Source organism: Prionailurus bengalensis, chromosome D1, assembly GCF_016509475.1.
Source record: "Prionailurus bengalensis isolate Pbe53 chromosome D1, Fcat_Pben_1.1_paternal_pri, whole genome shotgun sequence".
Lineage (NCBI taxonomy): Eukaryota > Metazoa > Chordata > Mammalia > Carnivora > Felidae > Prionailurus > Prionailurus bengalensis.
Window position 1 is genome coordinate 78,194,631 of NC_057346.1, and position 144,179 is coordinate 78,338,809.

The window sequence follows — 144,179 nt, forward strand, 5'->3', positions numbered from 1 at the left end:
AAACCTTAAGCTGAGACACGAGTGTTTAGAAGTTAGGTAGAAAGTGGCAAGGTGGTTGAGCCTTCCAGGCAGAGACATGCCCTATAAAACTAAAAGAATAGATCAGTAAAATAAGAAGCAAACATTTATTGATTGATTAATGACAACCAGACTATATTAAGCCCTTTGTAAGGATTCTTTATTTTATTTCACACAGAAACTCTTTAATATAGATATTATTATTATCCTCATTTCACTTATATAGAAAATGAGACTTGGCATAGCTAATTAATGTAACCAAAGCCACATATCCCATAAAGGACAGGGCCTGTGCCAATGCAGCGTGGTTCTAAAATTTGTTGTAAAAAAGAATGAGACTTGAACATACTTGTGATGGATTGAATAGTGTCTCCTCTGAATTCAAGTCTACCTGAACCTCAGACTGTGACCTTATTTGGGCCTTAAGATGAATCATTCTGACTTCAGGGTAGGCCCTAAATCCAATGACCAAAGTCCTCGTGAGAAGAGAGGACACAGAGACATAGAGAAGAAAGCACTGTGAAGACAGAGGCAGAGATTGGAGTGATCCATCTACACGCTAAGAAAGTACAAGGATTGCCACCAACGACTAGAAGCTAGGAGATAGACACGAGATGATTTCTCCCTCACAGAAGGATCCAATCCTGTTGACACCTTGAATTTGGACTTCTAGCTTCCTAAACTGTAAGAGAATAAATTTCTGGAATTTTAAGCCCCTCAGTATGTGGTACTTTGTTATGACAGCCCTAGGAAACTAATATAGTACCTTTGCCACAAGCAGAACCTAGTAATAACGTTTAGGACTATATGTTTATTCAACCTTGTCTACTGTTTGCCTGTGTGGCAAGAGTTATGGAAAATGCATATAATGCAAATATGAGCTCCATTTTCAAAAGACTGCAGGGTTGAAAATGACATTTCATATAAGAGTTTTAGATAAATCATCATCATCAACAACATCATCATCACCATATTAATAAATACTTTCATGTGCCAGGTGCTGTGAGAGATGGCTTACATGAATTATTTAATTTCACTTACAAAAGGCAGGTATAGCTCATTCCATTTGAAAGATAACGAAACCGAGGCTTGATGAGTTTTTTTTTATTTTTTTAGTATTTATTTATTTTTGAGAGAGAGAGACAGAGTGCAAGCGGGGGAGGGGCAGAGAGAGAGGAAGACACAAAATCTGAAGCAGGTTCCAGGCTCCTAGCTGTCAGCACAGAGCCCAATGTGGGGCTCAAACTCACAGACTGCGAGATCGCCCAATGTGGGGCTCGATCTCACAGAGTTAGAGATCATGACCTAAGCCAAAGTCGGATGCTTAACTGACTGAGTCACCCAGGCACCCCAAGGCTTGATGAGTTTTAATTGCCTTCTCCGAGGTTGTTCATTTCTTCCAATGACAGGGCTGGATCTCACTTTCCAGTTAGGGGAGAAAGGAAGAACTTCATTAAAAAGCATGCATTTGATCTGGGTGTGGAATGATGAACCATGCTGGGCAACTGGTGAATGAAGACAAGGGAAATGGCATTATGAGTGAGTGGGAGTGAGCATATAGCCAGAAGAGCAGGCAGTGGGGCTCTTGTGGGTAATAGCGGGCTTCAATTTGTTGGAGTGTGTAGAACACTAAAAAGGAAAAGTGGGAAATCAGTTTGGAAAGGCAGATTCAGACCAGCTATTGACTAATGAGCAAATTTCAGGAGGAACTATGAAATGATTTTTAAAAGAAATTAAAGTTCTGAAAGATTTTGCTAAAACAGGTGGAAAGCTCTGAGTGTTGCTTCAGGCAGGTAAGTCCCATAGGAGTGTGAAAAATGGAGTGGAGACCGAGAAAGAATAGTGACCAAGGATCCATTTAGGAGCCATGATAAGAGAGGGCAGAATCCATTCACATTCCTCAGAAAACAACTCTAAGTTCAAACACCATTTACTCACTTATTCAAAAATACTGGCTGAATCTTTCTGCTATCCAAACAGCACTCTGTCTATATGGCAATGTCCTGGGTTTCCGTCCCCACTTAAAGGGAAATGTTCACAATGTGTGGAGCCCAGATAGCTTATGAGTGAAGAAGCATGTCCTCAAATTTCTTGCAGCAGGAGCCCACTCCAGTGGCACCAATGTTGACTTCCAATAACCATACATCTATGGAAAAAAATTCATGACGTGATGTGATGGTATCTATATCATAAATCTGAAGAGGACCTGGAAACAGGTCTGCTTTTGACTTTGTTGCCATTGAAAATCCGGCTGATGTTGGTGTCACATCCTCCAGGAATACTGGCCAGGGGGATGGGCTGAAGTTTGCTGCTGCTACCGCAGCCACTCTACTGTTGGCTGCTTGGCTTCTGGAACCTCACAAACCAGATCTAGGCAGCCTCCCAGGAGATAAGTCGTCTTGACGGTTACTGATCCCAGGGATGACCACCACCTTCTCAAAGACATGTGTATGCCAACCTGTCTACATCACTCTATGCAACATAGACGACCCTCTGCACTATGTGGACATGCCATTCTGTGCAACAACAGAAGTTCTGATGTGGTGAATGCTGACCCAGGAAATTCCAAGTACATGTAGTGCCCTGTGAGAACCCATGGGAGGTCATGCCTGATCCCTACTTCTACATGTATCCTGAAGAGATTGAAAAGGAAGATCAAGTTGTTGCTAAAAAGGCTATGCCCAAGGAGGAAGTTCAGGGTGAGTGTGCTTCTCCAGCTCCTGAGTTTACTGCTATTCAACCCAAGGTCTAAAGGCATCCAGGTGCCCTCTGTGCCTATCAAGCAGTTCCCTGGTGAGGACTGGAGTGTTCAGCCTGCCACTGGGGACTGGTCTGTAGGCCACTGAATGGATATGGACAGCACTGTGTGGTCTTAAGCTGTTCTTCCATAGGCTCTAATGCAGAAAAATAAAAATGTGGTTGACTGAATATAAATACTGTTGTTTTTTCCTTTCTCTTTATTTATTTATTGTTTTAAATTTACATCCAAGTTAGTTAGCATATAGTGCAACAATGATTTCAGGAATAGATTCCTTAATGCCCGTTACCCATTTAGCCCATCTCCCCTCCCCAACCCCTCCAGTAACCCTCTGTTTGTTCTCCATATTTAAGAGTCTCTTATATTCTGTCCCCCCTCCCTGTTTTTGTATTATTTTTGTTTCCCTTCCCTTGTGTTCATCTGTTTTGTATCTTAAAGTCCTCAGATGAGTGAAGTCATATGATATTTGTCTTTCTCTGACTAATTTCATTTAGCATAATACCCTCTAGTTCCATCCACGTAGCTGCACATGGCAAGATTTCATTCTTTTTGATTGCCGAGTATTACTCCATTGTGTGTGTGTGTGTGTGTGTGTGTATACACATAATATATATATTATTATATTATGCACATTATATTATACACATATATTATACACACATATATATACACATATACGCATATATATTATATTATACACATATATATACACATAATACACAATGGAGTATTATATATATATGTGTGTATTACTCATATATATACCACATCTTTATCCATTCCATCCATCGATGGACATGTGGGGTCTTTCCATACTTTGGCTATTGTTGACAGTGCTGCTATAAACATTGGTGTGCATGTGCCCTTTCGAAACAGCATTCCTGTATCCCTTGGATAAATGCCTGTAGTGCAATTGCTGGGTCGTAGGGTGGTTCTGTTTTCAGTTTTTTGAGGAACCTCCATACTGTTTTCCAGAGTGGCTGCACCAGCTTGCATTCCCACCAACAATGCAAAAGAGATCCTCTTTCTCCGCATCCTCGCCAACTAAACATGTTTTTTAAAAACAATGGATAACAAGAACAACAAAAAAACCTACTAAGGACCTTCTTTGTGGCAGGAGTATTTTGGTTGCCAAGAATAGAATTGAAAATAAAATAGGCACAGTTTCTGCCATTTAGGAGTTTTCTCTAGCTGGCTTAGAAAGGTACAACAAAACACAAAACAAAGAACCAGTGGATACTATGACACGCCAATTGAAAGATGTTCTTGTCAAAATCCACAGAACTTGTTAATATGTTTTCTTTTTGAAGCTAGAGAAGACAAGGAATGCCTTCTCCCCTATAGTGTCCAGAAGAATGCCGCTCTCCTAACACCTTGAGTTTGGCTTAGTGAAACCTGTGTCAGACTTCCAGCTACAGATCTCTAAGATAATAAATGTGTGCTGTTGTAAGCCACTAAGCTTATGGTCACTTGTTACGGTGGTAATAGGGAACTAAAAAAAACACAGAGAGTAAGCAGAAAATTAAGTAAGATAGATTTTGGTAGTGATATGATCAGGAATGAAGAGAATTTTAAAAAAAGATAATATGATAGTAAGCCAGTGAATAGTCCCTAAGACAAAAACGGACTTATGTAACTTGTGTTACACTATGTTCATGGTGCATATAGAACAAGAATGAGTTAGTTAAGGGGCGCCTGGGTGGCGCAGTCGGTTAAGCGTCCGACTTCAGCCAGGTCACGATCTCACGGTCCGTGAGTTCGAGCCCCGCGTCGGGCTCTGGGCTGGTGGCTCAGAGCCTGGAGCCTGTTTCCGATTCTGTGTCTCCCTCTCTCTCTGCCCCTCGCCCATTCATGCTCTGTCTCTCTCTGTCCCAAAAATAAATAAACGTTGAAGAATGAGTTAGTTAAGATGAAGGTTGAGAGACAGGCTTCACTGGGGAGGATTCAGCTATTCTTGATCAGAATGGTATAAGTTGAAATATTAGAGTTTTTTCCTGATAAATATGTTTTTTCTATTCCTGAACAAGAGAAACATGAGACCTGCTTCAAGGTTTACACTATAGTCTCTTTAAAAAAAATTAAGACCTATTTTTTTAAGAGAAGTTTAAGGTTCAGAGCAAAATTGAGGAAAAATACAGAGATCTCGTGTATGCCCCCATTCCCCACAGCAGATATCAACAACCCCAACCAGAGGAGTGCATTTGTTATAACTGACCTACATGGACACCTCATAATCCCCCAAAGTCTGTAGTTGATGTTAGAGTTGACTCTTGCTCTCGCGCATTCTGTGCGTTTAGACAAATGTATAATGACATGTAACCATTAGTGTGGTATCATATTTCCACTGCCTGAAAAATCTTCCACGACCCACCTATTCATCCCTCCCCTCCCTGCCCTGCACCCCCCACAACCCCTGGCAACCACTGATCTTTTCACTCTCTTCATAATTTGGCCTTTTCCAGAATGTCATATAATTGGAATCATACAGCATGTGGTTTTTCCAGACTGGCTTCTTTCACTTAGTAATATGCACTTAAAGTGCCCCCATGTCTTTTCACGGCTTGATAGTTCATTTCTTTTGTAAGTTCTGAATAATACTCTGTTGTCTAATGTATCACAGTTTGGTGATCCACTCACCCACTATAGGCATCTCAGTTGCTTCCAAGTTTGGGCAATTATAAATTGCTCTGCAATAAACATCCATGTGTAGGTTTTGTGTGGACATAAGTTTCCAATTGAGTTTTTAAAAACTATAAAATAGACACTGATTTCCATTTAAGTCTAGATGCTTGAACATATAGCTTATGTCCACTTTTTCCTAGGATTTCTCTGAAATGATAGTAAAGCATTTTTTTAAAGGTGTCCAAGAAGGAGAAGGAAACATGAAATTCTGATAGGGGATATTAACAAGATTTTAGAAGATGGAAAGCTGATGGACAATTGGAAAGTGGTCCAGATAGTGGGGAAAGATGAAGTTTAAATGTCTTTCCCTGGGAAGCCAACAGGAGGCAAACCCTGGAAAAAACTTGGGAATTGGAGTGACCAGGTAACTCTGAAAGCAGGATTTTGGGCCTAGGGTTAAAAATAGATGGTTTGCTGCAATTCCATATAAAGAGGATATAGACCTACCGTAGCCTGTACAGATAGGCAAATATACCTCACCTGTTCAGAATATGGAAATTTATCTCTGCAGTATGAATTGTGCCTCAGTGAAGGCAGGCACAGCTGAGATCTGAGGTGAAATGTCTTACAAAAATCAGGAGGAAGATGAAAGTTTGCATACTGAATAACAAGACTCTATATCTGTCTCCTTTGTCTACTCAGCTTCTAGAATACTGGTTACCAGATGTGTAATCTTCTTTAGGAAAAATATTGGAGGACTCCTATATAGAGAAGCTCATGGAAGCAAGAAAAAAGGCATATTGTTGCTATCCAGAACCCACAACTGAAGGGGGAAGTTTTTGTGTGAACTCAGTTGGTAAGCCCCATACTCACAATGCCTTACTTTTGGATACAAGTGGACCACTGGTGACCCTTAGCTGTTTAAGGAAAGAGTCTAAAAGAGTCTAAAACAGAGTGAAAAAGAGGAAATTAACAGAAAAACAAGGACAAAGAGGAAACTAAAACTAGTAAAAGCCTTCTGAAAGTATTAATATTGGCTGCTATTATTTTTAGTAACAGCTGGATCATGCTATGGGAAAAAAAAGACTAATTTTTAGAATATTTCACCAGATACACTATTGCAATATTGTTTTCTGAACTGAGAATGCTCCCTGCATCTTCCCTCCACAGCTTACCACTCATTGCCTGATTAAACTTCTAAGAATGTTACCCTGGTTATTTATAAGAAAAAACCCACAAATTTTTAAATTAAAATCTGAGTTCTCTGAGAGCAAGATCTGTGTATTATTTTTCCACTTCTCTGGTATCCAGCAAAAGACCTAGCACATAATCATAACTTAGAAATATTGAATAAAAATGTAATGGAATTAACTTGAAACGCGAGACTTTTTTGTCTTATCCTATTCTGCCTTTCTAGTAACCACATGCGAAGTAACCGCTTGAGCTAAAGCCGACCCTCTTCTGCCTTTCTAATATGTTGTTCTATAATTAGTTTTATATGACCCCTTTCTCATTCCAGTGTTTTTAATTTATATTCTAGACCTCAAATCTATCTATTCATCCTTTTTTTTTTCCTATTCATCTATTTATCTATCTATGAAGCACTTTTAAGGTGATAAATCTTAAACTGTATTCTCTCAGTTACAAGTAATGAAAACTCCAATTCAAACTGGCTTAAATATTAATTAAAAGGAACTCAGTGGCTCCAAATTTTGGAAAGTCGGTCTACATAGAGATTAGGCTTCAGGTGTGGTTTGATCAGATCTCTGACTCTGTTTCTCCACAATGAATGAGCAAAGGGATCGGCACTCGATATCCAAAGTGTCAGAAAATGACCGTAGCCTCTTCTTTTTACACAATAAGATCTACCCACCACCGTCCTCACCACAGCATAATGGTGTCTTTACCATTACCGTATTTCCATAGGCTGACATAAAAATGTTGTTTAAGTTGTGACACACTTTTTCAGTGCTAGCTAATCGGTGCCATTTTACTCTTTGTACTAGGGAAAACCCCCACACAAATACTATTACTGTTATTTAAGACATGTTTACCGGCTGATTTTAAAATAATTTAAATCAGCATGCTTTAGGTTAGCCTTTTTAACTCAAAGAAATCTTTTTCTTTTTCACCACTAGAGGGCAGAGCTTAGAAAAATAGCCCCCACTGTATTCCTTTACATTTCTGTTGCTATTCTTATTGCTGTTGTTTTTACTTCTCCAAACTTGTGGTAGGGTATGCTTACAACAATGAAATATTCTGTATTTTAAATATTCTGTCCTATTAAAAACTATGTACTCATATCCTTATTTTGGAAAATGTCACTCTACATATTCTAGAAGTGAAATCCCCCTACCTTCTGCCTCTGCTAGCTTAAGTCACTTAGAAAATATGAATAATTTAAAAACAAAATATCTAGATGTTTGAAGCCACGTGGAAGATATCAATAATGTTAGATGCTTTCCTTGAAGGAAGATAATATTCCACAATCTAGAATGACAAACATATAGTATTCAAAGGGAGGGAATCAGTAACCTAGGCTGATGATCCCTATAGGATCCAAAGAGAGAGAAAGACATTTCAATTAGGTAAGATTTCATCAGACTCTAAGAATGTTACATATCACTCATCACTTAGTCTCTTTATTTATCTGTAAAATATCTTGAGTCATGGTGATCTCTGCCTTGGTCTTCTTTATATTGAAGTGCTTATTTCCTTTATTCTCTTTACAAGTTGCATTTCTTTTCTGTCCTAATTTCTCCCAATATTCTTTTATACAATCACACTTTTACTTTAAGAAAATATTTTTGAGAGTTTAAAGAGAGTTAAAAGCCCTTCTATAATTTATCACATTACTCTAGATCTAGAGTATGGGATTCAAAATTAGAAATACTTTTGGGGCATTAGACTAACAGTACTTGGTCTCCAATTACTTTAAGCTTGGATTTCCCTAAGACATAATGATGCATAGTGAATAAGAATTGTTTTCTCTGAGTACAGAAAGAAAGGACTGGAAAAGATGTATAAATCTTTCTAATGGTAGTTGTACAGGGTAAAATGCACACAAAAAGAAGAACACATTGCATCAATGATTATACACATACATTTTTGGTAGTTAAAATCTATATTTAAGATTACAAGTTGTTTTATTTAAAACTTACAGCTTCTAGTTTTTTAATCAAACAGATCACAGGGAAATCAAAAGATGTTTTATACTAGGCCACTAAATATAGCAGTACAACATATTGGGTTATGTACACAGATGTGGATAAGACAAACTAAATTATATCTTCTATCTCTGGCACTCAAGAAATTGTATAATCATAATTTCTTGGAAATATCTTTGAGGCTAACACTGCAAAGTAAAGTCAAATAAAGCTGAACAAAACACTGTCCACTTAAGAAGCCTTGATAAGAAACAAGTCACAGATGAATCCTAGAGCTTATTTGTATAGCCTCAACCTGAAAGATGTGTGTAATTATTAGAATGAATGTTGATTTAGGAATTCAAGTCAAATAATAAGTGATACTGTAAAAAAAAAAAAAGAAAAAAGCTTTTCAAAGCACCTTTTTTCTTCATATATACTCCCTATGTCTATTATAAAAACCATAATACTTACTTCGTTGGGTTACATATTGCAGAAAAGGGCCTAGCCCACCAGACATGCAAATTATCTGTTAAATGAGTATTTGTAAAAAAATAAATACAAAATGTTGTATTTAAAATAGCCTCAGGGGGCGCCTGGGTGGCGCAGTCGGTTAAGCGTCCGACTTCAGCCAGGTCACGATCTCGCGGTCCGTGAGTTCGAGCCCCGCGTCAGGCTCTGGGCTGATGGCTCAGAGCCTGGAGCCTGTTTCCGATTCTGTGTCTCCCTCTCTCTCTGCCCCTCCCCTGTTCATGCTCTGTCTCTCTCTGTCCCAAAAATAAATAAATGTTGAAAAAAAAAAATTAAAAAAAAAAAATAGCCTCAGAATTAGACACCTTGAAGAATTTTTTGAAATAAAATTGTCTTGAAAGTGCTCTAGCAAAATTTATGAATAGCATTAAATATGATGCCTCTAAAATATATTTTTTTGGTAATGGGGAAGGAAACTTATCAAACTTATATTACTATTCCAAAATATTTATAAGATTATCACAATTAATTCTAGGGATTAGAATTTTAGCTCATTTACCCCCTGTGTGATTACCATACCATATATAAATCTTAATAGAGTTAAATTTCCTTATAATAACTCTTTGGTTAACTGATTCTTACATAATCAACTTATTTCTAAAGACATGTGTACTTGCTCAGGCAATTGCAAGTATATTGTGCACAAAAGTGACTTCATATTTTTAGTTGTAGATATTAATTTAACAAGTACTGAAAAGAGAGAGAGAATTGAGAGAAAGAGAGATTGAGAGAAAGAAAGGAAACAGTAGTTTAAATGACATAATTAAGGACAATGGCTTCTAAAATAATTGTATATCCTTCCACCAGAGGGCAACATTTGCAAGTCATTTAAAGGATCTCTCAAATGTATTTCCTCACAAGGATATAAACAAATGCAAACCTATCATATTGTTATTGGGTAATATCTTCTATAAATTTTAAAGAATACTATAAAGACAATTATTTAAACAATTGCATATAAAACTCAATAACCAGTCATAGTAAAACAAGCAATAAATTTATTCTTCTTTCAATATGTAAGAAGATACAACTTTCAGAAAGAAGTAGGGTTTTCTATAGTATTGGCATTTTTCTCTTTTCATTATTAACCATTTAGCTCAAATACAATAGAACAATCTTATGGTGAAATAAACAAGGGAATTGTGGCTTTACATCAATGAATAAATTAACAAAAAAAGTCATAAAATTTTACAAGTAGAAGGTATAATAGAAATCACTTACTATAAACCTTCATTTACACAATTAAGGAACCGAAATTTATTGAATTAAATGATTGATTAAAAATTATAAGGATGAGGGGCGCCTGGGTGGCTCAGTCGGTTAAGTGTTTGACTTCAGCTCAGGTCATGATCTCGTGGTTTGTGAGTTGGAGCCCCATGTCGGCCTCTGTGCTCAGAGCCTGGAGCCTGCTTTAGATTGTGTGTGTGTGTGTGTGTGTGTGTGTCTGCCCCTCCCCTGCTTGTGCATTTGCTTTCTCTCTCTCTCTCTCTCTCTCTCTCTCTCTCTCTCAAAAATAAACATTAAAAAAAAAAAGTTACAAGGATGATAATCCACAGAATCAAGACCCAAACCCAGGTCAGCACATTTCACCTTTCATACTCTACACTGTCAATAGTCAAAGTGTGATTTATGAGCAAGTAGTCTTGAAAACTTGTTAAAACTGCTGAATCTTGGGCTCCACTTTAGACCTATTGAATCAGAATCTGTGTTTTCTTAAATTGCGAGAAACTACACTAACTCATGCTCCTTCTTCATCACTGTTTGCATGTCGTCAGGCAATTCATTAAATCTAATTTTTCTTCTCAATAAATGGGAATAAAATTAGTCTTAAGAATACAAGGAATAAATGAGATCATGTAAATCAAAGTCATTCATAATTTGTAATATGCTACACACATTAAATAAATTCAAAGAAATCTCTTATTTTTAATAATTTTTTATAGCTTATATATTTTGAGGGGGGGCAGGATCAGAAAGAAGGAGAGAGAGAGAGAGAATCCCAAGCAAGCTGTGCACTGTCAGCACAGAACACAATGTGGGGCTCAAACTCAGGAACTGTGAGATCATGACCAGAGCCAAAAACCAAGAGTTGGATGCTTAACCGACTGAGCCACCCAGGCACCCCGAAAGCTTTTATTTTTAAGAGTGTTTGAGTAGAGGGGACAATTCTTCTATAAGAAGACTTGTCTAATAATTCCATTTAAAGCACTGTTAAAATTGGCTGGAAGAAGATGGAAGAGGTAAGGGAGGTAAGGGAGTAAGGAGGTAAGGGAGGTGTCCACAAATAGGAAGTCTTTTCCATATGACTAAATTAATACCATATGTGTAACTACTACTATTTTTGCATAAAGAGAAATCTGGTGATCTTAAGGTCACAAAAGTACATGTTCAGTGTTTGAATTTGGGGATCACACATGAAGAGAATCTATTAGATATGTAAATAGTGCCTGAATATTTGTCTCTTATATTGGGAGCTATTAATTCAAGAAAAGCCTACATGGCATTCTTTGGTCTCAGGTGGCCTAGTAACAATTCTTGTAATTTTCCACATATAATATTTTTCCCTTGTTTATGACTTTGCTCAAGATGTCCCCTCTGGCTGCGATGCTCTCCAAGTATCACCACCCCTCCTCACCCAATTCCACTAGGCAACCATCACCTTCTTGGAGCTAAGTTTCTCTTAAAGTATTAAGACAGACAAGGAAACATCATTTCCTGGTTTCTCTTCCATATACTTTCACTCCCAGGCTGGGTCATCTTCTTGTCCAATTTCATCCATAATTATTTGTAATTGTATTTATGTGTCTGTTTCCCATAGCTTGTGAGATCTTTCTGGGAATATTCTCAGAATCTAGTACAATTCTTGGCACTAAATGAGTATTTTTAGAATGAATAAATCAATATTAGCAATAATTCTGATTCAAGTACTTGCCCTGTTATCAAGAGAATGGAGGAGCCAGATGACATTAATTTCAATAAGGTCAATGTAATTATTTTACTCTAGAAACAATGTTTTCATGTTGGATTTATATTGCTTGGTGCCCCACAGATAATCTATAGTGCAGAGTTAGCAATTAAGTTTATTGGTGGTTTAGATCTCTAGTTATTTGAGGTGAAATGTAAGCAGGAGTGCTGAGGAGAATCAGTTTTATATCACCTTCCTAGCTTCACAGATATTTATTTAACTTCTATTTTTTGCATCACTTCCCAGAATTTCAAAATCATGGATATCCCAAAATGAATTTGGTCTATTGAACTTGTTCACTAAAGATTTGAAAAACATACATATTTTGAAAAGCACCCTAGATGAGTAAGGTCCTAATTAACTTGAATCTTTTATTTGGAAGGAGGTAGATTAGTGGGGTTTTTCCCCCTTCTTATACTTGATCATCTTTGGGGATAGATACTATCTTGAGGCATTCTGGAGTTTAAGAAAAATCTGGTCCACTGTTTTATAGGGATATATATTTTAATACATGTTTATAAAAATGAGATAAAGATGCCTCTAATATTCTTTTCATCATTATAATTCATAATGAAATATAATATGACAACTATCAAATTTAATAATGACAGATGGTTTTAGCTACTTTTGATAATCTTTTTTTTTTTTTTTTTTTTTTTTGGCTATCCATTCAGTGTATACACATCCATAGTATAATTTGTTCTATTCAGGGAACATTCTTACATGATTCTCTATTTAGATCCATACTTTTGAGATTTGGTCCCAAAATCCCTAAGAAAAATCTACTCCCCCTGTTGGCCTAAATAAAATCCAAGGATTTTGACCTTGGCAATGTGACTCAAGGGCAATCAGTTTTGTAACCACTTGGCTGAATTGCATCTAAGAGGTTTGTGATTCATGTTAAATGCATTAATAATTAACATTAAGCTAGCATAGCTTTTTGGCTTTGCTTAATGAAATAGATTCATTGATGCTGTACCTATGTATGTGAAAACAAATGTCTTACATGAATGTCTCTCTATAATTCTGTTTTAGGGGAAGATGGTACAAGGAAAAAATCACATTTTAAAGAAATGTAAGCAATTTCAAATAAATCATGAAAATATTAATGATAATTTGTTGACAAGCACAAGATACAGCCACAAATTTTGTCAGTATATTGATATTTCCATCGTGTGTGGCAAATTAGTTAAGCAAAGAATCAAAAAATTCCAAGGAATTTATATTAAACTGTCTATATTTTATTTAACCAAGGGCAATGAGGTTGCAGCTTGTCTTTTCTTTCTTTCTCTCCCCTCCTCCTTCCCTTTCTGCTTTCCTCCTCTCTTTTTCTTTCCTTTCTTTTCTTTCTGTTTTTCTTTCTCTTTTCCTTCCTTCCTTCCTTCCTTCCTTCCTTCCTTCCTTCCTATCAGGAATTAAAACAAAACACAACACGTGAACAATGTAATTATGCATTCTGTGTGCATATGTTTTATATCCAAGGGAGCCCAAATGCCCCAGAATTCCACAAACATAAATGAAACATGTACTCTTCCTTCCCTGCAACATTGTCAGAGCTGGCGGTAGTGTGCTGGGCAAAACGTAGGAAACTAGAAGTAACTTGTCAATTTTTAATTAAGTCTTCCTCCCTTGAAGAGTCAAATGCACCATTCTCCCTGCAAACTCTGGAGATGATGACATATTTCCACTTGGTTTCCATAGCATCCATTCCTGAAGATCCCCAGAATGGTCTTTGGTCAGGGCGACCACCCAGCTCCCCAAGAAAGTTGGCAACCTGGCCAGCCAAAAGCAGCTTTCCCTTTTCCGGAAACTTACTCTGTCCGTGGTGCTGAACAATTCTGCCGAGACGCGCCCTGAGGAGCGCTGTCAGCCGCGCTGAAAAAATCTCCCCTGACGCTGCCCAAATCAGAACTGTGTATCTGTTATTTACTCACGTCCTCAAAGAGCAGCAAGCTTTCTCCATCTTAATTCGACACTACCGCAGAGCAGAGTTGCGCCGGCGTGATAGGAGGAGATCATAGGCAAGGAGGAAAAACTAACATCAGCATTGCTCACCTGAGACCTCAGATGCTCCCATGAGTTTGGAAGTGCTCTGCTTCCTACAGCAAAGACACCATTAAAAAAAATACTATTCTTCTGACTTTGCTTTTACACAAAGGTTCTGTGGTATTTCCGCCTTTCGTTTAAAAGCCAGAAGATTTGGCAGCAATAAGGTTTTCAAAATCGGGAATTTGCATTGTTTTTCAGTGGACTGACTTCCAGGACAAGGACTCATCTGCACCCGCCCAAATACCATGGCACTGCGTGCGCCCTTTGCCACCGGATCCTCCCCTTCCAATGAGACTTTCTGATTGTGTCTACCAACTCTCCTATTAGGAAACCCGTGGGTTGCATGCAGCTATTCTGTTGTATTCTCTTTCTCACTCCCTCCCCTCTCTCACTCACACTCTTGCTGAAGGCACACCAATACCGTTCTGCTGAGAAGAAAAAGCCCACAACTACCTTAAGCGATTAAGACAATATGCGCAACTCTCGCCTTTCATAGCGATCACTATACAAATCTGGCAAGAGCCAACACCAGTCTTTGCAAGAATGGAGTCGGTAAAACAAAGGATTTTGACCCCAGGAAAAGAGGGGCTAAAGAATTTTGCTGGAAAATCCCTTGGCCAGATCTACAGGTAAGAGAAACCCATATTTGCCTGGGCAAACCCATATTTGCCTGGGGCTCAGCATGAAAAAATCTGCAGGGCTATTTCCGTAAACCCTGCTTGCTTTGAGAGGTTGTAATATGATCGGAAAGTCTTTTTTTGTTGGTTGCTGCTATTGCTCAAGCGGGGCTGCTCTGGAAACCTGCTTATTAATTCAGGAATGTTGCACTAAATGAACCTGTGTGCTGTGTGTGTGTGTGTGTGTGTGTGTGTGGTTTTTGTTTTGGTACCTGCAGATTCTCATCCTTTCCTACCCGGGATTTACCCTCTTTACAATTGAGAAATGACCAGCACCTGTTCAAAGAATCTTTCTTTTGGTGCTCATAGTGACAACAAATTCCTTTAATGCAGACACATGAATTTAGAAAATACAACCCTCAAAGAAATCAACCAAGAAATTCCAAAGAGTAATGGCAGAAAGAAATTTAGACCTCAGCTTTAAAACAACTCAAGTAGATAATCTCCCAGTGGAATCTTCCTTCTGTGCTGAAGGAGGAAGAATCAAAATATATCAATAATTAATAGCTGAAGCATTTCCTCTACCCAAATCCAAAACAATATATATGTGCTTTAATTATTTGACTTTTCTGAGAAGTCTATGTCTTGCATGGCAAATGTCAGTGTTTATAAGAAAAAGCATAATGACTTTGAAAGTACTGGCAATGATTTAATTTTTTATCGTCCCTGTAGTCAATGTACTAATTATGCTGAAAATTTTGCAACTTTAAATTATTTTAAGAATATTATATGAGTACACTTTCCTTAATAATATGAGCAAAATCAATAAGAGAGGGCAGAAACAGAAGGATAAACGATTCCAAGAGAGCGCTAATTTTCACATTTGGGAAAATGAAGCCCTTAGAAGTGTAGAGAAAATGTACACAAAATGACCAATGCACTTCCTGATTTTCCAAATCTCTTTGGATCTGGTGGGCTTCATGTAGGCACCTCATCATGCACCTATGCGGCAATAGATACCGCAAGGGCCCTGCAGTCCCGCAGCTGCCCTGGAAAAAAGCTCTTCTTTCCCAGCTCAATTGCCATCAGGTGGGGAGTTCAGGTGCATAGTCCAACTTTGCATATAATAGCCTAGGAAGCCAATGTAAACAACAAAAAAATTGAAAAGAAGAGAAAGAAAGAAAGAAAGAAAGAAAGAAAGAAAGAAAGAATCACATTAGTTGAATTTTTTCTCCCAGAATAAATTGCCATGTGTTCTGACTTTGAGATTGAACTTTAAAAATACAAATTAACATAGCTGCAAAAACCTTTATGACTTATTCCCCAGGTGGTATTTTGTGAAATTTGGAAGTCTGACATTTTTTTTTTTCTGGTAGCCTCAAATTGTTTGGCAGTCAGCTCCCAACCTGTGCATTCTTGGAATTGATCTTAAAATTTCATTTGCTTTACTCCCATGTATGAAAATAATTGTGTGTGAATATATCACTTAAAAGGGCACACAGAAAAATAAACTATACAGTGGATTGAAAAACATCTGCAAACTGTAAACGGAGAGGTTCTTTGTTTAAATATCGAAAGTATCCATCCCAAGAGTCCACAGTAATTGTACTGTTCACATTCATTCTCTCTCTCTCTTTTTAATAGACATTTCACAGATATATCGTGGACTAGCATAACACCCTCAGCTTTTAGCAAAACCATTCCATCACTCCCCATTCCCCTTCTCCCTTCCTCCTCCCCTCAAGGACGAAAACCTAAAAGGAACTGAATTTTAAGGGTGAAATCTTGTGAAATACTATGCAGATTAAAAAACACAAAACAAAGCAAAAATTTGAGATCTACTGTGGTGTGGGACATCTTACCAGAGTTGATTTGGGGCACGTCTGTGTATCTGGAAGTCGCATTTTACGTCTTTGGAAATGTGCCCAAGACATTTTTCGGTGTTTGTAACCTAGATAGTAATGACGCAAGATTGTGAATAATTAATTATTCATGTTCTGGCAGTAGGAAGCTTAGGTGTCGGCCATATGCTGCGGAGGCCTTTGTTTCAAACTCGAGTGACAAGGAGAAGAAAGTAAGATGTGTAACGGGAGAGTAAACGGTGAACAGGCACCCTGGGACTGGAGGAATGGGCAATAGAATGCGTGCGTGACACTCTCAGAGAGCGCTCACAAGACCTTCTCCGCGTGGGCGCCGGTCAGGAGCGGCCTTAGTCCCTGGGGGTCCCCGCGCTCAGCTAGGAGGCAGGATCGCGTGTCTTTAACCCAGAAGGTTCAACTTTGCTGGGAAGGAAGGGGTAGCGCGGGTGCAGGTCTGAGCTGGGCTGGCCTGCAGAGCACCGGCCCTCGGGAAGCTAGTGGCTGGATAAAACCGACCATCGCCGGGGGTAAAGCACTGCAGGTGGGAGAAGTCTACACGGTTGCTGACGAGGCGCCGCTCCAGTAACCCACTCCCTCCCAAACCACAGGCCCTCGGAGAAAGTTAGGCCCCAATTGCCTGTGTCTGTTAATCCAACCCGATACGGGGTGGATCCCGAGGGAATGCGGGCTGGGTGCCACGGGCCAGACGGCATTAAAGTTGAAGAGATGCTGCGGCAGGGAGGGGGGCTAGCAGGAGGCTGGAGAGCCGGGGAGGTCCCGAAGCCTGGTGGCGCCCTAGCACCCTAACTCCTGAAGGAGTCGAGCGAGGCAGCGCCCCTCCCCGCCCCCAGCCCTGACGGGTCCTGGGAACTGGGATGGGTCGGCGTCGGGGGTGCCTAACCCGCCGCGTCCTTGCTTTTCCCCCGCTCTGCCACGCAGGGTGCTGGAGAAGAAGCAAGACACTGGGGAGACCATCGAGCTGACGGAGGATGGGAAGCCCCTGGAGGTGCCCGAGAAAAAGGCTCCACTGTGCGATTGCACCTGCTTCGGCCTGCCGCGCCGCTACATCATCGCCATCATGAGCGGCCTGGGCTTCTGCATCTCCTTCGGCATCCGCTGCAACCTGGGCGTGGCCATCGTGGACATGGTCAACAACAGCACAATCCACCGAGGGGGCAAGGTCATCAAGGAGGTGGGCAGCCGCTGGCCGTGTGGGTTCGCAAAGCCGCCTCACCTGTTTGAGCTCCATTTCCCCCCTTGAAAGAGGAAGGCCTGAATGCTCGCCAGCCCCCAGCTAGCGGTGCGCTTCTAGAATAGGAATAGACCGTGATAGCTGTTAAGGCCTCCCTTTTCGCTTCCGCTCTCTGGGCCTTCCTTTTCTCACCTGCAAAGTGGAAAATAGCATATAGCTCACTAGCTTCTTGTCAAGAGTGACTCCATACCAGAAGTTGGTGCTTACTAATGTACGCTAAATTTAAATCGAAATATTTTTCTTTCACTCGGAGAAGGAGTAAGGCAGCATATCAGTGATAATGTCTCCCTGATTTCCTCCAATTCCTGCCAAACAGTCTTAATAATAAAAATGAAACAAAACCGAAATCAGATCAACTGTGAGCATATGGGCAGTTTCCACCGAAGGGCCTTTAGGAATTGTCCACTTAACTGGTGGAGAGAAAAGCCAAGCTCAGCAGTGCCTTGAGGTCACCGGTCATCGAGTCCGGTAATCTCCTGAAGGGTGTGTCGGGGTGATGGGTAGGGAGAGGAAGGTCAATGTCAAAGTCACTGAAACCTGTGGGTCTAGACATCCAGTTCAGGGATCTGAGCGACCATTAACAAGGCAGAGCGGGGGTTAGGGGGGAGAGAAATTCGGGAACTCACTGTGGATGCGAAGCTGTGAGCGCCGCTGGTCCCCGGGTATTCCCAGAGACCCCGCAAAGCAGATTTAGTTTCAAAATACTACTCAGAGACGAAAAGGATCCTCAGTTCCTCAGGAGGTATAAGCCCTCCTCCGCCTTTCCGATGCAGATACTTAAAGGTTCACCCAGGCTGGCGAGGGCGGAGTTAGGCCTTGACCTTCACACACACCCCTCTCCAGCTTTTCTGACCACCCTTGAGGAAATCCTCCTCTCCACTGGCCACCCCCACCCATTCCCCAGGCTACTCCAAATTTTGCCCGCCTACGCCCATCCCCATTTTGTCTGGAGGATCCTTTCCTCCAGCTCCTCCGACCTCCTCACCTTCCATCCCAAATTCCCCACCTTCCTTCCTCAGAATTTCCCTGGTTGGATTTCATTCTGGAAGAGACCCCACTACTGCTTTAGTACTGGCTGGCATCGGCTAAACGGACCCCGGTCAGGGGTCTCTGTCCCCAGCCAGCAAATGGAATCTCTTCCTGGGGAGTTCTAATTTTCAAAACTGGAGCCCGAAGAACTCCTCATTCATCGAGGTGATCAGATCTGGCTGACAGTAGTTGGGGAGCAAAGCCAGGGCGTCCAGCTTCGCCATTAACTGCAATACATTTCAAACGAACACAGTTTTTCAGTTAAAAGAAGCATTTCTTCTCCATAAGAAGGTATAGACTCAATTTTGTTAGAAAACGAAAATTCAGCCACCTCCAACCCCAGAATGCAGGGAGCACCCCGGGGATTGAGGGCTCCTGAGAGTGAGTCTGCAGCCCAAACACTGACTCTCCTCTTTCCCTCCACCCCGTTTCCCCTGTACCCCCCATAGAAGGCCAAATTCAACTGGGACCCAGAAACCGTGGGGATGATCCACGGTTCCTTCTTTTGGGGCTACATCATCACCCAGATTCCGGGCGGCTACATCGCGTCTCGGCTGGCAGCCAACAGGTAACGCGTCCCCAGGGCGGGGGGTAATGGGGCTGGTACCCTCACAAGGGGCATCAGAGGCTGGGGGCAGGGACCACAGCCCCGCGGGGATTGGAACTCTTGGGCGAGGTCATCTGGTCCGCTGGCACCCCATCTCTCCGGGCTGGAACTGTTCGTGCCTCGGTCCAGAATTAGGCACCCAAAAGGATTTGGGATCGCCAGGCAGGGCCCTAGTTGCCGCTTTCTCTCTGCCCTGGCTGAGCCAGCTTTTCGCCAAATGGTCTACGTGCCTTAAGGCCTGGTAAGAGCTGAGGCCAGGCGGGGTGTGGCCGGGCCGGGACTGAGCGGCTGGGTGCACAAAGGCGAGTGTGTTGGGGGACGTCACGTGCTGCGCTCTCGGCAGGGCGTCCCTCGGGTGCCCCGGCTCCCTGTGGTGCTGACCTCCCGGCAGGGCGCATCGAACGCCGGGCCACGGAGCCCGCCCAGATGGTGCTCTGGGTCTGAAGGATTTGTTTCTATGGAGGCAGGCGGGATTTCAGGCGCCGGGGGTGCGATTCCACCTGTTAATGAGCTCCAGCGAATAGGGGCGGGGGTGGGGAGGGCGCTCAGCTGAGTCCCGCGGCCTCCAGCAATGCAGCGGTGGCTGCAGTCGAGCTCCTAGCGCCAGCTCTGGGAATGCCGTCGGGGTCAGCTGCTGAGACACCCCAAAATATGGGGCATAAGGACTGATAAGGTTTGGGATACCAAGGAGCACAGCCTGGCCACTGGAGGGTGAAAGGCAGCTTTATTTGCTTCCTTGTGTATATTAAGATGAATAAAACCAAGTGCTCCCTAAGTCTGAATTGGAAAACTGACAACGCAAGCACTCACGTTTTCAGGTATCGCTTCGTGAAGACTCCAAGTTAAAGACTTCCGGTCTTTCTTCAGACCTTGTATCTATGACTTCACCTTTCTCCCTCCCCTCCAAACTCAGATTTTCTGAGGAAGAAATCTTGAACGGGGCACCTCTCCAGTCTTGATCTCTTCTTTGCTTTTGTAAACTGGTCCCTCCTCATTTCTCAGTAAAATCTCCCACGCCTCTTCTAGTGGCTTTTGTCACCTCCAATTCCATTCACCAGCTGTGACTTCCTGCCCAAGACTTTTCAGTCTGCTCCAGAGCCTAGGGAAGAATTCTTGGAAATTTATTTTAGGTTTAACAATCCTTGGGCCAGAATTTTTGAACATTTTTTCAAAATGTCAAAAGAAGAGGGCAGAAGATTAGGAATAGTACCTTTTAAATATCATCTTTACCTTGGCACCACGATGGTTAGCACTCAGACCCAACGGGAGACAAACCAGTCTTTTAAAAAAGGGATCAGTGTGAAATTAAAACCATTAGCTATTTACAAAGCCCAATTCTATAGATGAGATAAATCAAATTGAAGAAAATATGTCATTAAATAGTACTGGTAATGTAGTAATGAGCGTGTTACATTTTTGGCTTTCATATCCCTAATGTATAGTGTCTTGAATCTTTTTTTTTCCCCTAAAATTTTTTTTAAAAAAATATATACTTCCCAGAAAGATAATTCAAACCTACATATATAAGTATTTTCACTTCAGGGGAAAAACAACCGAAAATTCACACACACACACACACACACACACACACAAATGATACAGCAAACTCAATGTAATGTGAAGTGAAACTATATTATGACTGTGCCTTTAAGTTTTTTTTAGAGTCAAAACCTTCAGCTTGCCAATTGTTAAAATGCTAACATTTTCCTGCCAGGAAAAAACACCAGGGATGCCCCAGCTTTCCCTCCTTGTAACACTGGGAGGTCAGTAAACAGGTTTTTCTGGTTAACAAAACAAAACAAAACAAAACAAAACAAAAAACCAAAAAACAAAACAACAAGCTCATTGCTATCATTTGTGTTATGTTTATTAAAGACTAATGCTAACTCAGGTTCTAATTGACTTGATAGATTTTCCTTAAAGGAAACAATTGTGAACTTGAGAAGTTCTATTTGGATCTGAAATGGATATTCAAGGAAGAGAAACTTAATATTTTCAATGTCTTATGTCCTCCAAGACTGAGAAAACTAAGTTAAAATTTATTGTAAAATACTACAAACGTATGGAAAATATAGAGTAACTTCCTTATCAGACCTTAGGATTTTGACATATTTGCTTCATTTAAAAAATATAACAAAACATTACAAATACAGTGGAAATTTTCTGCGAAAACAGGTCTAAAAGATATATAACATTTTCTTTTCTGATGAGAAAACTACTGTATAATAGGTAATAAAAATATATTAAAAATAAAATTTAATAAAAATCATAAATAATTTAATCACACCGAGACCCTATTGTTAATATGTTGATAAATGTCCATGTAGTCCTATATATGCTACATGGAATTTTATTTTGGAAAATTTTTTTTAAACATAAAATCTGAAAGACTTTTATAATTGGTTTGAAAGATGTACATTTCCTATGATGCTACCTTTTTAAAAACAGTAAAAACAACCCAGCAAGACCAGTTTTCCACCTACAGATATGGTGTGCCCATTCAAATAAGCCTCTCCCTATAGATCATCTAATAGTAGAACAAGATTTCCCTTGGGGGGTGGGTACGGGGATAGAGTCCTGTCTGTCTAGGTATAAAAGAAGCTCCCTTTGGAAAGTGTTTGTCATCACAGTCATGGGCAGGACTAGAGTAGAGGAACTGAGGTGTGTGGAGACTGCTCCTCTAGAGAGAAGAGCTCCTGGCTATGCCCCCTGGCAAATTTCTCAATGAAAAACCCACAGCAGTGATTTTGCCTCTCCATTTTGTGCTTTAAACAAAAGCAGCAACACCCTTGGTCAGAATACAGATACTTGGTCCCTTTCTGGTCAAATTTCAAGTATTCCTGTTTTCCTCCTCATTGAGAGACAAAGCCAGGGGAGTCAAGGGGAGAGAAAGGACTCTTGCATCATGTTTTCCTTTGTCTTTGTCTTAAAGGGCTATTGCACATTGTGGGCAGGAAAATTTAGTCACCTCCATGGAGGGCTTTGGGGTGAGGAAGCCAAGGAGGAATCCTTACAAAATCTGTGGTGTTTTTAGATGAGAACATACTTACTACACGGATAAAAATGCATCGGGGACAAATTCATTTTACCTTTAAACAGTCCAAGACATGGTCTTGCAGTAATCCGGATAATTACAAATGTGGAATTGCTAAGGATTATTTTTTATCTTGCATATGGACTGGTGAGGAACCTAGTCAAGTACTTAACAGGAGACACAACAGAATTTTGACCAAAGACATAACCAAAGATGGCCAGATTTACCAAAGAACATTTGGTCAACGTTATGTTTTTCATGGCCGATATTGTCTTCACAAAGGCTATTCTTTCTGTCTAGGGGGCAATATTATTTAAACCTATTTATTTATTTATTTATTTATTTTAATTTTTAATTTTTTTTAACATTTATTTATTTTTGAGACAGAGAGAGACAGAGCATGAACTGGGAGGGTCAGAGAGAGAGAGGGAGACACAGAATCCGAAACAGGCTCCAGGCTCTGAGCTGTCAGCACAGAGCCCGATGCGGGGCTTGAACTCACGGACTGCAAGATCATGACCTAAGCCGAAGTCGGCCGCTTAACCGACTGAGCCACCCAGGCGCCCCTATTTAAACCTATTTAAAAATTTTCCCTCTCCTGCTCCTGTCCTCTTGATCTTCCAATGCTGATTTGGTTCTTTACAGAGCACTTATTGCCAGCAGTCATACAGGTATTTTACTTATCTGTTTTCTCCATTAAAATGTAAGCTCCATGACAGCAGGCTGTTGTGTCCATGTAGTTCTTCCTGCTATATCCCTGGCATTTCACGAGTGCCTGGCCCATGACAGACACTTGTTGAATAAAAGTGTTTGGGATTAAAAAATTTTTTAAAGGCAGTATGGTATAGTGGTTAAGATACAGGTTCTAAGCACAAACCATGTGGGTTTAGACTCCTCAATGTACTATTTAATAACTGAATGACATAAAACATTATTCAACAACTCTGAGCTTCAGCTTATATTTCTGTAAAAGGGGATTAATCAAACTACTTACCTGATATGAGTATCATGACCGCTAAGTAAGAGAATCCGTGTAATGTTCTTAGAAGTGCCTGGCCCGCGGTAATTGTTGGCTGTTACCATTTATTATTAATAACGTCCTGACTTCAGAAGAAAATGAAAGAATAAATAATGTCTTATGGCCATTCAGTATTACTCATGTTTAAATCTGTCTTAAGCATTAGTAATGCAAAAGGATTATTTCTATTGTGATACAATGTATCTTTTCACCTGTTAGGTTCTACCTTTAAAATTATTTTTCCATATACATTATTTACAGCTAAAATTATTGTTCACTGAAAATGCCTTACGTCTCATTTGAAGGACTCTCTTAAAAGAGCTTTTCGGCCAATGGTATAGACAGTGCTAGTAATTCAGCGCATTCAGTCTTTGAATTCTAGTCAGGCATTATACATACACTTAGAGAAATCCTTTTAAGTTTGAGGGTAGACTTCTCTGTTGATAGTTACAATTTATTTCCCCCTACGCCTATCCTTTATCTAAATAGTGTCTGATTCTGGTGCAACACTGTCTTTTCAGGTATTTCCTGGGTTTCTAGCCTGACTTTTGCTAAGGAAAAAAAAAGCTCTTTGTTTGAATTAAGAGATTGAACAGTGGACTTCGGCTAACAGAAAGAGCCCATAGTAAAGTGGAATAAAGGTCATCTAATCCAGTCTTCTCATTTAGAGACCAGGAAAGGAAACAGAGAATCAGGGATCACAAGATCACCAAGAGTTTGGGACTAAAACTCAGGTGTCCAGGAATGCATGACCTCAGTCTATCTTTACACTGAAATTTAACATCTCTGCCTGATACCTTGTGCTTCACCACCAAGTTCACTTTCAGCAGCAAGCTGAGCCATCTGCTCTCTCAGTGAGTGCCTACAATCTATCATGCCCCAAATCCAGGACAGAAATCCAAGAATTAGAAGGAGAAGTCTTTAGCAAGCCCAAGGGATCCTTAGATTTTGGTGGTAGGAAAAACATACTGTATTTGTGTGTGTGTGTGTGTGTGTGTGTGTGTGTGTGTGTTTGTACGGATTCCCGAATCCATATGAATGATTCTGTTCTTTTCTTTGCAAAAGACAAAACCCAAACTTGGTAACGACTTAAACAAACGACTTGTGATTTAGAACTTTTTCTCCCTACCTAGCCCTTTGGCAGTGTGGGCTCCTGCAAGATTATAGAGGTTTGAGCATGACTGGGGGTGGGGGGAGAGGTGGGGTACTTTAGACCTTTTGTCTGCAAAAAGGAAGGGATTTTTCCTTGGGATTTTGACTGATACAACTTAATTCATACCAAAAGAGAGAATGGTTTATACTGAAAAAATCCACAAATTCAAATGCATGGATTTTAAAACTGTTACCTAATGTTGAATTTGCAATTATAAAAACGAAATCTGGTATACTTTAGGTAAATATTCTGACTGGCCTGATTCTGCAAAATTCTCATGTGGGAGGGATTTTCAGAAAAAGAGGAGTGAAGATATTTTAAACTCAACATCTTCATGTTTTAAGCCCAGAAAGGAACAATTTACAGGTGTTATTCTTTTTCTTTCACAGAAATAAAACACTGAACATGTACTTTATTTACTGGAATAAGCATTGGAAATGAATTCTTAAGCATCCTTACCAAGCACATATACAAACGTTCTCTGTCTACCTATCATCCATCACCATTTTTTCTTCTCTACTTACCTGTCCATTGCTACCTCTATTGCAAGCAGGGGTTCATGAACCCTTCCAGTGAGAAACATTTGCAAATTCCTTTTGTGTAAGAAAATAATTCAGACTATGAACATAAAGCTGCTGCAAGAAACCACCATCCTACTGCGGTGGAAATGGTTTATCATCATCCAGTCCTTTAGGGCCAGAGGTGACTCTATTTCACTCATTTAGCAGCCTATCAAGCATCTCGCCACCTTCCTACTGTGGGTTCTCTAGGTTATGTGTCTGGGGCAACACGGAAGAGACCTTCCTTTTTCTGACAAAAGAAAATACCCTTTGCACAAGACAAATAGACGGATTGAGAGGGGGAGGGGTCCCTAAGGGCTTGCACGTGTTTTGCTGGCTTGAGCTTCTCTTTCCTTCTATTCTCTCCTCTCACCCTTTCTAGCTCTGGCTTCCCCTGCGGCTGCCACATCCAACCTACTGCAGTGCAGAGGCAGCCTCTAGAGGGGAGGGACGTGATTTTGAGGGAGGAGAGAGTCAGGTGGGCAGCTGGTAGAATGATTCTCCCGCTGCCATATGCCACTGTTGGGGCTGTCTCATTTCTCTGTCATGAGTGATGAAGTCATTTTTACAACTTAATGATGTACCAAGGGACCCAGAGGGCTGGCTTGTGCTTGTGTATTCCTTTTTAAATATGGGACCGGAGCATCAGATGTGACAAAGGGAGGCGCCTGAGCCCTGATTTGATTATATTAAATAGATTAAACAGCCTGAATCAGTCTATTCTTACAGACCCTCTAGGAAAGGATTAGTGCCACACCTGGGGTGAGGAACACTAGTTCCCTGTTAAGGGACAAGCCACTGCCCAAATGGAAATGGATTGATTGATTCCGGGAAAATGGATAGCATCTGTAGGAGTGACAGGTCACCAGTGTTCCTGTCATCTCTTCCAGGAAAATCCTTGTGGGGTGGGCTTGGTTGGTGAGGGTGTTTGTGGCTGGGGGGCAGAGAGAATAATATGACTGAGGATTTCACAGCTAACTCACTCTGGACCACACTGAATATTAATCATCAGACAGCGGGTGATGCACGTTTTCAGCAAATGCATTTGCTTTTCCAAACATTTCTGTATCAGGGTACTATATGCTTTTCAATTTGGGGAATCTGTTTAGTAATGCAGAGCCTCCTACCACACATACATACACACATGTATGTGCTCACAGGTGCACACACATGTATGCACACACACCAGTGTTCTTAAAATTATTCTGTGTAAGAGAATATGATCATTTCACACTGGAAGACAAAGAAATGTGTGTGTGTGTGTGTGTGTGTGTGTGTGCATGTGTTGTAACAAGTAGAGGAAAAACAAGTAGAAATTAGGTTTTAACTTGAAAATAGGCAAATTAAATTCATTTTAGTGTGTCATTTGCTGCAGGGGAAATCATGAGGAAAACAACAATTTTAAGTAGCTTTCAAGTAGTTTATCATTTTTAAAAGCAATCTTTTTTTTTAATGTTTATTTATTTTTGAAAGAGAGAGACAGAGAGAGAGGCAGAGCACGAGTGGGGGAGGAGCAGAGAGAGGGAGACACAGAATGCCAAACAGGTTCCAGGCTCTGAGCTGTCAGCACAGAGCCCAATGCAGGGCTCCAACTCACAAACCATGAGATCATGACCTGAGCCGAAGCTGGATGCTCAACCGACTGAGCCACCCAGACGCCCCTAAAAACAATGTTAATAAGCAAATGGCCCTTATTTTATTTCACAGAGGTTATAAAGATGTTCTGTGAGAAATGGAGAGCACCCATCAATTTCTAATCCTGTTCTTAAGACATTGAAATGTTCAGATTTTTCATTTCTTTGCCTTTTTTTTCTTGGCCCAGTTACTGACGCCCATATCTGACTTATATTCACACTTGAGTGGGTTTTTCAGGTAGGACTTTAACTGTCCATTATAAGGAGAAAGACTTTAGGCAAAATGAAATATGCTAGTTGAGATTCAGCCTACTGTTTGGAATTTAAAGTTCGGCAATACTTATCTACTTAATAACTCTATGGCTTGATTATTTGTTAAGTGAAATAAATGGTTTAGTTTATTGCAGAAAATTATTTTGTAATTTGCCAGAATTTTCAATGATGATTTAGTTTTTAGGTGTAGTACTGACATGAATATATTGCCTGAGATTACATATATTGATATAGATACTATGTGATATTCTATAGAACCTACATTTATAATTCAGAAAGTAAAATAATGTATTAAACATGGAAAATGTTTATTTGGGGAAATTTATTTCTATAAATTGTTTTTTTGATGTGAAGTATAATATTTATTTGCCTATACATTATTCACCTTTACTTGGAATGAGTGGTGCATCAGACCTTAAGTGAATTTCTTGACTGACATGGATTATAAAGCAAACAACAAAACAAAACAAACCTGACAATATAAATCAGAAGTCAGTTTACTTTTACAAATGTGTAATTGGTTACCTATATTGAATAGAGTCTTACATTTCTATTCTATAATCGCCATTCGTTAAAACATTCTCAAATAAACTATGTTACTATTTGATGTCATTAAATTTAGCACTTAACCTATTGAGAAACATTGAAAATGTCCCTGACAAAACCCACAATGAAATTTCAAAAGACAAAAAAAATTGTAAAAATGAACCTGGAAAGCAGCATAGGCCTACTGAGGTCAAGCAGTAACACGATTGCTTAATTTAAATGATGGAGTAGAGGACAGCCTTCTCCTTCCCTGTAAAGAGAGTCTAGAAATCTAGCTTTTAGATTAATGTGGGGAAAAATAAAACCAGCCCAACTGAATGGAAATATGGAAGAGACACTCTAACCATGTACAATGGACAGGCCTGAGTGAATATCAGAAAAGCTTTTCCATCAATGTGAAGTAGATCATTCAGGGATAAAGTTTCAACCTCTCCCTAAATAGTACATTTGTATTGGGGTAGGAAGAGAGAGGATATGAGTTATTAATTGTTTTTGTAATTGCCTTAGTTCCCCATTTCAGGAGGCAGATGAAATTGAAATTGAATAGAATACTAAATACATGTGTCACTAAACTTTTTATATACATGATCTTTCTTCCTCATAGAGACTCTGGAAGGCACACATTCTTAACACTTGTTTTACTGGTGAGAGAACTGAACACAGAATAGCCATTATTTCCTCAAATATTACTAGCTGGTAAGAGGAAGAGCTGGGGTATCAACCCCAGTATGTCTAATTTCAAAGGATGTGCTTCTTTTCTAAACACATTTCTCCGGTTAAATACCTTTGCCGTGTGTTCCTTAAAACATTTTTTTAACAGTGTCTTAAAAAATTTCACTGTATTACTTAGTGCTGGGCTAGGTCCATAGGAAAGAACATGGCTGTGGAATAATTTAAAGCTTTTTTTTTTTTTTTTTTTTTTTGCATGAGTTTGGTTTTTACACAAGTCTTCTAATCAGAGGGTAAATCTGGAAAGCCTATTATGGTGGAAACTGCTTTCAGGGCAGCAGTACTATGAGATGCAATTATGTGTCAAAGTTGAAACCAGTGCTAGAGATCATGAAACTCACATGAATATTACGTGTATAGATTTCCTTCTGTTGAGATACCAAAAATATATTCAATGCTTATATTTGTTCTTGGAACATCAAGCCAAACAAACCAATGATTATCAAGCACCATACAATATACACGACTATATTAAATATTGAAAAATGGTAGGATTCTTCAGGAGGACAATATGTCATCTCTGAAACATCACCATCTAATTTAGTTATGAAAGCAGAGCTTTAGAAAGAGTGGTTTCAAAGGCTGATGAGGATGCTGTAATAAATAAAGTATAATGGCAGTTGGTTTCAGGAGATTCTACAGTGTTGTTTAGAAGACTTAAGGATGAGGCCAGGCTGGGCCACATACTTGAATTCAGCAACTATCTCAAGTGAGGATTTATCCACAGGAATACTCTAAATTCTAGTCCATAGCTGCTATCCTACAGTTATTCTGTGAGAGTAACTCAGCTTCCTAGGATTATTAAGATACCAAGAACAGCAGTTCATTCCTACTAAAAGCTCAAGAACATACAAATGGTCAATTGATTGAAAAGGATATTGGGATAACAAAGGTTCAAAGAAGAATCTGTTATCACACACATCTCAGGAAGGGAAGTTATCATTGCCTTCTCTTTACAGTCTTTCTACAAAAGTAACTGAATTGTTACTTCTTAAGAGCATGTTATCTACAAAGCATTCTGCTAGCATCATAGGGGTTGAAGAAGTGAGATAAGGACTCTGAATGTGTTCCCCAAAAGACACAAATAATGCAGGGGGTAAGGGAACATGTGATCTCTTGAGTTAAGTCTTATAAAAGCAATCTACAGTGCTTGAGAAATATCTGAGAGATTAGCTGAAAAAAGAGGTGTGTGTGTGTGTGTGTGTGTGAACGCGCGCGCGTTGGGTGGTTACTAGGGATAGGGTGGAGGGATACTAAGACAGGTATAATTCATTTAGACAATGCTGTACGTTAAAAAAATGTTTTGTTTCCTGACAGATATTTTAGATGGTCTACTGATGCACAGACTGAGAGGCTGATGCAGTTCAATCAATTCTGTATGTCTTCAGAAGGGGAGAGGGAATTTTCAGTATATGTCTTCATACACTTTAAGCTGCTAGAATTTCAAGATGACACGGAACAACTCTGGGTCCGTTGTTATAGAAATAATACTATTTAACTAGGGCAAAAACATTCTGGAAAAAAAAGGCAAAGAATAACAATTCTCTGGAAACTCTATTGAATGTTGGGAAATTCCTGTGTAATGATAGATGATATTTATAAACCATACACACGCTATGAACCAGGCACTGTCCTCTTTCATAATTGACTTATCTAATCTCCATGATAGTCCTTTGAAGTGTGAAAACTTATTATTTCCATTTTACAAATGGAAAAAGTAAGGCTTAGAGAATTTAAGTAATAACTTGTCCAAAGTTACAACTAGAAAGAAATTAGAGTTGGAATTTGAAATCACACACTGTAACTGCAGCTTTTATTCTTAGTATTATGTTGTGCTGTTTTTATATCCCCAGGAAAAATATGGCAGCTGCTCAGTCAATTTGGTCAGTGAGGGCAGTCAAAATTAGGCCAGAGAACCTCACTTTTGGTCTTGATCCCACCATCAAATTACAATTTATATTTTGTAAGTGATATCATTTCTATCAGCAGGTGTTTCCATTCCATTCTTGCCACTCCCCTCTATCGTCAAAGGCAACCCCCCTTTTCTACCTATGTCTACCTCTGTCCATTTTAGGCCTGTCCCCCCACCTCTGCCCCAGATGTGTCCTTTTTGTGATGTCTTTGGGGAATAGCTAGCATAGACCTGCTAAACCAAAGATTCTCAAGACAGGAAAAGTAACATCAGCATCACCTGGGAACTAGTTAGAAATGCAAATTCTCAGGACCCGCATATATATACTGAACCAGAAGCTGTGGCACCCAGAAATCTGTGTTTTAACAAGCCATCTAAGGTGATGATCATGAATGATGAAATCTGAAAATCACTATTTTATACTCTGGAACTTGTATTCCATACTTACTTCTATTTCTTCCATTTCTCTGTTAAAACCTAGACTTTGCTCATAGGAAGACAAAACCCTCTCTAAATAAGCTTCTCAATTTAATGACTTTGGAAAATAGGACAGGAGTAGAATCCTTTTTTCCTCCTCACTGCTGCTATCATCCGTTATTCAGCAAGTTTTTGTCCTTCAAAGTTGTTGTTATTTTATCTGGTGCTGCCAGAACAGTGTAAGTATTAGTTACGCTGCTGTTAGAGTACGTAGAACTTAGCAGTTAAGTATCTAGGATCTACAACCAGACTGAGTAAATATAAACCATAATTCTCCGCTTATATCTATGTGACTGTAGCAAGTTATTTAAACTCACTTGCACGTAGTTATTCTATTGTGAAATAAGGATAGGGTGGCAGCTTTCTGATATTATTGTTAGCTTAAAATGAGAATCTAGAACAGTGACTGACACACTAACAATTCAATAACCATTGGCTATTTATTATTATTTCTACTTGACTGACTCGCATTTATGGATTTATTATTATGTTCCAGGCACCAGCCTAAGCCTTTTAAGTGCATTATTTTTAGTCTGACAGCAGTCCTATGACATGTAATTTATTAATAGTTCTTTGTACAGATCTTAACACCCCTTAAATGCTTATGATATGCCAGACATTCTTCTGGGTGCTTTACTTGTAATAATACATAGGTTCTGTTAATGTCCCCATTTTGTAGACCAGGGATGAAGCATAGTCAGTTAAGTAAACAGCTCAAGATCACTCAAGTAATAAATGACAGAAATAAACTTCAAACCCAGGCCTTAGAATCTGTGCTCTTGACCATTACACAGCTCTGCCCTTTTTTATAGACAAGGAATCAGACACCCAGAGAAGTTACATAACTTTCCAGTTACATAGTTATTAAATGACAAAGCTGGAGTCTTATAAAAATTTCTGTACCATGTTTATGTCACTATTTCTCCTATCACCATTAGTGACTTTGGCACCTTGCTCCTCTGCAATCCATCATCTTGCCTAAATTTACATGGATACTGATCACTTTATGTCTCCCTGGCCTTAACAATCTCTTGCCCCTTAATTCTGATCAGCTTTTGTGTTTACTTCACTTTAAGGGCTTGATCATCAGTTATCTTCTCTAATCACTCTAAGCTACATTATGTCCAAGATGTCATGGACTTACAGACTCTGCTCTTCCCCTCCTTGTTCAATCTGCATTTCCTCACACCCTCTACTAATTCCTTGTTCATAATCTCACCCTTGATGTTCTTACTTCTCTTACTCAGGCTATAGGGTACCACCATGTCCAGCCATTTTAAATAGTTTCTAGTTTCTGATATATAATGAAATCTCTTCCATGTTTTTGAACCTTTGCTGATCCATTCCCTCTTTTTGGAATTTCTCCCTCCTCCTCCACCTTTTTCCTCTTCTTCTTCCTCTCCTTCTCCTTTTCCTTGTCCTTTCTCCCTTCTTCTTTTTTCCTTCTTCCTTCTTCCTTCAACAATTCATCTTCCAAGGCCCAACCTGAGAGTATCCCTATGAAGGGCTTGCTTCTTGGTCACCCCAGCTGGAATGGTATTTTCCCTCTTTTGCTTTTCATTTGTACACCTGTTATGAACTTTGGCTTAAGCTGTCTATTGCTACTTGTCTCGTTCTTTCTCTTACTACACCAAGGGCCATTCTTATGTTTTCTCCTGAGTGCGTAGTAGCACCGTATTGGTAAAAGAGCATTGCTTTTCATGTCAGAGAGCCCTAGATTCCAATCTCCACTCTACTGCTTGCTTTTATCTTACACAATTCTGGTCTCCATTTTCCTATTTGTAAAATGAGAAGAAAGTGTGACTCAGAGAGGTAAGGATTACATGAATTAATGTAGGTGGAGAGTATAGTAATTGTTCTGTAAGGTTTAGCTTCCTTTTCCTCCTCAGCACAGTACCCTACTCTAAATACAGTCTCACAAAGAATTGGAGTGTGAATGCATAAATGAATGTTGAGTGGAGTGGCTGCTTTAATTTTGGCTGTGTGTAGCACAGGAAGAGAAGGTGTGAAAGTTTCTCATACTGGGTAAGAATTTTGATAGATTTTGATGGATATTGATTTGGATAACAACTATATAAAATTTTAAAAAGAAGATTAGGTTCTGAAAAGTCTGATGGATTTCATTTTTAAATAGAAAAAAAGTCAATGTGTTTTCATGATCCAATAGCAACTATAATGAAAAAGGAATAGTATGGGAACTTGCAAGTGGGAAGCATTTAAACATGCCACATGATTATATTATTACAAACACTCTTCAGGGTGAGAGTGAGAAGTAAACTTTGAAAATGATCTATTGGTGTTTTATTTCAGGAATAGTAGCATGAGTTCAAGTAGGTTTGTGAAGATTACTACTTAAATTTACACTTAGAATCCTGAAACACATTACTGACTACATGTATGCATAATCAGATGAAAACCCTAGTGGTAAAACCTACTGGCTTTGGAATCAGACAGACTAGATTTGAACCAGGGTTCTTCTACTTGGAACTGATTAGTGACTTGTGCAAATGATCTCACTTATCTGAGGCTTAGTTTCATCATCTATAAAATGGGTATATTAATAATATCCATGTCATTGGGTTGTTAAGTGGCTATGGATTTTATGGCATGTGAAGTGTTAGCCTGGGGTTTAGCAAGGTGAAGAAGCATTTATTAGATTTAGGTCTAACTATAATGGATGCTTAATGAACAGTTCATAATTGAGTCAGTTCTACTAGTGGGTGATTTTGTCCCCCAAGGGACATTTTGCAATTTTTGTGGACATTTTTGGTTGCTACAACTTGGGGACAAATGCTACTGCACCTAGTGCATAAAGGCCATGGGTGCTGCTAAACATGATACAATGCACAGACAGTGTCCCACAACAAAGAAGCATCTGTCCTGAAATATCAATAGTGTGGAGGTTGAGAAATCCTGAGCTATAGAATGGGTAAAAGTCATCTCTCCTGACATTTCTAGAGACAGCCATATTTTAAAACACTTCATGGGGCTCCTGAGTGGCTCGGTTGGTTGAGCGTCCAGCTTCAGCTCAGGCCATGATCTCATGGTTTGTGGGTTTGAGCCCTGTGTCAGGCTCTGTGCTGACTGCTTGCTTAGAGCCTGGAGGCTGCTTCAGATTCTGTGTCTCCTTCTCTCTCTGTCCCTCCCCCGCTTGCGTTCTGTCTCACTCTGTCTTTCAAAAATAAATACATGTGGAAAAAAAACCACTTCAAATGGGGAGAAAGTGATGGTTGAAAGTTATATTCATAAAAAGTAAACTTCATGCATCATACTTTCAAAAAAATATTGGAAAAGAAGACACACATATTAGATAAGCCTGGATATACACCTTATGGTGGTTTTTGTTTGTTTGTTGGTTGGTTGGTTGGTTTGTTTTTTGGCAAACCTTAGCATGCAAAATTATCACCTGGATTTCTTATTAAAACACAGATTTTCAGGCTTCACTCCCAGCATAGTCTGATTTGGAAACTCTGGTGTGAAAAATCTGCATTTTTAATAAGCATTTTAATAATCTAGATTTTTAAATCTGCAGCTGGTTCATGGACAACAGTTTGAAGGGATTCTTTTGAAGGGCTGAATGGGGTAGATGCATAACTCATACAAACACCTTCAAAAGTGCTGCCGCATTATGTAGCTCTGGTTCTCATTATCCTTAAAGTCTGCAGCAGGGTCAGTCTCTTTAGTATGGAGGAAAATAAGCAAAGTGAGATACAGCTACAGGATACAGCAGAGTGAGTTTGGCAGGACCTAGACAGCCTACCCACATGACCAAAACTTCAGTGTCTTTTGCCCTTCCTGCCTTCATTCTGTTACACAGGTAAAACATTCATACTTCCAGAACAGTAGAAACATGTGCATCACACTGGCCTTTGGAAACAGGCACCATTTACCACTAGGTCCAGGAAACATGCCCTATACCTTTTTTCTTGCTTCCTATCGGCCTTAAAGGAAGCCTCCAAAATGTCCTGGGGTTTGCACACAGCCACGTTCGGATTGCATTTTTAAGAGAGGTTGAAATTCTTTCAGCTGGAAGGTAATAATCAATGACAATACATTTTAAATCAATTTTTATACCAATTTTGGACTCTTATTTTATAAAGGCAGGTCATTGGGATTTTGCATTTCTTTTCTGAAAAAATAAATCCATGTTTGGCAGAAGTTTAATGTCACTGGATGGGTGGCATTTTAATGAGGGAATCATTTTTAGAAATAGAAAGTTCCTCTTTTGTGACAGACATTTAGGAAATAAGTCATTCTTTGACTCAAACCTAAAGATACCTATTCAGCAAACAGCAGAGAGGAAGAATGGAACAAGATATTTACCTCCTGAGAAGCCACTGAGGACAGGCAGATATTAGGTTACATGAAGTAAACAAAAGTATTTGACCTGATCTATGATTCATAGAAAAACAGCTGATCCACTTTAGCCTTTCATAAAGTCATTTCTCAAATTTCAGTAGCTGATTAATAATGACCAAGGTCCCTTTCAGAAACTCCAGGCTTTAACTCTTACACTTAAATGTGCCCCATGGAAGAATCAGAGCTTCTATGAGGCAACAATCTTCACTGAATTCAAGGCTCAGTGGTCGACTTGAGAAAACTTGCACAGGATGTACAAATTAGCTCATTAGAGATAGTGTGTTCCCATACTTCTCTGCAAAAGAATATTTCTAAAGCTACCCAGTTAAGGGAATGTCTTTCTTACTTAGTATGAACATTGTGGAAGATATTTTGAAAACAAAGTGGAAGTTTTGCTTATAGATAGATGAAGGTGTGAGTACCATAGCTAAAGCAATTCTTTTCTGACGTATTGTGTGTATGCACACAGCTAGAGGTGTGCCTCAGACACTATCCCCACTCACACAAAAAAGAAAGAAAAAAATACGTATTAAGTAATAGTTACTTTCACTATAAATACATGTGCTGCTGGATCCGATCATGAGATTTCTCGGGGTATTTAAAATATAATTCCATTCATAACATTTTTATGTATATGCAGCTTTTAAGAAAGTTGAAAATAGTTGTAAAATGTGAGACATAAGCCCATTTAAGCATTTATGATTTTTTTGACAACTTTTCAGTGAATATCTACTATGTGTCAGGCACTGTGCTGTATTGGGGATATAACAGTATACCTGAAAAAAAAAATCCTCTTGCCCGTAAGCAGCTTACATCGTAGACTGAGATATAAACCAAAAACATGTACAATGATTTGTCAAATATTTGCAATTTGTGCTTAGATCTATGAAGAAAATAAATACAAGTAAATATAACTGGATTTCTTGAGTCTTTCTTTTATTTCTTGTGCTTTAATAATATAACATTTCAAGATGGTCAAGGTCTTTATTTGTAGTGGCTAGTCAATCAAGTCCAGAACACATTTTATTCTTTTGGAAAAAGCAATGTACCTTAAAATTGCTTTTAATTAACTTGACCTGAGATATTTAGATCTGCTAACTCCTTTTATTTTTCAGGGTTTTTGGAGCTGCCATACTTCTTACCTCTACTCTGAATATGCTAATCCCATCAGCAGCCAGAGTGCATTATGGGTGTGTCATCTTTGTTAGGATATTGCAGGGACTTGTTGAGGTATGGAACCGCAGGATGACATCATCTTAAGGTTGGCATGTTAATCAGAACCAGCAGGCTATCTTTGTCTTGATCTACAAATAAACATTTTATAAGGTTGTGTCTACACAGTATGCTTAAAAATTGGAAAATTGGGCAATCAGATATTTTGTGTTTAAATAATGCTAAAGTACAACGGTGACTGCTCGTCTCCTCTTCTCGAGAATTGAGTGGTATTAAAGAAATGTTTAATGACTATTTAACTTAAAAAAATAAAAAGGACAAACACTTTTGTTAATGTGCTATGATAAGAATTTTTGAGTCTATCCTTTCCTGGTGATAACCTGAATTAATACCTTTTGGGAGTTTTATACCAAGTCCCCGTTGGACTCGAATCATGATCTGAGTTTTCACTAAAATGTTTCATTGACTATATTCTTTGGGAATTCAGAATTCTCCTGAAGTATAGTGAGAGTAGGTAAATCAGATAAGTATTAAAGCCCTTCTCTCCAAAAAAGAAAGAAAAACTTGATAGGATCAAAATAACACAAAATGGATAATTATTTTAAAGGTCTTAAGTTCTAGATACTACTTTTAGGAAGTGTGAGCTTCAAGGATCTAAGCTTTAACTTCTTCTGTATGGATTCCTTATATTTGGGAATCACTGTATTTAATGCCTCATGAAAAGGCCTCCCACATTCCTCGAGCTGTTCAGAGTTGCAGATGAATGGAGTAATACTTGAGGGTTGGGGAGAATTTGGACAGGTCACTAAAAAGCCATGTCTTACTTGATCTGGGCTGAAAGTTTTTAAGGTGAAATTTCAGGGAATTAGCAAAGAGCTGTGAGTAGCAGCTTTCTCTAATACCTTGGGCCCATTTGAAGGAGATAGCCTCAGAGAAGGGAATGAGCTTATTTTTCTGTTACCCTGCATCCTAAATGGTGATATATATATCTTCCCCCATCACAGGGCGTCACCTACCCAGCATGTCATGGGATATGGAGCAAATGGGCTCCTCCTCTAGAGAGGAGTAGATTGGCAACCACCTCCTTTTGTGGTGAGTACCACATGCAGATGGAATTGTGGTAGGTAAAAGTTTAGGAACAACTTGGATAAGAACTTAAAGTCGATAAAGCACATCTCTAAAACCATTTGGGGTGTGTGTGTGTGTGTGTGTGTGTACATGAGGAAAGGTTTTTGACCACCAGTTCAATTTCTTTAATTCTTATCGGTCTCCTTAAATCCTGTATTTCTTCTGCGTTTTTTATTTTTCTAGGAGTTGATGATCCATTTCATCTAAGTTTTCAAATATATTCATAAATAATTTTATCATAGTCTTTTTACTTTACTTTTTTATTATAGTCTTATTATTTTTATACCTCTTTTGTGTCTTTGGGAAGTAGGTCAGATACACTTGTGTAGTCCTGTATCACTGGCTGTATATGTAGACATATATATGTATTTGTAGGTACAGGGGTAGAAGTGTGCATGTACCTAAGTGTGCAACTATGTGTTAGTGGGAGCCAACCAATAAATGTGAGAGGAAGTCAGAATTTGTATTTATTTCACTTACCTTCCTCCCATTCTCCCTTCTACTTTAGGTTCATATGCTGGAGCTGTGATTGCAATGCCTTTAGCTGGCATTCTTGTACAGTATACTGGTTGGTCCTCAGTATTCTATGTCTATGGTATGTTGCATTTCTCTACAATAAAGTTAAAAGAAATGTATGTGAACTAAAACAAAGTGATAGATCCCTGAATAGACTCCTGCATTTATTCACATTTTCCCCATTAATAATCCTTTTTTCATATTTTGGGAAGATCAAGGAAAATGTCTTATCTTTATGATTCTCCCTACCTTGGTATTTATTGTTTTTAAAAACAATTACATTGCTGGTGGCAATTTTGACATGGTATGACATATATTGTCCTTGAATATGAAAAAAAGTTAGCTCTTGATTCATAGCCAATTAAGAGGAAAGAGCTAGGCAGCACCCACTTTTCTTTCTTTGCTGCTGCTTTCTTAGTTATTCCCCTGACCCTGCCTTATCAAGGCTGAATAGGGGTAGAAAGCTGGAAAACAATAGTGGGGTTAATGCAGCAGTGCAGTTTTGTGATGAAATATTAACTGTCAGCTGCAGCAACAGACATTTTCGTCTTCATTATTCCAGAATTAAATGCGATGAAACCTTCAAATGGAAATAAAAAAGGACCTGAAATTCTAAGTCTGAAGTCCCTTTCTGTTCACTTTCTAACCAGAACCAGAAAGCTGACCCCTTGAAAGTACCCCTAATGTCTCTCTCTAGATTCTTTTTTTTTTTTTGTAACAATCAGAAAAAGAGAAATATAAGAGAGCTGGATTCCAACTGATGTCACTGATTAATACCATCTTTGGATGTGGGCCGAGAATGTGAAATATTAATGAAGTCATGAGGTAGAACCGGACAGTATCTGGCTGCTTCCAAATTTGGCATGATCCATTTCCATTTCAGAATGTTCTCGTCAGAGCAAATTCTTATATTTGCAGAATATTATTTAATATGCTTTATATAGCAGGAGCTCTTATTCTGGTTCAAAAGCCATGGATGGGTTTTAGATTCATGAATGCCCAAAATTATCAGCCATGCATGCATTTGTACATTTTTTCCTGGGGAGATATTTTTATCAGATTTTAATCCATATCTTTCATCAGATTTTCAAGAGTCCATAATTCTAAGAAATTTAAAGCACATGTGTATAGTTTTAAGCAAATGTAGTACAAGTTAGGATGGCCAGCCATTAAATCCTCTGATTTGTGCCTTCATTTAACCCATTACTTAATTGAAAATATGATGTGACAGTAAAGGAAGAATATTAATTTCCACAAAGCACTCATGAAAATCAATCCCATTATGTAAGTTGTATCTCATTTAATATTTATCATTGAATGGTACAAAATTTAGATATTAGATACTCTGAAAATATCACATTATAGCACTTGCCTACTGTGTGTAACAAAAATTAGGTCTTTGAGCCAGCCACACATTCACTATTAATAATTTAAAAATTAGTAAGATATGAACTGAATAGTGGCTTACATTAAAACAGATAATGCATATATAGCAATTAGCTAAATGTCTGGCACTGCAGATGCATTCAGTTAGTGGTAATGATAATTACTACTGAATTACACGAGCTTTCATTTATTGAGTGCTTTTTTTGTGCCATCCACTCTGCTAGTTACTAGTTGCACTATCTCCTTTAACCCTTCTTTGCCACAGTCTTATAAAAAAAAAAAAAGAGTCATCTCATTTTATAGTGGAGGTTTACGGAGATTTCATCATTGATTAGAGCATATATCTAATGAGTGACACAGCCAGGATTTGAATCTGGGAGACCCATATGCCACAACGACTACACTCTACCAAATGTTCACACACTATCTAACCCCCAGTTGTGTTCGCTGTCATGTTTGGTAATGAAGAAAAAAAAAGCACGGCATATCAAAATCTGTGGTATTAAGAAACAATTCTTAGAGATTGAACAAGCAGGAAAAAAGTATTAGAGAGATCAGGAGTATTTAGATTGTTACCCAAAGGATAAAGAACGGTAAGAGGCAAAAATAAATGACCATCCTCTGGGAAACCAGAATAAACCACTTGGAATTTTTTCTTTTATTAATTCTTTAGGTTTACATTGCACAATAAGGGCATGATTTAATAGTGAAAGTGCTAAAGAAAGGGATGGAGAAGGACTTGCAAACAGTTTATTGTCTTTAACTTTCATCTGCCCAAAGAGTGATCCATAGGCAGCAGTGTGGTACTGAAAATGACATGGTATATAGTCATATAAAGTGTTAAATGTTACTACGTTAATTAGAGAATTTTTTAAATGAACGATAGCCACTTAGGCTAAAATAATCTAGATTTTATTTAATAGTCTGTTTACTAGATCTGGAGGTGCTAGTAGGAGAGTGAAAGGAGTATTTTTGTGTGTGTGGAAATACACTCACATATTCATATGGAAGGCAAATAAGAAAAGAACTCAACCTCTTTGAAGACAGGAATTTTGTCTTGTGCACCAAATACCTCTCACTTAGCAGAGTGCCTGGAATAGTAAGTGCTCAGTAAATGTTTGTTGGATGTATGAACATCTTCCAAACCATGCCATTCAATAATTGTTCATTGTGAGTTTCCCGTGTATCACTGTTATTTAATAAGGAGATAAAACCACAGAACCAGCCTTCAGGAAGGTTGAAGTCTAGTGGCATAACACAAGCATAGATGGCTGAAGTCAGCTGGAGAAGCATAAACTCCAAATCACATTCTATAGAATGTGTCTGTCATGAGATTCCTATCATTTTATTCCAGCAAATGATGGTTAACTAAGGACATTTATGATAGATTTTTGCCTTTTTTCTTTTGAACTTTTGCTTGCAGGAAGCTTTGGAATGATCTGGTACATGTTTTGGCTTTTGGTGTCTTATGAGAGTCCTGCAAAGCATCCTACCATTACAGATGAAGAACGTAGGTACATTGAAGAAAGCATTGGAGAGAGTGCAAATCTTTTAGGTGCAATGGAAGTAAGAATTTTATTATGGTGTATATTCCCGTTCTTATTCTTCATCTCACCTCCCTTTGACCAACCAAACTACTTTCTGAGTCCCAATTCAACGAAACCAATTTGGTGTCAATCATGATTGTTTTCTTTCCTCCATCCATATTTTCTGAGTTAGGAATGGTCACTACTTCCTTTACCTATAACTTCTTTTTTTCTTTATCTTTTCTCAATCATCAAATTTTCCCTTGGCTGTAGCTGGGACTATAAACCTAAATAAGCTTTTATAAACAGTTCAACATGATCCATAATTTAAACAAATTCAACAAATATTTGTTAATTTCAGATCACAGGAAATGCCAGATCAGCTAACACAATCATGAAAAGGACTATTATTAGTGTATTGAATTGTCTAAATGTAGGTTTTACACATATCTATTTATGCTACATGTGGTTTAAGAAATCATAAATCATTAGAATGTCAATAATAGCTGACATGAAAATATTCTTAGCATAATACAATCTTGTTATTGATAAAATCTTACAATTTTCAGGATTATTGTTATGAAGATAAAGTATTCATATAACATGAACCCCTTTCCTTATTCTGATTTGCTTTCTTGAATGGAATCTATGGAGACAGAAATGCATTCTGTGTCAATAATGCAAATATTTTAGTCCCTGTGACATTAATATATCATAAATATTAATTGGTAAATAGCCATCTGGTACTATTAAAAACTGGGGAACAAAACTCACGTATTTAGATAGGTGCAATAATTCAGCACCTGAACAGAAACTCAATTTCCTTATGCTGAGAGATAGAAGGCACCATGCATGGCTGAAGAACCAGTGTCTCTTAACATTATGCTTCTCTTTCTTTTAAAGGCTCCTCTTCTCATTCGAATTGTATTTTATTCCAGCAGATTCTCTACTTCATTTGTTAGAGAAGGCCTGTCTTTGACACCTCATCCTAGGTTCAAAGGTCTATCAGCCACTAGTGTTGAGGCCTTTAATGAATAGGAAAAATCCCATATTGGATATCATACAGAAGTGAAACTTCAGTACTTAAAAACAGTATTCTTATGGTAGTCCCATGAATGGGACAGACTGGCATTAGAACTTTCCCCTTCCTGTTTCCTTCTGTAAATGGCCTGATGGTTTCTAATAGTGGCTACTTAGGAAACAAGTGGTGATGTGGGGATGGCGTGGGTGTTGGCAGTGCACTCTGGTGCCCACCAGCAGTGGTCGCTGTGCACAGAAGCTAAATACAGGCTGATCCATGGTGAGTTCAGAATTTAGCCTCAATTTCTAGCCCAAAAATGATCTGATCAGCCTATATTTTCATTGTTTAATATACCTCTTTTACTTAACAGTTCTTGAGAGATTGTGTGTCTAAATCAAACATACGCTTTTAAACAGTTAAAAATTGGGGCGCCTGGGTGGCGCAGTCGGTTAAGCGTCCGACTTCAGCCAGGTCACGATCTCGCGGTCTGTGAGTTCGAGCCCCGCGTCAGGCTCTGGGCTGATGGCTCAGAGCCTGGAGCCTGTTTCCGATTCTGTGTCTCCCTCTCTTTCTGCCCCTCCCCCGTTCATGTTCTGTCTCTCTCTGTCCCAAAAATAAATAAACGTTAAAAAAAAAAAAATTAAACAGTTAAAAATTTAGTCTAAGTGAAAACCAATTTCTGGAAATGACATTAAAAAGAGCAGCTAGTAGCTTGATGAAACAGCATAGATAATCTCAAACTCCCAATTTCCTTACCTTACTGCTTTTCTGAACATAGTATTTACTTCTTACTGATGTTTTATACTTTCCTGAAGCTCCAAAAGAAAATTAAAAATGAGATTATATTCCAGTTATTGTACTTGGACTTTAGTTATTTTTAGCTTTTTATTGTGAACAAATTTAATATATAGCAAAGCAGAAAGAACAGTAACAGAAGCATCCATGTCTCCCCGGCATGGATGCAACAGTTGTTAACATCTTGCCTTATCTATTTCACTTTTCTTATTTCTGAATGATTTCAAAGTAAATGAGGTATTAAAACACTTGACCCACAAATACTTCATATGCCTCTCTAAAAAAATAAAAATCCTCTTTCACAATTTAAGGGCTATTATTATACCTAAAACAATTAAAAATAATTCCCTGATAGTGCCTAATACCTAGATCGTATTCAAATTTCTAATACCCAGTCCCAATATGAATACCTGGTCTATATTCATATGCCCTGTGCAGCTATTTCTTTGGAATCTGCATCCAATTAAGATCACACATTGCAGCTGACTGTATTGTCTTTTAAATCTTTTTTTCCTTAAAAAATTGAATATAACATGTATACAGAAAAATGCATAAATCTTAAGCAAACAACTTGCTTAATTTTTGTAAACACACTTATGAAGCAAACAGCCAGGTCAGTAAGTACACTGTTATCAAAATGGTATAAGCCCTCCTACGACCCCTAACAATTTTTAAGGTATAAAATTAGATATATCTTACATTTGATGAAATATTTTACAACCTGAAGAAAAAAGTTCTTAGCAGAGATGTTCCAGGTCTGAATAATAGAAACACTTTCCCAGCAGGAAAAAGTTATTTACTTTTAATAATATTCTGAAGTTATTTCTCATACAAACATAATAATACAATGCTGACATCCCTGTATTTGACCATTTTTATTACCTGTGAAGTAAGCATATTTATCTGGCATTGTTTTCCCAGAGCATATTGAATTTTAAGAAATTCATCTATGATGTTGTCACTGGATATTTTTATTCAAAGCCACAGCACTCATTATATGTTATTAGGCTGTGTTTTTGTTTTTGTTTGTTTTTCTTTTTGTCCTATATATATTTGTGATCACAAAATATAATTTCTTACTATATTACTTTTAAAGTGATCTTGAAAGGTTTAGTTAGAGTCACAATCAAGACTAGCAATTCTAAGGTTCTATATCCAGGAATAATTACCAAATCTGTGCAAAAAATGGTTGTCTCTTCTTTTACTAATTTGGTCGGTTCAAGGATCCCAACCTCGCGTTAAACAGAGTTATTTTAGGCTATTGTTTCTTCACCAAACTCTATTTTGACATTCAAAATAAGGTCATTGAGAAAGTGCTTGAGAATAGGAGAGACATTTTCAGGTCTGAAAATATTAGTCTTGAGGGGGAGAAGATAATTGCTTTATGTTTGGGCATATAGAGGATCTTTAGGAATATTAGGTATAATTTTTTAATGGTTATCATAAGCAAAACCAATCATGTTTAGGTTGTTAATTTTGAAATGTTTTCAATATCACAAATATCTAATTATCATGTGCCCATGGTGTGATGGGTGGCCACTTTAATCCAGCTGTATACCATATGAGTTTTACAGAACCTTGCACTTTAGCATCACAGAATTTATATTGAAATCCATTGTCTTTCAAGAGAATTTATAGATCTGTAGTCATATTATTGACTTTAGATAGGGTCTAGAATATTGCACTCTTAATTTTTCTTATTTTTCTTCTAACTATATTGGATTTTCAATGTTTTAGATAAGATATTTTGGATACTAACAAGGTCACTGATATGGCAATGATCTTTAGCTAAGTCATGATCTGTCATTGCAAAAAAACGTCTTAGCAACTAGGATCTGTGCTTTTGGAATTGTTTTCTATAAACATAGGATCTTACATATTCCTAAAATGTGAACTATCTAATCAGAAGAGGCTGATATCTTTTTCTTATTCCAATGATTATTCATGCAGCAAAGATTAATTAGACTTGCAATGAACTGTTCATTACCTCCTACTCATGCCCCAACATATACATCCTGAAAATGCGAAGCACTTATTATTCCCATTTAAGTTAGAACATATTTTAAATGGTCAGAATGGCTCTCTGTTTGGGATTTCAGAAATTCAAGACTCCATGGAGGAAATTTTTTACATCTATGCCTGTCTATGCAATAATTGTTGCAAACTTCTGCAGAAGCTGGACTTTTTACTTATTGCTTATTAGTCAGCCGGCATATTTTGAGGAAGTCTTTGGATTTGAAATCAGCAAGGTATGTAAAAATTATCCTGTTTAACTAGTGCATTATTTTTGTGTTCAGCTGAATATTAAGTTTCTTTGCCAACATTCTATCTTCTAAATTTTATAAGTTACTCATTTACGTGTCATCTATTTAACAAATAACTTCTGGGAAACAGACTGAGTAAGGTGTTTGAATGTCTGCTTCATTCAGCTGTCTGCTAGAAACTGCTCTTTGTTGATGGAAATACAGGCAAAATCAGCCTGGTCTCTGCCCTCATGGAACTTATATCTCAGTTGGGGTGGGCAGCTCTGGAGCCTTTCCCCTGTAAAGAAACATAACTTTCTTTAAGTCTCAGATCAGAGATAGTGTTACAGTGAACAAAAAATGGAATTGTATTTATACAATCACCAATCTCTTCTTCAATGCTTTCAAAAATCTGTCTGGCTCTCTTTTCCATGTAAAAGTTTATTTTGATTTGGTCCTGATTGATAGACAAATGGATAATGAAGATGTCATACACAACACACACGCATACGTGCACACGTGCACACACAGTGGAATACTATGTGGCCACAAAAAGGATGAGATTGTGCCATTTGTGACAACATAGATGGACCTAGGGGGTATTTTATGAGATGAAATAAGTCAGACTTTGAGAAAGACAAATACCTTATGATTTCACTCAAATGTGTAATCTAAAAAAACCTAAATGAAGAAACAAACAAAAAGCAGAATCAGATGTGTAAATATAGAGAACAAATTGGGGGTTACCAGAGGGGTGGGAAATAAGGGATGGGCAAAATGAGTGAAGGGGAGCAGGAGATACAGGCTTCCAGTTATGGAATAAATAAGTCATTGGATTAAATGACGCAACATAAGGAACACAGTCAATGATATTGTAATGCCATTGTGTGGTGACAGATGGTAGCCACACTTGTGGTGACTGTAGCAAAATATATAGACTTGTGGAAGCACTTTGTCATACACCTGAAATTAATGTAACATTGTGTGTTAACTACACTCAAGTAAAAGAAAAAAATTTTTAAAAATTCCTATAAACTTAAAAAAAAATCTGTCTGGCTAAAAGATTTGAGATAGCAAAAAAAAAAAGCTGAAAACAATCTTATGTGCCATTTATTCATTTAAAAAGCTTTTGTTGAACATGAGATGTGTAGGATTCAGAAATAAAAACATGGTTCCTGTCCTCAAGAGTTCACAGCTTGGTGGTATAGACGAAAGCAATTAGTTATCAGTTACAGCACAGTATGCTAAATGCTACAGACATTCGTTCGTAGCTGTGAAAATGTAATCATTTTGAGACATTCCGTAAAGAAAAAATGAAAATGAAAATACAACTTCATATTTATAGAAGGATTTGAAATTTACAAGGTCCTTTCATATTCATAAACAACCTTGTTTGGTTGACCAGCTGGATAACTATCATCATTTCTATTGATGAGGAAACAAACTAGGGAAGGTATTTAAATTGCCTACGGCCAAGCTGGTAATATATGCCAGGATCGAGTTGAAGCCCTGAGCCTTTAATTTATGTTTCATTTCCCTTTACTATGCTATTCAAATTCAGGTAGACCCTATGTTCATTTAAGCACTTAGCAAAGTATCTGTTGAATACCATCTCTGCCAAGCCCTTTGCCGAGTACTGAATACACTTGTCTGTGCTGGCAATGGACTTGCCATTTCTCTTCATGTCATTACATACGTCCAGCTGGGCTCGCTATTCATATTATGTCTCTACTTGAAAGACTATCAGAGGCCTGGAATTGAAGAAAACCTGAGTTTAGGAGAAGCTATTCTAAGAGCTCTTTTGTAATCCCTGTTTCTAAGGAAACTGTTTCCTCCATTCCTGAGAAGAATGGCTGCTTTAGATAGGCCTCTTCTCTCTAGAGCTGATCAAACATTGCGGGGTAGCCTTTGGAAGCTCTGAGAGGTGTTATACTTCTCAACAAAGGCTGCTGGAGGTGTGAGTCCATTTTCATAATCTAGGACAAATATGACACTGAGACGCTATTAATAAAGTCAGGTCTCATGAGGAAAAATTGAAGGAGCCAACTGATGTTAATGAAACTGTGTGGTCATTCTGGCCCTGTAGCTCCACTTAATTGAAAATGCTTGAGTAAAAGCAATGATATTTTGCAAAACCTAAATACAATAACCAGATGAGTTGATTTGATTCACTTACTGTATTTTTAACTAAAATTGTAGGTAAATTCTACACACACAGATTGGCTTGAAAATTTTCATTATACTGGCTTAAAATAAGTCACAGACTTCCTTGAAAAATGTGTAAAGGAGGTAGTAAAATAAATAGAACATGGGTTTTGGATCCAGGCTTCCATGGCTCTGAATCCAAGCTGTACAATAAACAATTGATACATAACCTAGTGCTGATGTTTGAATGCTTGCCAGCCCCAATTTTCTCTTGTACAAATAATTCCATTAATATCCTCTTTCAGAACTCAGCAAAATGTAAGCAAACTAAAATATTTAAATGGAGAGGGCTCAGTTGGTTATGCTCTGGCTTTTGATTTCGGCTCAGGTTGTAATCTCATGGTTGGGGAGATCAAACCCCGTGTCAGACTCTGTGCTCACAGCATGGAGCCTGATTGGTATTCTCTCTCTCTCTCTCTCTCTCTCTCTCTCTCTTAAAATAAATAAATAAATAAATAAACATTAAAATATATTTAAAAGGAGGATAGTTTTCTCCAACCTTAGTTAAATTGAGTATCTTTCAGACTCAATGACAAGTATAATAGCTTAATCTTCAGGTAGACTGACTCAGGTAAAGCAGAAACATACACACACACACACACACACACACATACATATATGTATGTTGAAAATGGTATATCAAGGGAAGGCCAGTGCTTGGATTAACCAGTCCTTTGAGAGGTCAGGTTACAAGAGATAACAAGTGACAGGAGACATTGATTCCTTTTGAGTTTCACACTTAGGGGCAGAGAAGAAGTGTTGAGTGGCTGCTCTTTGTTGTGTGGTAACCTGCCAATTTCTGCCAGGACTGTGACACAGGTCAGGAGAGAGGAAATCCAGACTGTGAAGCACAAAGAGCAGAAGCACAAAGAGGAGGGTGCACAAAGTCTAATGACCTGGAGTTTCTATGAAGAACCAATCAGTTATAGTCTATATATACTGATAAACTATATCTATATATAGATATAGCTATCTAAACTCTATCTATCTATCTATCTATCTATCTATCTATCTATCTAAGTATATATATCTAATTATATTTAGATGTAAAAACATTTAGCCTTAAAATAATGAGCAAAGTACTATGTGTTTATCATAAGTAATGATACTCCCAAAAAGTCTTGATCATTCGGATAACATGTGATCGCAAATGATTAATTATGATAAGTCACCAAAAGCTGAGAAGATAGTTGAATAAGTTACTCAAAGTTCTGCAACTTGGCCCTGATGAGCTTGCATACAGAATATATAAACATTGTCTAAGGAACTTGGAGATTCAGTACCTTCAAATATTAAGTCAGCATGCTAAAATATTCTCAACTTCTGTCTCATTAACCTTGAGATTGTTAGCTTCTTGTACTTCCCACAGCGTGTTCCTGAAAGAATAAGTAATAATCATAGCTTTATTCTTTGTTTATCCAAAGGAATAAAATGTTTATTGAGTAGATAGTAAATAGCAAAGGGTGTTCAATTTGAGAACTTTTCAGATGTCTCAAACACTGGTCAAGATGCAGGCCAGTTGTGTGGACTTCAGAAATGCAGGTCACTCTTAGGCTTTGTCTGCCTCTGAATATCAGACACACGGCATACAACTCTACACAAATCCAGCATGGTGTATTTCAGAATGTTTTCTTGTCTGATGGTTTCTCTCTACACAGTGGTTGCTTTAAATATATCTACTGTAGTTAAGAATAAAGAACACTCTGCTTTTTTCAAGGTGCTGTTCTGAAAAGCAATGTTTGCTTTAATGTCAATTTAGCATATACTTTTACTTCGTTCACATTTGTGGAGCCTCTACTAAATGCCAGTTTTTTTTAAATATGAAAATTATTGTCAAATTGGTTTCCATACAACACCCAGTGCTCATCCCAACAGGTGCCCTCCTCAATGCCCATCACCCACTTTCACCTCCCTCCCACCCCCCATCAACCCTCAGTTTATTCTCAGTTTTTAAGAGTCTCTTGTGGTTTGCCTCCTTCCCTCTCTGTAACTTTTTTTCCCCCTTCCCCTCCCCCCTGGTCTTCTCTTACATTTCTCAGGATCTACATAAGAGTGAAAACATATGGTACCTGTCTTTCTCTGTATGACTTATTTCACTTAGCATAACATTGTCCTGTTCCACCCACATTGCTACAAAAGGCCACATTTCATTCTTTCTCATTGCCAAGTAGTATTCCATTGTATATATAAACCACAACTTCTTTATCCATTCATCAGTTGATGGACATTTAGGCTCTTTCCATAATTTGGCTATTGTTGAAAGTGCTACTATAAACATTGGGGTACCAAGTGCCCGTATGCGTCAGCACCCTTGCATCCCTTGGGTAAATTCCTAGCAGTGCTATTGCTGGGTTATAGGGTAGATCTATTTTTAATTTTTTGAGGAACCTCCGTACTGTTTTCCAGAGTGTCTGTACCAGTTTGCATTCCCAACAGTGCAAGAGGGTTCCCGTTTCTCCACATCCTCTCCAGCATCTATAGGCTCCTGATTTGTTCATTTTAGCCACTCTGACTGGCATGAGGTGATACCTGAGTGTGGTTTTTATTTGTGTTTCCCTGATGAGGAGTGACGTGGAGCATCTTTTCATGTGCCTGTTGGCCATCCTAAATGCCAGGTTTTGAACTGAACTAAAAGTATTCACACATGTTAACTGGTTTTATTTGATTTTTTCTTTCTCAGATGGTTAATAGTACTAACCATAAATTGTTAAAAGCCCAGTTTTTTGACTCAGGTGAAAATGGCTCAATATTTGGTTCTGGAAATCACTTGGCCCTTTTAAATTACACTCTCTTCATCAACACAAGAGAATATAATAAACTTTCATCTGGATAAAAGAGATAGAATTAAATGACTCATATATTTAAGCTATTTAGGAGTTATTCACTATCTCAATTAATTATTGTAACAGCCTGACTCTGTGGTTGTGGTACTATACTTATGCCATTGTAAAATACACCAATCTTTGTCTCAAACTTTCAATGATCTAACATGGAAGACGTTTTTATACACAAATAACAGGCTTTTGCCCAGTACTTATAATTTGCCAAGAACTGTACTTCAAATTATACTTAGGGAAAACACTTCCTTATATGTTTATATTCAAAATTTTCTAAGTCCATGTATACAATTAAAATGCATTTTCTTCATACTTCCTGCCTTCATGATGCCTAGAGAAGAGTACCTTGCACATAATTACTGGCCAAAAAATGTGTGTTGAATTGATGCTTCTAGGTTAGATACGAGCTATTTCGTATGAAATTAATACAGAAACTATATACCACTGCAGGACAATGTGACCAAAAGATTGACATTTGACATAGAAAATACCTAAAATTAAAGAACTTATTTTCATTTTCTGGGCTAAATTTAGCTTAGAAACTAACTATGAAACTCATAAGAGATACACATTTAAATTGCACTTAAGGTTTTTAGCCTGATTAAGAATTAAAAAAAATTTTTTTAAATGTAGCCTTTTCCAGCCTTATCCAATATGTTTCTTGTGCCTCTGAGTCTGTCTCTGTCTCTATCTCTCTCTCACTCACTAATGATGAAGTTTTCCAAACACATTTAAGAATATAATGGGATGCCTGGGTGGCTCAGTCGGTTAAGCATCTGACTTCAGCTCAGGTCACGATCTCGCAGTCCGTGAGTTCAAGCCCCCCGTCGGGCTCTGGGCTGATGGCTCAGAGCCTGGAGCCTGCTTCCGATTCTGTGTCTCCGTCTCTCTCTGCCCCTCCCCCGTTCATGCTCTGTCTCTGTCTCAAAAATAAATAAAACGTTAAAAAAAATTTAAAAAAAAGAATATAATATGGGCACATAAATGTGAATCAGTCTGTGATAAGATTCAAGATCATTTATTCATAAACTCAAATTTTACTGATTCATCACACAGAAAAAAAGCATTCTCTTCCAAAAGACAAAAAGTAAATTTACTTAGCTTTTCTCATTTATTCTGTGGAAGTTATTGCTTATTCTAGGACTAAGTGGTCATTTGGAGACAGTATTTTATTTCCTTTCTTTTTCCATAAAGAGTTTATGATGGATTCAGAAAACCAAGACCATTAAGTTGCCCATATTACTTATGGTCACATATATGTCTCTTCTTTTTTTTCCCCTTCAGGTTGGCATGCTATCTGCTGTGCCACACTTGGTAATGACAATTATTGTACCCATTGGAGGGCAGATTGCAGATTTTCTAAGAAGCAAGCAAATTCTTTCAACAACTACAGTAAGAAAGATCATGAATTGTGGTGGTAAGTACATAAGTGATGTTAAGGACATGATTTTGGCTCACAAACTGCTGATCTACAGGAGTGAGTAAATTTTTCTGTGTGTATCAAATATGCAGCACAATTTGTGTCTTCGTTGTTCATTTATAATCATTTCTCTATCTTCAAATTTTCATAATTTCTAGTTTTAAGTAACCACATAACCAACTTTCCCAGTCCACCACTGAAACTGAAGATTGTCTTCAATGTTTTTATTAAAATGAAAGGCTTCAGTAATCCCTGTGCATATACTGTTCTTATTATTTTTAAAATAGACTTCCTGAAGTGGTTTGCTATGTCAGATAGGCATGAACGTTTTTAGCAGTTTTAGCTCATTGGAAAAATTTACACAAATTTGTGAAGTGTTTCTATGTGTTTGTTTCTGAAGGTTTTGGCATGGAAGCAACACTGCTTCTGGTTGTTGGCTATTCTCATACTAGAGGTGTAGCTATCTCATTCTTGGTACTTGCAGTGGGATTCAGTGGATTTGCTATTTCTGGTAAGATACGTTTTTAAATTTATAAATGTAACACCCTGATTTTTGCTGTTAATACACACACACACACACACACACACACACACTTTCCTTTCCTCTTTAATATTCTGACTGTTGAAAAGTTACTCATAATATTTCCACTAGAAAATAAAAAGAATAAACATTTAGAAATAATTATTTGGATTTGTTACTACTAATTTCTCTCCTGGTTACCCTCCTCCTCCTCCTCCTTCTTCCTCTCCTTCTTCTTCTCCTTCTCCTTCTTCTCCTTCAGAGAAAATCTCTCTGTAGTGTGAGCCTCACATTTTAAGTATTGTGTAAGAAACCATACCTCATACTCCCATTATATCCCTGAGCTAGATTAACAAAAAATACTTATTGAGCACAGGCTGTATACCTAGTATCTTCTAAAGAGGGCGATGAGTGTGGTAGAGAATATTCTACAGTCACCCACTTCTAAGAGGTTTAGGATTCTCTGAGTTTAAGCTTGTGTGTATGTTTCAGGTTTCAATGTTAACCACTTGGATATTGCTCCGAGATATGCAAGTATCTTAATGGGCATTTCAAATGGTGTTGGCACATTGTCAGGAATGGTTTGCCCTATCATTGTTGGTGCAATGACAAAGAATAAGGTAAGATGGAAGTGTTAGTTTTAGAAGATTCTCTCTCATGGTAAAAAAAAGTTCCTGTGTTCTGTTTGACATTCTCTTTGTGGTCTTGTCACCAGACCTCTGAGTAAGGGAGATAAATGAGGCTCAGAAGAAAATCTCTCTCGAGGAACTCTGAGGAAGGTTTCTTTCCGAACCAATAAACAATATGGTTTCCAACACCTTTTAATATTTCTTATATTTCTGGTTTGGCGAAACAACAAAAAAACTTTTTTCTCTTAGCTTACTAGAACATGAAAATAGAAGTCTTCTGAGCTTTATTTGGAAATGTCAATTCAGAATCCACAGGTATCAATGGAAGATATTATCAGGTATTTGTCCTTATATGTAGAGCTTCAAAATTATGGTTCACCAAAAAGAAATAAACAAAAGAATTAGGAGGAAAAAATATATAAGTACATGAACGGAAATTAAAAGAGAGATTATGGGTATTTTAAAAATTAGCAGACCACAGATATATTTGGAGTTTTATTTCAGATCCTGAGATTTACAAAAAATGTTGATTAATGAAAAGTCATAGGATTATGGAAAATTTCTATCACAGTATTTGCTTTATATAATCAGAAGAGGGGTTTCCCCTAAAGATAGCATTGTATGAAAAGCTTGATGGTGGTGCATTCAAAGAAGATGTTATGCTTTTGTAAACACAGGGAGTTTGTTCTCACAATGCCAATTTTTGTCACTACAGTCACGTGAAGAGTGGCAGTATGTTTTCCTGATTGCTGCCCTGGTCCACTATGGCGGAGTTATATTTTACGCAATATTTGCCTCAGGAGAGAAGCAACCCTGGGCAGACCCTGAAGAAACAAGTGAAGAAAAATGTGGATTTATCCATGAAGATGAGCTTGATGAAGAGACAGGGGACATTACTCAAAATTATATAAATTATGGTACCACCAAGTCTTATGGTGCCACAACACAGGCCAATGGAGGTTGGCCAAATGGTTGGGAAAAGAAAGAGGAATTCGTACAAGAAGTACAAGACTCATACACCTATAAGGACCGAGATGATTATTCATAACAAAGCTAATTGCTGGATTTATTTTTAGTGTTTGTGATTACATTAATTGTGATTGCACAAAAATTAAAAAAAAAAGTGATGTAAACACATAAACATATCAACCAGGCAACTCTTGCTATAAAAACGAATCAAAAAAAACAAACAAACAAAGAAAAAACTTATGAAGTTTCCATCAAGTGCAATCTGTAGAAGTTGTGAAATGCCATCATTTCCATTCAGGTCATCCATTTTTGCGTTTGTGATTTAATGGTTGACTGGTCAAAATTGTAGAAGCAAGTAGTTACTCTTTGGATTCATGTGAGCTAAAACTCATCACCATTTAATAAAGCACAACTAAAACAGTTGGCACATCCCATCCTACAAAGGTTAGGAAGCCAAAGCTACTTGATCATGCAAAATGCACTTATATATTTGTTACACTGTATTGCAAGGTATCATGCAGAAGTCCTGTTAAGAAAACTAAAGATGTCATGTTGGCTGCATCAGGTGTTGGCAACATTTATTGAATATAAATTATAGAGTTGATATATCTCTCAATTAGAGAAGAATATTGTGGGCTAGCAACTAGCAAGGTGTACTAAATAATTATTGTTATTACATAATGTGGAATATTTTGTTGGTTCTGAAAAGAAATATCTTGCAGTGTTTTATATGAAATGCTTGTGCGCATATACTTATATCTGTGAAAGAGAACTTGTAAAGTGGGGGGGTATGCTTCATGTTCTTCCATTCATTTACCTAACAGTATAAAACACTTCACACTTCAACAAAATCTGACGTTTCATGTAGCATATCACATAACTTTTTTGCAAAAAAATATAAAAAGTAAATAGACTTTAATGTATTTTTTATTACAACTTTGTACTGGTTGTAACTTGCATTAGAAAAAAAAAGATACACATGCCATAAAGAATCTAATAAGAAATTTACTACGGAGATATATCCCTTAAAATGCAATATTAACAACAAAAGAAATAGAAAATGGTTTAGATATTCTTCTTCCTTAATAATGAAATACTATATTAACCTTGTGCCACAGAGCTATATATAATATGAAAAGATAAACTTAATAGAGATACTGTAAGTAGACAATTTTATTATTTAAAGTCCCATTTAAAAGATCTTTGTCTTAAATATATAGGACAATAAATTATATTAAAAATTATATCTATATATATATCTGTATATCTTATACATATCCATACACAAAAACATAATAAACAATCTTCACAAAAAACCAAAAATAGCATACACCTCATGTTGGGTTAGGGGACTGCAATTTCTACTTTCATAGAGTCATAGAATTTTAGATGGGGGCAGAGGCATTTTGCTTGTCATTTCTTAATATAACTCAACAGGAATTGCAACATTTGTGTTCCAAGCAATAAGTGCAATGCATACAATTTCCTGTCTGTATATTATCTTCATTTTGCTTGTGGTAGCTGTCTGGGTGGTTGGAATGATTTTTTTTCTTTCAAAAAGTTGACATCAGACCTCTTTATAATGTTCTAAATGATAATAACACATTTCCCAATTCAATGCAAAATATGATTGGTGTATTTAATTGTCTATTCTGGATATTTGATCTGTTCATTGGTTCATTGTACTGTGCTAGTGACTGGAAATCCTGCTACTGCAAATAGAAAACATAACATTTGTTTTAAAGATGCAAACCATCCCTGAACCTTGAGAAAATAAAAACATCCTTTGCTTTGTGTCTCAAAGTGATGTAATGTGATCATGGCTTTTGTTGTGTTGAGTGAAAAGATATGGACTATCATTTTGTTGCTGCAAAAAAAAAAAAAGTTAATAAAATGCTCTATTTATCCTTTTGTAAAAATACAATACATTAATTTGGGTTTATTTTATTTAGTTTGTAACATTAATGCAAATTTAACTGTTGTGTGCTCCAATGAAGCCAAATCTAGGCTCAAGAATAATAATCTTTTTAGCTACTTGAGATTTAATGGAAAAACATGGCATTCTTTAGATTGTATGGGATGTGGTTCCCTAGACAGAGTTTTACATCAAGGAATAGGTCTCTGAGTCAAACTCTATCTTTCAGTGATGGACTTCTCATAACATGTGTGCTAAGCTTAAACCTTTTTAGGACAAAATTTAAAAGTTGTCACGTCAAGGATACTATACAATTTGGATTGCATTTGTTGGTTGTGCTGGACACTGTCCTAACCATTCTACATAAAGTATCTCACAAAACTCCACAATGACCCACAGTAGTTACTCCTTTTATTCCCAGATTACAAAGGAAGAAACTGAAGCTTGTAAAGGTTAAATAAGTTTCCCAAGGTAAAACAGAGTAACAGCATCATAGGGTATAATGTGTCAGCCAAACCAGCAAGCGGTGAGAGAGATTTATCAAGGTAGCGGCCAGTGGAATGTCTGTGTTACTGGAAAAGTGATCATTTTGCTCTGATTCCCAATGTTACTGATGTGTGGAAGGGGAAGACCATAATTATATAGCACTGGGATCTTAGAGTCATAGAACTTTACTACTCAACAGGACTTCTGGGATGATTTAGTTAACACTCCTTGTTTAATGATGACATTGAGGGTCAATACATGAAACTGACTGGATCAAGGGACACAGAGCATGTTGTGGGTGTGGAAAGAAGTAGCACAGTAAGCTGTGCTTTGTTTTTATTTTTATCTTCTTTTTTAGCCAGGACTTAATTTAAGAAATTAACTGGAGAATATTTATCAGTTCAACCACTACCCCATATCCACGACTTACATAAGCTCAGTGTGTGTGTGTGTGTGTGTGTGAAGTGAAGGAATGTATTGTCTCTTCCTGAAATCCTCTGCACAAAGAAACAACAGCCAGACACCCAGACACCCAGACTAATTTTTATGGAGCCTGACATGCCATCTTTGCATATCTTTGGCAGGAATGAAAGTGTCTTGGACCTAACAGTCTATAATTTCCCCAATTCTGTAATACAAAAGCTTACAGTTCTGTAAGAGAAGCGTTCTATTGTCTCCAGATATTACCACGGGCCACCCTCATGTGCTTTTACCTCTTCCCTTTCTCTTCATTCTCCCCTTTTCCTCCTCATCCCAATGGCTATCCCCATGTGGAGTGTTATATGTTTCAGGTATGTTGTAATTTGCAAAATGCTTTCTTATGTGTTACCCCATTTCATCTATACATCTATCTGCCTTGCAAAATTGAAAGGCCACATATCAGTGTTAGTATTTGTATTTTCCAAGTAGGGGAACCAGGTGTAAGACAGCATAATTAACTTCCTATAGATTCCCTAGGCAGTATTAGAACGAGATACAGACTATTTGGCCACAGCAAAATAGTGATTTATTTTTATCTTTAAATCACTTTATTACTCGTCTGATTATAAATGTAGTATAAGGGAAGGGAGCTTCATTAGGTAAAGGACAGTATTGAAAACAATGGAAGTGAAGATAACTGATAATCTCACTATCCAGAGATAAGCACTGTTAACATTTCTGGAATTTTTATAAGAAAAATGGACAAAAAGGTTTTGCAATTTTCGAATTTGAAGTCATACTTGATCTATCGTTGCAAACCAGTTTTTCCACTGAACAATATTGCATGCATAGTCTTCTATTTGAACAACAGAGTTTTAGAGTCTAATATTCTGTTACATAACATGAGCCATATTTAGTCTACGTAACCAGTATCTTATTTATGAAAATTTTAATTTTACATCTTTTTTTCCCTTCATCTTTCTGCTTGTGTGGATGATTTGGGGAAATGCAAAGTCACATATACACACTTATAACCTCTATAACCATGATGGATATTTAAATTACTATCTGTAGCTTATTATTCCCGTGTTTGTTTACAGACAGTGCTCCTGACAATTGGCTTTTCTGTGGCTCATTTACTAACTTACGTATTCATTTAACAAAGGTTTATTAGCACCTACACTGTGCAAGTCACTGTCCATAGCGTGGTGAGAAATCAGCCCCTGCTCTCATGGATCCTTAAGTCCAATCTCCTCACTGAAGTGTCTGCAGCACACCCGGATGCCCAGACAGGCCACACAGAGGTGAGAGGAAAGGCTGTTGCACACCAGGACTTTGCTGAGAGAATATTTTCTTAATCCCCCAAGTTCCCAAAGGTGGGCTGCCTTCAAGGTGCTCCCCATGACATTTTTTTAAACATTTTAAAATATGTTTATTTATTTTTGAGAGAGAGAGAGAATGAGAGCAGGGGAGGGGCAGCACAAGGGGGAGACACAGAATCTGCAGCAGGCTCCAGGCTCTAAACTGTCTGCACAGAGTCTGACACGGGGCTCGAACCCGTGAACCCTGAGATCATGACCTGAGCCAAAGTTGGATGCTTAACCAACTGAGCCACCAACCCTGGCACCATGTCAATTTTTTTTTTAAGTTTCAGGTGAGGAAGCTATTCTCAGCCTTAGAGATCTCCACGCTGCATGGGGTCCAGGCTGTGCAGGAAGATCCACATCAACCATCTCCGGGGTCTGAGTCTCCGCAGGAGAAGAGACGGATGGGTTGAACTTCTTATGTTCATTTTCCTGTTCTCCTTCACATTTCTTTCTGTTTGTTTTCCTCCCCTGGGTTTCTAATGACCTGTACATTTTCTCTTTCCATTTGTTCCCCCTGCATCCACATACTGCCTTGTCAGTCCTAATGACAAATAATGACGATTGAGATTTCATTCTTACTGTGGTGATATAATGAGCAGGGTTGTTTTTTTATCCTTTGCTCTCCATCCTCATGCAAGACCTCAAACCTGAATTTTCATTCAGCTGCTGTCAGAAACACTTTATTTGTGAAGGTGGCTCTGTGCAATACAGTCCCTTAAAATGCTCAAGCTTCTCCAAGCTTCTCCCATGAATATAGCCAGGCAGCTAAAAGCTGCATAATCTGGACTTATTACCCTGTCCCTTGTCCAAAGTCAGCCACTTTTGTTGAATGAAACCCTCAGATTTCACCAAGAGCAAACAAAATGAAGAAACCTCTCCAGTTTTGTTAAATCACATTGGAGGACACGTTTTATTACTTTGCTCAATATGCATTAGATGAAGATCCTTGCATTTCCAAGAGTTTGAGGAATGCTTTCCCTATGCATTAGTGCACTGTGGGCAATTAGAAATGAAAAGACATGGAGCTCCACCATGTCTCCTTTTCTTTGTCTCCTTCTCCAGAAGCTGAGAGACATGCTGTTTGACTCAGTGCTGTTTTTATCTTCATTCCTCATTTTCATTTAGTTTCTGTTTTTCATTGTTTGTTTGTTTAGGTGTTATTACCTTTGATTACATTTTAAAGGAGGATGTGAGTAAGGGATCTGATGATGATGATGATGGTATTAATACTAGGAATCATTTATATGGGGCTTATAAAATTCCAGACACTATCTTGGGGTTTCATATATGCGTACATAACTCATTTAATCTTCCAAATAACCCTTTGTGGTAGATATTGTTGTCAACTCTGTTTTGTAAATGAGAGGATGTAGGCACAGAGAAGTGAAGTAACTTATCCAAGGTCATACAACTAATGGAGTAAAGTTAACAACATGAGAGCAAGCCATCTGGCTCTAGATCCTGTACTCATGATCGCTACAGTTGATTGCTTCTAAATAGCTGTATGATTTGGGGAAGTGACTTAATTTCTCTGAGGCTCAGTTGTTGTTGTTTTTTCACCAATAATATGCCACTCTAATCCCTAACTTGTAACTGGGATTGTGATGACATAAAATACCATATAAAGCATGTAGCACAGCATCTTGCACTCTAGTTTTTAACAAGGGTCATTTTGTTTGCACTTTTCCCCATTGTGCTAAGGAAATGCAAGGTGTTAATTCTTCAAGTATGACCTCAGTTTGGAAACTATCTTCAGATATTTTTATCTTTACCAAAACGAAATGGCTCAGGGTGATTACCTAAATTATTTTTCTATTTCTAGCTTATAGATTTTATGTGACAGAAAACAAGTGCAGATAATAGGCACTGTAGGATGCTATTTATGTAAATTATAATATACAGTTATCAGATGATATACTGTGTAGTAAGAGGATAAAGACATGGACAGGAAGGAAGCACATAAAAGTATTCATCGTGGTTACACCTGAAAAGGAAGGAGGAGAATAGATTTGGGAAAAACATAAGAGAAATTTCAAATTGTCATTTTTTAACTTGCAAAGATGATCTGAAGCGAATATAATAAAATTCCAATATTTGTTTATTCTGGGAATTTATATATGACTTTTTATTATATTTTTCAGACAATTTTCTGCATTGTAAAATACAAAATAAGCAAACCAGAAAAGATATTTTCCCGAGAGAACACAAGTCTTATTTCTCTCCAAGTTTTTGTTTGTTTGTTTGTTTGTTTGTTTGTTTTTAAATCTCTGGGCTTCCAGTGAAGATATTGTCATAATATTCCAGAGCATTTGACAGCTTTCAAAATAGCATTTAATGCAACAGCTTTCGGGGAATGATTTTATTTTATAAAGTCAAGATAAAGGTAGAATTATACACATTTGTGAATAGGTTTATGAATCCAAATGAAGTTCTTGGGTACAAAGCCAACAAAACTGTGCATGAGAATAAATGTCACAGATGAAAGCCTTCTTTCTAGCAGATCTCCTCAGAATCTATTGGACTGCTTCTCAAAGATTAAAAAAGGGCTTTGGGGGGGGGTGTACCTATCTTCTTGAATGCAGAGTAGAAATTAGTATATCACCATTAATCTAAAGGAATATTAATTCTCAATTCCAGTTGCAATGGGATAGTATAAAAATGAGAATTATCTGGATTGAACTCCTAAATCTGCCAAAATAAAGGAATTGGTTAGCCTTGATGGTTTCCAAAGATCCTCCTGGCTCTGAAGCTCTGAAGTTTTCTGACTTTATTCTCACTGACATATAGCTGAGTTTTTCAAGTCAACTTAAAGAAGTGTAATTGTTCTCAGAACCCCATTACATGTAAGACTAAAGTTTATCTTTCTGTCTATATTCTTATCTGACATTTTTAAAATCCTGATGGTTACTGGAGGTTCGCTTCATCCTGGTGGGCTTCTTTCTGTGATGCTACTCTCTTCCTGACTCTTACAAAACTTAGGATTTAATTTAAGCTAGTCATTAACAGAAGGTAATGTTAGCCTACATCTTAGGATTCACAACAGAGCTTTTGAGCTAATTAAGAACCACTCTTTCACTCAGGAAGTTAGGCAGTGTGTCAAGCAATAAATATTTATTGAGAATGTATTATGTGGCAGGTACTAGAAATATGGTGGGGAAAAGAGCTAAAAGGATCCTGCCTTCATGGAACTCTTAAAACATGGAGGTGACAGATAATAAAGAAATGAACAGAAAAATCAATTATGGTTGTGACAGATACTATGAAAGAGATGGATAGGTGCTTTGAGAAGTTCAAATGGAGGACTTGACCTAGTCTATGGGTGGAAGAACATTTTCTCAAACTACCTAAATGTCGATGAGTATACACACAGAACAAGTTAGATGTATTTAATATATAGAAATGTGGGGCACCTGGATGGCTCAGTCAGTTAAATGTCCAGCTCTTCTTGACTTCAGCTCAGGTCTGATCTCACAGTTCATGGGTTTGAGCCCCACATTGGGCTCTGTGCTGGCAGCGTGGAATTTGCTTGGGATCCTCTCTTTTCCTATCTCTCTGCCCCTCCCCTGCTTGTGTGTGTGCTCTCTCTCTTTCTCTCTCTCTCTCAAAATAATGAACTAAAAGTTTAAAAGGAAGAAATATGAATCAGCTAAGCTTAAATCTATCATACTAAAACATTTTTTCAAGAGTTACAGTATTAGCTCATTCATTACTTCATTCAACGTCTATTAAGCTATGTGCAGACCTATTACTAAACTATAGAGACAGAAAAATGAATTAGGCATATTGTCTGCTCTTGAGAAGCTCATGGTTTAGAAGAGAAGACAAATAGAAATAGAAATAACTGTAGAAAGAATGTTATCAGAACAAAAAAAAAAGAAAAAAAGAAAAAAGAAAGAACTTCGTGTATGTAGAACCTCTTGCATTTGGGTAGCAAATTCTGCATATCAGTCAATATTTACGATCATTCCTGACATAGGTACACCACTGTATAATTTCACTTTTACATATGATTTATCACAATTTGTAATTAGGCATTTATTTGTTTGTTTATAACTATAACATTAACATATTTTTCCCACTAAACTGTGAATTCTATGAGGCATATCTTTTGCTCTCCATACTATATCCAAGGCCTAACATACACATTATGAACTCAACAAATAATCAATGGGAGAATGCATGGTCATAGTTGAAATGCAACCAGAATATTATCCTCCTCATTAAATCAATTCTTCTTTTCAGAAGGGAAGTCTGAGACAGAGAGAAGATATTGAACTAGACTTTGAAAGCAGAATAGATGTTTGCCCACGTTCTAAGTGGAGGAAAGGCATAGCAGCAGAGGACCCATCACTGGCAGATCACGGAGGTGTTACTACTGTGTTGTGTTTGAAAGAGCCAGAAGGTGGTGAGAATATAATATCAAGTGTGCTTAGGAAGAGATATGAGACTAGACAGGATGATTAGGCTGGTTGTGCAGTGTCTTTGGTGCTAGACTATATTGTTCAGATGCTATTTTGTATTTGAAATAATTTTTAGTGGAGCCTGAGATGAGCATTTCTGTCTTACAGGATGTTGCATAGGAGAGGGGAGGGGCTGGTACAAGAGTGCCAAGGCAGACATGGTGTGGGGAAGATGATGTACTCTGGGGATCGTAGTGTCTTTCCAGATGTTAAGATAAAAGCTTGTTTCCTTCATTGCATATACACCCACTCACAACCCAAGAACAGGATGTGGATAATCAAAATATATCGACAAATACATGATTCATGCTTTCCGCACCTTGCATAATGAGTCCAAGGCAGAGTGATCCACTTGTCCCTGGCTTTCACAACTCTAGACAGAAAGAACCAAGCACATTATTTATGAAATAATACTTCTCTCTTTTTCTTTCTTCCCTTTAAAAATCCTGTCTGGATCTCAAGGTTATACACAAGGACAAGACAAAGTGTCTCCAATTTTGCTTTGTCTTCTCTCTCATATCTAGGAGCATATTTGTTTCAGAAGAAACCCCAAGTTGGTCTCTTTTTTCAAGGAAATGAATGCACTCAACTCAAGGAGCAACAGGCTCATCCAAATGGTAGATTCCAGTTAATCTTTGACCATACTCCATAATTTTTGGTGCTTTTTTATCATTGTATTCCTTAATTTTTTTTCTTGACAGAGCATGGTTCTTTTATGATATGTCTGGAAACATAAATAAAAAATGGAAGTGTAACCAGAGGGCTTTTAAGGTCAAAATCCTAGTTCTTCATCAGTAATGGTGGACATTATAGTTGCCTGCCTTAAGAATTTATTTTTGAAAACATAGAAAGGAATGGGTGATCCAAAATATCACCCTTACTAGGAGTTGCCAAAAGCAATGCTGGAGTTGGCTTCACACCATATTTCCAACCACTTAGGAGAAAACAATTTCGTTTCTCTGAGCTCAGTATCCTTATCTTCAAAATGGGCATAAAAATGCAGAGCTCACTAAATTGTGGTAATTTTTTTAAAATGTTTATTTATTTATTTTTGAGAGAGACAGAGAGAGAAATAGAGAGAGAGAGAGCATAAGTATGTCAGGGACAGAGAGAGAGGGAGACAGAGAATCACAAGCAGACTCCGTGCTAACAGCACAGAGCCCAATGTGGGGCTCAAACCCATGAACCGTGAGATCATGCCCTGAGTTGAAACCAAAGGTCTGACAGTCAACCAACTGAGCCAATCAGGCACCCCAAATTGTGGCAGAAATTTAATCAGATGATTTGATTTGTGGAGTTTGTAAATCTTAATAAAGTGCTAAGCAAATGAAAGGATTTCAAGTTTCTCCATTTCAGGGAAGGTGGCAGCTATGCAAAAGGCTCACAGTAAAAGGGAAGTATTTAACTGCATGTAAACATATTGGCAACTCTGAATATTTTATGATATATTATAGGTTTTCAAAATGCCTTTAGTCGGGGCACCTGGGTGGCTCAGTCGGTTAAGTATCTGACTTCAGCTCAGGTCATGATCTCGTGGTTTGTGAGTTCAAGCCCCGCATCAGGCTTTGTGCTGACAGCTCAGAGCCTGGAGCCTGCTTCAGACTCTGGATCTCCCCTTCTCTCTGCCCCTCCCCTGCTCATGCTCTGTCTCTGTTTCTCAATAATAAATAAACATTAAAAAAATTTTTTTTAAATGCCTTTAGTCATTCTCCCTAAATTTGATTCTCACTCTAGTGCTATGAGAAGGGTCATTTTTTTCATGTTTTTCAAATAACAAAAAATGAAGACTCAGAGGTAGTCTTTGATTTGTTGAATGTTGGGCTAGAACCCAGGACTAGTACTAAGTCAGATATATCATGGCACCCGTTTCTGGGTGGGATAGGCCCAAGTAAAGTGAATCCTGGGAAAAGCTGCTCTCTAGGCAGAGTAGGTTCAATAGGGACATTCTTGGATGGGGGTGGGCAGGAGCAGCCACGTGACCCCATGAAGATCCTGTGTGGGATGAGGAGAAAGGGGCATAGAAAAGGAAAGGAATGGCTCCGGAAGGCTGGTATGCCATGTTTTGTTTTGCTCACTGACAAGTTACTTTTATTTTCAGGTAACCTTTATTATTATTGTTTTATTATTTGTGCTTCCCCAGCAAACTTACTGAAGGAAGGACCCCTGTTTTATTCGCTTCATGTTTTCCCACAGTCCCCAAGCTATGCCTCTCACCTAATACAGAATAGAGTGGAGAGAAACTCAAAACATCTCCGTGTTGGTTTCCTAGGGTGTCATGATAAAGTATCACAAGGTGGATGGCTTAGAACAACAAAAATTTATTGTATCATAGTTCTGGAGATCAGAAATGTGAAATCAAAGTGTCAGTGAGGCCATTCTCTTGCTAAAGTTGCTAGGAAATGATCTGTTCCAGGCCTCTCTCCTAGTTTGGGTTAGTTTCTTGGTTTATGGCAGAATAACTTTAATCTTCACATGACATTCTTCTCCCGTGAGTCTGTTTGTCTCTTCACATGGCATTCTTTTTATAAAGCTACCAGTTGTATTGGATTAAGGACACTTCCTAGTTTAGTATGACATTATCTTCACTCAACTAGTTATACCTATAAAGACCTGATCTCAAATAACGTCACATCATTTATATACCTATAAAGACCTGATCTCAAATAAAGTCCTCAGGGTTAGGATTAACCTGTGGGGGACATAATTATGGGAGGGAACATAATTCAAGCTATAACAACATCCCTCTGGGCTTAAGAGAACCTAAAAGTCTCTTAGTTTATCAGAGCTTGTTCAATTAGGGACCACAAAGCAGCTCTTGTTAATAATCTCTCCATTTCTTCCCTTTAGTATGGATAATAAAAGTCTTACAAAATATTCCAATACTTGGCTTATTGTGGGCATTGGTTGCCCTCATTCTCTCCAAGATGTACAAGAATGTGATTTTCTAACATGACCAGAAGTGGGAGAGTAAACATGCATCCTGGACAATGAGGAAGACATCACAGAGACAGTGCACGGCCATTCTGTTGACAAGGAGTCAGTCTGATAAGACACGTTGTCGATCCCCTCAAGAATCAGATGGCAGAAGTCTTAGATCAAAGGGCAAGAAATAAAATGAGCACTGGAGACAAGGGCATAAAACAAGTGTACTTGGCTGTGTGACTGGTATCCCAAATCATTCGTGAGTCTGATTTTTTTCCACTTGGCAGTTCATCTCAGGCAATACTTAACATTACTCAGAAAATTCAGTGGATCTATTCAATTCAATGTCAACGTCAGTCACTGCAGAAGGTAGAGCTGTTATTTGGAGTAAATATTCAAGATTCAATTGTATATATCTCACTTCGAGATCTGCAGAGTATGTGCAAATGAAAAGTTGCCTGAAAATCAAATAAAACCAGAATCCCTTTAGGTTGCTCTGGGTTCTAATGAGATCACACAGCAGTTAAACCTGAAGTGTCACTCCTGGCTTTGATGTCGAACTATCCTTTTTGGCAAGCGTCCCTTGGGCTGCCCTTATCCATGTGAGTCACTTACTGGACTTCTGCTGAATTTGGTGCCAGAGAACTGATCTACCCGTGAGTTGCTGAAATGTTACCCCTGGAGTTTCCTGGGGCTCTTCCTGCTATCACAATGCTACCCTGAGTATTACTCTCTCAAGCCATAACTTCTACCTGTGGCCTGCTCTTTGCCAATGAATTACAAAGAGGAAGATCTGAATGGGACATCTTCCTTTCAGTTGTCAGGGTACGTTGTTGGCACAGAATTCTAGCTGCATTTCAGTCTCAGTGGTTCCTTCCACTCAGACCCGTTGCCCCTTTACCACTCCAGTCTTTCCTTTAGTTACAACAGCTCAAGACAAGCTGAAGATTCTACAAAGTTTGATCCAAAAAAAGATCCAGAATAATAGAAGATGTTCAACTGGTCACTATTTAGGATCATAATTCAAAGGCCTACAGGGTTCAAGCATAATACACAAAGGAAGGAAGGCTAGTGGGGATGGGGGATGTGGTAACACAGAAAATTCACACCCCAGCAGAAAGGGGCAGCAGCCCCTCAGTTCCAGTTGGTTATGGCCACGTGGAAATGGTGGAATTTTTCCAAGAGGTAGAAAATGGAGATATTTATGTGGCATCAGAGAATTTTGGTTTTTTTTTTTTTTTTTTTACTTTAAATGTTTTATTTATTTTTGAGAGAGAGTGCAAGCAAGGAAGGGGCAAAGAGAGGAGGGGACAGTGGATCCAAAGCAGGCTCCACACTGACAGCAATGAGCCCCATATGGGGCTCAAACTCACAAACCCTGAGAACATGATCTGAGCCGAAGTCAGACATTCAACCAAGAGAGCCACCCAGGTGCCCTGGAATTTTGTTTTTAAATACCGGCAGATATAATGTCAAATTAACAAACAATGTGAACTAAACAGAATGTCTCCAGGCCAATTTGGCCCTTAGGCTTCTCCAGGCTGGCAGGCTTTTGCTTTTTTTTTTTTTTATGTTTATTTTTATTTTTGAGAGAGAGAGCCAGAGCGAGAGGGAGAGAGAGAGAGAGAGAGAGAGAGAGAGAAAGAGAAACAGAGAGAGAGAGAGAGCACATGAGCGCACGCATGGGGGGGTTGCGGGGCAAAGAGGGGGGAAAGAGGATCTGAAGTGGGCTGTGTGCTGACAGCATAGACCTCAGTGCAGAGCTCAAACTCATGAATTGTGAGATCATGACCTGAGCTAAAGTCAGTCGCTCAATGACTGAGCCACCCTGGTGCCTCCGGGCTAACGGTTTTAGAGGCTGTGTGACTTGGGAATTCCTCAAGCTTCTCTTATAGGATTCCTCACACTCATTACAGACTTGACTTCCTGGCAAGATCTAGGAATAACTCCCTGACATGCTCTTAGCCTATGTCCTAGTCGCATATATCACCTTTCCTCCTTTATCTGTGGTTATGCTCCTAAGCGTCTACCCCCCTCAGAGACCCGCCTTAAGAAATGTAAGTGCAGACAGAAATAAGCATTTTCCTCCTTAACCATTAAAGCCTGCATTCCATTCATTCCACCAATACTGACTGTGTGACCAGGCACAGGCAGGTACTGTTCTAAGCATATGCATGTTTGTCATGCAGTTTATGATATGTCTAGAAGACAGATTTTTAAAAGTAAACAAATAAGTAATTTCAGAATGGAATGTGTTAGGGAAAAATAAAAGAGACTAATGGGATAGCAAATGTGGAAGGGTATAGTTCTACCTTACAGCTCGTTGTCAAGAAAGTCTCTCTGAGGCGGAACCTTACATAGAATTTCTTAGAAGCAGAGCTGAGATGAGGATTCGTTAGTAATTTATTGAATGTGTATTCTTACGAGGAGGGGAACTAGGGGAAAAAGAGGCCAGAGAAAGAAAGCAAATCAGGGATGTGGTCTCAGATGCAGGGCCCTTAAGCCTAGTCCCACCAAGGACTTTAGAACATGAGTTACACCACACAATTGGTACCACCTTGAAGCAAGAGGGCTGGCCTTTTGTATCTCCCCTGTCAGTCACTGTCTCCATTACTCCCCTCGTGAGTGGAGCATACCTCTTAAGCTACAGGGCTGAAGGTAATTCTTTGGAAAAGGTGGCAGCTGTGAACTGTTAATAACCAATGCACCCAACAGCTAGGGATGGGTGCATCAGCATAACAATGGGGCTATGGGTAAGCACTAACCATATTCACTATGGGGGGGTGGCGATATTTGAGTTTGGCTCTGGAAGTAAGAAGCAGCAAGGTATGCAAATATCTGGAGGAAGTGTACTTCAGGTTGAAGGAAGAGCTCATGGGAACAAGCTTGGCCAATGTTTCTGGGGTTTAATGGGAAATGTGGAGCATAGATGATATGTAGCTGGAGGAGTAGATGGGGAATCAAAACCCGTATGAATTTTTCATAAGTGCTGTGGTAAACTCATTATAAGTTTTTAAGTGAGCAGTGTCATGATATGCCTTAAATTTCAGAATAAGGTCTGAGGTGTCTTTGTGGAGGATAAATTATAGGGAAAGCATGAATAGAAGCAAGAGACCAGTTAGGTTACTGTAGTATCCAGTTAATAGACAGTGGGGCTTGGACTAGGATAGTAGCCATGAATATGATGAGAAGCTGTCAAAGTTGCAAAATATTCTGAAGACAAAGCTGATAAATTTTCTGATGGATTGGATTACGAGGTTAGGGGATTAGGGATGAGATATTTTGCATTGGGGTAGTTCATAGTGCTATTAACTACCTTGAGTTAACAGAATAGGCAGAAGATAGAAAAAGTTTAAAGTGGAGAAATGAATAATTCTATTTTGGATATGCTAAATATGAATACTTATTTGACATTCAAGTGCAGGTGTTGTATAAAATAGTTGGGAAAATGAAACTAAAGTTTAAGGTGCGGTCAGGGTTAGAGATATAAATTTGGGAGTCCTTAACCAATAGATAATATTTAAAATTATGAGAGAAAGAGACATCAGCCAGGGAGAGGGTATAGAGAAGAGAATAAGGTCCAGGGTCAAGTTCTGGAGCATCCAATATTTACAGCTTGGATAGGGGAAGGGAGCCAGGAATGAACACTAAGATAGATTTGTGTGAAACAACAGGAGGCTATCTCACCAAAATTGTATTTGAGTAACCTTGTATCTAATTAACCGTCATCAATTTCACCCTTTTTTCATGGTGCTGTAGTTGTAGAATTTGGGTGGGAGTGTCTCCCCACCTGTAGAAAGTGCCCCAGTTAGTAATGATCTGTCAGGATAATCTCACTCCCCTTGACTCAGTAATTGGGTTAGTTGCTGTGGCTTAAGTCAAGTAGCGCATGACATTATTTTGACTATAAGATTCCATTCTAGTCTGTTCCAATCAATATGAAACATGGGTTTTTATTTTTCCATAGTTAAAGCAAAGCTATCCATTCTTCCTGGGTATAAATGGGAAGCTATTAACCCTAGATGTGGCCAGAAGCTGTCATATAAACATAAAGAGCACAGCTATGGATGAAGCTGACTCTTGGAGAAGGGCGGAGCTGAAAGAACTATATATAAATGGAGCCAGAACCTGGACTAAACTCTACCTGAAACCACCCTGTGCTACCTCTGAACTTTTCACATTTGTATAAGCCAATCAATCCCTCTTCGTTTTTAAGCCAGATTTTGTAACATTGAGTAATGCAATATAAGGCCTTCTAGTTGATGCAGAATTCAGAAGAGAAGAGTATTTCAGGAAGTAAGGAGTGACCACTGTGTTAAATGCTGTTGAATTGTTTAAAGAAAAACAGAAATTGATGCTTAGATTTTACAACATGGAAATTGTTGGTGATGTTGACAAATGTTGTTCTCTTGTGACACCATAGTCCAAAGGAAGAACGTATGATGCCATGAGATATTTTCAAAACACATCCTTCTAAATCCATACTTGAAAATTAGATTGTCTCTAAGGAAACATCACATTCAGAGATGTAACTATGCCTGTCATTAACAAACATTCATGTTAGCACATCAGGCAGTTTAGCACCTTAATCCCACAACTTCTGAGACACCTCTATATCTGATTGTAATTTCTATAAAGCCCACTTAGGGCACCTGGGTGGCTCAGTTGGTTGAGCTGATTTGGGCTCAGGTGATGATCTCATGATTGGTGAGATCAAGCCCTGTGTCAGGCCCGCACTGACAGTGTGGAACCCACTTGGGATTTCTCTCTCTCTACTTTCTCTGCCCCGCCCCTGCTCATGTGCACTTTCTCTCTCTCTCAAAATAAATAAATAAACATTAAACAAAATTTCCTCAAAGCACTTGCATAAGTACATGACCCATTGGTATATTTTTCCAAGAACCAAGAAATGTTCTACCACAAAAGTATAAATTCCCATTCCTTGTGTCATCAGAAAGTAATATGACAATTTCTCTATCAAGGTTTAAACAATCTAAGGGGTAATATTAGCGAGATTTTAAGTAAGCTATCACCTGTTCCCATTCAACTGGTAATCCATGTAAGAAGAAAACCCTTTCTAGGCCCATGACCCAAGAATGTATCTAAGAAGTAAGTTGATGGCAATGGAGAATCCATTTTGCCTTTCCACATATTTCTCTGGGGAATCACTGCTTTTCACCTGGGCAATTGGTAACTGATCTTCTTGCCAAGTCCACACTAAACCTCTGCTCAGGTTGAGCTGGAACATTCTATTAAAGATTTTTTTGTAACCTGAGACAGAAAACCTAATCTGTCTACAAAAATATAAGTGGCTATGTTGGTACTTTAGGAATATCTCTGTGTTTTAACTGATGAAGCTTACCTGGCTGTACTTACAAGGATACCATAGCAGATACTCAATCATCTTGGAATTAACTACTGAACAAGTTTGGAACTATCTTCTCTACAACAGACTTGTTCCAGTACTCTTCCTCTTTTGATTTACTCTTTCAGTTTACTGAGTTGCTCAATTAGGATGCTTTTATTTATAAAAATGTGTTCATTTTTGGGGCGCCTGGGTGGCTCAGTCGGTTGAGCGTCCTACTTCAGCTCAGGTCATGATCTCGCGGTCCATGGGTTCGAGCCCAGCATCGGGCTCTGGGCTGATGGCTCGGAGCCTGGAGCCTGCTTTGGATTCGGTGTCTCCCTCTCTCTCTGCCCCTCCCCCATTCATGCTCTCTCTGTCTCTGTCTCAAAAATAAATTAACGTTAAAAAAAATTTTTTTTAAATTTGTTCATTTTTGATATGTTCTGCTGTTTCCTAGATTCTGCTTTGTTTTCTTTTTCTGGAGCGGTGTCTCCTTGAATTGATGAAACTGAATTACTCCCTGCTTGTTTCTATATTTATTAGTAGCCAGGACTCTGTCAAAAGAGACAGAAGCCTAATCCAAATTGTTCTGGATTTCTTCTGCTTTGCTTTCTCCTAAGTTTCAGCCACCCTCACACAGACTTTCCTTTGCTTGAAATAACTGTTTGGAGAGGCAAATAAGATGTTTTAATTAAGCAGACACAGGTTTAGTCCCTGACTCCTAGCTGGAGTCAGTTTCGTTTAAAGTACATGATTTGAGAGCAGTAGAGGGGATGATTTCCTGAAGAAAATAGGGAACTATTAACAGCCCCCCAAAAAGTGAGTAGTTGACAGGTTCCAAATATCCCTTTTGCTTCCTGTTCTTCCAATGCATATTAGCTTTTGGAGCTAATCGGTTCCTGCGACCTCAGATTTATAGTGGAAAATTTCTCACTAACATCATTGTGAGATGTTAAAAGAAGAGAGAACAGGACCAAGAAATGGATAGAAAGAGAAAATGGAATTTTAATGAGATACTTCCACAAACAGAAGTGAAAACTGGAGTATATAGTTAGCAATTTGAGAACCAGGGATATGACTGTTTACAGTAGGCAGGAGCTATCTATGCAATCATTTAGTTAATTTTCCAAGAATATTTATTCACATGAGAAAATACTATGTTAAAGATATAACAGAGATAAAGTGGATGCTCATCAAGAGTGACCTTTCCTTGCTTAGCTCACAGCTAAATTGCACTTCCCAGTCTCTTTATTTAAATGTTCTTAAATGTCTGATTTTCGGTTAATACAATGTAAGCAGAAGCCTAAGGCCTGAAATCTTCCATGAGCTCCTCCATGCCTCCATGTTAACTCTTACCTCTTTGCCAGATCCAGAGAATGCAGTACAGGACTTTGAAGACCCAAAGGTGGCATAGCCACTAGAGGGAAAAGCTTGGGTCTCTGCATGATTAGGAGTAAATGTTCCAGATGAACCATATTCAGCTAATATTTAAGTGAGAGATACACCTTTGTTATGTTAAACACTGCAACTGGAGTTGTTATAGCAATTGGCATACTCTAATACATATAACGCAGAGTTCAGTTAGTTTTTTTTAAATGTTCATTTATTTTTGAGAGAGAGACACACACATACAGAGCATGAGTGGAGGAGGGGCAGCAAGAGAGGGAGACTGAATCTGAAGCAGGCTCCAGGCTCTGAGGTGTCAACAGAGCCTGATGTGGGGCTCGAACTCACGAACCCACAAGATCATGACCCGAGCCAAAGCTGGACGCTTAACCAACTGAGCCACTCGGGTGCCCCTAAATGTGAAAATTTAAATGTGAAATTTAAATTCAGTTAGTTTTTAAATGTGATATTTATTTTTAAAAATAACAGAAATAAAATAGGGCAATATCGACCAAGTACTAAATGTCAGTGGAATAGTAAACTCTGGGTGCTGGGTTTATTGACAATTTTAAATTATCTTTTCCAAGCATCAACACAATTTTCTAAAATACAAACAAACTAATGTTATTACTGTAAACAAAGTTTTAAGACAAGCTAAATGGGAAGGATGTTGGGAAAGTGTTAAAGTTTTTTGTTCTTCCTTATTGGTTTGACTTTGTGTGGTATACAGGTTATGGAGCATGAACAGGGCGATAGAGTTTAAAGGTCAGGGGTGGTCCAGACAAATATTTCCTGGAGAATCTCCATCTGCACACTCATGAAACTTTGATACCTACAAGGTGCTCTTCTGTAGGACTATGAAAACAAAGAAATATGACTTCCTGTGTACGTAGCAGATTACAGTGGGTGCATTGGAATGAAGAAAATCTTGTTTAAATTTGGCTGATGGCAACTCCAAAACCCATACTTCAGACAATTACAAACCAAGACCTCTAGTCAATAGTAGACATCCTGGTGTACGGAGCGACCAAGAAGTGAAAAATAGGGTGGAACATGAGTAGAGTACAGTAGTTAGAATGTGGGCTTGCTTACTGTAATCAGAAGACTCTAAAACATAGTGGCTTCAATGGTTTAAACAAGTTCAAAGTTATTTCTCTCTCATCCCTGAGAAAGGAGTCCAAGACTGGTGGGGTGACTTGATAATACAGAAGGGCAAGGTCTGTTCATTTTATTGCTCTTAAACTTGAGAATGCTGCCTTTACGACATGTTCGTGGATGGCCCTCCTCTACTTTTATATGCCAATGTATAGGAAGAGGCATGATACAGATGTTAAACACATTGCTCTGATCAAATTCCATTGGCCCAAACCTAATCACATGGCCATGCATGTCTGCAAGGAGGGCTGGAAAATGTAGTCTTTATCTGGGTAACCACGTATATAGCTAAAATTTCTCTTAAAAAGGAGGGGAAGAATGGGTACTAGCAGTTAACTCACATTAGACACGACACATAGAAAGATCCTGAGCAATTAAAGAAGAGAAAGAATCAGATAGGACCAGAACTAATAGTAGTGGGTGTTATGCCCAGAATTCATGATCCCCAAAGACCACTAGGGAGCCGAGTCCTATGCAAAAGCAAAGAGCCTTTATTCGAGCTAGCTCGAGCTCAATCCCCTACCTGCACCGACGCAGTGGTGAGATACCAGAGAGAGAGAGAGAGCGAGTTTCAAAAGGACAAAGGTTTTATTGGGGCCTGGGGGCAGTTGGTGAGGTAATGACTATGGCCTCAGCCTATTGGCTGGGGAAGGGTCCTGGGGAAGGGTCCGAGTCCTGTTAGGCAGGTGAGGGGGGGTTACTCAAGGGGAGGAGGTGTGGTCAAGGTGAAGGACACAGAACAAGATGGAGTCGGCCGGCGTAGGCCCGCCCTTTCAGTGGGAAAGGAAGAAAATTTTAAATTAAATCCAGACTGTGTAGTATTTACAGTTTATTAGATATAGCAATGTTGAAATTGCCTTTATTGATTAAAAAGCTCATGAGTGGATTGGATGAGTTTGAAAGTCTTGAGTGAGTAAAGGAACTCTTCAGAATAGTAGTCTACATTGATAAATGGAGCTGGTTGGACCATATTTGACTCTTGTTATGAATTTTAGGCCTGTTACTTACTAGGCAAAAGGAGCTTTGGGTAGACGCAGGAGCTGACTTGGCTGTGGTCAAAGTGTCTGAGAGAAAAGTATTTAGCTAGGAGATTCAGAGACATGTAGTACAAAAAGTAACTAGGAAAGGTCAAACAAGGGGAAGACACCTATGCCAAGACTGCTTCTTGCCAGCCTCCTTATTCAAAGCCTCACATCCTGTTAAAATGCTGTCCACCCAGGCAAGAACTTGTCTGATAAGTGGCAGATAGGACTTAATATGGAGGAATCGGACACTTTTCAGGCAGAATCTTTTCCTAGACTCTAAGAAAACCTTCTTTGGAGAGACTGTGCTTTGGACCTGTCTGTTTCATAAACATGGGCATTTATAGGAATTAGATTACTTTCCACCTTACATTCATCAACCTTGACTGTCCCCCACTGATGAAAATGTCTTCCCGCTGGGTCTGCTTTTTCCCTTTGCTACAAATCTCCACTCCTCTCCCTTACAATTTCTCACCTCTTCCACTTATAATTTATCTTGGTGTGACCTTTTGATAAGCTTAAAAACCACAGCAACATGTGCTCTTTAAATGCTAGAGAGGAGCACATATTTAAAAGAAAGTTTTGATTAAGACAAAGTTTAACCATTTTTCGAACCCACTCGATGTGAATGGTATCACCTGTAAAATCATTATCAAGAGAAATTTCACAATTAGTCCTTTGGCTTACAAGATGCTTTGGCTCTTTTTTTTTTTTTTTCCAAAAACAACTGGAATAAAGAAGAGAAATCAGGCCCCATTGGAAAAGAGAATCTTTTCTGGCTAAGAGTTTCCACACGTTTTTCATTAGGATTAAAATCTATGTATTAGGGGCACCTGGGTGGCTCAATTGGTTAAGCGTCCAACTTCAGCTCAGGTCATGATCTCACGGTCCGTGAGTTCGAGCCCTGCATCAGGCTCTGTGCTGACAGCTCAGAGCCTGGAGCCTGCTTCAGGTTCTGTGTCTCCCTCTCTCTGCCCCTCTCCCAGTTGTGCGTGCACACGTGCACACACATGCTCGAGCTCTCTCTTCCCCTCCCTCTCTCTCAAAAATAAATAAATAAAACATTTTTAAAAATTAAAAAAAATAAAGTCTATGTATTAAACATGTGTGCACTGGACACCTTCTAACGACCACAAGACAATGCAGAACTTAGGTGCACCGTCTCTCATATTAAGTAGACCTGTGCTCCTTTACCAAAGCTGTGTAGTTTGAGCAAAACAACCTCCTTGGTGTTTCAGAAACCTCATTCATGAACTGCAGTAATCAGAGTAGCTGCATGATAGTGGCTGGGAAGATTCAATGTGAGAGAATGCACCATAAGGATTTAGATCAGGGACTGGTATATAGTAAGTACTCAATGGACAACCTATTAGCCTACATAGAATGCTGTTGTCTATTTTTCATAAAAATATTCTTATCACTACAAACCATTATATTACAAATTATTTATTTATTTTCGATCTCCCTTTTCCTACTGCAACTCCATGTGGGCACGATATTTTCTGTTTAGTCTATGGATGTAACCTTAGTGCTTACTTAGAATACCTAAAACATACTTGGTGCTCAATTAGCATTTAACGAATGATGGATCTCTCTCTTTTTACTAATATGACCAACTTTTGCTTATTTATGACCTCATTCAATCAACAATCATCTATGAGCTTAATGTGTACAGCATACCATGCTGCGTTTTGAATTGTCATGGCCTTAGTTGACCATGTCTTTTTCTGTTCTCCCATCTTCTGTGATCAATATTGAAATAATACTTCTCCAATTGTATCTCACAACGCAGTTTCCGGTGTTCACTTAGTATGTCAAAGATGCCATAATAGTCCCCCTGTCATCACTCCTTTTACGAAAATTTACCCCAACCACAGGATGTTAAGAAAGAGGGCACTTGAGTAGCCATATTTGAACTACCTGGCTTTACTTCACTGGACATAATTAAACAGGCCAGAGTCGATACCTTGCCTTGGGGAAATCCAAACATATGATTCATTTTCTCCATCTTTGTCTCTATTTCCCTGTCTCCCTTTCTTTCTCTCATTCCACATGTAGATAAAGCAGTTTAGTCATTTATGTGGTGACAATCACTAACATTAACAGGTCACTGAGACTTATGTTTACAGTTTTTACCATTGCTAACAGAGCCCCCAAAGACACATACACACACACACACACACACGCACACACACGCACACACACACACACACACACAAAACAGCCTGACAGAGGGAGCAGTTCTTTAAAGAAAATAAAGTGGCAGATTGGTGCAGAGAGAATTGGAGAATATAGAGTATTGGGGCCCAACAAGAGATGAAGAGTGTATTAAATGATCTGACCGTATTTTTAATGTTTCGTTGCTGGCAGCTTTCAAGCACCCTCCTTTCTCTTCTGCTCCACATCTCAGTGAACTGGTAAGAAAGCCTGGGCACTCCCTCCCTTGGCACTGGTGGGAAGTCCAAACCATGCAAGACCTTGTTTGAGAACCCTCACCTGAGCCCACCCCCTAACTACAATAAATTCCAAATCCAATTGCTCATCATGTCACTGGAACTGAAATGGTGCAGCCCTCCTGGGGAAACATGGTAGAGTCATTCTTTTGGTTGTCAGAGTTGCTGTTAATTTTGTCTGCAATTGCCAGCAAAGTGCAGGAAGATGTATGAGAATGAATTATTGATTTTCACTTGCATTCTGGTTAGAGCAGGTTTGCAGCTTATTTCCAAGTAACTCTTTTCATCTTCATGGCAATAAATACAAACATCAATTTAATTTATCTCTTTGCGTTAGTACCTTTCATGATAAATTGAATTTATAAAACAACTAACCCTTTCCTTATTGTAATCAGCAAATGAAAAGCTACAGTTGAACAGATTGTTCCATCATACCAAAATTCAGAAATAGCAACTTTCAGTGTAAAAAAAAAAAGATTCATGGAAGGTGAACACAGCTCATAGAAGATTTTAAAAACAGTAAGACATATAGGCTTGAGAATGAAAAAGCATCCTGTAGAAAATAGTTTTGACAGTGATTGAGAAATATGTTCTTTTAGTCAAACTCTATTCCCCATGTTATGAGAGCATTGGTTTAATTATATTAACCCTCAGTGTTTCTGTCTTCTTTCGTTCTCCCATCCCCCATCCTGCAAGAAGAAAGGCGACATCTTGCATGTTCCGGAGCTAAGCTGCACTACTCTGAAAGCACTCACACTACATTTCTTTTTGTTTGCTGTGTCCTCTATATTGCTGAAGAGCTCTTGTCCCCTTCCTTCCATTTGTTTAGGAGACAATGCTTTCAAAGAGCAACTTGGATGGCTATTGGCCACAAAGTAGACCCCTCACTGCTTAGCAGCTCTTTGAAAGCTTCTGGTCCCAACCTGCGTGAGGATTTGATCTTTCAGGATTTTATTTAATGAGGATGGCAACAGATTCACAGCTTCAGAGTAGTTCACCTGTCCAAAATAGGCACAGTTTCCCAGAAGTCCTAATAATTCAAAACCATTTCAGTATGGTCCCTACAAAAAGACATGCTGTCTTCTTTATCAAGCTGAGACATGAGGCTCACCAAATCAAAAAAAGAAAAAAATCTCATATCTGATAGCTCATTTTAGCATCAATTCCAATTGGTCTTCCTTTTCTTGAGATCATTTCTGGGTAGAAAAGTTTAATAAGGGGCAGACCATGTTCATTAAAAATTTATCTTCTTAAATATTATTCTTTCAACTTTTTTCATTATGATTGATTCAACTTTAAAGAGTCTTTAATAGCATTGTAATTATTTTAGATTTAATTATTAGATTAAATATTAGATTAATAACTAGATTTAATTATTTTATTTAAAACTTACATTCTCTTTCTCTGTGTGTGAGTGTGTAGGTATGCATGCATGCTCTGTTTATGCATATATTTCCTTGGATGTCAAGAAAAAATATGAAAGCCAGAATATTTTTGACATTCTGAAGTAAAACTTAATGAAAAACCATAGCTTCTATTCCTGGAGATTATAAGGCAGCATGGCTGAATTTAAAGCCAGAAATTTTATGAACATTATTAGCCCAAGACACATTTTCCTGTCCTGTAGAACTGCCATATGATAGCTCAGAGTATTTAAATTGTCTTTATTTGCTATTTTCACTCTCACCTCCCAATTAGAACAGAGCTGCAAAGCTGCAGGGAAATGGGGAGGAGGTGTAGAAGAGGGTGCTGTTAAGCAAAAAGATGATTTGTATTATTTTCTAAGATAAGAGCATCTAGCTCAGGAAGAGAAGTTTCTGACTGCAGGCCTGATCTTCTGTATGAGAAAGTGGGTGCCTTTCTTAGTTGTGTGATTTTGGAGATATGGAGAACCCCTTTTTTTCTCCTATAAATATTTTTACTCATTCAATTCCAAGTATGTGTATAAAGGGTCTACTTTATGCCAGGGGCTATGCCTGGCAGGAGATACAAAGATAGAAACAAGACCCCTCTTACATTTAGACAGTTTACAGTATAGTGGAGCATACAGAAAGGAAGAGAGACATTCAGGATATAAGGTGATAAATACTATGATAAAGGGAAGTGTAGAAGTTATGGAGCATAGAATGAAAACCTTTATTTGGTCCTTAGAGTTAAGAGAAACTTCCTAAAGGAACTATAGGCTGGTACCTGAAGGACAAGAGAAGTTAGGTGAAGGGAGAGAGGAGAACAGAAAGAAAAAGCAAGAACATGATGGAGGGAAGGGAGAAGCAGGAATAAATGCTTGGAAGCAGGATCATACTGCATCCTGGTTCAACCTTTCATCAGTGGTTTGACCTTGAGCAAACACTTACTGAAACTCAGTTTCCTTATCTGTAAAATGTAAATAATATTCACCTTTACTGAAATGTAAATGAGATGATATATTTTTAAGTGCTGCCATTGTTAGCAAGAGATCAAAGTTCAGCTTCAACTAATTTAAGTATAAAGGGTTGGAAGGTTGTTGGGATATGGTGTAGAACAAGAAGATCTTATAGAATGCAGGGATATGGCTGTATCTCAGAACCAACTGTAAACAGAATTTCAAATGTCATTAAGACACCATTGCATGTTTTCCTTCCCTTCCACTAAACACCAGCTTTTTATTCATAGTAGATGATCATGGCTGCCCAAGAAGTCAGCTTTTGAGTCAGCTTTCTGTCATCTTTGGCAGAAGTTATTCAAGGAGAGTCTGCTTCTCGGTTCTAGTTCCAAAATTATTGGGAAAGGACTGATCAGATGCCCACCTCAAAATCATCAACTATGGTCAGGGAGTGAGGTCATAATGTATTCACATGGTGGCCCCTGAGATGACATTGGTGGTGAGGGCAGAGCTTCCAGAAGAGGAAGGGAGTTGGAGAGGCAGCTCAGTGCCCGTTGGTGCACATCTATCCTGTGTTATGCACCATGTAGCAAACTTTAGATGAAATATATAATTAAATGTTAACCTAATGAAGTAGTTACTAGTATTATTTCCATATCACAGATGAATAAACTAAGTTATAATGAAGTGGTCACTTGTTCAGTCTTTATACAATTAGTAAGGTAAAAAGCCAAGACACCAAACAAAGCCTGCCTGGCTCAGAGTTTGAGTTATTGACTGCTATGGACATTTAATTTAATAAATGTCTCTTTTCAGCCACAGACCAGACCTCCACTTCCCTTCAGTGAGCAGAAGAATTCTGAACCCTGGTGTGGTGGGGAACAGCTCGTTCCTCTCTTTCCCCAGTGTTGAGGGTCAGCTAGAGATTGTAAGCCATGAACAAGAAAGCCAGAGCAGAACTCAAAGACAGGAATTCTTTAGATGTTATAGATCACACAACTTTGAAGTGATGCTGTTACCTATGTCTATATCGTTTTCTCTTTCCAACAGAGAAAATGTCACACCTCTCACGCTAAAAGTGACTTTCACATATGGAGGCTGATTTTTTTCATAAACTTTGTGGCGTCAGTCCTCACCTAGAGCTCTTGATCTCACTAAAAATTAAAGAGAAGTGATTCTGTGATTCTAAAAATAGATGTGCAGAAATTCTGATAGAAAATTTTAAAAGACAGATGCATCCAGGGCCAGTAAGTTGATTAAGGTTAAGGAGGGGACTAAGTCTGAGCTGATTCAGGGTGTTTCCATTCCCATAGAACATATTGCCCAGTGACATTATTGGACATTCTGGGTGCATCAGAATATTCATCTCGTTTCTTCACTCAGATCTGTAGGGTATGTTTATTTGTTGGTGTTGTCTAGCCTAGAGGGTGGAAGCACTATGGCTTTGCTGAGAAGGAGAGAAGAGAAAATATTATTGCAACTGGATTTGCTTATTAGTTCAGTTATTTATTTATTCTACCAGTAATTACGGAGGTAGAGAGAAATGTAACCAAGGAGGGAATACAATGGTTGTTTAATTTTTAACTATAATATTTTGTTTTAAAGATCTGAAGTAAATATAGAAAAATATTTAGATTTGTTTAAGGCTTATCATAGGTCCAGTGATATTTGTGTCAAAGCTGAGTATCTTGAATATAATGTATGACATTTATTTGGGAATAAAGAGCAACAGAAAAGGAAATATGTTTTAAAATCCATAAGGACAGAGGGGATTCCTGGGTGGCTCAGTTGGTTGACTGTCCAACTTCAACTCAGGTCATGATCTTGTGGTTCATGAGTTCGAGCCCCACATTGGGCTCTGTGTTGACAGCTGAGAACCTGGAGCCTGCTTCAGATTCTGTGTGTGTCTCTCTCTCTGCTCCTCCCCTACTCATGTTCTGTCTCTCTCAAAAATACATAAACATTAAAAAAATAATAAAACCCATAAATACTAAAAGCATTCCATTTTGCTTCAGTTTTTTTTAAATGCACTATTACCATTTTTTGACCAGAAATCCTAGTATGCCAGCACCATATGGGTTTCAAGCCTTTGATTACATGGCGCGTTGTTTCTCTATGTTCTATTCGGTTAGCAGTGATGGTGGTACACTTTGGATCTAGAAATTAAAAAAGGTACATCAAATTGGAAGGCATAGACCTCTCAGAATTGCCTCTCTTCAATTGAAAATAGAAACTTCCTGTGTGAAATGTTACCTAAGATACTTACATAAGGCACCTTAAGTCTTAAGCATAACATATAATTTATTCTAGAATTTTACATTGTCCAATCTTGAGCTTTAAGGCATGAGGCACGTCACTCTTTTAAATCTCAATTCCCTCCTAGGTCAGGTGGGAAAAATAAAAATAACAGTACCTATCTCACAGGTTGTTGTAAAGAGAGAAGGATTGGGGTTCCTGGGTGGCTCAGTTGGTTAAGCATCCAACTTTGGCTCAGTTCATGATCTCATGGTTCCTGAGCTGGAGCCCGGCTTTGGGCTCTGTGCGGACAACTCAGAGCCTGGAGCCTGCTTCGGATTCTGTGTCACCCTCTCTCTCTGCCCCTCCCCTGCTCATGTTCTGTCTTAAAAAATAAAATAAACATTTAAAAAAAAAAGAGAGAGATGGATTTACCACGACATTAACAAAGGGTATGTTGCAAGGCTTCATTTATGGAGATTTTCTCCAAATTCAGTATCTAATTTTGTATTTCTAATTTTATATTGCTTTCCTTAAAAAGAACCTTCCAAATAGACTACTTTTAAGCCTAATAATATCTGGATCTGCATCTGGTTGCAGAGATTACATGAGATATTAAGTAAATATAAAGCTTTCAGAAAGTGCCTAATATAGAGAAGAAAGAGAGAGCACAGTGGGAGGAGGAAAGATGGAAATTTGAAGGAATGGGCTCACATGACTGTGGAGGCTGGCAAATCAAAATCTGTGAGGCAGGACAGCAGCCTACAAACTCAGAAAAGAGTCAGTTGCAATCTTCAGTCTAAAGTGTGTGGGTCAGAAATTTAGGGAGGCTATAAATTCAGGGAGGACTTCTATGTTAAAATCTTGAGACAGAATCCCTTCTTTGCTGGTTAACCTCAGTTTTTGTTCTTAAGGCTTTAACTGATTGGATGAGGCCCTCTCATATTATCAAGGATGATTGTTTTTTTAATTTTATTTTACAAATTTATTTTATTAATTATTTTGAGGGGGGAGGGGCAGAGAGAGAGAGAGAGAGAGAGAGAGAGAGAAGAGGCAGAGGGAATCTCAAGCAGGCTCTGCACTGGTCAGGGTGAACCATGAGATCATGATCTGAGCTGAAATAAAGAGTCAGATGCTTAACTGACTGAGTCACCCTGGCACCCCACAGGGATGATCTTTTAAATATTAAATGATAGCTACAGAACACCTTCACAGCAACATATGGACTAGTGTTTGATTAAACAACTGGACACTATAGCCTAGCAAAGTTGACACATAAAATTAACTACCACATAGAGTAAGTGCACAATAAAACAAAGTACTCTGCAAGGTCCTAATTAATTTTTCTCCTCCTCTTACTCCTTCTCCTCCTTCTCCTCCTCCTTTGCCTTATTATATTTGCCTCCTGGAATTGGAAAGGTTCTCAAAAAAATCTTTTGGGAGAATGGATGTGTCAAGAAATGCAAGAATGAATGAATGAATGAATAAAAATGTAGTTGCCAGAAAACAGCTGATATATGGACCAGTCAAAATGGTTAGCATAGTTAAGTCCAATGAGTTTTGCTGGATGTCATGCCAGACAATGACAAATAGTGTACATTCTGTGTTTTCGCCCTGGTCTATGATGTCAGGTCTTAACATGTGTTTATGAAGTCAAGTTGGAAATCTAAGGAATAAGTGATAAACACTATAATCTCTGTTTTACTTGCTCAAGGCATAAATAACCTTTGCATATCCAACATTTATACCTTCTTAATTACTGTCCCCTGATGTTGTTAAAATGAAGCTGGACTTGACGTAGATAACAAATATTTTCCTTCTAGTCTGGACAGTCTAAAATATAAGGCAGCATTCAGTCATACATCCTCTTCTTAATTTTTCTAACTTTTATTCCCTGTTCAAAAAGTCAGTCTAATTTTCACCCTTTTCTCATTCTTCCCTATCTCTCAATTCAAAGAGTGTTCATTCTTCATGAGAGAGTCACAGATGGGATGTGGCAGGTGGAAGAATTATGTCCTGAAATTCAAAAAATACTTCTCTCTTATGCATGGGAAACCAGTAGGTTTGCCTTTTAGAGGATAAGACAAAAAGGATTAAAACAAATCCACTTTCCCTTCCTTCCATGATTCCACTGTAGTGCCCGTGCTAACACCAGGAATCAAATCATTCTGTTTTCCTACACTCTTAATAAATCAAGCTTCTCTAGAGGTCAAAGATGAAAGTGGTGTCTATTTGCATCTCAGTTTCAATCTCTACTCGGTAACTTGCTTCAAAATGGTTCTTCCTGGGAATATGTGTATCCTGATCAAAATGCCAATTACATTTGTTCCTTCAACATTATCAGACAAGACTTCTTGCCCCCATATTGTGAGTGCTTTGTGTATCTGACTTGTAATTTACACCTATCAGACACCCGCTCACTGGTAGGCCCCTGGAGTGTGAAGTCTCATTAGTGACTGACACAAGGCAAACTCTCCACATACATCTGGGCCAAGTTTCCCCTCTCAATGTATTTTTCACCATTTGAATGGGACATGGTTAAGGAAAATCAGCTAAGATCTGGAAACCAAAGCTGCCATTGGAGATAGATTCTCCACTCCTCTGTAAGTTGAACTTAAGGATCTTGAGAGGTAAATGCATTCTGAGGAATTTGTCCATTTCTTTATTTGTTCATTTTTTTTTTCCTGAGAACTCTGCTCTTACCCACACACACACATGCACAATCATTTGATAATATATCACCACAACCCCTGGCCATACATGTTTGAGTAGAGGCAAGTATTTGACCCAATTTGGGTAAATCAGATTTTCTTGATAGGAATTTGGAAATTTCTTTCTCAGACACTGGTTTACTGTCTTTTGGTCATTAGAACTATGCACAATAGAAAGCCAGGGTTGGGATAGCTGTTGCTTAAAACACTAGAAAGATCTGAACTGCAGAGACAGAATGATCCAGACAAAAATGTATGCTACCACAGAAGAAATAGCTATGGTATGTAATAATTTTCTACTTCTCAGTTCCAAGATCCAGGGAGGTCATGGCTGTACTTTCTGTATATCTATAAGATGACACCTTTGCCCTTATTATGATTATTCTTTTATATGTAGGTTAGTATAAATGGATTTATGTTACTTGTTACCAAAAATATCTTGACTGAAATACCCTATGGAATCCATACTGACCACTTATTATAGAATCATTGCTTTGATACAAAAAATTATTATTATATGCATACTATTTCTATAAACTGCTATGTGCCAAGGGAAAAAGATGAAAAAATATCCATTTTCAGTTGTGAGGAAAGAGATGAACAACATTTATTGAGGGACTACAATGTACTAGAGTGTTTAATATACATTTTAAAACTTCTCACAGAGGCACCAGGGTGGCTCTGTCAGTTGAGCATCCGACTTCAGCTCAGGTCATGATCTCATGGTTCATGAGTTCGAGCCTCACATCAGCCTCAGTGTCAGAGTGGAGCCCACTTTGGATCCTCTGTCCCCCTCTCTCTGCCCTTCCCCCCTTGTGCCCTCTCAAAAATAAATTAAACAGTAAAAAAGTTATTAAAAAACTTCTCACAGAAAGCATGTAATGTAAAACAATTTGTTATTCTTCTTTTAGGTATTTATTGAATGGCTACTATTTTTCATACTTTTTCCTGGAAGCTGGGAATAAAGTAGTGAACAAAACAGGTATGTCAGCAATTGAGGATTTTATATTTTAGTGGAAGAGATATAAACAAAACATCTCAAGTAATACAAACACTGTGAGAAAGAAGCAGGGTAATGTGATGGAGAGTGAGCAGGGGTGTGTATAGTTATGTATGAGGAGGACGTAGAGGGGAAGCGACATTAGAAAGGATGGCCAGGTGATATCTGAGATGAGACCGGATTGATGATAATGCCTCACCACATGAACAACATCCTATGTGGAGAAAATAGGAAGTGCCAAAGCCACTGAGGGAGGAATAGGCCTTGTGTGTTCAAGCAATAGAACTTGGGCCTGAGTAGCTGAAGCATAAGAATACAGAGAAGAGTAATGTCAGGTGAGGCTGAGGAGGAGGCAGACAGGGTCCATATCAGGGCCTTGCAAACAACCACTAAGAGTTTGTATTTAATTCTGTGTGTAGTGAAAAGCCATTAGAAAATGTCAAGCAGAGGAGCAACATGATCATTCGTGTTCTGGAAAGATCCCAGCAGCTGCGTAGAGAGAGTAGACACAACAGTCCGAGAGAAGGAGCAGGGAGAGCAGTTAAGAAGACATTGCAGGTGATGAGGGGTGATGGTAGCCTGGCAAGGGTAATGGAAGCAGAGATCTAAAAAAGCATGTGCATTTGAAATAGATTTTTGGTATCTGACAAGACTTGCTAATGGATTGATGAGGAGGGCTAGCAAGAAAGAGGAAACAAGAGTGACTCCCACTTACGGGCTTGAGCAACATTAAGTGCCATTAGAAATGGAGGAAAACCGGGAGAGAGAGATGAGGTTTGTGTGCTGCAGGATGAGGGTGAAGAAACAAACAGAATCAAATGTTCTGTTTGGGCATGTTATGTTCGAGCTGCCTAGCAGACATCTAAGTGAGATGACAGGACGCAGCTGGGTATATGAGGAGGAAGCACAAGAAGTAGATTAAGCCTGAAGAAAAGGATTTGAAAGGCATCTATCTAGAAGGAAGGCAAAGACTGTGCTATCAGCTGCAGGAGAGTTGTTGTCAGCAAGAGAAGGAAACACCCTTGTGATTCTCTGATTCTCTCTCTTTCTCCATGTGTGTATTTATGTGCTGGATACTAGGAAGTAAGATTATCTCTAGGACAATATCAAAATGAATTAATCAGAAAAATAATGTGGGAGTAATAAGTAATACTCAGTGCCCAGATGGGATTTGTAGTCATGAATTACAAGTGAATGCATCTAGCCTGTTTGGATGATATTCTTCAGTAATAATAAATTACTCCAATATAGGACAGGATAGGCAGATTGTTAGCTCTGACCACAGTTTTGATTTTTTTCCAATTGAGTGTTTTGGAGGGAGAATTAGGAAGAGAGTTGATAATGTGTAGAAATGAATGTAGTGGTAGAACATGGAATCCAATTTGTTAACAAGGGTGTGATATGTTTTTGTAGTAATGTCCCCCAATTTGTCCAGGCCTCCCTGCATCCATGCCCTTTTGTGGTCTCCTCCACACTGATAATGGCTCCACACTTGAAAAGCATTGAGCACTGGGTCTTGACTTATTGGTGCTATTGGGATACTGCCATCACCACAATATGAATAATTTTTCTACTGTGAGGATGAAATTACATGATTTAGTCATTCTTGTCACACCTGCCAACAACCAACCTATGGCTAGACATGAGTAAGGCCATCCAAGACCAGCCAAGCCCCAGTCAACTAACCAATTGAACCAAACTCAGAAACAAGATCATTTGAGCCCAGACTCGATCAGAAGAACCACCTCGCAGAATTGTGAGCCCAATAAATGGCCTGTTACATAGTAACAGATAATTCAAGTGATGGATGGTGAGAAAAGGTAAATGGATTGGAGGTCTGAGAAAAAGGGAAGGATTGGTCAAGCGGGAGTACAAAAGTAAATGCCTTGAGAAGATGAAAACATTTCCAAAGATGGATGGTGGTGATTGTCGTACAACAACATGAATGTACTCAATGACACTGAACTGTACACTTAAAAATGATCAAAATGGTGGAGTAGCCAGGTGGCTGAGCTGGTTGAGTGTCTGACTTTGGCTCAGGTCATGATCTCACAGTCAGTGGGTTTGAGTCCTGTACCAGGCTGTCTGCTGTCAGCGCAGTGTCTGTTTTACATCCTCTATCCACCCCCCCGCACTTCTCCCACTCACTCTCTTTCTCAAAACTAAATATTTAGAAAAAAATGGTTAAAATGATAAATTTTGTGTTTATACATATTACCATAATTAAAGAATACAATTAGGGGCGCCTGGGCGGCTCAGTCAGTTAAAGCATCTGACTCTTGATTTCGGCTCAGGTCATGATCTCATGGTTCATGGGATTGGGCCCTACCTCAGGTTCCACGCTGTCGGTGGGGAGCCTGCTTGGGTTCTTGCTCCCTCCTCTCTCTCCGATCCTCCTCTGCTCATGCTTTCTCTCTAAAATAATGAACTTAAAAATTTTTAAATAAAATTTAAAAAATAAATCAGTTGGAAGAGAGATTTTTATTATTTTTTTCTATTAAATAAATTGAGCTTCAATGTAGAGAATAATTTGTCCAAAGTTACACAAACAGGAAATGGAGAAACAGAAATAGCAACAAGACTTGTCTTCTCTGACATTTGTGGCAGAGCAGAAAGAACATCTGATCTAACTGAGCATTCATAAATTTTATTCTAGTTGGTATAAATTTTCAAGACCATCTAGTGTATCCTCTCATTTTATAAATGAAGTGACACATATGTTTGTGTCATTGCATGTCACTTAAACATTGGTTTATTAAATACTTACTGGGCACCCTCTCTGTGCCTGGCATGTGCCTGGCATGTCCCTTGTGACAACAGATTTTAAACCAAAACATCACAAAAAACAAGTGCATAATGGGGCGCCTGGGTGGCTCAGTCAGTTAAGCCTCCAACTCTTAATTTCAGCTCAGGTCATCGTCTCACAGTTTGTGGGATCAAGCCCCATGCGGGTCTCCGTGCTGACAGCCTGAAACCTGCTTGGTATTCTCTCGCTCCCTCTCTCTCTGCTCCTCCCCTGCTCGCTCTCTCTCTCTCTCTCAAAATAACTAAATAAACATTAAAACAACAACAACAGCTGCATGCTTATAAGTTATGTTAAACAGTATGAAGGAAAAATACAGAGGAATTTGTAAGTCTATATCAAGGAGGCATCATTTTTGGTGGTGGCAGGAATCAGAGAAAGCTTCCCCAAGGAATTTAGGCTGAGACTGGAAGGATTAGTAAGGTTATGGAGGAGAAATCTCTCTGTGCCTCAATTTCCTCATATGAGGGAGTTGGACTAACTTCTCTTCCAGATCTAAAACGAATTATTCACTAAATTTAGAGATAGGGGATTTAAGTTTGACTGGAAAACAGATGTGACCATGATTCAGGAAGTCTCTGGTTTTTACATTCATGTGGATTGTTTATTATATAGTTCAGTAAGAAAAGATACTTAAAACTGGTATTTGGGCACCCAATCTTTTTTCAATATGCTCAAATCAAATCCTCTACCTTGGGCTGCACTCTCATGGGATTTTCATGGTATCTTTTAATCAAAACTTAAGCATAAACTATATAATGGCTCCAGACTTCTTTTTCAATATACACAGAGGGACCACAGGAGTTATTTCCTTTTCCATATAAAATCATCTCTCCAATGGAAAATATGTTTCAAATTAGGCACCGAGTCCATGAATGAGTGCAGTGTGAATGTTCTACGTGGAATGTAAAAAATTATTAGAAATGAGAAATGTACATTTTATATATTTATGCTAAACTCTGGATTCATTTTCTTTGGAAATATTAGCATGTCAATCCCCATTTGAGTAAAACCACCCTATTTTAACTTGCAGTTCATTTTAAGGAAAAATATAGGGGGAACAGTTGCTTTAGAGGCTGGTCTTGAGAATGTGAGCACAGAGGTTTTGAAACGACGCTGGTATGGAGATCAGGAGCTCCTTGAACTAAGCTGGAGCATTCTGTTTCCAAAGTGAGCAGCGATTTTCTGAGACAAGTATTGGCTCGAATTTTAAAATTTCTTCCATATATATTTCTTGATAGTTGATACTTTCTACAGCTTGTCTTTAAAGAAAGGAATGATTGAGGAACAAGCCTGTAGGAAAACTGAGAAATGGAAATTCATGCTTGCTTAGACTGCTTGTCTGCCCACATTCCCAACCTTAGGACACCCATGGTTGTGACTTTATGGCAGACATCTAATAAAGTCATATTTTATATTAAAAATTATATCTATTTCATATGACATAATTTAATATATAAACATTCTGTGCATTAGACACATATGCACATGACACGCTAAAGTCCCATCAAGATTTCCTGGTATTCACTCAAATGAAACAGGAGAAAACCATCATTTTAAGCAAATGGGGGCCTTTTCAATTCTAGTGTGACTCTTCACAAACAAAAGTTGATCTAGGTATCCACTTTTTAAGTAGATAGCTGTTCTTATAGTCAATTTTACAGAGAGTGATGTTAAGACATGAAAGAGAACGGTCTTGTCTGTGCCCATGCACAGTTCAAAATTCAAAGTAAGGATTAGAATTCAGGAAATGCTGAGAACAGTTTCTCCCCCAAACAAAATTCACCATTAATTCAAATGTCCACTGGGTCCCTATCATAAAGGTCTGGTCATATATTTTTGATGATAAGGAGGAATAACAAACTTGTCAAAATTTTGCCTGTATAATCCCTCTACCCTGCCATTCTCCCTGGAGGATGCTAGGGAGTAGCCCAGGAAAAGAAAAGTCCACTGGAAGCTGGAGTAGAGTCCCCACCATAGGCAATGGGGAATGGTAAAAATTAAGGAGGTGCTCCAGCCCATAACACCCTGATCACTGTAGTCCTAAATGAGGGACAGAGTCTAAAAGGTTATATAATGTGAGAAGGCAAGATAGGATATCAGGTCAGGATATCAAGCCAAGAATGGGACATGGATGATAAAAATAGGACAGGTAAATTGGGAAGAATACATAGGCAGGAGATCATTGGCTTGGCCTCCTTCAAGCATGAGTTCTTGCCCAGGACAAATTTAATATTAGTGACTTAGTGACATACTTTTCAAGGTCAGTGCATCAGTGTGACAGTATCAGAAGATTAATAAGATATCCCGAAAATTACTGAATATAGTCTCTACAGTTGCTTCCAAAATAAGTTTTTATTTAAAAATTTTTAAATATTTATTTATTTTTGTGAGACAGAGAGAGAAACAGAGTGTGAGCAAGGGAGGGGCAGAGAGAGAGAGGGAGATGCAGAATCCAGAGCAGGCTCCAGGCTCTGAGCTGTCAGCACAGAGCCCGATATGGGGCTCGAACTCACTGACTCCAAGATCATGACCTGAGCTGAAGCTGGATGCTTAACTGACTGAGCCAACCAGGTGCCCACAAAATAAGCTTTCTAGAAATACTGTTGGATTGGGGTGCCTGGGTGGCTCAGTCGGTTAAGTGTCCAACTTCAGCTCAGGTCATGATCTCACAGTTGTGAGTTCTAGCCCTGCATCCGGCTCTGTGCTGGAATCTCAGAGCCTAGAGCCTGCTTCAGATTCTGTGTCTCCCTCTCTCTCTCTGCTCCTCCCCCCTCACGCTCTGTCTCTATCAAAAATAAATAAACATTAAAAAAAATTAAAACAGGGGCGTCTGGGAGGCTCAGTCGGTTGAGCATCCAGCTTGGGTTCAGGTCATGATGTCGCAATCTCGCGATCTCGCAGTCCATGAGTTGGAGCCCCACATTGGGCTCTGTGCTGACAGCTCAGCCTAGAGCCTGCTGCAGATTCCGTGTCTTCCTCTCTCTCTGCCCCTCCCACACTCATGCTCTGTCTCTCAAAAAGGAATAAATGTTAAAATTTTTTTAATTAAAATAAATAAAAAAACATTAAAATATTTTAAAAAAGAAATACTGTTGGATTAATATTTGGAACAACAACAGTGACACCACTATATAGTAAGTTCCTTGGCATTTGACACACTAACCATATCTCTTTATTAAATGATGTTTAAGCATAATAATATCCAAAATTTCATTTAAAAAAAGTAAATTATGTTTAGCAGGGCTTTCATATATCTCATAATATCATGGTTCTTTGCTAATATTTATGCTATAGAGAATCTTTCAAGCAAATTATTTGTTTAACCAGAACATCCTCCCATACACTGAACTGGATTTATTAGATTTCAGGAAAAAATGTTTTAGTTTTTCAAACTCTTGAATGATCAATGGTTTTATTCATCAATAGGCATTGATTGGGTACTTCATATTTTCCAGGAACTGGGTAGGGACTGAAAGTTGAAGACAAATAGATACAGTTTTTAGACCCAAGTAATGTGCCCTGTAGTGGTCGAAAAAAGTGAGTCGCCAATGTAATACAGATTGAAATGCCCTGTGTCAGAGGTAGACACAGGATACTTCAGAAGTCTGTAAGACAGGAAATGTTGAGATCATTCACTTTTAGGGTCTAATTAAGAGAAGGTTGAACTGAGCCATTTTCCTTGAAATGATTAGGCAAAAATTGGGGCACCCGAGGAAGGGTATTTTGAGCAGAGAGAAAAGTGTATGTAAACTTCAATAAACATGGCATATAAATAATTCACGGTATTTGGAGTGTATTGGGGTGCAGAGAAGAAGAGGTGAGTCTAAGAAATAAGTTAGGAACAGATTAAATAATTCTAATATTCCTAGAAAATGTGGTGCTCCTTAGGGGGGGGTGTGCACATACACGTGTGTGTGAAAATGTAAAAAATGTCCCTTACCATGTTGATCTAATAGAAAGTTAACATTTTATTAGTATGGCTGAATCTATATTTCTTCTTGCTTCAGTTTTGATAGAGAACTTTCATCTCAGAATGGTGAAAGAGCAGGCATTATATGCTACATGAAGAGAAAGCATGGCCTTTGGAATCAGAGGATCTGCGTTTGAATTTCATTTCATTTATTTGTTGGCTCTGTAACCTTGAGAAAACCACTAAATTGTTCGAAGTTGAAATACAAGGCTGTTATGAATTGTAAGTAAAATAAAACAGATTTTACCCTAAGGTTTGCAGTGTGTATTAATTGTGAATTATGCATTGTTTACATGTGAGTCTTTTATCTTCAAATACTGCACTTTTTTTTATTTTGTAATTTTGTCAGGTTTTTTTTTTTGCGTGTCCAAAAGAACCTTTATTACTTATTTAAAATAGCCTCTTATGCTTTTGTGTTTTCTTGCCAGATGCCTTCAGAGCACATGCTTTCTGGACTGGAGCTTTTGGACCCTTCTGAGCCTTTGGAGGCATTGCATTCTGGCCTGCAGCTCTCTGGGCAGGAACCTTCTGGGGTGGAGCCTTCTTGCCCGCAGTTGCCATCTTTTTTTTTTTATGTTTATTTATTTATTTTGAGAGAGGAAGAAAGAGAGGGTGCATACCAGTAGGGGAGGGGCAGTGAGAAAGGGAGAGTGAGAACCCCAAGCAGGCTTCACGCTGTCAGCATGGAGCCTGACACGGGACTTGATCTCATGAACCATGAGATCATCACCTGAGCCAAAATCAAGAGATGGAGGCTTAACTGACTGAGCCACCCAGGCACCTGGATACTGGCCATCTTTTTTGCTGGAAACTTTGCAACAGCAGCTGCAGTTACATCCTTAGCAGCAGGTGCTTTTTGGGGGGAGAAACTTTCAGGAGAGCTGCTTTTTGCAGCTTCCTAACATCAAGCTTGATTATTCTATTCCCCACTCCCTTTGCCTTCATGACTTTATAACAATCAAAATCTATCAACTTGGCTTTTCTTTCTCTGGTTTTAATCTACTTGGTGCATCTTGTGGCTGCCCGTTTTATACTGATACCTGCCTTCCACCAGGTGTGTTAGACATACTTCTGCTGGGTACTGTGTGGGAACTTGAGGATGAAGTCAGTGAGCTGCATGGATTTGAAAGGCATAGCCTGTATCCTTAGCTGAGTGCAGGGTCCAGCAACCAAAGACTTGTTCTGATCAATAACATCTACAGTCCAAGCCTGCTTCCCCCGAATGAGGCCCAAAGGAGACGTAGGTCACTCTATGTACCAGCCAACCTCAATGAAGCACCTGAACACCACATTGGCAGGTGAGAAGGAAGAAAACACTCCATACCGTGTGGATATCTATTTTGTAATTTTCTTAGTTTTCACTTTATTTTCTAAATTTTTAAATTTAAATTCCAGTTAGTAATATGCAGTGTAATATTAGTTTCAGGTGTACAATGTAATGATTCAACACTTCCATACATCACCAGGGATTCACCACAAGCGCACTCCCTAATCCTCATCACCTATTTAATCCTTCCCCCCACCTGCCTCTGGTAACCATCAGTTTGTTCCCTGTAGTTAAGAGTCTGTTTCTTGGTTTGCTTCTCTCTATATATTTTTTTCCATTTATTTATTTGTTTTGTTTCTTAAATTTCACATAGGAGTAAAATCATACAGTATTTATCTTTCTCTAACAGACTTATTTCATAATGCTCTTTAGTTCAACCCACATTGTTGCAAATGGCAAGATCTCGTTCTTTTTCATGGCTGAGTAATACTCCACTATGTATATGTAACACATCTTCTAAAATTTTTTAACATTTATTCATTTATTGATAGAGAGACTGAGCATGAGTGGGGGAGGGGCAGAGAGAGAGGGAGACACAGAATCGGAAGCAGGTTCCAGGCTCTGAGCTGTCAGCACAGAGCCCAACATGGGGTTTGAACCCATGAACTGCCAGATCATGACCTGAGCTGAAGTCAGATGCTTAACCACTGAGCCACCCAGGTGCCCCGACATCTTCTTTATCCATTCATCAATTGATGGACACTTAAACTCTTTCCATAATTTGTGTATTGCAGATAATGCTACTATAAACAGCAGGGTGCATGTATTCCTCTGAATTTGTACTTTTGTATTCTTTGGGTAAATATCTAGTAGTGTAATTGCTGGACATAGAGTTCTATTTTTAACTTTTTGAGGAACTTCCTTACTGTTTTCTAGATTGGCTGCACCAGTTTGCACTCCCACCAATAGCGCATAAGGGTTCCCCTTTCTCCATATCCTTGCCAACACGTTTTGTTTCTTGTGTTGTTGATTTTAGCCATTCTGACAGGTGTGAGGTGGTATCTTATTGTAGTTTTGATTTACATTCCCCTGATTATGTGCAATATTGTGCATCTTTTCATGTGTCTGTTGACCATTTGTATGTGTTCTTTGGAAAAATGTCTATTCATGTCTTCTGCCCATTTTTTAATTGGATTATTTGGTTTTTTAGATGTTGAGTTTTGTAAGTTCTTTATATTTTTTTGGATACTAACCCTTCATTAGACATGTAATTTGCAAATGTCTTCTCCCATTCAGAAGGTTGCCTTCTAGTTTTGTTTATTGTTTCCTTTGCTATGTAGAAGCTTATTATTTATTTATTTAAAAATATTTTTTAATGTTTATTTATTTTTTGAGAGAGAGGCAGAGCACGAACAGGGGAGGGACAGAGAAAGAGAGGGAGACACAGAATCCAAAGCCGGCTCCAGGCTCTGAGTTGTCAGCACAGAGCCCAACATTGGACTCGAACTCAAGAACCATAAGATCATGACCTGAGTTTAAGTTGGATAGTCAACCAACTGATCCACCCATGCACCCAGAAACTTTATAATTTGATGTAGTCTGAAAAGTTTATTTTTTATTTTATTTCCCTTGACTCGGGGACCTATCAAAAAGAAGTTGCTATGGCTGATGTAAAAGAAGTTACCACCTGTGTTTTCTTCTAGGATTTTTATGGTTTCAGGTCTCATAATTAAGTCTTCAATCCATTTTGAGCTTATTTGTGTATATGGTGTAAGAAAGTGGTCCAGTTTCATTCTTTTGCATGTTGCTGTCCAGTTTTCCCAACACTGTTTCTTGAAGAGACTGTCTCTTTCCCATTGCATATTCTATCCTGCTTTGTCAAAGATTGGCTGACATTAGAGCTATGGGTTCATTTTTAAGTTTTTTGTTCTGTTCCAGGAATCTATGTGTCTATTTTTGTGCCAATGCCATACTGTATTGATTATTGCAACTTAGTAATATAAGTCTGGAATTGTGATGCCTCAGGCTTTCCTTTTTTTTTTTTTTTCCTTTTTCTTTTTCAAAGTTGCTCTGGCTATTCAGGGTCTTTTGTGGCTCATTAAAAATTTTAGGATTGTTTTCTCTAGTTCTCTGAAAAATGCTATTGGTATTTTGATAGGGATTGCATTAAATCTGTAGATTGCTTTGGTTAGTATAGATATTTTAGTAATATTTTTTTTCTTCCAATTCATGAGTATGGAATGTCTTTCCATGTGTTTGTGTCATCTTCAATTTCTTTCATTAGTATTTCATAGTTTTCAAAGTACAGGTCTTTCCCCTCGTTGTTTAGGCTTATTCCTAGGTATCTTTCACTGTTTTTAGTGCAACTGTAAATGGGATTGATTCCTTAATTTCTCTTTCTGCTGATTCATTATTAGTGTATAGAAATGCAACAGATTTCTGTATATTGATTTTGTATCCTGCAGCTTTACTGAATTCATTAATCGGTTCTAGTATTTTTGTGTGTGGGGAGTATTTTTGGTTTTCCATATATAGTATCATGTCATCTGCAAATAATGAGGGTTTTGCTTCTTCCTTGCAGATTTGGAGGCCTCTTATTTCTTTTAGTTGTCTGATTGCTGTGGCTAGAGCATTCAATACTATGTCAAATAAAAGTGGTGAGAACGGACATCCCTGTCTTATTCCTGAGCATAGAGGAAAAGGTCTCATTTTTTCCCCATTTAGGATATGAGTTGTGGGTTTTTCATATATGGCCTTTATAATGTTGAGGCATGTTCCCTCTAAATCTACTTTTTTGAGAGTTTTTATCACGAATGGATGTTGTACTTCATCAAATGTTTTTTCTGCATCTATTGAAATGATCAGATGGTCCTTATCCTTTCTTTTATTAATGAGATGTATCACATTGATTGATTTGTGACTATCAAAACACCTTGAAACCCAGGAATAAACCCCACTTGATTGTGGTGAATAATTTTTTCAATATATTGTTGGATTTGGTTTGCTAGTATTCTATCGAGAGTTTTTGAATCCATGCTTACCAGAGATATCAGCCTGTAGTTCTCTTAATTAGCGGTGTCTTTATCTGGTTTTGGTATCAGTGTAATGCTGACCACATAGAATGAAATTGGAAGTTTTCCTTCCTTTTCTCTTTTCTGGAATAGTTTGAGAAGAATAGATATTATCTCTTGTTTAAATGTTTGGCAAAATTAGCCTATGAATCCATCTGGTCCTGGACTTTTGTTTGTTGGAGTTTTTTTTTTTTTTTTTTTTTTTTAGTGTTTATTTTTGAGAGAGAGACAGAGACAGAGACAGAGACAGAGAGAGAGATAAAGCATGAGCAGAGGAGGGGCAGAGAGAGAGGGAGACACAGAGTCCCAGGCAGGCTCCAGGCTTTGAGCTGTCAGTACAGAGCCTGACGTGGGGCTCTAACTCACGAGCTGTGAGATCATGCCCTAAGCTGAAGTCGAACACTTAACCGACTGAGTCACCCAGGTGCCCCTGCTGGGAGTTTTTTGATTACTGATTCCATTTCTTTGCTGGTTATCTGTGTGTTCAAGTTTTCTATTTCTTCCTGTTTCAGTTGTGGTAGCTCATATGTTTGTAGGAATTTATCCATTTTTTCCAGGTTGTCCAATTTGTTCACATACAGGTTTTCATAATCAAACTGTTTGTATTTCTGTGGAACCAGTTGTTATTTCTCCTCTCTCATTTGTGATTTTATTTGAGTCCTTTCTCTTTTCTTTTTAATAAGTCTGGCTAGAGGTTTATCAACTTGATTATTTTTTCAAAGAACAAGCTCCTAGTTTCATTGATCTCTTCTGTTGCATTTCTTTTTAGTTTCTATATCATATATTTCTGTTCTAATATTTATTATTTCCTTCCTTTTGTTAGCTTTAGCCTTTGTTTTGTTGTTCCTTTTCTTTTTCCTTTAGGTGTCAGGTTAAATTGTGTATTTGAGATTTTTCTTGCTTCTTGAGATAGACCTGTATTGCTATATACTTCCCTCTTTGAGCCACTTTTGCTGCATCCCAAAGGCTTTAGACATTGTGTTTTCATTTTTAGTTGTTCACATGTATTTTTTTTAATTTCTTCTTTGATTTCCTGGTTGACCCATTCATTGTGTAGTAGTATACTACTACACCATACTATTTGTGGTCTTTCCAGATTTTTTCTTGTGGTTGACTTCTTATTTCATACCATTGTGGTCAGAAAAGGTGCATGGTCTGATTTCAATCCTTTTGTATTTGTTGAGGTCTGTTTTGTGACCTAATATGTGACTCTGGAGAATGTTCCACGTGCACTTGAAAAGAATGTGTATTCTGCTCTTTTAGAATGAAATGTTCTAAGTGTATCTGTTAGGTCTATTTGGTCAAACCTGTCATTCAAAGCCATTGTTTTCTTATATATTTTCTGTTTAGATGATCTGTCCAATGATGTAAGTGGGGTGTTAAATTCTCATACTATTATTGTATATCAATTAGTTCTTTTTTTGTTTGTTATTAATTGTTTTATATATTTGGGTGCATAAATATTTATGGCTGTTATATCTTCTTATTGGATCATCCCCTTTATGATTATATAGTGCCCCTCTTTTTCTGTTGTTATAGTCCTTGTTTTTAAGTTTAGTTTGTCCAATATATGTATTGCTACTCCAGCGTTTTTTTGACATAGATTTTTCATGATAGATGTTTCCCCATCCCCTCATTTTCTTTTTTTAAAATGTTTATTTAGCTGAGGGGGGGGGCAGGAAGAGGGAGAGAGAATCGCAAGCATGTTCTGCACTGTCAGCATAGAGCCTAAAATGTGGCTTGAACCCACAAACGGTGAGATCATGACCTAAGCCAAAACCAAAAGTCAGATGCTTAACCGACTGAGCCACCCAGGCACCTCATCGTTCCCTCATTTTCAATCTGTAGGTATCTTTAGTCTAAAATGAGTCTCTTCTAGGCAGCATATAAATGGGTCTTAGTTTTTTTTTTTTTTAATTCATTCTGACACTGTATGTCTTTTGATTGGAGCATTTAGTCCACTTACATTCAAAGTAATTATTGATAGATTTGTATTTATTGCTGTTTTATTATTTATTTTGTGGTTGTTTCTGGAGATTTCCTTTGATCATTTTTTTGTCTTTCTTTAAAGTTTTGCTGATTTTCTTTAGTGATATATTTAGATTTTTTCTCTTTATTCTTTGCATGTTTATTAGTGGGTTTTGATAAATGGTTCCCATTATGTTAGTATATAATATCTGCTACAAGTAACAGTCTCTATTAAGTTGCTGGCCATTCAAGTTTGAACCCATTCTTTTCTCCTTTCCTTACCCACATTTTATGTATAAATTATTATATTTTGTGTCCTTTTTTGGTGTGAGTACCTTGAGTGATTTTTAGAGATATATTCATTTTACTGCTTTTGTGTTTCCTGTTTTTATATTGTCACTTTTGATCTCTCTTTTCTACTCAAAGAGTTCCCTTCAATATTTCTTGCAGGGCTGGTTTAGTGGTCACAAACTCCCTTGGGTTTTGTTTAACTGGAAAAGTCTTTATCTTTTTCTATTCTGAATGATAGCCTTGCTGGATAGAGTATTCTTGGTTGCAGATTTTTCCCATTCAGCACTTTGAATATATCATTCCATGCCCTCTGGCTTGCCAAGTTTCTATCGAAAAATCTCCAGCTAGCTTTGTGAATTTTCCCTTACGAGTTAGTGACTTCTTTTGTCTTGCTGCCTTTAAGATTTTTTCTTTAGCACTGTATTTTCCATATTTAATTAAAATATGTCTTGGTATTGGCCTACTTTTGCTGATTTTGCTGGATCTGGACTTTGGTTTATTACACTTGTTATTAGAAGTAATGGGGGGGGGTGCCTGAGTGACTCAGTCGGTTATGTGCTAATTCTTAATTTCGGCCCAGGTCACGATCTCATGATTCATGAGTTTGAGCCCCACATTGGGGTCTGTGCTGACAGCATGGAACCTGCTTGGGATTCTGTCTCTCCCTCTCTCTGGCCCTCCCCTGCTTATGCTCTCTCTCTCTCTTTCTCAAAATAAATAAATATTTTTTAAAAAGAACTAATGGGTGGATAACAAATGATTTGCAGGACAGGAATAATAAACTTAGTGCTAGGTTTATGACTTCAGATAAATTCAGATTTATGACCAGTGGCAGAAAAACTTACCTCTTCTATGGATGACCATTACACATTCCACACCTCTGTCTCTAACCTTCCTACTATTTAATGTCCCGTGCTGGTCTGAACATCTAAAATCTCACCCATGTGGTGCTTTATTGTTGCCTGTCCTCTTAAAATAGCACTGTATTTGCAAGACTTAATCAACTCCTATCAAAACTAGTGGCCATTACTTTTTCTTGGTAAACTCAACTTTAAAGAGAATTGAAAATGTGTAATCCTTTACAGCTTAGATATATGCATTTTGACAGGAAGATTATATGAGTTAGATCTTGCTATGTTTCAAGCAATGGAAACCAGCTGTAGCTAACTATTTTTGTTTGGGGATGGGAGAAATAAGAGCTTTATTGAGATCTAATTCATGTACCAAATAACCATGAAAGTACATAATTAAATGTTTTCTAGTATATGCACAGAATTGTGCAACCGTCATCACAATCAATTTTAGAATCTGGCTGACTTTTTAAAAAAGGAGACTGTATTAGAAGGATATTAGGGATGCCAGAACCAGACTTGGAACATGTCAAGACCCAAGATAGCATTATACGGTGAGGAGGTGCCTCACAACTGAGATATTCCGGTAGGGCACCAATGCTGCAATAGTTGTCTCAAATGGGCCTTTTGGGTTCTTGCTTACTTACCTCAGGTTCTGTTTCTTGGGGGGAAACTGGATGGTTGGGTCTGATAACCACCTGACTATCCTGAGGCTTCAAAAGTAGTCAGTGGCAACTAATTTTACCATCCCACATAGACTACACACAATGTAGGAGAAAGTTGTTCCACAAAAGACAAGTAGTGTAGTTTCATGGCAAGACACTAGGTAATGAGACCCAAATGACAAATTCTTACTATCAAGATTGTCGGATATTATTTTAAAAACCCAAAAATATAAAGTAATGGTGAAGTTTCAGAATAAGTGAGATTTTTGTTTTTTAAGAGACACCTCATTGCACTTGGAACATTGTTTATTTGACCATTAAGTGAGACCAACCGTCTTGAGGATTCAGTTTCCCAACATAATTCCAATGAAAATCACAGGTTGTAGCCAATGTTTGATTCCCCTCTTTCCCTTTTTGGTTTTCATTATGAGCCCTATTGAAATAGCTACCTCTGTGGCAAAATCCCAAGAAAATTGCAACCTGGTTTGTAAATCTGTTTCACCATTATAGAGGAAAGGAGGCCATAATCCAAAAGATGTCTTCTTGTTACCAGAGATGTTCAACCCTTTTTCATGGTTATTGCTAGATAGCGCCCCACCTGGACGGGAGTTATCATTGAATGCTTCCACGGCCCCTTCAATCTTAATGTTCTATGATTTCTAAACTTTTCTGTGAATTGTTACATGAAGAGAGAATACTCCACAAGGAGTCACTAGATATCTATGAGAACTTTTCAAAACTTCAAAAAGAACTCATAGTTTAAAATGCAATAGCACTATAACATGAGCCAAATTTTTCCATGATGGTCAAATGAACCTCTACATAGCCAAACGTCTATATGTATAATTTGATTGTACGAAATATTTTAGGTAAAATTGGTTGTATTTTCCTCCAAACGAGTGGATAAAAGGCTCCTGGGATTTTGACACTTCTTTTCAAAGCATTTGTTTTTGGTATCTGTGAGGATATCCTACCTTCCTCGAGATATGTGGTTACACATAAACCTAGAAGCCCAAAGCAAAGTTCAAACCAGACCCTTAAAGTGAATCAACGGTATGTTTATTTTCATCTTATGTGTTTATTTATTCCCAGGTTTGTTCCAAAAGAGATTTGAGAGAGCTTAACAAAAATGCAGGCACCGCAGAAAGATGGTGCAGATAGTAAGAAGGATTCAAACAGAAATATGTCTCTATGTGAGTGAAACTAGCAAGAATGTTTTACTATCCAAGAACATTGAAATGGATAGACAATGAGTTTTATGCCTGTCTTGGTGAATCTTCGGAGATAGGAGAAGTGTGAACTGCCCAAAGTAGACAGACCTGGGTATATTTTTAGGTTGCTGACTACATAGCTTCATCAAGGTGTGTACCTTTTTGGCCACATCCTGAGCCCAAGTTCTCTATCAGACTTAGCCACCCTGTCTCCCACCTCAAAAGGGGCCCTCTTTCCTAACAAAACAGCTGGCAAATAGCCAAAATTAATACCTGATAGTATCTTAAGAGGCTCTTTTGATATTCTCCCTTCCCTTTGCAAGGATAGGTCCACATTTAACATTTAAGAGCCCACCAAAGATGGCTCTTTTGGAGCACAGTTAGCATTTCTCTTGTCCCCTAGCTACCAGTCCAGTGTTCACCTACATAGCACCAACTCTAAGGGACAGGTGGTGGCTCTCATGGTGGGACATTGAAGACCTTAGTTTTAGGTAAGCAGAACTGTATAGTACTCCTCATAATCATTCATACATAAGTTAATTATTATGAACTTCTTATGTGTCAGATGCTATGTGGGGCACTGGAGGTATAAAGATTAACAGAGATTTACACCCTGGCTTTGAAGAGCTAGCAAATTGGTGGTAGAAGCAGGTAAATAAATATGCCTCACAGCAGTGTGTTAAGAACCATAACTGAGGTCCTCATGGGGGCATAGAGGAAAATCCTTTAGTCTGCTTGAGATGATTGAGGAGACTTTGCAAAGGAGATATATTGCCTCTGTGATTTGAAAGGAGTGTGAATTTGGCTAAGTGGAAGACTCTCCACACAGGGAAGAGCTGGGCTAAGGCAGAGATTAATTGAAGCTAATGACTTCTTTGGTGAACTATTTATCTGGGTGGTAGTATCACAGTTAAGAGCAAGAGCAGGCTTCCTGGGTTCATAAACTAATGCTTATTATCATGGGAGATATGGATGATGAAATTACTTAAACTCTCTGTGCCTCAGTTTCTTCATCTAGAAAATACCCTATAGGTTTGCTGGCAGAATCAGAACAACGTCCAGTACATCGTAAGATTCCAGTTGTGTTAGCTGCCGTAGTCTCACTATGGCTGGGCACAGGGCACATGGGAAAGCTACAGTGGGGCTTGAGGCTCTGGTGGTGGGGGTGGGGGGGTGGGGAGCAGGCAGCAAAGGCTTTTTAAGCCTGAAAAACTTGGCCATGCATCCTGAAAGATTAGCCTTTATGGATTTTCCATCAGAGAGTCATGTGGTCAACCATTTCTCCATTTATAAATGATAGGTTTATGGAATATCAAACTGGAATAGAGTGCACATATGGACAAAAGAGTGTATAGATGTGCTTACTTGGGGCCTGGGTAATCTTTAGCTTAATTTAATCTTTGTATTGTAAACAGATGTCCTTAGGTGAATGGTGTCTTATCTGCTCTAACAATTAGGTGGGAGAGAAAGACAGGGTCCAGAACTTTAGTTCAGATAAACAGAAGTGAGTAATGTGACCCAAGTGATGTATCATCCTTTCATTGCTGAGCTAACAAAATGTATGCTTTGAAAGTGTTTCCAGGTGCCTACAAAACGCATACCTGAAAAGTCACCAGAACCTGTAGAACCGTGCCCTGGCTTCTAATAAAACATATGTTCTTCCATTAAAGCCTTACTAATAATTACTTAATCACTAATAGCTTATTATTAATGGATTTATTAGAGATTATAAAAGAAAAAGAAACAAAACTGGAAATCCATAAGTTTTTAGCTTAAATTTTCAATTTTGTATGTAATACATTAAACATTATGTGTAACGTATTTTATAAAGACTGGATTACATTGCGTGGTCTATATTTAACATGTCTTTCTTTTCTCTTAACACTGCAGTGTGAGCATTGTCCTGCATCATCAAATACTCTTCTCCATTTTTAATTTTAACAGCTGCAGGCAGTTTCATCATCCATCTATAATATAATTTCTCTGATTCCCGGACATTTATGCGGATTCCCAAATTTTACTGTTATAAACTAGTATAAAGACAAACATTCTTATAGCTCTATCTCTGCCCAGGTCTATACCTTGTTTTCTTCAGGATAATTCAAAGGGAGAAGTTCTTAAGCCTTCACGAGGCCTGATTTCACTGCAGCCATTGGGTCCGGGTTCTTCTCGAGCCTTCCTCAGAAATGAGGTGCCTTGAGGTTATTGTTGGGAGGTTTGCCACAAACTACCTCACAACAGCCAGGATCACTCTCACCAGAGTGGGAAGAGAGCAGTTTCCCTGAAAGATCAACCTGTCATGTGTGAATGAGGTGACAGGCCATTCCCTACTATCCCAGAGCCTGGGTGCAGGGACCATAGAGGAGGTGGTTTGGCAGAATTCCATTTGGAGAAGTCTGGCACTGAAGTCTGTCCTCTCGCCATTACTCATAAATTTCCACTTTAAACCAACAACTGCTTTTCAATTTGTAATTCTACAGCCAGAGAATGAGAACAAAATGAAAGTTAATGAAGGTTTATGACACTATAATGTTTTTGAGTGTATTCCTTAATATCATTATGTTTTCAATGGACACCCATTTTTACTTCCTTTGGTGGATGTAAAGAATTAAAGAAATATTTCCTTTCCAAACCAAATGTAAGTACTTGGGTAACTGAAGGGAAAAACCAAATGATCAGAGTGATTGATCCAGAGCTCTTTTCTATTAAAATTTTCACTTTCCTTTCAGGAAAATATATTTATTTAATTATAATCTATGGGGAAATAGATTATAATTATATTATTATAAATATGTATATTTATTTTTAAAAAAACCCGTTGGACCTGTTGACACAATTAAAAAAAAAACATGTTTTTGAATTTTTTTTAATTGTTATAGAAAATAATGCTTATCACTGTCAAAGAAAGAATAAGAAACAAGATACAGTCATTTGTAATTCTACCACCCAGAGATAATCATGGTTAACATTTTCCTTGTTAAATACATTAAGAGAAAATAAAAATAGTATCAAATTTATCACTATTTAATATCTACTTTTCACTTAGCTATAAATCATTAAAATTGTCTTTCAAGAAATTAAGTATTCTTTCATTTTATTTTAAAAAGATACACTGTATATCATTGTATTGATTTATCCATTCCTTTATGCTACATTTAGCTGGATTAAAAAAAAAAACAACTATAAGCATTCCTGCTATTAGCGATTTTGTAGCTGTATTTTGTTCAAATCTCTTAATTATTTCTTGAAAAAATTGTCTCCAAGAAGATTGTACCAATTTACTCACTCACCAGCCACATGAATGCTTTGTCACACCCTTGTCAGCATTGGCTATTATTAAAAACAAACAAAATGCTCACTAAACAGCATACCTTTGCTATTTTAATTTACATTTCTTTGATTGTTAATGAGCACACACAATTTTGTCCTTTGGGGTCATTATTTGCAATTACTCACAATTGAAAGGAATAATTGTTTGATCAATTTACTTCCCTGAATGCCATTTCACTGGGCATACTGATAAGTCATAGCCAGAGAGAATATTTCATCTTCACACATTAATTATAGGTGGGAGAGGGAGAGAAGGTAGTCATACAACTATCAATAGATAATATACTGTATTTAATCATTAATGGTTTACATTTCTTAAAACGGAAGCCACCAAACGTTAAAATGGTTCCAAGGTTAGTGCCAGTAAATTAGGCTGGGAGCTGGTTCCTTCCACTCTACTCTGCAGCGCATCCCTGGAGGAGAATTCTCATTCACTGACATGCTTGGCTCAGGAGTGGTGGGGAGAACGTTTGAAACACACGCTAGGTTTTTCCAGCTTCAGGAGGCAGTCGGTTGCGCAAAGAACAATAGTTAGGAAACTAAGCCCTCGGAGGACCGCATTAACTAGTGCAGTAACAAGTTCAGGGACGCCCTGTGCCTCAGATGTTCAATAATAAGAGAGCGGGAGAAGAGGCGGTTGCCATGGCGATGCCGTGCCGCACGTGTCGCGTAGTGGAGTGCGGTGCGGAGGGTGACCCTCCGCAGACTTAACTGAAGGCGTGGCGGGCGCCTGGCCTTGGCCTCGGGAAGGGTAGTGGTAAATACGGCTTGTCTGGGAGGCGCCTCCGCCGCGGCTGCAAGCGGACGCTCCCGGGCCGCGCAGGCTGGCGCGCACTGAGCCGCTTAGGGGAGGGCAGCCCACCCGGGGCCCGGAGCAGCGCTCCTCCCGGCAGCTAGATGCTGGCAGCCATTTTGGCGCAGCCGCGATTCCGCGCCCGCCTCCCGGCCGGGCCCCCGCGGGGCCCCGATCAGCCCACCGCCCGAGATAAGGGGGCGGGCGTGCCCCGCGGTGCCGGTTACCCACGCGCGCCCTCGGCCCTGCAGTTCCCCGCGAGGCCTCGCGCCGGGAGGGCTTGCTTTTTCTGGTCATTTGCTGTTGAGAGGGAAGTTGAATTTCCAGCCGGCTGGGAAGCGATTTCACCTCTCGCTCTGGCTGGCGGATGTGCCAGGGAACCGGAGGGAGACGCAGATGTGATACGAAAGCGAAGGCTGCTGTCTTGGTGCACTTGGCAAGGGCCTTTTATTGCATATACCATTAGCATTTTCCGCAGTGATTTCCTCGGCAAAGCTGATGCGGACTTGCGTGAAATTGATCATTCAGCAGATTCTTAGGATGCCTAGTAAATACTCATTCGTGATTATTTGCAGGGAAAAAATACTCAGGCAGCACGTGTCTTTTAGTTTTCTATGCTGCTGTGGGGAGATGCAAAGCAGAGCCCCCACAGTGGTTGCTTTACTGAATTTGGACCCATGGAGTGACAGGAAGCCATGTTATTTTGTTGTGGCATTTCGTTATGCCTGCTACATGGCATACGCTGTAGTCCAAGACTGGTCTGATTTTTTGACAATTGGACGTAGTGACTTCTGTAATTACAATGATGTAATCGAATGTTAAATTCTTTGGGGGGCAGGAGCTTGGGTGAAAAGATTATTAAAAACAGTGATGATTTGGGTCGGAGGTATGAAAAGTACGACAAAGCACAGCGTTTCTACTGCCTTCGAACTAGGAGCAAAGCTCATTTATAATTCTCATAGTTACAGAATCTAAGAGCTAAAAAAAGGGGGGGTTCATCGAGATCATCTTGTTTAGCGCTGTTTTTTGCAAATGGTGAAATAAAGATTTGAAGAGATCAAGAATTCATTTCCCAGGTTCACATAAGCATAGGAGTACAGGCGTGCTTTTCTAGGTTGACCACACTAAGTCAAACAAGCAAGATACGGGATTTACTACTCCATTAAATCAATGGTTCTCAAACTTTTTATCTTACACCCGTTTATGGCAAGAAGAAAAAATTATTAAGGATGCCAAAGAGCTTTTGTTTTTGTGTACTATATCAATATTTACCATATTAGAATTTAAAACTAAGAGTAAAAATACTTATTCATCCATTTAAAAAGAGATATAAAAATGTGCATGTTAACAGTACATTTTTGTGAAAAAAGAAAAATTAGAAGGGCATAGTTTTACATTTTTTGAAAATTAGTGTCTGGCCTACAGTTGAACTCATCCGCTTTTGCATTCAATCTGTTTTAATATGTTTTAGTTGACATATATGGAGAAAATGTGTCCTCTCACATTAAAAGGGGAGACTTGGTAGACCACCTGGAAGAGTCTTGGGAATTCTCAGAAGTGTTGCACCCAACCCGCCACGGAGGAAAGAGAAGCCCAATGTGCACCATTTGCCAATTTTCCTGGTGTAAATATTCTTAACATGGCCGATACCACAGAGTTTGGAATAAATGCATAGCGAACACCACTATATAATATTTCTTCCATGTAAATACAATCGATAGAAATAACCTTGAAAGCCTAGAAATAGTCAAATGTAGTAAGATATTTAGGCAATGATGGGTTTTGAGCATTTACTACCTTTATTTTAATATAACGTGTTTAATTGTATGTTTTTTAAATTAAAAAAAAATTTCATGTTTATTTATTTTTGAGAGACAGAGTGCGAGCAGGGGAGGGGCAGAGAGAGAGGGAGACACAGAATCGGTGCAGGCTGTAGTCTCCTGGCTGTCGGAACAGAGCCCCATGTGGGGCTCTAACTCATGAACTGCAAGATCATGACCTGAGCCAAAGTCAGATGCTTAACCAACTGAGCCACCCAGGCACCCCTATGTTTTTACGATTTAATTTAAGTAATGGTTATATTTAACAAAGAAGTGCTACAATTGTCAAAAACTTGACAGTTGGTGTGTGTGCTCCAGGACATCACAACTCTGGGAGTCCTTGGACTATACTTTGGGAATCACTGTATCAGATTAATTCAACAAAATTTATTAAGCAATTATTTTGTGCTAGTATCTGAATATAACATAGATTGAAATTCAGAAATGAATATTATCAAGGTAAGGGAAAATAGTTAACAAGTGCATTAATTGGGATAATTTTAAACCTTGTATTAATAACTCCCTCAATTTAAGTATCTGGCTTCTTTAATATCTTCCTCACCCCACCAAATGATAATGTGTTTGAATTTCTTCAGGAAGAGGTAGGTGTTACTGTTTTATATTTTGTAGTTGGACTGTAGGCTAAGCCACCATTTTCTTCTGACAGCTGTGATGTGGATATAAGATCTCTCTGAAGGTAAAATGTCATCTTTACCAACAGAAGTATATGGAAACATCCATGATTTACAAATTTAACCTTCTCTGCTGCAGACAGCAGGATTTGTTTGGTCTTCCATACAACCACAATGTTTCCAGATTAGAGGAACCATACTCATGGTAAATGCATAAAATACATCCTGACATTATGGAAAATTAGTCATTCAAAGGTTATTTATAGATCATCTGCTCTGTGCTAGAAGCTGGTAAGCTTACCACTCTAAGTAACCACTCAACGCTTCAGAATAATATCGATCAAGGGAATTTTGCTGCGCACTGGGCTTGTGTCAGAGAAGTATGACCTTGAGCACTATTAGAGCAAAGTGTAGGAGGCACGGCCTCTTTTTATGTTATTCGCCAACTACCCAGCTATGTTACCTGTGAACACACATATGAACATATTCTTGAGTGACAGTTTCAGTCACATTTGCTTTGCAGCATATGAAATGATTTACTAATGGAGTGTTTTTGTTGTTGGTTTAAGTGTCATATGTCAAGGAAAAGTAATTAAATCACAAGACAGATCTGGCAAGGCCTTTCCACGGGGCCTTATTCTCCAAAGACTTGCAGTCTGTGCCTCTAGAAAGTGCTGGAATTGCCAGAATGTACTCCCACTTCAGACCCTGCAATCTTTGATATTGTGGGGCCTGCCTGGTGTGGCTGGGGGTCATTCATCAAGGCACACCTCTAAACGCTGTGTGACCTAGTTTTCAGCTATGGAAAAATTTTTGCTGTGGTCAGAAAATTAAAGCCCTCAACTTAGGAGGCCAGCCCTCCGATTTTTGTGGGGTTTTTTTTGTTTGTTTCCGTTTTTGTTTTGTTCCTTTCTTCACTATCTGGGGTTTTAGAAAAGAAAGAACTGGGCATGAGGTAGGAGAAATGAAAACTGCTTTATGTGACGTCTATGGCATTGCTTCCGCATCTGTTGCCCTAATGGGTATGGATGGAAGCTCGGGGGCTGTTTCTCAGCTACGTGAATAACTGACTGTGGCCCCAGCTAAGTCTACGAGAAGATGGATTAAATACTCTCTGAGGTGCCTTAGAATTCTAAAATGACTTCACATCGGGGCGCTTGGCTGGCTAAGTCGTGGACTCTTGATCTCAGGGTTGTGAGTTCAAGCCCCATGCTGGGAGTAGAGCTTACTTAAAAAATAATAAAACAAATAATAAACGAAATAAATGTAAAAATCTTTAGAAAATAAAATAAATGATTTCACATCAAACTTAAGGTGCTCTAAGAGTTCACCAAGGCTGAAAGTCCTTTGTTGTTAAAACTAGATGTGGATATGGCAAGACCACTTCCACAGCCTCACTGCAGAGGCAGTTTGGTGGAATGATTCAATTAAGAGATCAGCTTCAGGGGAGCCTGGGTGGCTCAGTCTGTTGAGCGTCCGACTTCAGCTCTGGTCATGATCTTGCAGTCCGTGGGTTCGAGCCCCACATCGGGCTCTGTGCTGGCATATCGGAGCCTGGAGCCTGCTCCGGATTCTGTGTCTCCTCTCTCTGGCCCTTCCCCTCTTGAGCTCTGTCTCTCAAAAGTAGGTAAACATTAAAAAAAAAAAAAAGAGAGAAGAAAAATTTATAAAAAAAAAAAAAAGGAGATCAGCTTCAAAATTGTACAGAGCTTAATTTGAATCCCTTTTAGCTACTTACTAGATCTGTGACCTTGGGTACATAACTTTAAGGCTTTTTTTAAAAATGTTTATTTATTTTGAGAGAGAGCGAGAGAGCATGCAAGGGTGGGGAAAGGGCAGAACGAGAAAGAGAGAGAGAATCCCAAGCAGGCTCCAACTGTCAGTACAGAGCCCGACGTTGGGCTTGAACTCATGAACTGTGAGATCATGACCTGAGCAGAAATCCAGAGTCAGATGCTTAACCAATTGAGCCACCCTAGTGATGCTATAATTTTAGGTCTTCAAGACTAAGTTTCTTCATCTTTCAAATAGGGATTCTTTCATGCAACCAAATATTTATTGAGCACCTAGTATGTACCCCTCTTTTTGGCACAGAAGACATCAATAACAAGCCAGAGTTAGATCCTCCTCTCATGGCTAACTACCTGATGGATGGGTATAGACAATGAACAATAATTAAAAACATACAGCAGAATGGAAGCTGGTGATAAGAAGTGGTAACTTCTTAGAGGTTAATGGTAATGTAGAATTGGAAATCGTATCAATGAACTTTTCATACACTGTTACGATAAAAGCCATCAGTCTAGCACTCTGAAAGGATCTATCATCTATTCATGATTTTGTAACGTCATGCATCACATTGATCATTTGGAAAACACTGGTTCACTGAAGTGAGTGCATGTCCCCGGTATGGGCATATTTCATTATATAATATGAAAACGCTCACATTTGTTGACAGTACTACAGCTCTCATCAGAGAAGTCGTAAGTATTTGAAAGCCGTGAAGCTCCTGAAGGTGCAAATTTTCTCAAAGTCTCATTTTCCCAGAAATCTTACATTTGATTACTGGCAACAAATATTGTCAGTTGTTTTCCTTACAGCGACAGGCTCACTTTTTCTTATTGTTTAAAAATATTTGCTAAGTACTCAAGTTTCTCAGTTGTTCTTTTAAATGGAAATTCTGTTCCATGAAAAACGAAATAGTTAATTCTGTTCTCACTGTGGTCACATGAGTGCATTCCTTTGAGATTATCATTATATTGTGCGATGCATCAAAAGTGCTTTACAAGTACTTCCCATTTCATCACATAGAATGTTGAAAAAGTGTGTATTTAAGAGTAGAGGTTTAGGGGCTCCTGGGTGGCTCAGTTGGTTAAGCATCTGACTTCAGCTCAGGTCATGATCCCATGGTTCATGAGTTCGAGCCCTGTATCAGGCTCTATGCTGTCAGTGCAGAGCCTGCTTTGGATCCTCTGCCCCTCCCCCTGTTGTGCGTGTGTGCTCTCTCTCTCTCTCAGAAATGAATAAATATTAAAAAAAAAGAGTAGAGGTTTAATAAAATTAATACATTTTACTGCTTTATTGATGTTCTTTTTTTTAAATTTTTTTAACGTTTATTTATTTTTGAGACAGAGAGAGACAGAGCATGAATGGGGGAGGATCAGAGAGAGAGGGAGACACAGAATCCAAATCAGGCTCCAGGCTCTGAGCGGTCAGCACAGAGCCCAACGCGGGGCTCGAACTCACGGACCGCGAGATCATGACATGAGCCGAAGTTGGCCGCTTAACCGACTGAGCCACCCAGGCGCCCCATTAATGATGTTCTTAAGTGACTTTTTTGATTTTTTGTTTTGATTTTTGTGTTTGTGTGTCCTGTGACTGACTGCATGGTGTGGAAGAATACAATGACCATTAGTGCAGTTCGGTGTCAATGCCTTGATTCCTACCGAGGCACCAAAGATCTTATCTACCATTGGTTTTGCAGCATCAGTGCAAATCTCAGTACAGCAGAGAAGGCAAATGACATCTTAGTATTATTATGAAAATATTTTCTCCTCAGGGAGCCCCTAAAAGGGTCTCAGAGGTCCCCATAAGACTGCAGAGTACCTTCTGAGAACTGCTACTATATGGAAAATAAGTCAAGAGGTAGTGGTAGAGAGTGACCGGGGTGAGGCAGACAGCAGCTTTAAGCTTCAATAGTCAAGAAAAGCCTCTCTGAGAAGATGAGATTTAAGCTGACACCTGAAAGATGAGAAAGCACCGGCCAAGCAGAGTCTTGCAGGGAAAAGAATTCAGATGAAAGAAACAGCTAGTTTCAAGAAGCTCCGAGACAGGGACTTCACGCACAGAACGAAGGTCATGTGGCTGGGACAAAGGGGCAAAGGGAGATTTCAAGAAGATGAGGTTGGCCAGTGAAAATAATTACAGAATCTAAAGTATAGAATTGGTATTTAAATAAAATAATGCTTGCAGAATGGTTAGCTTAATGTGTTTTCCCTTATTAGCACCAAAGAAATTGTAGCTGTGTTCCTCAGGCATGTGGTGAATACGATGTGCTCTATAAACCTTGAAGTCTGTTTTTCCATTGCATGTACAGGCCTTGAGGTATTAAAAGCACAAGGTTGTTGTCCTCCTTTTTAGGAAAACACTGTCAAGGTTGCCATGAAACTCACAATATTCTCACATTCAGCTCCCTACATTTTTAGCTCAAATTGCTGAGTTCAGGAATATGGTTATTCCCTATCCAAAAGAAAAAAACATAACATCTTTAGGTTTGTCATAAATGTTTTAGCAGAGTGGGTATGGGGATATTTGAGATCCCCAGAGGCTAGAAACTAGTAGAGGACATAAAATGAAATATATTCCAGGAGGAAGAGGGATATTCTTTTCTCACTTGCTCAGTATAGATTTTTGTGGATTACACTTATCAGATAATGTGCTCTGTATGACTGCTTCAGATACTTTAGACATTAAGTAAGTAGTAAGTAGCCTACTGACCATGCTTTGCTCAGCATCATGTTATGGCAAGATCTGAACCTGATATCTTTGTTCATTTGATTATTAATTCATCTAACCACTATCTAGATTTTTTTTAATTTATTTATTTTTGAGAGACAGAGTGAGACAGAGCACAAGTTGGGGAGGGGCAGAGAGAGGGGGGTACACAGAATTCAAAACAGGCTTCCAGGCTCTGAGCTGTCAGTACAGAGCCTGACACAGGGCTCAAACTCACGGACCACGAGATCATGACCTGAGCCGAAGTTGGACGCTCAACCGACTGAGCCACCCAGCTGCCCCTCATCTAACCACTATTAATTGATGTCCTTTATGGTCTAAAGGTTGTTCTAGAAGCTTGGGATACAAAGATGCAAGACATATTTGCATATCAAGGAATTCTTGTTCTGGAAGATGAGACAGGTAACCAAAAAGAAAAATGTTTTATTTGGAGTGTGTACCTACCAAACGTTGTGGAAGTTTAGAAGGAAGACAACCTAATACTTGCATGAGAAGGTAGCCCAAGGTAATTAGGACTTCCTAAACAACAGTGACATTTAAGCTGATTCTTGAAAGAATGTGTAACAGTTACCCCGTGTCAAAGCAAAAATTGGATCAAAGTTAAACAGGCAAAGATGACCATTCAAGAATGTAACAAAAAGGAGAGAGGACAGAACTCAGTCTGACCTCAACTCCAGTGGAACAAAGTCTGGCATAGGTTTTTAGGGCTGGGGGTAAGCTAGTGGAAAAGTACTACATGACATTAGAGGCAAGACATAGATCAGCTGTGTTTGCTAATTGGCTTTATCCAAAAGAAAAACAAACTTCTTGCATCTTTATGACAAGATGTGGTTTTGCAATTTGTAGCAAAGTGCTCACCAATGTTAGGCACCTACTGTCCGGCAGAGAATAGGAGGAACAATCAGAACTTTTTTCCAAAGTGACTGTATCATTTTATTTTCCCACAGAGAGTTGTAGTTTCTCCACATCCTCACCAACACTTAGTACAGTCAGTCTTTAAGATTTTGGCATATTTTATGGATGCATAATGGTATACTCCTTCCTGTACCTATTGGCTATCCACATAATCTCCCTTGTAATGTATCTGTTCAGAGTCTTGTCTATTCCTCCATTGTTTTTTTTTTTCTATCATTCTTGATATCAGTCCCTTGCCAGGTAGGTATCTTGGGAAAATCCTTTCCTAGGCAGGACTGGCTTTCATTAATACATCATTCAGTTGCTGATAAAGTCACTGTCTTCCACTAGGAGATGAGTTAACAAGAATATATCACAGGTTTGAAGATAAACTTCAAAGTTTTTTTTGTTTTGTTTTGTTTTTAAGCATTAACTTCTTTTCCTCTGAGTCTAGAATGGTTTTATGGTACAGGTGAGATGTATTACACTGTGTAGCCCTGGATATACCTTATTGGACCCACCTTTGCAGACATAATTTCTCAGTTGTTAATTGATATTGACATCTCTTTTCTTAGGTCAACACTTTTTTGTCTGTTATTTGTCATCACTTTTTATGAGTTGTATTTTCTTACATAAAATATTCTAACCACTTGTTTATTTCTTCTATTTGCTATTTATGCAGCAACATAGAAATTTCCAGCCAACATCTCTGTGAAAATTATTCGTGCCCAAAGAAATGCCAAAGATCTCAATATGTATATCTTACAAAGAATAAAAAAATTCTCTTTCAATCTTACCCTGATCATTGCCACCTTACTGTAGTAAAGAAAACACATTCTGGAAAACTGTTTCCATTTCTCTGTGTTAGAAATATAAAGCATTCTTTCTTTATCCTCTCAATCAGTTTTACAGGTATAATTTTCCCTTCAATTCTCTTTCGTAGCTACAGAAAAATGTTCTGTTGAAGAAAAAGTCCTTGCTCATCTCACATATTTAGACCCTCTATGAAACCATCTCCGGTTTCAGTAGGAGATCTCATTAGTAATATGGCACTGCTCATTTTTTGTTTGTGTTGAGACCTGAAGACGATCGCTCCAATTTCTTCCATTTCTATCAGGAGAACATGTTATTTCTCAACAGCGATGTTTTTTTTTTCTTCAGGTCATATCAAAGGAGAAAATTGTATAGGAAGAAAAAAAAGTATAGCTTCCTCATTCTTACATATTTTTAAGAACCGGGAACTTGGCAGTTCCTTGATTAAACCAGAAAAGACAGGAAACTCTTTGGTCTTTTCACTTATCTTTCTTGGCATTTTAGTGAAGTGATTCACACCTTGGCCCTCCCATCAATTGGAAATCAATACACTGGCTAATGGAGCCCCAATTTAAGCAACTGACTTAGAGAACTGTACTTAGAAAATTGTTGAAATATGGGACACCAAACCTACATTGGAGTTGTTGGTCTGAAGCTTTTGCCTGAAGTATTCAAAAACTCTGAATTTCATAAAAGTATTGTGGAATTTTGTGGGAGTGGGGAGATAAAGATAGCAGACTCTAGCCAGGTATGTAGTAGTCTGAAGTTATGGAATGGACAGGCTTGGAGAGATTATTATGACTTCATTCACTTGGGCTCAGTTGAACACATGGCTATAAAGTGTCTGGAGCCTCTTGGGGATCCTCATTGTTCAGAGTTCATGTGCTCATTTGAGCTCTAAGACTCTCTCTAGTTGTTTGCCCAGCCATATCAAGGTAGTGCTACAAAAGTCACCTATAGGAACAAAATGCAGAAAGTTCATACAGTCTCTTAAAGAAAAAAGGACATGGCAAATTAGAGACCTCATTTATTCATTGATTAAATCGTTATTGGCTCCCTATAATGTTCCATATGTCCCTGCTCATTGCTGGTGCACACATCTCATGTTTAGTGGAGAGTCTTAAATGTACATGGTTAGTTACAATATTCTGGATATTAGAAACAGAAATGTGTGCAGGGAACTATGGGCACTCATGGAAGATCTACCAACACGCATGGGTGTGTTAGTGTGTGTGTATATTTGTGTTACATGGGCTATCAGTGGCAGTTAGGGAATTTTCCTGGAAAACTTTACATCACCAGCTAGATTTTGAAAGGATGGGTAGAAATTAGCTAGGTCAGTAGTGTAGAAAGGGTCTTTATGGTCGAAGGGACAGCATTTGCAATGACAGAGAGACATGTGAGAACATGGAACATTTGAAGGTCAATATCTTAGTCTGAATTGAGTTTACGGTTCAGTGGGGAAGAATGGAGAGAGATTAAGCTGGAGATGTTTGACAGATCATGAAAGTTGCAAGACGCTATGCTAAGGAGTAATGATGGGTGGACTGTCAAAGAGCAGGGGAATGTCATAAGGTTTGGCTCTGAGGTTTAGAAATATCACTTTGGCAAGGTAACGCATGGATCTAAAAGTGGCACAATAGGAGTAATACCTGAAAACATTTGGCTAGTGGTTGGTATGTGCCAACATTAGAACAATTTTGTGTGTTGATTAGTATTGGTATCCCTATAATATAGACGAAGACATGGAGGAACAGAGCAGTAAAGTAACTTTCCCAGGCTCATTTGGATAATAAATGGCAGAATAAGAATTCAGACTCCTCCTATTATTATTTGGATAATAAATGGCAGAATAAGAATTCAGAGTCCTCACCACTCTGCTAGACTGCCTTTCAATAATCACAAACATTTACTGAGAGCTATTTCTATGCCTGGCGGTATTCCAGACCTGTTACCTGAGTCTGCTAGTGTGTTTAGAACCACCTTATGAGCAAGTATTCTTATTACCTTTGCTTTATGGATGATATAACTATAAGGAGTGAGATTAAATGCTTTATCCAATATAACCCAGCAAGTAAGGGACAGAGGTAGGATTAAAATGATTTGAGACTAGAAATGAGTATGAAATAAGAACCTGAGTTCTCCACCTCTGTGTCGTATGGATATGGGTAGATTGTTTATGAGAGTGTTGAAATAGTTCAGGCAGAAACAATGGTGGCCTGAACATAAGAGAATGACATGGTTGGTACAGAATATAGATATCTCCAAGGCACAGCAAGGAAGTTGATTTTATGGGATTTTAAATGTTTCTTGAAAGAATGCTTGGGAGTGAGAGGAGGAAACTAAAGATGATCTGAGTAATGGTAGCACCGTTTATTAAAGTGGAAAATATAGGAGAAAAACATATTTTTCAAGAAAGTTTATGAGTTTGGTTTTGGGCATTTTCACTTTCAGATGCCCGTGGGACATTTAAGTGGAGGTGGTCAATGATCAGTTCAGTTTTGAGGTAAGTCTAGGAATGTGCATTTGGGAACTATGAACGTAGAGAGAGGTAGTTATTGACATGGACATAAGCGTGATTTCTAGGGGAGAGTGGGAAAAGTGAAAAGAGAAACATACCAAGGAGGGAACCCTGAGAAACATCAACATTTAGAACACTGGCTGTCAAACTAGTTTGTATCTGGGGAAGTAGTTGTGCAATAAAACACAATAAAATTGTATAAAGAAAATCAATTTATAGGAGAAGTCAAAACAGAACTACTCTGGTTGAATGGTTCTGGTAGTGGTGGAGAAAAGGGCAATGGGTGGGGGCTGGAGTCTGTAAGCAGGAACTGCAGTGGGGGCTGGGAACTGGGAGCTGGGAGCTGGGAGCTGGGAGTAGGTGGTAAAGCCTAACAGTCAGGGTTCTTATATTAGTTATCTATTGCCGCATAACAAATCACCTCCCAATTTAGCAACTTAAAACAACACACATTTTTTTTATCTCAGTTTCTATGGGCCAGGAATCTGAGTGAGGCTTAGCTGGGTGCCTCTGGCTTATGGCATCTCAGTTTGCAGTCTAGTTGTTAGTCATGCCTGTGGTCTCATCCGAAAGCTTGACTGGCAGAGTATTTTCTTTCAAGCTCGCTCACATGGGTTTGGGCAGACCCCTGTCTCTCATCACATAGGCCTCCCCATATAGTTGTCTCATGAGCTGGCAGCAGGCTTTTCCAGGTTGAGCAATCCAAGAGAGAGCAAGAGAAGATTCTTTCAAGATGGAAACCACAGTCTTTTTATAGCCTAATCTCAAAAGTGGCATCACATCTCATCGGTAGTATTCCATCCATTAGAAGTACGTCTGTAAATCCAGTCCACCAGGCTGCACTCAAGAAGAGGAGATCATACAAGAATAAATACCATGAGGAACACATCATTGGGGGTCATCTTTGATGCTGCCTAACAAAATCCTCATCCCCATCACATCCCCTTATGAGTTATTCATAATGCCCTACTTGAAAATCATTGATTTAAATTCTGGGCAGAGAAATACAAAAAGAAACTGGGCACAGAAGAAACTCTAGAGGTGAGAAGGAAACCAGCAGTAGGGGAATGTCCTCCAAACCACCGAAACATTAAGTTTCAAGAAGGCAGGAGAGGTCATGAGGGTCAAATACTATGGTAGTATCAGAAGCTGCCTCAGTTGTATCGTTGGTAATCTAGGCAGGGGCAGTGCACTGTTGTCCAGATTACTGTGGGTAAAAGAGAAAAGTCGAAGAATTAAAAAAGGAAGGAAAGGTGACTTAAAAAAAGAAGGGTATTGTAAAAGGAGAGTGGGTGCTAGTTAGAGGTGATCTATGCCTAAAGGAGACTTTTTTTTGTTTCCTTAGACAGAAAGAGAGAGAGAGAGAGAGAGCACAAGTAGGGGAGAGGGGCAGAGGGAGAGAGAGAGAGAGAGAGAGAGAGAATCCCAAGAGGGTTGGATCCTACAACCCTGGGATGATGACCTGAGCAAAATCAAGAGTCAGAAGCTCAACTGACTGAGCCACCCGGGCGTCCCAAGGAGACTTATTTCTTTTTAAATGAAGATACAATATATGGAACCGTTCTGATGATTAGATGGCTCTGTAGTATCAGTAACGAGAAGGCGATAAGGCAGTTTGGAACATGATGCCGTAACACTTCCTCCCAGTGACCAAGAGCTCTACGATCCCCTAACTGAGTTGCAGAGGAGCAGAGCATAGAGTCTGGATGGAGACTGGACTAGCAAGTCTAAACAGAAATGCATAAGAGTGTTTTCTATCATTGAATCTCCCCCTCTGATAATTTCGTACAACGTTCTAAGGTATTACATTGTTCTCTAGCACAGTGTTTATGCTGTGTATTTGGATCTTTTACATAAGCCTGCTCATTCTAAGGCACTACATATAATTCAGATTCTGAAGCAAGTGCTAGGAAGCACACTTCTTTAACTATGCTTCCAACCAAGTTTGTTCCCCTGTTCTTTGTCTTCTTTAATAAAACTTTTTCTCGTGGATTCCCTTAGTTCAAGGTAGTACCATCTTAGAGAGGTGGCTCTATTATACTGGTTAAAGTCACCATCTGCAATATGAGAAAAATCTTTCTCACTAGGGTTGTTATGAGCACTAATGATATACCAGCAGCTAGAAAGATGCCTAGCACATAGGAAACACTCAACAAACGTTTGATGCTATCATCATTGCCATCAGCATTGTTATCTTATCACCTTTACTGGAAACCTGAAAGAAAGATCATTGGTCCTCTCTCTTCCTTCATCCTTCCATGTCTGACTGGCTATTCAGTCTATGCTACTTTTGAAATAGTTACTGAACTTATCTTTACCGACAGGATTTTTTAAATGTTGTGTTTTTTTGTTTTGTTTTGTTTTGTTTTGTTTTGTTTTGTTTTTTGAGAAAGAGAGAGCGAGAGAGAGAGAGAGTGCGCATGCAAGCACGGGCAAGTGGGGGAGGAGCAGAGACAGAGAGGGAAATGGAGAATCTGAAGTGGCCTCTGTCCTGACAGCAGAGATCCTGATGTGGGGCTCAAACTCATAAACCATGAGATCATTACCTGAGCCAAAATCAGATGGTTAGCCAACTAAGCCACCAGGTGTGTCCCTAATTGTCTTTACCAAGGGGATTTTAATTAGAATATTAGACACAAAGCTTACCTGCTTGGCTCTATGACAGATTATCCTACCCTTTACCTCAAAAATGGTAAATGACATTGATTACTATACCAGGCTGAATAGTGTTCCCCTAAAATTCATGTCCATCTGGAACTTCAAAATGTGATATTATTTGGAAATAGGGTTTTTGCAGATGTAATTAGTCAAGATGAGGTCATACTGGATTAGGGGGGCCTAAACGGATGACCGGCATCTTTATAAGAAGAAAAAGCAGAGAAACAGAGACAGACTCAGAAAGGACAGCCATGAAGACCAAAGCAGAAAAGGAGCAATCCAGCTGTAAGCCAAGGGATGCCAAGAATTGCTAGCTAGGAAGAAGCAAGGAAGGATTCTTTCCTAGAGCCCTCAGAGAGATCATGGTCCTGCCAACACCTTACTTTTGGATTTTTGGCCTCTGGAACTGTGAGAGAATAAATTCCTGTTGTTTATAGTTAACCACTTGGTGCTGGCTTGTTACAGAAGCCCTAGGAAATGAATATAGTTATTAATAGACATTTCCAAACTCTTTAACACAGCAGATGGTTTTCTGACCTTTTGAGGTCTGGCCAGATTCTGCTTCTGTGGCCAGCTTTCTGTCCATCACCCGTGCTGTCTGCTCCACCCAGTAGGTCTGCGCTCCCCCTCCCCACTCCACGCATAAAACCAGTACTCTTAATGTTGAGGCCTGAATCAACTGTGCTCTCCGTATCCTATCGTATGCTGCAGTTCCCCCATCCCATGGTTTTTAAAGTTTTTTTAATTAAGTTTTTAATTCTAATTCCAGTATAGTTAGCATACAGAGTTATATTAGTTTCAGGTGTACAATTCTATACATTAGTTCTATATATTAGTTCTATACATTAGCTCATCATGGTAAGTGTACTCTTTAGTCCCCATCATCTATTTTCCCCGTCCCCCCACCCACCTCCCCTCTTCTATCATGTATTTTATGTCTTTGTGTTTTGTGTTATCGATATTTGTTTATATGCCTGTCTCTTCTACCAGACTGGAAGTTTCTGTAAATCAGGGCATGTGTCTTTTTAATCTCTGTATCTGAGTCAGTAATGAGCACAGTGTTCTGCTTATAGAAGTTTCTAACACGTTTGTTAATTGAATGTATGAGTGAGGCACTGACTGAACCGGTAGATACCTACTGCTCTAGCTTACCATTTGCAGGCAGACCTCCCTTCTTCCTTAGTCAATGAATGATAGTGAATCTAGAAAGCTTACCATCAGATTCATAATTTTTTTTCAGATTCACTGTTTTCACGGTTCTCATGATCTCTTTAGAAGCCCCAGCTCTGGAAAGAATAAGCTGTTAAATCCAGAACATTTTTCCTGAGCATGTATTTATCAAATCAGAGCTGCAGAGAAAATGAAAGAACTGGGCTACAAGGAAGAAAAGAAGGTGGGATGACAATACAGTTGTTGTTGTTGTTGTTGTTTTTCCTGAGGGATGAACCTCTTTGTGGGATTTACACAGGAAAGAGGCTCCAATCAGATTTTTTTTCAATCACATTTTTATGCAGGAGGCAGACAATGACTGATGCTTTGTCTTGGCATAGTAGCAGTTCCATGACAAGTAGCCCCTTGGATGAGTAAGGACATCCTATATCTGGAGGGGTGGGGTTATGCAAATGAATGCCAGGTGAAGGAGGTTCCTCTGGCATCCAGGTGTGGTCTACTTCCTTCTGTATATTAGTGGGTATCTCCGTCTGTATTCCAGTCCTCCAAGGAAGCTGTTACAGTAGTTTCAAATTCATATTTTCCCAAGTCCTGTCTATTCTAATTGCACTTCTTGTTTTGTGGGGAAGGAGAGCTCAGGCCGGGTCCTGCAGTTATTTGGGTGTTTGCTGAGGCCGAGAGAGCATTCATGAGCCGAGCTGAACTGTTTCTGCTTCTCCAGCTGGCTGGGAAGGCTGTGGGCCCCTCTGTTCTCCATGGGGGTGAGCAGTGCAGCAGAAAGCTTTCTGTAGAGGCTCTTTGACTAAAAAATGCAGAGGTCTGTCTGCCCTCACCATTATGTCTGGAACCCTCAAGGCACTATTTGGAATTCAGGCTCCCCACCTGTGTCTACCAATATACTCCCTGAGGCATGACTCAAAATGATTCACATGCCAGTGTTCTGGCCTAGACCAAAATGGTTTAAAATTATTTATGTTCCAATTACACTTCATTACTTTTTAACTAAAGATCTCATTTCACTCCAGTGAAGAACCCAATACAATCTGGCTCATTTCAAAGCAGACACAGAGAACCTGTGACATATTTCCAGAAAGACACAGCATACCATTTAAAACCTTCCTCAGCGTATGTGATAAAGTGCTTTGGGGAAACTCAGAGATTCAGGTTGGAGTTGCTACCAAAGGTAATTAAAAAAATTTCTTAGAACTTTTCTGAATCAAGTTCTGGAAATATCCATATTCATGCCGCAGTTTATGTGTGTGTGTGTATGTGTATGTGTGTTGTTATTGTTGTTGTTTTTTGCTTTTGGGGATTTGGGTTTTCTGTGTTTTGTTTGTTTTTGAAACAGGTTTCACCCCTTCCTTTAATACTGTGATTAAATCCTAATAGTGTTTCAGTAGATCTTTGCTTCCACACTGTCAAAGCTATCAATCTGGTTTCTGTGATGATTTTGTGACAGAGAAAGAAATTCTACTAGGGCCCTTCCCACAGTCAAAAGAAATTGTTTCAAAGGAGAAAGGTGTCTTCCATGGCTTAACAACCCCCTCAGTGAATTAGTTTCCCCCTCATTTCAGACTGAAATCTCAGTTTTGGCTAAGTTTTCCCCAAGGAAAAGGAGTGTGACATGTCCTCGAGGCTCTCACTGCCAGGATTTAGGAAAACATATTTTCCCCCTCAGAGGTCTACAGAGTCCTGGTTCAAAAGATCCAACTGAAATTTTTTTTCCCTCAGATTTCCAGAAAATGTTAACATTAACTCTAGCTTTTATCTTGGTTGGGAAATTTTTTGAGCTTTTCTTAGGGGTGTTTTTTGTTTTAACTCTCTGTAGGCAAATGGTAACCTTGTATTGATTTTAATTTGCATGGTGAGGTGGTAAGGTGGTGTGGGTGCTTGCAATGTGTTAACTTTGTAAAGACTCATATGAAAGGTTAGAACATTAGCAAACATTTGACTCACTTGGGAAACTATCCCAGTTTTCTAGGTCCAGGATGGACCTTGGGCATCAGCTCCCATGTCTGCCACTAAATAGGAATGAATATGACCTTGAAGAAGACCTTCATCTCTTAGGGCTTTGTTTAACTATTTTGTTTTTTTCTCTAATTGCTCTGTGGAACATTATGATCTTTGACCTAAGTGTTCTGCACAATACACAAAAACAAAATAAAATAAAGCAAAGCAAAGACTTCTGTTATCATATAAGTGTGAAAAATGCTTCCAATATATACCTGCTTTGAAGATTCATATTTTCTATTGTCACTTTAAAACCTTGAACATTTCTGTCATAAAGGCATCTGTGTAAAACTGTGTTCTTCCAACTTAACTGAACATTGTACCAGTGAGTATAGACTAGGTTATGCTGAGAGAAAAAATACAGCCAAATTTCACAAGCTTAGAATAGGAAGGTCTCTCTCTCTCTCTCTCTCTCTCTCTCTCTCTTGCTCTCTCTCTCCTCACTCTCTTATTCCATTTGTAATATGATTTAATGGAGATGGGCTCTTTTGTTCATAGTCACTCAGGGATACCAGCTCATGGAGTAGATATCATCATGAAAATTGCAGGTCATTTTGGCAGAAAAAAATGAGGAAGTTCAGGAGGGTCTCAAACCAGCCATGAAATGGTACAGCCCAAATAGACACGTATAATTCCCACTCAAAATTCATTGGCCAGAACCAGTCACATGATCCCACTCAACTACAGGGAAAATAGAAACTGCACAGAGGAGAGGAAAGCTGGATGGTGGTGAGCAGAAAAAATGACTACTCTGACTTTGGAACCCTTTCTTACGGCAAAAGATATAACTAACTTAGAATTACATTCTGGAAAATTCTGTAGGGGATGAATATTCTAAGAGCTCTTCTAGTTCTGAAAGTCTCTATTCTATAATGTCACGGATAAACTTTCCCCTTTCTAGTTAGTGTGTGTGTGCTTCTCTGGGAGAAAATACCTTATTTTTTTTCTTTGTTTATTGTAATAAAGTATAGATAACATAAATAAAACCCCTTACTTTATAAGGTAAAGCTTTAAAAGATGAAACTTTTAGTTGACTGTAAGATCTTTTAAGATAGCTGGTCATAGTGTATCTTCTCACCAGTCACTGAACACTTATATTTTGAGTACAACTGCATACCCTTACATTAAAAGGGAAAATGAGGTTTCCGTGTGACTAAATCCTGTTGAAAATGGAATCCAGACAATCATCTCTTGGAGGAGGGTTCAGTGCAAATTGTGAGCCCTTTGATTGGTGGCCCCTTTTCTGTCCACTTTCTTCTGTTAAGATCCTAAAGATGAGAAGGGAAAGAATTCGCCTTCTAGAAACAAAATATGTATATATAAAAGAGCATATATATACACACACACACACACACACACATATATATTTTTATATATATATATATACATATATATATATAAATATATATATATGTGTGTATATATATATATATATTCACTTAATCTGAAACCTCCCTCACAGGTGCTGGGGCTCAAAATTGGATAATATTCCCACCATTCTTCATCCATCTATGTCTTGTGACTTTTTTTTTTTTGCCATAAACTCTCTTTTTCTTCTAAGGAAATCATAAGATTGCAGACTTTCAGAAAAGAGAGCCTTGCCTTTAACATGGTGTGATTTTCTTTAGAGGGTGGGGGATACAATTTATAATGTTTGGGTGAGCTGCTGACTTGTCACCAATAAGAGAGGTTCAATCTATCTACAGTTCATTCTGACCAACTGCCTGGTGGGGACCTCAGTGGCCAGGGTGATATTTAATTTGTCACAGAGCAGCCTGAGGCTATAATAAATTCATAACCCTCTACCTCCCTTCCCTCAGTATACATGCAGTTTGTTGATGTGTTTATATGCCATTCTGAGAATGGAGGCAGATTTATAAACATTTTGTAATGCAAAATGGAGCTGAGCACAGAACTGTGCACAGTCACGGTTTGTGAATTACTAATAGGCCATGAGTCTGGCTTAAATATACATCACATCCTGCGACATTAATCAATTCCTAGAGCTGAGTGAACACAAGGCTTGTCCTTCGGGGACACAAAATGCCTATTTTGAAGAAAGGAATTATAATAAGGAGCACATAGGCATTCTAGACCTTGAAGCTCTTAGCAGCGGCACATCTTTTGTTTCATTTTTGAATGAAAAGCATTTACAAGAAGATACTTGTGTTAGATTCAGCCCGACTTTTTTGAAAGGGATAAATATACTGGTTTTGCATCTATATGAAATATCCAATTGTTTGGCAACTTATGGGTTCCCAAATCTTTGGCCCTTGGACTACATAATAAAAAGCTCCTCTTGTATGTAAAATCTCTTCAAGGCTAAGCCCATCATGAAAAATTAATAGGTTTATGTGTGGGAAAAAAACAAAATCTCTTTTTTCTTCTTTCCTCTCTGCTTTGCTGTCATATACTGGTAAAACATGAGCTGTTTCTTTTCCTTTACCTGTACTTCCAAGGTACAAGATCCTCTTATTTTTCTGTTCAATTAAAATACATTTGAAGCCCTTGGAGATGCCATACCTACATGCACAGTACCCTCAAAGTGCTTTTACATACATCCTTTAGTGATGTGACCAGCATCTATGAAACATTTTAGGCAACCTGCATCTTCTGCATTTTAAAGATGTGATAACTGAGATTTAATTTAAATGACTGGTCAAGGATATTTAGCCAGAAAATGGTTGGATTGGGACTGAAAATCAGATCTTTGGGTTACAAGTTGAGGGCTTTCCCTGACTGTGGTAATATCATCAGTTCCTTGGTTAGGTGCATTAGGTGTTATTTGTTTATAAAGTAATTCCTTAGGCTTTAAGAAGGTAACAAACTCCTCAATAAAAAAATATGCTGCACAAAATGATAATACATCAGTAAAACAAAACGTTTGTTATAGAGCATCTGCCATACCTAGAAAGTTTTACAACTTTCAAAGTGATCTTTTGTGTCTTTGTTCCCAGACCTAATGTTCCGGATGGATGTGGCCAGACCTTGGATGGGAACAGTCAGAATTTTTCTATGAAACCAGTGCTACAGGGAAAGACTTCTCTCCATCTCTTCTAGGTGCTTCCTTCCATGGGAGGAGCTCAGTGAGCAGATATCCTTACGTCATCTGCTTCTTGCTTACTCTGATCTACAGGAGGAAGAGGGACCTGATTAGTACACTTGTGATGAATGAACGAGGCAAAAGCAGACTCAGCTCAGCCATCGCTTTCCATTTTTTGATGTTGTCTTTCTGCTCTGCGCCTCCAGGCTAGCTCTGCCCCTGTGAGGGCATGTGGGAGGCTTGCCCTTATTCAGTGTGGCCGTACCTGGGTGGATAGTCTGCCTAATTCTTTGTATACACATTAGCTGGCCCCGCTCAACTTTCACCTGTCAAAATGTCATACTTGGACATCTATCTGCCACTCCTTGGCCTTTTTAAAAAACTTTTTCAGATCCTGAGGTGATTACAGAGGTGCCATTTATTGAGCATGCTTAAAGATTTCAGTAGCCATGACCCCTGGTTTTGTTGTTGTTGTTGTTGTTGTTGTTAATTTGTTTTGTTTTTTAATATTTGGGACTACATATTCGTTTTGATCTTTGGAGTATTTGCTGGAAGAATAGGTTCCTAAAGACTAAAATATAGTTAATAATAATATTAATAATGATTGCAGCTGACCCTCTCTGATACCATGCTAAATGCTTTACTTGCTTTATCTCATTTAATCTTCTTTGTGGTCGTTTTGATGATCAGATAAATTAGCTCTCAGATAAACGATTGAGATTTGGGTCTGGCATCTTTGAAGGAGAATATGTCCCTTTATTGAGCATAAAAACCGTACTTGCCTAAAGCAGCAAAGGATGCCTGGAGAGGGGAAAGGATTCCGTGCAGTGCCTCCAAGATCTTTCTCTGAGACTGAAGAACCGTCCCGCCCATCTTCTGGGAGGCTCTGGCTCTCAGCCCTAGGCTCTTCCTCCTGTCAGGGACAGGCAGCAGGAGCCAGCAGTAGGCAGTAGTCTCTCCATCCCTGCTGGAGACAATGGAGAGCCGTGAAAAGCTTTCGCACAAAACCGGGAGACCATTATTCTCCCTGCCATGGAAGATTTCACCTATCCCATTCTTTTCTCTCTTTCGGGTTCAGACCCACATTTCTTCCTTTGTTCATCCTTTTGATCATTCATTTATTTGTTCACTCTCCTTCTTTCCTTCCTTCTCCGTCCCCTCCACTTCTCATCTATTATTTATTTGATTAATATCTTGTTGATGTTTGTTCTTTGCCTGTTAGTGAAGCCGTCATCCGGATCATTGAGTCTTTCCCCCTTCTGCTTTGACTTGATCAACAATTGGAGTTTTATCCCCTAGCAAATTAAACCCGAGCCACTGTTGGCAGCATTTAAATGACAGTCTAAGTAATTTCTCAGTGGAGCACCCCCCCACACACCAGCCCCCCCACGTTTATGAGATAATTGGAAATAAATCTGAGACCATAAAAGATAGAGTGGGTGAAAAAGACACTAAGACCATTTTACAGCTGACTCCATGGGAATCTCTTACGAGTGTTTACCATCCTGGGTGAGTAAACTGTAAAAATGGCCACATTTCCTAAATATTTCTTATATTTTAAAAAGTATTCTTCTGGGATTGATGGTGTTTGAGAATGAAGTATAATCCATATGGTAAAATATTATAGACTTGTATTTACCTGTCACACTGGGTCTTAAACCATAAGCAGTAAATTCCTAATTATTTGACACAGAGACTGATATAGTCTGCATAATCCAAAATTCTATTTCCCAAGGCATTGTCAGATATTCTATGTATAGGTTATCAATTTAAAAGAAGAAGAAATCTTTATTAAGATTTCTGCTGAAGAAAATTATTATCTTATTATTATTATTTTGATGATTCCAAACGATTCCACTGGTTTGGAATCCCAGCACTACCGCATAGCTGTGAGTATGTTTCAACGGCTAATCCTCAATGATCTCATCTATAAAATGGGAGCTGAAGTAATTCCTAATCTCAGAGAGTTAGGGGGCAAAAAATAGGAATAATTCACATTGTATGCCCAGAACAGTTTCTAGTACATTAAGTGTGGTGGGTTTAAAATATGTCTACAGACTTTCTGATAGTCCTCTCCTCAAGAGGTGGAGCTCAGTTCTCATCCCTTTGACAGCTGGTTGGACGTAGTGGCTTACTTCCACTGAATAGATTACAGAGAAAAATAATGATGTATTATTTCTGATACTTGGCGTTGTGTCTTAGCGGCCCTCCTGGATCCCTGGCTCTGGAAGAAGCCAAGTGCCTTGTTGCTAGGGCATGTAAGCTGCCGAATGCACAGGTGCATGTGGTGAGGAACTGAGGCCTTCAGTAAGTAGCCAGCAAGGAACTAAATCCTCCTGCCAAAAAGCCTGTGAGGGTGCTTATAAGCAGAACCTTCAGCTTGTATGACTGAACTGGTCATCATTTTGACTGTAACCTCATAAAAGACTCTGAGTCAGAGCTACCCAGCTGCTGCTTCTGGACTCCTGACTCTCAAAAAATGTGTGAGATAATATTCGTTGCATTAAGCTTTGCGGTAATTTGCCATGCTGCAGTAGATTAATACCATAAGCACCCAACAAATGTCAGCTGTTATCTATTTATTCCCAGCAGTTCTGAGTCTTTTTGAGGCCCATGAGCATAGCCATGTTTTAATTGGAGTCCACAAAAAATTGGCACCTGGATGGCTCAGTCGGTTAAGCATCCAACTTTTGGTTTCTGCTCAGGTCATGATCTCACAGTTAATGAGCTCAAGCCCCGCGTCGGGCTCTGCACAGGTAGTGCACATCCTGCTTGGGATTTCTCTCTCCCTCTCTCTCTGCCACTCCCCAGCTTTCTCTCTCAAAAATAAATAAATAAATAAATAAATAAATAAATAAACATTTCAAAAAAATTTTTAAAGACTTTCCAGTTGACAAGGGCTAGATGAAACATTTCATGTTACTACTGCTTTAATCTGGTTTTAAGATGGTTTCTAAATTCAAAACCAGCTATTAGTTAACTTCTATCACTTTATAAAGAGCAGCTTGATAACTTTATTTTCTTTTTTTTTCAACTTTTTTTTGGGGGGGGGGGGGACAGAGAGAGACAGAGCATGAACGGGGGAGGGGCAGAGAGAGAGGGAGACACAGAATCGGAAACAGGCTCCAGGCTCTGAGCCATCAGCCCAGAGCCTGACGCGGGGCTCGAACTCACGGACCGCGAGATCGTGACCTGGCTGAAGTCGGACGCTTAACCGACTGCGCCACCCGGGGGGCCCCGATAACTTTATTTTCTACAACAGGATGACAATTTTCAATAATGTAACTGAAGACGCTACTGCTCAGGTTTCACTGATGTCCAAATTAAAGGGGTGACCGTGTGTGCATTTGCTATATGTAAGTACATTTCACTTGTCATAGATCGGTTTATTCTTCTCGATCACATGAGGACACCAAAGCTCAGCATAAATTATTTTTTTAAGATGGCTTAGGAATGAGAATGTAGCATATGCGTTCGAAACTGGCTGCAAATTTGAAACCCATGTTTTTGGTATCTGATGCCACTGAGGAAGGAAAGATGTGATCAGAGTCTAGGTTTAAATTGCATCAGGAAACTCTACTGGGTAGACTGTTTTGCTAATGAAGTGGGGAACTTAGACTTGTTCCTTGAACACATGTGCAAGCACATGCACATATGTGTGCACATACACATGCACACAGACACACAGAGTCACTGCTAGAGACCACATGCTTGATCCCAGGGTGACTACTTCCAAAGGTATGCAGAAGGTCCTGGGTGAGAAACCGGGGAGACCAGATGAGACTTTGGATGACGGCCTATCAGGATGGCTGGGAAATGCAGTTCCAAGGCACCTGCCTATCATGATGGCTGGGAAGTCAAGTTCCAAGGCACCTGCCTTGCTGAGAATGAGTCAATTGTTCCATCTCTTCCCTAATACTTTCCAGATTTACCTGAAGTGATCAAGGTTGTCAGAGGGAATGGAAAAGCATGGAGAATAATGGAAACAGTTCAAGAAAACATTTTCTGGTATCCATTAAGCATAGATATTTAGTGTCATTTAGCCATATTCTCCATGAAACAAGATTTTCCAAGAATATTTTTTTTTCACTGAACAAGGAGGCAAAGTTAGAGGCTAAACTTATGTTTTTTTTTTGTTTTTTGTTTTTTCCAGGGGGGAGGGAGGGTGGGACTCTAAACTGGTTGTTATTCAATAGCATGGACAATTTTTTTAAAGTTCTTTCTGTCTACTAAGGAATTTGATTCCTTTCTCTAACAAATGACTTTACATTTCAAATTTATGGATTTATTATGTTTTAAAAAGAAGCCATCTCAGATACCAGTCACTTACATAAAAAGAATTAGATAATTTCTTACCAATTCTATACTTGTCATAACCAAGATGCTAGTAAAGTTCTAACTACTGCCTAGTCATTAAAGTCTGGTATCTAACCCTTGGAGTATGACCAAAAAAGTGAACTCAGAGGCTAATTATCATGTTGTGGTATGCTTCCAGAAATGCTAGTAATGATTTGGGTCAGTTTTACAATCCTGAAGGATTGGAAGGTTACCGCTCAAATGGCTCTTTAACTATTCATTGGTCAGTCCCACAAGATACTTTGTTTTAGCAATAGGTAACTGTCTAAGGCAATGGAAAATTCAGATATTGCCCGAATTTCAAGCATCAGGAAAATTTTGGAGCTAGTTCCAGATAGCCTAACCTTGTTGAGAATCACAAAAAAGGAGCATTTGATAACAGAGAGTTCAAAGTTCACATACGATTCAAGGAACAGGGCATTTAGGAGAACTGAATGGTCCCATTCTTATTTCTTGGCTGAGAGCCCCAGAGGCAGACTTTTGGATTTGAAAAGAGAATCTGCTATTATTTGCTGTTTGACCTTAGAAAACCACTCCACCTCTTTAAAAAAATTTTTTTTAACTGTTTATTTTTGAGAGAGAGAGGGGGGGGGAACATGAGCAGGGGAGGGGCAGAGAGAGAGGGAGCGCAGAATCTGAAGCAGGCTCCAGGCTCTGAGCTGTCAGCACAGAGCCTGAAGCAGGGGTCAAACCCTGCAACCCATAGATCATGACAGTAGCCGTAGTCAGATGTTTAACCAACTGAGCCACCTAGGGGCCCCTAGCCACTCCACCTCTTTAAGGCTAACTACCCACATCTGAGGACATGTTGATATTAATATCAATCACATGGGTTGTTATGAGGATTTAACAAAATTATATATGTAAAATTATTAAAATAATACCTAGTACTTGTTAATCACTTCAAAAATGTAAGCAGTTAATAATAATAACAACAGTAATATCAACAACTAGTGTCATTTTTTTTACACAAACCCATTTACTTTTCAGAAGGAGATCAGGGTGAATATGCCATTATTCTCATCTTTGCATTTAAAATGACAAATACTCTGAGTGTGTGTGTGTGTATGTGTGTGTGTGTGTGTTGAGGGAGGGGAAGTACCTGTGTGCACTTGAGACAGATCCGCTATTACCTAGTCATCTGATACTGCTGATTGAAGAAGCTTTGCAGAAAGACCCTGCTGGCCCTTTCTAGTTGGCTCAGGATGCCATGTGTATGTTCTCAGGCTTTGCACTGCATAACTCCAGGGCACCCGAGTTCATACAGACCATGATGAGAATATGGGGTCCCTGCTTGGCACAAGGTCTAGAATGACCATAATTAGAAACAGACTCCCAGTAATGCAATGGGAATTGAAAGCTGACTCAAGTTCTACCACATTTTACCTCTCAGTTACATTTGACATCATCTGTCATCTACTGTTTCTTGAAATACATTTTTCATTTGGCTCCTGGACATGTTGTCTCTTTGCTTCCTTCTTAGCTCACTGATCACTGTTTCTCAAATTCTTTGGCTATTTCCCTTCATCACCTCACTCTCTTATTCCTAGATTTCCCCAGGAGTCCATCTTTGAGCCACTCCTATTCTCTATATACATTCTCTCCTTTGATGATCACACCCTCTTCCCATATCTTTAAAACCATCTCTATCTTGATCATTCCAAAATGCGTATCGTAACCCAGGATTTACTGAATTCCAGTATCTTGTTCAACTGCCTACTTGACATAACCATTTAAATGTTCAATAGACATCACAAACTTACCATGTCCCAGTCAAAACTGAATATTCCTGCCAACCTACCACTGCCTCTCCTGTTCTTTCTGCAGTTTTCCCTAAGTGCCAACACTATCCTTCCACTTGCTGAGGCCACAAACACTGTAAGTTGTAACTCCTGTCTGTCCCACTCTGCACATGACTAATCCATAAGAAGTTCTGTCAGCTCTACCTTCCAATAAAAATGGAATCCAATAGCTTGTCTCATAGCCACTGCTTCTTCCCAAGACCAAGTCACCTGCAGTTTTATGTGTAGATTATGTGGTTTTATATGTCTATATGTTTCACTGAACATATCCCGTCTGAACGCAACCCAACCAACTCAAGGACTATTCCAAAATGTTGGCTGAAATCTTGTCACTCTTTTCCTTTGATTCCTCCAACAGTTTCTCATCACATTCAAAGCCAAGCACTTACAATGGCCAAGGCCCTTGTGATCTGTGTCCTCTGCTTTAACTTCTTCAACTTCATTTCTCATCCTTTCTCTAATTCTTTAGCATTATTCAACCTCTTTTTCTTCTTTGAACAAGCCCATCACATTCTCATCACAAGTCCTTTGCACTTGCTGTCCCCTTTTGCTGGAACACCCCTCTTTCTCAGCTGTCAACCTTATACACGAGGCCATCACTGCCCATAGTATATAAAATCATAAACCATCTATCTTCCACCTTCGCGCCAACAATAGTCTCTTTCTCTACGAATTTGTTCTTGAAAATTTTCCTTCATCAGCACTTATCACCTCCTGATTTTTTGGATAGAAATAGGTATAAACATACATATATGTAAATGAGTTGTTTATCATTTATTTTCCTGCTGCCACCAGGAAGTAAGCTACAGATGGCATTTGTTTTTGTTTTTGTTTTTCTTACCACTGTATTCCCAGATCTTAGAAAAAGGCTTAGCAAAAACTAGGCATTATATGAATTAAATATCTATTAAACTATAGTTCCTCAAGTAGGGGACACTACTCTTAAAACATTGTCAACCACATTTTTTTCCCTCAAGTTGGAAGGGATCTAAGACATTCTGTATATCCTCCTAATTTCACAACAAAGACCCAGACAGGAATAATAATTTGCTCAGGCTTCACAGTAAATTAGTAGAATATTTAGGACCAGACTGTCAGTATCCTGATTCTTACTCAGTCTGGTGCTCAGTTTCTATTAGTATTAAACATGTCACAAGTTCCCAAAGAAAATATTGTGGGATTGGTGATGGGAAAAATATAGGTATTAATAGGACAAGTCCAGGGCTTGACAAGAGCTTTGGAGCCACCAATGAGCAGCAGGCTTCACTGGAAAATTAGGGCAAGAATAATTTAAATGAGAAATTTGACTCAGAGGAGGTCATAGAAGCTGAAGGACATTTTCAGGTTTATTCACTGAGAATTGATTGGTTGGCATGTTCATTTATTCATGCCAGCTACTACACCAGGGGTTGAGGAAGTTTGATAAACTATGCCAGCCATGCAAGGGGCTGACATTCTCTTGTGCTAGGTGGGGAAGGGACAGTCAACAGAGTGTGCATTAGGAGTGCTTCCCTGGAGAGGTGACACCTGAGTTGAGTCTGGAAGAGTAAGTAGCTCTTAGTGGGTAGAGAAAGAATGGGAAGGTGGGCAGGTGGAAGGACAGCATGAGCATGGTCCAGGTGGTATGAGTGTACATACATTCAGGGAATTGAGACTAGCCAAATCGGTTTAGAGTGGTAGGTTAGTAGGAGAGGTTAAAAGGGGAAGGTGGCCTGGGAAGATGGACTAAGACCAGATGGTAAAAGGTCTGATAAGGCGAGCCTATAAACACCTTATTGAAGGGTAGATTTTTTTTTTTTGCTAAATCTCAGGGTTTTTAATGCTATTCTGATATACCATGTGCTTTCTTAGATAGTAGCTCTTCTATGATTTTCACCCACAGATTCCAAGCGATTTCTCATGTGCTTTCATTCTAAGGAAAAAATTAATATGATTTGTTCATTAACATACGTCACATTCACAGATGGATTTTAGTAGGGCCAAAACCTGGTTCTAATGTATAGGCATATTGTGAGCAAAGATTGAAATAATAAAAATATATCAGTGTTGTGCATTCCAAGCTATAATTCTTTTTAGGGAAGAGAAAATATATATACTTAAGTTTAAAGTCAGATAGTGTTTTATTTATGTAATAAAAATCCCAGATGAGGAGCCTACAGTGTAATTTTAAAGTATTGAAAGGAAGTTGTGAAGTTTACATGGTGTAAATTACATCCAAGAAAAAGAGAAGTGTTAGGTTTATATAACACTGCTTTCCTTTACATTACCATAAAAATGGAGGACACAATGAAAACTCCCAGAAAATTCTGGAAAGCTGACAATTCTTTTTAATAAAAGATGAATGTTCTGTGATACTGCTGTGATTAATCAAACACACAGCATTTTGTTTGCATTTGTCTGGTTAGGTGCTGGAATTTTTTGTTGTTGTCGCTGATGTTTGTAAAGATAGGAACACAAAATAGCCAGAAGCTCTGCCTCCTTCCATTTAGTCGACAAACAACCACAGACAGAACAGTCCGAAATTGGAAGAGATCAGCGAAAGTAGACGAGTTCTTCCCAGAAGATGCAGAATCTACTTTAATGGAATTCTGGTCACGTAGTCCAGACCAGAGCTCAGACCTGCTTTGGTTTAATCAGCTCCCAAACATTAGAGTCTAGTATAGCCATGTGGATCCAGGCCCCCACATGCATAACTTATTTCCCCTAAATTAGGTCTTTTTTACTTCCCTTTTTTGACACATTATATTGAAAGCTGCAGTAGTGAGACTGTAGGATCGTAACAGATCTACGTGTGTGTGTGTGTGTGTCTGTGGATGTCCTTAAGGCATCTACACACAGCTCCAGTGGAACAACATATGCCACCTCCCCCCGGGCACACAGTGACCACAGCACAGGATTAGATTATAAGCACGATTTCAGCTTCCTCTGTTTGGGCAAATTATTCGGGCCCTGCTTTGCTGAAAATAGGGCCCACCTGCCCTTGCAGAATCAGACAGTTCATGAGGATCCAGCCCTTGCCGTCTTCCTCGGCTGTAAGATCTGTTCTAATCCATTAAATCCTGCAGGGAGGTGTTCTGCAAGAACGGCTCATGACAAGCACAGCAGAGCCAGAGATTGAAAAACCCAAGGATTCTGGACACATTCGTTTCAACGCTTTTAAGAAAATTCTGGCAAAAATACAATTGCTATTCTCCAGCTTTCTGTCTTCGGTTGAAATAATGAAATTTGAAAGAGCGTAAGGGACTAGAGGAATAACCATCACCCTAAATCTGAAACACACTATTGTTTTTTTATGTGACGCTTACGCATCAGCAATCCCATATGCAGATTCAGAGTAGGTACCAGAGAAAATGCTTTTAATTTTATCACCTGGGAGTGCCTGGTGGTTCAGTCAGTTAAGTGTCCAACTTCGGCTCAGGTCATGATTGCATGGTTCGTGGGTTTGAGCCCCGCGTTGGGCTCTGGGCTGACAGCTCAGAGCCTGGAGCCTGCTTGGGATTCTGTGTCTCCCTCTCTTTCTGACCCTCCCCCATTCATGCTCTGTCTCTCTGTCTCAAAAATAAATAAACATTAAAAAAATTTTTTTTTAATTAAAAATAAATAAATAAATGTTATCGCCTGGTAAGTAGGCTAGAGACGCTGATTTTGTTTGAATTCTACCCATGACTTCCAGTATGACTAAGATACTATTAAAATAATAGCTTAAGAAAAATATGCCTCTTCAAAATTCTTTCAGGAATGGCTTCAGAGTGGCGGTGTTATTTACGCAAAGCCTTATGCCCGGCTATCGCAAACGCATTTGGCCTCACAGTCTTCTTCGCTCATTCCTGACGTCCTGAAAGGAGAACCTGGTTTTCTGAGGTGATGATATTTATAGTTTGGCATCATCAAAAAGCAATTCCTTGCTTATTTGGGATTTGAAGCCTCGCCGGGGCTCCCTTGTGACTCATTCTGTATTCACTCAGGGCTCTCTGCCTGCCTGTGCAGTGCTCTCATGAATCCTTAATTCCATTTGAACTCAGCAATGCCACAGTCACTTTCCATCAACCCGCCCACTCAGCTGAACTGCACCAGCCTCTTCTGTGCACAGCATCACACTCCCGTTCTGAGATTGATTGGGTGTCGGGCCACCACCACAAGGACAAAGGAGGTCAAACTCAGCACTTGCGGTTTGCTTTAAGACCTGATGCCATCGTCATCCCTTCTGACTTCTGGAGCTGACGCTGATGACATTTTCTGGGACTTACCTACGTAACCCCGTGTCTTGTTGAACCGGCTATATCAGCACTTCACCACTGATGATAATCACTGAAATATTAATGATGTGTTTGCTCTCACCCTCTGTCTGCATAGCACACAGTTGAAACCAACATGACAATGTGAGGGCAGCCACCCCTGTATCACGGCATCTTTCTCATCCTTCTGCTTTGCTCTTCTCCAGGGTGATAGAACAGACATGGCTAGATTGCTGGCCTGATGTCCAACAGCAGGTGCAGCCTTAGGCCCTGGGGACTGCAATAAGGCAGGCAAGGTAGATGTGTCTAGGGGTCAGAAGCAGGGAGAATCAGAGAGCAAGCTCAAACCTGGTCCTTATGTCGACAAGGCAAGTACAGAATGAAAACCTTCTGACCAAGCCAGAAGATCACGTGTAAGATAGGGATATAGACTCAGCATAAGAGCAAGGGCAGGGAGACTGGTTCTGAGACGATTACCAAGACTTGGGTCGGTGCGATGGTGGCTTTTAAAAATTGGTTGCCCAGAAAGTTGGGTGTATTAGCACTGGCCTAGTTTAGAAGCACAAAGTAGAGGGTTGGCAATATGCAAAGTACTGGAAAAGTTGAAAACTTATTTAGAGAGTATTGAATTATTTGAGATCTCCCCAGTGGCCTTTTAGTAGCTGTAGCTAGAGATAAGTCAGATGTGGTCCCTGCCTTGAGAAGTTCACCATCTGCAATAGGAGACAGGAATGTAAATAAAAAATTACAACACTCACAGGATTGCTGGAAAGAAATGGTTTCATTCTGCCAGGAGGGTAGTAATAGTAACCAACATTTATAGAAATTTCACCATATACCGGGTACTACATAAAATACTTTACAAATATTATCACGATTTTTATCAGTCTCTTCTATAAAAAAAACAAATGGAGGCTAATAAAGTTTAAACAATAATCACCCAGGGTTGCAGAGCTAATTAGTGTTTAAGTCTGATTCATTGAGTTACAGCTTGACCACTATAACTAGTCTGTTCTGGGAGACATATTTTAAGATAGATGTTGAGAAATATAGAACTTGTTAGGAAAGCCCCAAGAATAGTGTGCAGACTGGAATTCATGATCTGTGAGCAAAGTTCCCCTTATCCCCTTCCAATGAGTCTAATGAGAGTCAATATCAAAAGCTAGACAAGGAGGCACACAGTGAGGCTTCAGGTGTGGATGAAAAGTCGGCTGTGGTAGACTGTTTTGCTTGGAGCGGAAGGAAGAGGGGTTTATCCGTAGATTCTGGAACCATTTATTTTCGCTCTTGGTGTCAAGTTCTTCTGGCAACACAGACTGAGATCCTGGAGTGGCTGATAGATGCCAGGTAGTCCTGCTGATGAACAACAACAACAAAAAAATAAAGCATTTATAAATTGTTGAGCTTAGAGAAGAAATTTTATAGGTGTCTTCACACATTTGAAGGGCTGTCATGTGGAAGAGAAAAAAAAATTTGTTACCTGCAACTTTAATAAATGCAACTGGGACCAGTGGCTGGAAATTCTAGGAGGCAGATTGCAGCCTGAGAAATACTTTTTTCCCAACTACTAATGTTAACAGACGTAGCGGCTGGCCTGTGGTAATGTGAGACCTTCATTGCTATGGGTATTCACATTGAGGTGGGTCACCTTCTATTAGGAGTGGTAGTTTTAAAATTGTAGGTTTCAAGAGATTCACATGGGGCTGCTTGGTAAAAAATGTGTATCTGGGCTTCGATTCAGAGGTTCTGATTCGGTAGGTGAGTCATAGGTATCAGGAATCTCTTGTCTTTAATAAGTGAACTAGAAGATTCTAATGCAAATGAGAAATATTAATCTGAAGACCATCAACGGAATTTCCACATTGAGGGAGGTTAGATTACGCGCACAGTTTTCTTTTTTTTTTTTTTTAATTTTTTTTTCAACGTTTATTTATTTTTGGGACAGAGAGAGACAGAGCATGATGGGGGAGGGGCAGAGAGAGAGGGAGACACAGAACCGGAAACAGGCTCCAGGCTCTGAGCCATCAGCCCAGAGCCTGACGCGGGGCTTGAACTCACAGACCGCGAGATCGTGACCTGGCTGAAGTCGGACACTTAACCGACTGCGCCACCCAGGCGCCCCGAAGTTTTCATCCAGCTCTGTGTCCTCACCGTGTTGATCCATCTCTACCCAGAATTCCAACTTGTCATGTACTCTGTATATATTATCATAAATTTAATACTTAGCTAAATTTTGATATTTTATCTTCCTCTTCTTTCTCTTCTTTTTTTTTAAAAGTTTTTTAAAACTTATTTCTGAGAGAGAGAGAGACACAGTGCAAGTGGAGGAGAGGCAGAGAGAGAGGGAGACATAGAATCCTAAGCAGGCTCCAGGCTCTGAGCTGTCGGCACAGAGCCCCATGCAGGGCTCGGCACTCATGAACCGTGAGATCATGACCTGAGCCAAAGTCAGACGCTCAACTGACTGAGCTACCCAGGCGCCCCTATTTTCCTCTTGTTTTTAGTGCTCTCAACCAATCAATATTCTCAGAGCATCTACTATGTGCCAGACACTCTTCCAGGCCTGGGCGAGACGTAGGAGGACAAGGCAGGCAAACACCTTGCCTTCGTGGCGCCGGTAATCTACCGAAGGGAGGTAATAAAAAAGATAAGTTATTTGGTAAATATTTTCTCTACATACTCTTTTGGGGAAGGACTATTTTACTTACCATTTCAAACGGTGTCTAGAACAATGCTATGCAAGAGCAGGTACTCAAAAGGACATTTTAAGGTAGCAGTAAAAAATTAAAATAAGAACCGATTCAGAAAAAAAAACTACAAAAACTTATATTTTTCTCCTACAAACCAGGCTAATATCACTAGATTTGTGCTTCGAGGTTTCTTTAAACCACTGGAGTTTTGTCTGCACTAGTAGAAAGAGTATCCAGAAGAAATGGCACAAACTTGTCAATTTTGGGAGCATCACAGTCTTGGGGACTGAAATAATGAAAGGCATCTGGGAAAGAATAAAGATGATGAAGGGGCTTGACATGCCATGGTGTAGGACAGGGGTCAGGAAACTTTTGTACCTATATAAAAAGGACCAACTAATTAAATATTTTTGACTTTGTGGGCCATAACATCTCTCTCACAACTACTCAATTTGCCATTACTGTGAAAGAAGCATGGGAGAAGGTATAGACAACGTATAAATAAATGGACATATTCTAATAAGTGCTTATTTACATCCATAAGTGGCAGACTAGAGGTGGCCCTTGGACCACAGTTTGCGGACCCCTGCTATACGAGAACTCCCTGAAAGAACTTATTCATTTAGCTTGAAGAGCACAGAAGAAGAAAACCATATCTACTTTCAAATATTCTAAGGAATCCCATACGCAAAAGTTGTTTAACCTATGCTGTATGACCAGAGGATCTATAACCAACAGGCAAAAGTTTACGTAAACATATTTTTGTCAAGTAAAACACTAACATTTCAGTAAAATTCTCTAGGGTGATAATGAGTTTATCATCAGTGGAGGTGTTCAAGCAAATGTCAGACTCTGATTTAATAATGTTCCAAAGCAGACAAAAGACGCTGATGAACAATTTGACTAAATGTCTCTAAATGTCCTTGTCATCCAGGAGATTCCATAATGAACATGGATGTAATGCACGTATCAGGGCACAAAATAAGTTCAGGTTGACACAGAGACACAGGTAAATGCACAGGTTAAATCTGATCTATGATAAATCGATTACTTGGTGAGAAGTCAACTCTGCTAAATATTAGGTACACAGAGTAATAAACAGGTTTAAAATGGCCAAAAATTAAAAGCAATGTAAATTATAAATTAAATGTAAATTCTATCTTAGTGAGTTTGATTTATAGAAGACTTTGAGATTATATCTGGCAAATGGGTTGGTAATTCAAAAACTAAGTGGATGTTCCCAGTTACACAGATAAAGACAAAAAAGTCCAGAGAATTTTCTTGAATTTTACAATTTAAGGGATTTTGAATTTCTGAATCTCATTTTGGACTTTCTATAGGATTCTTTTTGTGTCTCCTGATGTTTTGCATTTATGAAGCTGTAAATGCTAAAAACAACAGCCCTCCCAGGTGGGGGTGTAGATCCATAAAATTAATAAACACAGTGATTTATTCAGAGCCTATTGTCCCACTGATGAAAATGAGAACCAGTGTCTGACGGATGAACATGACAAGGAGCTAAACGGCTTAAAATTTGTGGCTCTCCTTAACATGCTACCCATATGTGCCAAAGAGGCAAATCTTCAATCAGCCCGAGCTTGGTTTCCACCTCCCAGTGGAGGGTCGGAAGGGGTGAGCGATTCCAATCAATATCCAGTTGTTAAAGTAACAGCTATGTCGGTTCTGGATGGCCGACTGGGCGAAAACATGTTTGTTCTACTTAATGTGACAGTGTCCTGTCAAATTAACAGCCTCGGTGGCAGGAGCAAGCCTGCTTAATGGCTTGGAGTCAGTTCCACAGAGAATTTATCATCAACATGCAACCGAGAGGAACCCCAAACCTCATTACCAGGGTTTATTTGTAGATAATAACTGAAGGTATGCCGTGTCCTTACAGCAGGATTTGTTTGCTTTTTGGCAACTCAGTTTCATGTTCTTTATCAAATGCTGCCCTCTTAACTCCCACCAACTCTGTAGGATCATGCTTGGTCGGTGTTTAAATCCACCAAGTGAAGTGGAATATGTAAGCAACTGTACCAAGGTGACTTAACAAGATTAAGTGATGATTTGAAAGAACAGAGTATTAGATGTTGAGGGCAGCAGAGGAGAGAAGCTACCCAGAAAGTGGCTGCATCCTCCCCTTCACTGTCAGCACTTAAATATTTCCTCTCCAGGTGGGCTGTTGTTCTAAAGCCAGGGTCACAGACTGTTCGCCAGGTTCTTCCCCCAGCTGGATTGTGTTTGATCCATATAGCATAAAAAAAAAAAAATTAAATCCCTTCTATCATCTAAAAGCAAAAAATTGCACACACAATCTCGGATGTCTTATTTGCATTAAAAACACAGAGAAATTAGCAGCATAAGTCAGCTATTCACAGGGCAGTGATTGTCTGGAGCTGTACGGTAGCCCGTCCTCTTTAGATGGGCTGAGTGTTCTCCAGGGTGCCCACGGGGCCTGCTTTATTCATTTATGTGACCTAGGCAGTCCCTGAAATCATTGAAGTTTTCCATACCCTCTGTAAAAGTTAAATCTTTGTTTTCTTTATCATCATACACATGGATGGAAGATGAAATATTATGGCATTACCCATCCATGGATATTGTTAAGACTCTCTTTGTTTCTCTCTTTCTCCAGTCCCTCTGTCTTCCACCAGTGCTCCTCGGTGGTCTAAACCAGTGGCAGCTAGCTGACAACAGAGTCTGGGAGAGGCCAGCACTTCCCAGGAGAGTACAAGAATGGCAAGGAGAAGATCTGAGAATATTGACTTATAAACAACAAATCTGGGAGCCAGAACACGTGGTTCTAACCCACTGATTGTGATGTTGGAAAAGTGCTTGAACCAACTTGATCTTTAGAGTTTCCAACTGTAAAATGAAAAATTGAGTGAGATGATCCCTGAAGGCTATTAAAGTCCATGATTCAGTGGTGGAGGGGCTAGAATAACCTTCATTTCATTATCTTTTTCTACCTGTTTGGCTTCTTGGGTGACATGGCAGTATCCATGTTGAGGCACTGAAGGGCACCTAAATGGCTTACACTTGTGAGACCCTGAGATATTTTAGGGGAGGCAGAGGACATAGCTTGCCTGATAACGATAAAAACCTCTCTGGGCAACTTTAAAAAAAAAAGGCTTGAAGGAAATCTACAAATGGCCACTTTAACTGGGAAGCTGCTTGGAATGAGAAGGCAACAGCATGATCCCTGGCCCCCTCACTGGCTGGAGAGGTAAAAGATGTTGCCCTGAGCGACTGTGACCTTTGCTGCTTTCAGATTCCTCAGGAATCCAAGGACACCTTTCAAACAAGAAAATTAAACTAACAGCAATGTACTATTTTAATCATTTAGATCACAAATGATTTTCCCAGAATGATTGGCTCAAATTTCAGAAGGAATCTGGAAACGGATTCAACATGAGGTCCAAACCTGCAAGTTCCCTATGAATCATGAACTCATTTCTGCTTGCTAGGGAACTGCCTGCTGACATTGAAGTATGGACGTTTGATGGCGAATTCATTTCTCTCTGTAGAGCAGCAACTACCTAATGAATCAGGAAAAATGGCAGCAGCTTTTATATCTTTATTTGCTCAAAACAGATAAAAATCTTTTCATTCCACCTTGTGAAATGTCAAATAACCCACTAATAGCAAAAGTCTAAAACCTGCATTTTCACAGGACTTTTTTTTAAAGTGTATTACATTTGTAAAGGTGCAGCAATATTTTAAGTAAAATTTGCACACACTTCAAAATATATCCATTGTGGAGCCAACTGAGACCTCAATCATTTAGTAATTTTTCTCTCTGGAAATGGGGGATTTCAGAAACACATACAGAATCTTCCATTTTTACCTCGTGGGGAACTGAGGAAAGGAACTGATGTTGCTTACTGGCAGATAATGATAGCCTGGACACTGACATTCTTCCAGACATTAAGTCATTTGCAGTTTCCCTTTGACAGGTATAAAGCCTCAGAAATTAATTGTGGGAACTTGTCCTGATTCACCCAAGAACATGCAGCAGCTGCAAGAACACTTTTTTTCAAAAGCTTAAAGATGAATCAAGTTTGCTTGTTAAAATGTCCAGCACAGAGCAGAATAAACATGGTCGTATATTCCAGTTTGAATTAAAAAGTACAGCAGACTTTAGAGCTATTAATGAAGAAGCAAAAGAGAAACTGAAAATATTAGAGTCTGCGAGAGAACCTGATTTTAATTCATGGTTTTTTTGTTGTTGTTGTTCCAGTAAAATCTTGATTAAGCAGGGGAATTGAGAAAAAGAGATATCTAAGCAAAGAAAATTTTGATTTGGCTAGAAAATAAACTATTTTTTCTTATGTGTACATATTGAAAATCTTCCTAGAGATGATCCTTCAGCCTTAAATTCAATTGACCTTTTATTGGGCACATAGCACATGCTGGCTATGATGGCAGGAGGCTAGAGAGATTACTAAGCAAATAATTCTCCTGCTACCAAGGAATTCTTAGACTCAGTGAATACAGTATATTGAACGTAAGTGAGTAGGTTTGAAAAATATTTATTCCTGGGGTCTTCTAGATCTATCATTTTGAGTTTCAGTTGGCACTGCTTCGTGCTGGAGATGGGAATAGAGAGGAATGGGAGGAGGGTCATCGCATTTGGATGGAAGAGTCTTGAGGATAAAATGAAATGAAATAATATGTGTGAATGCTCTTAGCACAATGTATGCTACATTATAAATGTCAACATCATGCATATGTATTTCTTTATTGTATCAAAGTTATATGGTAGACATTATTGTGATTAAATCCTTAGCAAGAGCTTGGAGGTGGGAAGGGATTTGGATGTCACCAATTTTTCTTGGTCAACCAACCAGACATGCACTGTGTACCTATCAGAATAAGATTGAGCTATATAAACCAGGTTGCTCTGAGAATAGACAGGAAGGACTCCGAAACCAAATTTGGGGTGCCAGGAACTCATTATTTCAGGAGACTGATATATGAAGAGTACTGAAGAAGGTACATTTTAAGATAACGTTTTGCAATTTCCAGGCACACCTGGGTGGCTCAGTCGGTTAAGTGTCCGACTTCAGCTCAGGTCACAATCTCGAGGTTCGTGGGTTTGAGGCCCTTGTCAGGCTCTGTACAGACAGCTCAGAGCCTGGAGCTTGCTTCAATTTCTGTGTCTCTCTCTCTGCCCCTCCTCTGCTCATTCTCTGTCTCTATCTCTGTCAGAAATAAACATTAAAAAAAGATAACTTTTGCAATTTCCAGCAGTTGTTTCTATGAAATAAATGAACTTTTGGTTCAAAGACTCAGCAGTCAAATTTCTTTTTTTTTTTAAATGTATTTATTTATGAGAGAGTGGGGAGGGGCAGAGAGAGAGAGAAGGAGAGAGAGAATGTCAAGCAGGCTGAGCTGTCAGCACAGAGCCCAACTTGGGCCCAGGCGCCCCAGACAGCAGTCAAATTTCTAAGATAAATAGCAAAGTGCAATTATTCAAAAACTAAAAGAGAATCCTTTCTTGATATAAAATTTATCACAAACTTCTGGAATGAACTTTAATGGCTCTTCGATTGCTACTTAACACTGACAGAGACGCTAGGATTTCATTTTTCAATAATGATATAATATGAAATGCACACTATATATCAAAAAATGTACTGAGCTTCTGTTATATTGACAGAACTCTCAGGTGATGAAGAAGTACAAAACAAATTTTGAAGTTGTGTCTCTCCTTCAGGAATTTACAATATATTGGGGAAGACAGACTTGTAAAGACATGACTAAAATACTAAGCTCAAAATAGAATAAATACAAATAATTTCTATACCAGTTAAATAAAGTAGGGAACAATTATTTTTAATATATGTTAAGGATTTAGAAATAATTTTATGGTTATGAAGCAAACTATGAAAATGAGCAGTGACATTTAATACTTATTCTCTATTTAGCTCTGGGGATTTGAAAACCACCTAAAGGCAGAATTGTTTCTGTGCTCAGAAATGTGGATATTGGCTTTCCTTTCTCCCTTTCCATTTACCTAAACAATTCTTTACAATCA

The 144,179-nt window shown here is 38.8% G+C and overlaps 1 protein-coding gene and 1 pseudogene across 1 annotated transcript; one reads left to right on the forward strand and one right to left on the reverse strand.

Annotated features, from left to right (window-relative positions):
• The first annotated feature begins 13,578 nt into the window (after window positions 1-13,578).
• Window positions 13,579-55,323, forward strand: SLC17A6 (solute carrier family 17 member 6). The gene is made up of 12 exons (XM_043580824.1): window positions 13,579-14,718; window positions 17,505-17,757; window positions 19,296-19,414; window positions 36,264-36,378; window positions 37,326-37,413; window positions 37,958-38,044; window positions 40,775-40,917; window positions 44,793-44,942; window positions 51,263-51,395; window positions 51,799-51,909; window positions 52,411-52,538; window positions 53,263-55,323. Exons 1-12 carry the CDS (start codon window positions 14,633-14,635, stop codon window positions 53,593-53,595), a joined length of 1,746 nt encoding a protein of 581 aa, XP_043436759.1. The 5' UTR covers window positions 13,579-14,632; the 3' UTR covers window positions 53,596-55,323.
• Window positions 55,324-91,923: 36,600 nt separating this feature from the next.
• LOC122484296 lies at window positions 91,924-103,281 on the reverse strand (annotated as a pseudogene).
• Between the last annotated feature and the right edge of the window lie 40,898 nt (window positions 103,282-144,179).

Coding starts and splice junctions, on each gene's coding strand:
- SLC17A6 (XM_043580824.1), top strand. CDS start 14,633: ATGGAGTCGGTAAAACAAAGGATTTTGACCCCAGGAAAAGAGGGGCTA. Junction 37,414..37,957: donor GGCAACCACCTCCTTTTGTG/GTGAGTACCACA, acceptor CTTCTACTTTAG/GTTCATATGCTGGAGCTGTG. Junction 44,943..51,262: donor TTGGATTTGAAATCAGCAAG/GTATGTAAAAAT, acceptor TTTCCCCTTCAG/GTTGGCATGCTATCTGCTGT.